Below are 123,004 nucleotides of genomic sequence, written 5' to 3' on the forward strand. Positions count from 1 at the left end.
CACATACATACACATACACACACACACACACACACATATATACATATACACACACACAAACAAGTATATACACACATTCATGTGTATTTATATTTGCATACACATAAATGCACATATGCATGAAAGCTTTCATTCTAAAATGCATTAAAGACCACTTTTTTACTTTTTCATGATATACATTGTTGGTAGAGTGAGTGTAATGCAGTCTTACCCGCTGTACGATAACTGTACTGTTATCTATACGTACAAGAGTTAAGCTAAAAACAACAACAGGAACCATACATGTCAACTTTTATCTATACAGTACATCTAACACTGTCAGAAGACGCAGAATCAAGTCCACTTTCTCCATGTGGGTTGAGGCAAGTGTGCATTGATTTAGGTACACAGTTAGCTGGATGCTAATCTGCTCACACAGGCTGCCATTGCTCTGCTACATTAGCCTCGCAGCTCCAGTGCAAAATTACAGAATCAACTGAACGCCGGGTTCAGGTGTTAAAACCGTAAATCTGATTTGCTGCCAAAGTATTCCTCTGAGAAAAGGGGGCGGGGGTGTGTGTGGGGGGGTGGTGGTGGTGGTGGTGACAAGCTGCTATGTAAAATGACAAACAACATATTTGCACTGCAGCATGTGGCCTTATCTTTGGCAGTGGGGCTCAGGGGATGGCGTCCCATCCGCTGCGCGATAGGCTAGGCGCTAGCTATCAAAGCCGCCCCCCTGGCTCCATATCAGTGGGAAAAAGGTGTCGCCCGTTAGCGACAAGCGCTTTTCTGCGAGGGAAAGGCTTCGAGCGAAAAAGGCAAATGCCCGTCACGTAGGGCGCTCCAGCGAAAGCCTGCTGGCAGAGCTGGAACAGGCAAAGCAGCATTCTGTGTGAGAAGAAGAAGAAGAAGAAGAAGAAGAAGAAGCAGCAGCACACGGGCTTTCATGTCGCACACCTCACTGCGTACGTACGAAGTGAAGCCGCAGAGCCACTTGACAGTTCACCATTTCCTTTGAAGCTTGCCAACCAAGTTGATGAATTGCGCGCAAACGTGCAACTCAGGAACCGAAAGTTGAGCGTTCGAGAGGAAGCAGAGCAGCGACACTTCTCAACCGAAACCGTGTCACCATTTTTTTTATTTAGTTTTTTTTATGCTGCTTTTGCATCAAATAATAATTCGCTTAGTCTTATTTCTGGAGCATATCGACCACAAAACTACTCTGTTTTATATTTATTTTGAGAACTATCACCAGTTTATGTGCGATGTGTTTCTTCTCGTCCTTACTGTTATCAGTCTTGACATCAAGCGCAAGGCACGCTGCCACAGAAAAGCCCTCGAGGGTCTGCAACACATGCGCCTTTCAGCTGCCCTGCAAAAACTTCCCTATACGAGCAGCGATGGCAGATGAGATAAACAGCCCGATAAGAACCGTCCTGATAAACGCCTGCTCTCTTCCCTCGCCTTTCGAAAGACTTAAGGAAGCTCAGGCTGCGCCGACTCGAGAGCCCGAGGCGCGGCCGCGGAGAACCGAAGGCAAATCCTCAGGGGTCAGCGCCGAGGCAAGAGTTTAGAGGAATAAGGAAACTCTTAACTGCAAAAGGAACTTCAGACCATACAGAGGACGTGCTGGTTTGACCACCCCCCCACCAAACTACAGCCGTTTCTGTATCATTTCGAAACACGTTCACTCAGCTGAAACTTGCTGCAGCGAAAGAAAGGCTATTTTGGTACACGAGGAGAGGTTTTCTTTCTTCCCTCTCCTGCAGACTTTAAAAGAGGCCTTAACGAGAGAAGCCAAACAGTAGGCTTCCTTCCTGCGGCCTACAGCGTTCATTACAGTGCACTCCCACTAAGACTCGGAGCCAAGAACACGACTGACATTCGTCCACAAGGATTTGAATCATTCGGCAACGGCAGAGCTTCGCTTGGGAGGGGAACGGCCACGTGACTTCTTACAAATGTGAAACTCGTGTAGAATATAAATAAATAAATAAATAAATAAACAAACACATTTTTCAACACAAGCTTTTCAACTTGCATCTTAACCTGGCTTATTCAACGTAAACCCATATAATGACAACATTACTACTTAATAAAGTAATACTAACAACAAATAAGCCAACATCTTTCTTATTATTCCTGGGTTTTCTTCCATTTTTAGGACACCATGACTTTAGACAGCCTTTACAATGTTATTAAGGCCTATCCTGGGTGGGCTTATAGGCTGGAAACAAATGACAACATATGACAAGCCCACTATGGATGCTTGGTAGACCTTGTCTTTAAGTGAACGTAATATAAACATCTATTAAATTTACCCCTCTACCCAGACTCCAAGCCCAAACTTGTTGTCTGTTAACCCCCTAAACCATATGCTTATTATTGACTTACCATACATGCTGTACAGACTACTACGAATTAAGGTTTCATGATGAAAAATAAAGTGTGGGCCTATAAATAAACAATGTGAGACCATCAAAATAATATGTGACCCAGCTGTTTGCCTATGCTCTGGTCAGCAGGCAGGCAGGCTGGCTGCATAAGTTCCCCTAAAATAAAGTGTGTGTGTAATTGAGAGTGAACCCTCACCTGTCATCATCCCCGTCAATAGGGATGGTTATTCCAAACAGGCTGTTTACTCCGGGGTTAGCCAGAGGCAGGTCCTCCGTGATCAGAGGCTTGCCCAGATCTTTACCTGGCACCAGAGGAACCTGGGCCTGAACGTCTGATTTCCTCCGGCCCTCCTCCAGTTGGCCGAACCCGGCGACGGCCGTTCCGTTGCGGGCCACTTGGGCTTGCTGTGTGTGTGCGGATGAGCTTGCGTTGGGCATGGGCACGGGCACGCCTCCGCTGGCTGGCATTGAAGTGTGCCCACTCGAAACAGGCACACTGCCCATTCCGGCTGACGCGGGCACTGCAGGCAAGGTTTGGGCATTCTGCGGGGGTACCGCCATGCTTGCGGGTGGATACTGTCCCAGCTGAACCGACGATCCTGGCGGAATAGTGGCAACACCGCTGATGATTCCTGCCCCGAGCTGGGGCAGCAGGTTTGGAACCGAAGATCCAGGCTGGCCAGGAACAGGAACGCCACCAGGGATGCCCACCATGTCGCCTGGAACACCTAAGACTGCCACGCCCCCCGCTCCTGGAGTTGGGACAGGAGACGGCCCTTGGCTGACTGGATGAACCACAGACAAACTAGCACCCGGATGGGTCTGGGCGACGGTTAGAGGCAAATGCTGCTGTCCATATTCGACCAGGCCAGGCTGGGTTGGCAGGTGGTGTCCTAGAGGTAACTGCTGCGGCGTTTGCTGCTGTTGGGTCTGATAGAGCAGCGACTGCGGCTGCGGAGCCGGGGCGACTCCAGGCGACTTCTGAACGTGACCACCTTGATGCAACCCATTGTGCCCAGGTGGGAGAAGGCTATGAGGAACAACGACGTGAGACTGCTTGCTACCCAGGGTGTCAGAGGTCACCGTCCCAGAACCAGGAGGCACCTGCTGCTGCTGCTGCCCAACACCATAACCATGCTGTTCAAAAGGATGCAGAGAAGCCTGAAGCGCAGCCGGGTCGATGGCGGACGACTCGGCCCCCTGGCCGGAAAGGCCGGACGGGGCGGCCACGGACCCTCCGGTGGCCCCCAGCCCGCTGTCTCTATCTGTCCCTTGCTCGCTCACATTCACGTGCCGTATGCTGTCCACAGTCCTACCCACGTCAGAGTCTTTTTCGTAATACTCCGTGCAGGTCCACCTGCCTCTCCTGAAAGGTTCTCCAGTACCATGGTCGAGTTTGATGAGCCTGAAGCGAGAACTGCAGGACACACTGCTGACCCCCGAGGATGACTGGGGCACCTGGGACGACTGGGCAGGCGCCGGTGCTCCTTGTTGTCCCGACTGCAAGGTTCCCACCTCCCTAGGCCCGAACCCACCGTTGGAAGGGGCCGGCTTGTGAGGAGCCTCTGGCTCTCCCACGTTGTTCAGAGTCTCCTCAGAGGAGCTCCTCTCGCCGGCCCCAGGCTCCAACTCGGCCCGGGACACGCTGTCGAAGATCTCGGATGAAGAAATGTCCTCCGTCCGGGACTCGTCTGGGTCGTCCAGGCTCTCGGTGTCGTCCGGCTGCCCGCTGGCTGCCACCTGAGCCTGAGTCACGCTGGTGATCTGAAAGCAGCTCTTTTTCTTCGCCGGCATCTTAGACATGCCTGAAAAGGGGTCAGTAAACACCCACAAGGTGGCCCAAAAAACTTTTTTAAATATCAGGAATCCGCCACAAAACAAATCCACACCGAGAAGGAAACCTAGCCGAGTCTGTCTCTCGCTCAGATTTTGAAGCTAACTGCCGTTAGCCTGTGCGTCATCGTCGCTCTTCCTCTTCTCTCCTGTTGCATTTTTCGACGACTTTTTTAACACAATTAAGCCCTCAAAAAAGCCCCGAAAAGTCGCCCGCGGGAGCATTAAGAAGTGGATGGGTCCTTAAAAACCGAATCCCCGCTTCAAACCCGTCTCGGAGAGGCCTTAACGCCGCTTTTCAGGCTCCGAAGCGACGCCGGCGTGGGCCGTCGAGCTCCCCGGGGCTGAGGCTGCTTTCTCCGGGCTGAGGCGGGAAGGCTGCCCGCGGCCTCGCAATCCACCGCCGGCCTCGGCCTCTGCTTCGTGAACGAAGTAGCGAACGAAACCCACCTCGGAGGAGAAATAAAGACGCTTCAGCGCCGTTTCGGAGCAGCCGGAGTTTGTGAAAAGGTGGCTGCGGTTTCTGTTTTTCTCTTTAGGTTCCTTTAAGGCTGAAGCGCAGAGTGTCGGAGGTAACGGCGCTCTGACTGCGGAGAGCAGAAGCGCTGTAAAACAACCCACTTCACTTAACCGCTCCACAAGATGGCTAAAGATACGAGCGGAAACAGCGTAAATGCGTGTGGTGAATACGGAACGGGCACAGGGTTGGATGTGACAGCGCAGAGGGAATTAGGAGCTTTTATTTTATAATTTCAAAAATTATTTTAAAATTAAAAACTAAGGAGTAAAAATGACAACGGTTTTTATTAATAATAATAATAATAATAATAATGATAACAATCATTTATTCAAAAATTAAAGAAAAGTATAACAGTTTTAAATAATAATAATTGTAATAATAATAATAATTATAATTAGTATTATTATTATTGTTATTTTAATTGCTTTACAGAAGAATGAAAAGGAGCCAAATATATCTACAAATGTAATTACTGCATACCCTTACTAGTAATAGTAGTAGTTATAATAATCATAATAATAATAATAACAATAACAATAACAATAATAATAATAAGAGGAATGATAGTATGATTATCATTATTATTATTATATCTACAGATGTAATTACTGCATACCCTTACTAATAGCAGTAGTTATGATAATAATAATAATTATTATTATAGCAATAATAATATGATTATCATAATTATTATTATTATTGCTTTACAGAAGAATGAAAAAAAAAAACAAATATATCTGCAAATGTAATTATTGTCTACCACTAGTGGTAGAAGTAGTAGTAGTAGTAGTAATAATAATAGTAATAATAGTAACAGCAGTATCAGATCTATTTATGACAATGCAATATTTATTTTTTTAAAAGGAATTTGATTTAGAGTCTGGCTTTTTTGTTGTTTGTTTGTGTGAAGGATTATGTTTATTAATGTATTCATCAGTGTTAGCTTTCCATTACAGCAGACAGTTTAAACGATCACTTACTGTCTCCCTGCAAAAACGGACATGGTAAGATCTATCAGCCTCGACACACAAACCTCAGGTACTTTATAAGGCACTTTAATATATGTTAACTAATTAACATGTTAACTAATTTAAAATAAGGTGATAAAAAAATTGAACAGTGTAAGGTAAATGTGCCAGTGTTAGCGCAGTGAGGCACCGAGGCCTAATGCTGTTAACATTTACACTAATGCAGGTTTACCATCACAAACATTCCATATTAAACCTCAGAAGACTCGTGTAGGTTCACTGGTGGCTCTGGATAGTAAATAAAATGTCTATATTTGTGTTGTAGTCATGGCGACCCCTGGTTCCTATCACCACCACTGTAAAGACATCTGAACCGTTTCACACCAAACCACTCTGAATCACTCTGTTTACATCACAATGATTAAAGTGTGCAGGCAGTCAGACAAATTGGAGCAATTCACCTTTTAAGTACTTGTTTTGCTTTAGTTGCAGTTTCCACAGAGATTCATTGAAATTCAGAGATTGGCCACTAGAGGGAGCCATTACATTCTGAAAGTGCTGCAGTGCCGCAGCTCTATTCATCACTTGTTTTGTTCTCCTGTTGTTCAGATGGAGGCCTGCTCTGCTCTCCAGTGCTACTCTCACCTGTGATAAAGCCAATATTAAAAATATACACCTCTGGGCATAACCAGTATAAAAACACTTTATAAAAATAATATTTTATGTCATTTGAGCAAGTTAAAAGTGATTTCCAGTTAAAATTCTTCAGGTACCTGCAAATTAGGCACTTTGTGCGCAGCCTTTTTATTCATTTTCCACCTCTACCACCGCGCACTGTGTTAGATTCTATTCTTGATATGGATCCCACCTGTCCAGGCGTGATTTCAAGTGTGTATTCTAGAATTTTTCAAATGAATCCACCCAGCGTCTCTGTAATTAAAAGTGCTTGGGAGGATGATTTGGGTACGGAGTTGCCGGAGGTGGTACGGGACACTATACTTTCTAGGATACATTCCTTCTCAATCTGTGCAAGACGTGGTCTGCTCCAATTTAAGGTGGCACACCGCATGCTTTTTTTCAAAATGTAAGCCTGCCAAAATTTTCCCTGACGTTAACCCCATCTGTGATCGCTGTAAACAAACACCTGCTACTCTGTTTCATATGTTTTGGCTGTGTCCCTCTATTTCTTTATATTGGACCTCCATCTTCAGGGCTTTTTCTGATTTCACCGGTGTCAATATGGAACCCACTCCACACGTATAGTTCATCATGTACATGAACTATACAGGATATAGGCCTTTCAATTGAAAATAGGAGGAATATCCAACCTTTCCGTGAAGGAAAAGGAGTAAAAAAAAAAGAAAAAAAAAGAAATTATTAGATTTTCTTACTCATATTTTCAGTTTAAACTGAAGCTGATGAACAACAAAGTCATTTGTCCATAGTCTTTTTAACCAAAAGCATCCTATTCTGGACAGTGTTGTTGCTAGGTAGCTACAATACTGTGCAAAAGTCAGAGGCCACCTTTCATTTATTAAATTTATAGTCAAAACAACAATTAAGTACAATATATGCATTTTTTAGTGCCAGGGAAACAAGCAGAAAGTGCATTTAACAGAAAATTACCCATAACTAAATATAAAATATATAACATAATCAATATAATGTGTAATATAATCAGCTGTGTGAGTCAGTGAGTCACTCTGTACCTTTATTCCAGCTTCCATTCTTCTCAGGAGACTCACTTTCCGTTCCTCAAAGAATCTGCAGACACACCTCCAAAGTTCAGTCTTAGAAGCTGGTTGATCATTTTCTGAAGTAATCAAACACATTCAGTGGTGTTGAGGTCTGGACTCTGGGGTGGTCAGTCCATTGTTCAGCTTCTTTGTTTGATGTGTCCGTCTCCTTTTCTCAGTGAGGTTCTTCTTGACAGCTACACATCCTTTCTGACCCACAGCGCTGAGTCGTCTTCTCACAGTGGAAGGATGGACAGAAACACCTGTGGGTGTTTTCAGATCTGAAGCAGCTTGATTTTCTCCTCTCTCTCAGAGATGAAAGCTTTAAGTGCTGTTTATCTGATGGGGGCAGTTTTGGGGTCGACCAGGTCTTCCAGGTGGTTGTTAGGAGCCATGTTTTCTCTGTTAAGCATTGTTTGAACTCCAGTTTTAGAAAGTCTTGTTTTTTCATATATTTTCCTTTGACTTTCTTCTCTTTTTTATGCAAGTGGATTATTTTATATCTAATTTCCTCAGAAACATCTGAAAAATAAATAACTTGAAATTAATGGCAGTTTTGAGTGGACATTAAATAAATGAAGGGTGGTCTCTGACTTTTACACAGTACTCTATCCATCTATCTATCTATCTATCTATCTATCTATCTATCTATCTATCTACTTGTCTATCTATCTATCTATCTATCTACTTGTCTATCTATCTATCTATCTATCTATGTATCTACTTGTCTATCTATCTATCTATCTATCTATCTATCTACTTGTCTATCTATCTATCTATCTATCTATCTATCTAAAGAGCTTTAGCCAAGCTGTTTGGGGAATTTTATCTGTACTTTTCTCCGTGTTTATAGTTAACAGTAAGTCATACGGTGTCAGAATCACATAAGCAAGTCCAGTAGAGATTCTGAACACTTCCGCATGATTTAAGGTGAGTGTGTGTGTTTTAGACAGTGAGCATATATTGGCCCGCTAGCTTAATAAGGTCAGCACCCCACTGACCGTTTGCCGCTGCTTGTCTGCCCTCGGACCACCCAGATTACTGTCCTGCAAACAAGCTCTAAGTAGTTTTTAATCTCCTCAAACAGATTTTAAATGCCCACAGACTTTTATTTTGGAAAATAAACTTAGACAAACATTACAAACAACTGAGAGAAAAAAAAGCATGACTAGACCTGATATAAAATTATTCTGTAGAAAGTGTTGTTGGTGACGCTGAACTGGATCAAAGTTATTTACTAAACTTATTTACAAAGATTGACCAAAGAAAGGAGGGAAGGAAAAATCAGTCAACTGGACTGTAAATGGAAAATGAGTGATGATAAGTGGAATTCTGTCTATGACTCTGCCTAACCACCAGTGGGCCGCCTGGAAAACGCTGAGCAAAACGCCAGTGGACCACCAGCTTTGCCACTGGTGGGCCGACAGTGGTCCACCCTTCTCTTGCTATCAGGGAACCATGCAGTTAGCATGACGCTACTTGGTGGTGTATAAGTTTCTGTGTTAGCTACATCAGCCTCACAGCTTCATTGCTAAAGAAGCAGATATCTGACACCAAACATGCCTTTCACTGATAAACTACTGTGGCAGTAAGTGTGGAAAATGTGGACGTTTGTTTTGTTTGCCAAACTGTCGTGTTTTAAAGTTGCTTGTTTTAAATCTATACAGTTGTATGTGAAAGTTTGGGCACCCCCAGATAAATCACATGTTGTTGTTGATTTTCTAAGTGAAAATAAGTAAACATCGCTGATAGCAAGCATTTATCGGTCTGCTGGCTTGATAAGGTCGGCACCCTGCTGACCGTACGCCACTGCTGGTCCACCCTTGGACCACCCAGATTTTTGTCCTGTATATAAGCCCTAACTAGTTTTTAATCACCTCAAACTCAATTTAAATGCACAGGGACTTTTATTTTAGAAAATAAAAAATTTAAGACACATATTACAAACAGCTGAGAGAAAAAAAATGACTAGGCCTCATATATATATATATATATATATATATATATATATATACATAGTGTGCTAGACTAAAATTACTTACTAAATTAATTTACACAGTATACCTAAAGAAAGGAAAGATAAGTAAATTGGACTGTAAGAGGAAAATAAGCGGTAATAAGTGAAATTTTGTCTAATACTCTGCTTAAACACTGGTGGGCCTCCCAGAAAACGCTGAGCAAAACGCCATTGGACCACCAGCTTTGCCATCAGCATAGTGGCCTTCTGGCCTCTTGCTATCAGGTATCCTCTACAGAGAACACACTCCTGCGCATTTTAGTACACTGTTTATTTGCTGAATGTAATGTATTGGTGGAAAAATAATAAAATCTGCCTGTGCAAAAGTTATGGCATATTTTATATTTTATGTTACATTTTATTTTTTCCAATATGCTAAACTGGGCAAATAAATAGAGATTGTGCACTAAAAACTGCAATTTAAATGCCATATTTAGGCTCCATGTATAGGATGTGTAACGTTCACTTAGAAAATCAACAAAATATGTCATTTAATTGGGGAAGGGTTCAAACTTTCACATATGACTGTATAGTGTATAATGAGGGCCTTCTGAATTTCTGTCTCCAGAGTTTGAATGTGTTAAAAAAGTAGAAGCGCATTAGGCCAAGCTGTCGCCTAAATGTGAAAAAGTTGAATATTTCAATGGAAAATTTTGCTGTAATTGTACTTTCCTGATTTTATATATATAGATATAGACATACACACACATACATACACACACACACACACACACACATATATATATATATATATATATATATATATATGTTTACACACACATATATATATATATATATATATATGTATATAAACATATATACACACACATATATTTATACATTTTTTTAAAGATTTTAAAAATTTACTTCTTCTCAAGTACAAACCTCAATTGCAAAAAAGTTGGAAAACAGTGATTAGTGAATTCTGACCCAAATGAAATTGAAAACAGTACAAAAACATGATATTTGATGTTTTACCTTATGATTTTTTTATTGGTAAATATACAAATTTACATTAATTCCAAATTTGATGTCTGTAGCACATTCTAAAAAAGTTGGGATGGGAGCATCTTTACCACTGAAGACGCTAATTTATCCAACTTTTTTTGTGCAACTGAACGTCATTGTCATTTGTTTTAGATTTATAATGCACCACATATTTGCCAGTCTAGCACCCGCATGCCCTGCTGATGTAGTCATTACTGTTGTAACGTGCAGAATGTGGCTCTGCATGCATGGATTTCCCTGAAATAGTCATCTGGAAGGCGGCACATCATCGCTGCCAAAAGAAAAAAAAAATTCTCCATAATACCAGACTTACATGAGAGTTAATAACTTTTGTTGTAATTTCCTAGTGATTTTGTAGCATTTCTTTTCATCCATTTGTCATGAAATTTTCACTCCATGTAAAGGACAGCTGCCATATTTAAATGATGTAGACAAAATGGAAATACATGTTTTTTTTTTGGACAGCAATGTTATATTGCAATGTGTATACTTCTAGCAGTGTTAATGGTGCATTCACAGATGTGCTAATACTCCCCCCCACACACACCATGACAGACTCTTGCTTTTTAACTTTACACTGGTAACAATCTGGAGGGTCCTTTTCTTCTTGGCCCAGGCATCCATTATTTCCAAAAACAATCTAAGAGTTGACTCATCAGAGCACGACATACATTACTGAGTATCACTGCATTTTAAATTAGCCTGAGCCCAGAGAAGTCAGCGGTGTTTCTGGATGTTGTTGATACATGACTTCCACTGTGCAGAGTGCAGTCTTAATTTGGATTTGTTGATGCAGTTATGAACAATGTTTATTAACAACGGTTTGTCAAAGTATTCCCGAGCCTATGTGGTGGTTTTCGGCCTTGCCCTTTATGCACATAGAATACGAGATTTTCCAGCTTTCCTGAATTTTTTGATGATGTTATGCTCCATAGAGAGTGAAATACCCTGCAATTGCTCATTGAGGAACATTGTTTTTAAACTGACAGATTGTTCTAATGCATTTTTTGACCAACCTAAACATATCTTCATTACTAAAGGACTCAGCCTTATCTGGATGCTTCTTTTATCTTTTCACCCAAGCATGATTGCATCACTTATTTAAGGACATTCCTAGTCTAAAACTGCCTCTGTCATGACGTTTTCGGAACGTGTTGCTGGCACCAATTTCAGAATGAATGTGTAATTACAAAAAAACAATAAAGCTGAAAAGGTACAACACTAAACATCTTGTACTTTGTACTTTGTAAATACAGGTCAAAGTGGATTTGCATATCATCTCTTTTTGTTTTTATTTGCATTCACGTGCTCAATTCTGGTTTGAGGTTTGGGGTTACATTTCTTCAGTTACAAGTACTCAAGTATTTGGACTCTGTGCTTTAAAATGATAATACTTTTGCTTTTGTTAGTTCATGTACCTGGTCATATTAAGCATGATTCATCATATCAAATCATATCATATCATATCATATCATATCATACCATTTAGAAGTTATTCGCATTAGGGATCTATCACTATGGCATTTAGAAAATATATCAAGAGTATAATAAATAAGTACAATAAATACAACATCAAATATTGCTTTGAAATATTAGTGAAATCTAAACATCTGTCCAATGCTGGCTTTTTAAATTACATATAACATATATAACACATAAAACCTCACTCTTAAAAAAGATGGTTCTTTAGTAAAGACAATGGTTCTATATAGAACCATGAACACTCAAAGAACCCTTTGCATATGTTTAGGGTTCTTTGCATGGTGAAATGGTTCTTCAGGCTGATAGCAAATGTGTTGTAGATGGTTCTATGTAAAACCTCACTCTTAAAAAAGATTGTTCTTTAGTAAAGACAATGGTTCTATATAGAACCATGAACACTCAAAGAACCCTTTGCATACTTTTAGGGTTCTTTGCATGGTGAAATGGTTCTTCAGACTGATAGCGAATGTGTTGTAGATGGTTCTATGTAAAACCTCACTCTTAAAAAAGATGGTTCTTTAGTAAAGACAATGGTTCTATATAGAACCATGAATGCTTAAAGAACCCTTTGCATATGTTTAGGGTTCTTTGCATGGTGGAGAATGTGTTGTAGAATGGTTCTATATAAAACCTAACTCTTAAAAAAAGCTAGTTCTTCAGTAAAGACAGTGGTTCTATATAGAACCACGAACACTCAAAGAACCATGCTTAAAGCGTTCTTTGCATGGTGAAATGGTTCATCAGCTTGATACAGAATGTGTTGTAGATGGTTCTATATAAAACATCAAATTAAAAAAGATGGTTCTTTAGTAAAGACAACGGTTCTATATGGAACCATGAACACTAAACGAACACTGCACGCTTAAAGGTTCTTTGCATGGTGGAGAATGTGTTGTAGATGGTTCTATAGGTTCTATATAAAGACAATGGTTCTATATGAAACCATGAACACTCAACAAACCCTTTGCATACTTATAGGGTCCTTTACATGGTGAAATGATTCCTCAGACTGATAGAGAATGTGTTGTAGATGGTTCTATGAAGAACCTTTTTGAAAATGATTCTGTATAGCACCAAAAGGGGTTCTTCGATTGTTACCATGTCAAGCTTGTAACAATAGAACCCTTTTGTGCTGCTATATAGAACCATACACAACACCTGCTCCATCAGTCTGAAAAACCACCAAACAAAGAACTTCTTTGAGTGTTTATGGTTCTATGCAGAACCAGTGTCTTTACTAGAGAATGTGTGATTCTTATTACGCGTCATGAATCATGAATGACGCTATGAATGCATTCACACTGTGTCCTGTGCTGTTGTGCCTGTCATTATAATAAATGTCGTGTTATTATCATCTGGTGATCTGTCCACTGAGGCCTGTGGCTCTTCCATTGTTTCTGCATGCTGCGCTTCAGCCGCATCTCAGACTGCCTAATATCCCTCAGAGCAGAAAACCACAGACTATAATCTATAATCTCAGAAGTAACAGTCACCTCGAGGCAGGCCGCAGATTGACCGAGCAGATAATTCAGCTGTCCTGAGATAAAAGTTTCAGATTGTGTTCTAGCGTACGTCCACTCTTCTCCTCGAGGAAGTCCCTCCCATGCACATGACTAGCCGGCTCTAAGTGGTTTCCTGCCATGCAGCACATTCTCATGGCGAGAGGGAAAAGTCCCGACCATAAACCAGCCTGGAGAAAAAGCAGGAAGTGTTACAATGCCTCGCTTCAGCGAGGGACAGGCAACACTTTGTGGATTCTAGAAAGATCTATGAGGAAAGGCTGCAGCGTGTTTGTGAATGGGGGCCTTATTTCACTCCCAGCCTCGAATCCTTTATGGACATTTTGACCTGCACAAGCCTCACATGTTATCTCCACATACTGGGCACACACTGAAATGATTGGAATGAGTCTTTGATTGTAGGTGTAGTTGAAAAAAGTGGCAGATGTGAGCTGTGTTTGTTCTTTAGGTGAGCGATATACACCCATGTGATTAACGTAATGTAGTCTGGAGCGTAAATGGGCCGAGATAGTGGACATATGAGTGTGTATAGTGTTAAAAAAGCAGCCTGAGACCCACTATTTTCACAATTACCCCAAACTTACTTCCCAAGCACATACAACATGCAATGCACTCCATATTTCCGAACAACAAGTTCACCTTATCAGCTCAGACGGTATCGTGGGGAGAATCCCACCTCAAGTTAACGTTTGCTTTTTCAAGGCGTTCACCAGGTGTCCACCTAGAGACCTTTGCCTCAGTGCAGAAACACGCCCAGGTTTGTCATGTTCTCTGGGCTGTGGTGCTAATGCAGCTAGCACGCTCTAAAGCCGGCCAGATCACTCGGCTGAAAGCAAAGACAAACTGTGTAGACTGAATTTAGGACAATAGCCAGCTTTAGCCTACAACTTTAACAAATACTCTGAGACAAAATGGATGTTTGCACAGAATATAAGGACATATGTGTGGTTCCTGTGCTCAAGCACACCCACTAACCCTGGCAATAAAAGTGGAGCTCCACTGATTTTTCAGGATTTCAGCATAATTAAGTGGTTAAGATGTAAACAGAGTCGTTCCGAGCTGTTTGGTGTGAAACGCTCCGTTCCAGAGAAACTTACCGAGTCAGAACTGTTCACAGAGGCGGTGATGGGAACCAGACGTCCACCTCTAAAAGCTGCCTCACAGAAAGTTTGATGTCTTACACATAAAACTTATTTTAATCCATTTTTTTAACCCGTTCATGGTGGAGGTATACATGAAGGGTGCTCTAAGGAAAAATAGTCCCTAAAGAAAACTTATTATTTCAGATTTTCCATTATTTTACCATCATTAACATTCCATATAAACTCAGAAGACTCGTGTAGGTTCACTGGTGGTTTTGGATAGTAAATAAAATGTCTATATTTGTGTTGTAGACATGGCGACTCCTGGTTCCTATCAGAAATCTGAGTCTCTACAATGAGCCATTGAACACCAAACCCACTCTGAATGACTCTGTTTACATCTAAAGCACTGAATTATGCAGACACTTTGAAAAATTGGTGGAATTCCCCTTTAACAAATGAGTCGAATCAGTTGTCCAGGCCTGGAGTTGTACACCCCAGGTCTAATATAAGGTGTGGACATTGTATTAGATGCAAAGGACACTGGGCTATTTGAAGGGCAGCACTTCTAATGGCAAATTTCACAGGTATTAAATATCCCGAGTTCATAAAGCTTTATAAGACCATTTTATTATTTATTAAATGTGGACTAAGTATCTTATTAAACAAACCACCAAAGTGCTCAAACAACACTTTCACCTAAACCTAGCTAAGCCTAAACATACACTCTTGAAATAAAGACGGTTCTTCAAGGGTTCTTTATGTATAGAACCATGCTTAAACGGTTCTTTGCATGGTGAAATGCTTCTCCGGGTAGATGGAGAATGTGTTGTATATGAAAATGGTTCTATATAGCACCAAAACAGGGTCCTACTATTGTTACGATGTCAAACTTGAAACCTTTTTTGGTGTTAGACAGAATCTTTTCAAAGAAGGTTCTATGTAGAACCATATAGCTACAACACATTTTCCATCAAGAACCATTGTCTTTACTAAAGAACCATCTTTTTTTAGTGGTGAGGTTCTAAATAAAACCATCTACAACACATACTCCACCAATCTAAAGAACCATTTCACCATGCAAAGAACCCTTTAAGCATGCAAATGGTTCTTTGAGTGCTCATGGCTCGATATAGAACCACTGTCTGTACTAAAGAACCATTTTTTAAGAGTAAGGTGCTATTTAGAACCATCTACAACATGTTCTCCATCAATCTGAAAAAGCTTCTCACTATACAAACAACCATTTAAGCACACAAATGATTCTTTAAGTATTTATGGTTCTTTATAGAACCACTGTCTGTACTAAAGAACCATCTTTTTAAGGAGTGAGGTTCTCTACAGAACCATCTACAACACGTTCTCTGTCAGTCTGAAGAATCTTCTCACTATACAAACAACCATTTAAGCACAAATGATTCTTTAAGTATTCATGGTTCTTTATAGAACCACTGTCTGTACTAAAGAACCATTTTTTTAAGAGTGAGGTTCGCTATAGAACCATCTGCAACACGTTCTCCATCGGTCTAAAGAACTTTCTCACTATACAAACAACTATTTGAGCACACAAATGATTATTTGTTCATGGTGTTCATGGTGCTTTCTAGAACCACTGTCTTGAAGAACCCTGTTTTTTATGAGACGGTTTGACATGATTGATGTCACGGTTGCGATTTAAACGATTTATTACAAAAACCAAAAAATCCAGTTTGTGCCCTGAAGCGGAAAATTAGAACCACCGTAATCTCTGTAGTCTGAATTGGAGACTTCTGAAGAAGTCAGAAAGGGGACTACTTTCTTGGTGGTGCTCTTCCCTTCCGCCGCCGTCCAGCAGTGTATTCCCAATCCTGTTCCATCCAGCGTTTTCCCAACTCTAACGTCCCGTTTTATCCTCGGGAAAGGCTCATCAATGAGCAGATGAGGCGGATCAGGTGCGTTGGGAGTGGAGAAAGCGCAAAAATGTGCAGTGAATGAGGGAACTCAGTGGAGCCGGACTGGGACACTAGAGTGACGTTGAAAGCACATTGTTTTAAGAGGTTTGGGGCTGTTACCGAGCAGAATGAATGAGCTGAAGAGGGGAGTGGAGCGTTAGAGTGTGGGAAAAGGGCCAAAGCGCCCTGTTTAAGGAGGCAGAACTGGGAAAACGTTCACGACTGGATTGTGCGAATCCGTGTGGTGGAATCAGTCAGTTGCGCGGAGGGATATGCGCAGGGACTACACCCAAAGCGCAGCCGCCGCCTCAGCCCGCCCGTGTCTCTCTCTCTCTCTCCCTCCCTCCTTCTCTTTCTTTCACTCTCTTCCCCAGCAGGAGAGAAAAAAAAACACTAAAGCCGCCGCAGACGGACAAAACCTCGGTCCGGCACTCGACTTTGGTGGTTCAGCTGAGTCTCTAAACCTCGCTCGGAGCCTCGCGTCGTGAACAAAAACAACCAAAAAACCCCCGCACAAAAAAAAGAACCATGTCTTGGCAGAGCTACGTGGATAACCTGATGGCCGACGGCAGCTGCCAGGATTCCGCCATCGTCGGTTACACGGACGCCAAATACGTCTGGGCATCGTCGGAGGGCGGCACTTTCAGCGGCATAACGGTACGAATTTTACACGGATTAACACCCGAACATCACCGTTATTCCACCGTCGTCTGAACACCGCACCTTTTCCCTCCTTCGCCGGGCTGGCTTCGTGTTCGGATTTGCCCGTTCCACCTTAAATAGTGCAGCAGTGGCAGTCGGACGCCGCAGGCGCCAGAATGCAACTGCCGCACCATTTAAGGTGGAACAAGACGCCGGCGTGTGTGAAGCCAAACTTCAGCCTCGTCCTTTCAGCTGAATGCTTAACTTACACTTTAGTTCGTCCGTCGACGCGTATTTTTCCCGTTTTCTCTGTGTTTATTCGTTTCGCGACCCGTTAGAAGAACGGAAAAAATACGTTAGCCTTAACGTTAGCCGCGCTAGCGTTAGCCAGCCACATCACATGACAAAGGAATGCGTCTTTTCTTGAGTTTTGAGCACCAATTCTGCTCTTATAACGCCACTTTTTCCACACTTAACGGGCTAAAAGGGAGCTAAAAACGTTTATCGCTTTGCCACACTCGAGCGAATGGGCTAGGCTAGGCTAAGCTAACGCTAAGCTGGTCGAGTAGGCCGCGCTAGCGGTGACGGCGAGGCCTTGACACAACGTTATTTATCTTAAACAAATGGCGAAAACGGAATCAAAACACCGCCAAAAATGTGTACGTGGATGCAAAGATAGCGTTACGAGGCAGGTCAGCGGCGATTTGGGTCAGTTTCGTCAATGAGAAATGCTGAATTAACGTTAACAGCGCTGGCTAACGTTAGCGCTGCCTTTCATTGATGGCTATCTGAGGCAAAAAAACGTGGGATAGGCGGCACAGGAAGAATAAAGAGCCCGTTTTTCTTCCCTTATCCGCCCGATAGGTTCGATTAATAGACTGTAAATGCTCGAAAAGGGTGATGGGTCTTTTATTTCTTCGTTTTTAACCCCGGCACATGGTCTGGATGTTTTTTTTTTATCCCAAGGTTTTATCATGGAATCATCTAGACACGCTTTCTTTCTCCCTCTCCTTAGCTTTATCATGCCGGAGATAAGCTGGTTAGGCGTGGTGCCTGGGCAGACTCTCTTTTTTCTTTCTTTCCTTTCCTTTCTTTTCTTTTTTTTTTTTTCCTCCTCTCTCTCTCCGCTTACAGGAACACAGCCCGCGTCGGCTTTCAAAGATGGCGTCCTGTCTCCCATTTATTCACTCTTTCTCTTTTTTTCCACCACCCCTCCTTTTTCCACAAAAGAACGAAACTCGTAACTTGGCCTTTCTCGATAAGATTAAAAGTTGGTTGTTGGTCGTTGGTCGTAACTTTAATCTTTGACCCGCACTGCGTCCCTTTTTTTGGTCTAATATGGAGTTGGGCATGGCTCTGGGTAAGGCCATGCTCATTTACACAAGGTGGAAGGAGGAAATGGCTGTGCGGTAACACCCTGGGAAGGGAATCAAGACTTCCTACAAACAACCAAGTTTTTCTAATGATCCTTTTGTGTATTAGATAGAGGATTATAGCTGGATGATCCGGGAAACAAACAGGCCTTATATGTACACTTTTAAAAAGGTTTTTTTTTTTTTTTAATATGGGGAACAGTTCTGTATAGAACCATTTCATGCTTAAAAGGTTTGTCAGATTGAAGAATGTGGTTCAGTTCGTCGCCAAAAATGCTTCTCCTTCAAAAGGATTTCGTACAGAAGCATACCACACATTCTTCATCAATTTGAAGAACCGTTTCACCATGCGGAGAACTGTTTAAGCATGAAGTGGTTCTAAATGGAACCACTCCCTGTACTGAAGAACCATCTTTTGAGTGTAGCTAAGCATGGTAATTGTTAAACGTTTTCACCAAAGCCTGATAAGTTCTTTACCTAACTTTCTTTGCACTGTTAAGGAACAATTAATTATTTAAAATGTTGTAAATTGTGAATGTGTAATTAAATAATTGGCACATTGTGTACCAAACTAAAGTGTGGCTCAATGATTAATCTCAGCAAACCCTTCTATTGAGTCATTTGCTGTTAAGGAGAGTAGAAAAAGCTAAAATTTTACTTGTTTTTGGGGTGTTGAGCTACTTTTAGCTTGTTTTAAAGATCAGATCAACAGTTTCTTTTATTTGAACATTATAAAAGTGGACACAGGGAATAATAAAAATTGGTAGTGCAAAGTAGGGGTGGGCAATAAGTTCTTATTGTGATAAATTCACAATACTCTTTTTAGCATATTGTGGATATTGTCAGTACTTAAAGAACTCTGACCAACTGCATGCTTCATTACAAACAGCATAATTAGGCCCGTTTAATTGGATTTAGTGCATTTTTTTGAAACATTAAACAAAAATTGTTGTAAGTTTATTACTATTATAAATTCTGGTACTACAGGTTCTTTTAAGTCTTTCCCAACTTAATAAATCAGAATAATAATGAAAATGCCTTGTAGTATCATGATACCTTTTTTTGGCCTCCACCAGTACAAAGGTATTGTAATCATAGGCCAAAATCCCTAACTGTGATGCTGAGCTACTTGCAGCTTGGCGCACTTGGTTAACAGGCCTCATCACCGATGTTCGACTAGAAGTGTCTTGTTTGCAACATATCGTTGACAAACGATCATTTTATAAAAGTAGAAAAGCATTAAAAGTTCAAAATAAACATTTCTAACCATGTCGCATGGTGCGCTTTAACCCGTAAAGCTCTAAGCTGTCTCCTCCTGCCGTCCCCTGACTGTAGGCTGATGAAATCGATGTCCTAATCGGCAAAGACCGTGAGGCCTTCTTCACCAACGGGCTGACCCTAGGGAAAAAGAAATGCTCTGTGATCAGAGACAGCCTGCAGATTGATGGAGACTGGACTATGGACATCAGGACAAAGAGTCAAGGAGGGGAGCCAACATACAATGTTTCTGTAGGCAGAGCTGGCAAAGGTAAACTCTTTTGTCTATATGCAAATGACTGCACTAAAGCTTTACATATGTAAAAAATAAAGTAATTACTCATACGGATACGTAAAAGCCAACAAACCCTACCAAAGACGGTTCCTACCAAAGATTGACCTGCGGTCACTTTTGTGACCCCATCTACCATTACTTTGATTTCAGACAGTCTCTTGAGGGGGTTTGGGGGCTTTTATGTATGTATATATGTATGTACGTTTATCTGTTTACACCAATTGCTTAGAATAAACTGTTAATATTGCCTGTAATGTAGTAAATGTGATTGTATGCCTGCTGATGCATTAGAATGCACAGGATTAGACTAGCCACAGGATGACCGATGTCACTATCAAAGTATGTCCCTCTACATACGTTAATTCTTACCATAAAGGTAATCTTTTTTGTATTCAGGCCCCCCACAATTTTGCCATACATGCTACATTGTGTGCACACTCTCATACAGTCTGCCTTTGTGGTCCTCGTTCAGATTGTCAGTAGTTACTGACGGCAGAGGTATGCTTTAAAACCAGCGGGTGTACAAGGCTGTTCTGTCCTTTTTCCCCCTCTCCTTTGCTTCTTTTATTTACTTCTTAACCACCTTGATAACCGTCACTGCTGTGCATGTATGGGCTACTGTTTTTGAAACTCTTCACCTTCTCAGCAATTAAGGAATTAAGACAAATCGTTAATAATTGAAGGCAGTCGCGGTGACTTGCCCTTACTCAGCTTTTTTGAATAGGTTTGTCATTGCAGCGTCCATAACCCCTCCCAGCAATTCATTTGCACTTGTGTATTACCTGTTGTTTTGAACTTCACTGCAGATGACATTAACCAGCTCATGTCCAACCACTACCTTTAGTGCAACGTGAAAAAATGCGGTAGAGCTTGTTCTGACTGGGCTAAAGTGACGAAATTTGGTGTACTGGTAGTAACTTGAATGAGCATCTGACAGTACCCATATGATTTGTAGTATGTATAACGTCTAAACTTTTGTTCTCAAAGAAATTTGGACATTTTGAACTCATTAGCCCATTGTGTTTTGGCTTGGCCAACCTAAATGGCTTGGCCAATCTGAAACCTTTCTTCAGACCTGCACCTACATAACATAGACATGGTTATCAATGGGTTAAGCTCTTTCCCAGACAGCTCAGTCCACACAGCCAGATATTGTCATTCAAAAATGGACGTCCTCGGCCGATGTAGACTGCTCCGCACGCTGTTAATGTGCCTGCAATTGAGTTGTCCACTCATAGACTGCCCACAGGCATCCATAAAGCGAGCTATAAATGGGATTAGCCGCTCTTAACCTAATGCCCAGTTCAGATAGATGTCTTAAGGTGAACTTTCTGGAATCCCAGGGCTTATGCGAGGCGTTTTCTGAATGAATTAATATGCAACAGCTTGCGTCAGATGACATGACAAGATTGATTATGATTACAAATGGCAGCGCTTAATCAACTTAAATAAAAGGGGCACAGTAAAAAAAGGACCGAACCGTGACAAACCAAAGTTTTGAGAATACTGTATTAGTATTTTTAGTACAACTCTGAACTTCTAAAAAGACTTGAAAGAGAAAAACACAAGTGGGAGTGCCAGTCTGGCCAGTTAATTCATTGCAGGTAAGTTAATAGTTGGAGTTTAATGAAGTAACTCACAACCGTAGTTAAAAACAAAGACTGTTTGCTTCCTTGTGACTCTCGGTCCTCTCTCTCTGGCTTTGCTAGGGGGTTTTTCCCTTTCCTCTGTTGCCCCAGAGTTACATTCCCCTTCACACATCCTCTTGCCTGTGCTCTTTAAATGTGTCTGATGCTCAATCAGGTTCCAAATCTTATCTTATCCAGATTTGATTGACTTGACTTTCTTATTTCTGGGTTGCTTTGTTGCTAATCGAAGGCATGGGCATGCAAACACTTGACTTGCAGCTGCAAATGATTTCTCTTTCTTCTGTTTTTTGATGATTTTTTTGTTTTTTCTTTTATAATATTTTTTCCTAACCTGCACCACTTCTCAACTTTCTCTCTCTCTCTTTCTCTCTCTCTCTCTGTCTCTCTCTCTCTCTCTCTTTCTTTCTCTTTCTATTTCTTTCTCTTTCAGTCTTGGTTCTTGTAATGGGCAAAGAAGGGGTCCATGGAGGCGGATTGAATAAGAAGGCATACTCAATGGCAAAGTACTTGAGGGATTCAGGGTTCTAATGTAATTAAAGCTTGTTTAGTTTCAATTTGAGGGACAGAAAGAAGAGAGGTTTGCTGTTAAGCTTTCTCCTTCAAGCAGTTAAATGTCTTGGAAAAATTTAATAGCAATCGAGAGAAGAATGGTGGTAAGATCCTATAATGTTCCCCGTGTTACGGGGGGGATAGACTTTCTTTCTTTTCAATTTCGTTCATTTGTCGTCTTCTCTTTCTTTTTCTTTTTTTTCTTTTTTTCCTCCCCCCTCCTCCTCTTCCTCCCCCCCCCCTCCCCTTTTTATGTACTCCAGCATTGGTTTTAGTCATGGGAAAGGAAGGTATCCACGGAGGACAGCTCAACAAGAAAGCATTTAGCATGGCTGAGTACCTGAGGAAAGTTGGATACTGAAGCAGCCCTTAACCCATCCATCCACACAGCAGCTCTCACTGTAACACATCCCACCACCCTTTTCCCCCCATTTATTATTTGTCTTCTTCTTGTCGCCTTGACAGCACTTCCAGATACAGTTAGTGGATGCATCGTTGACCCCCCATCCCCAATTTGTTTTATTTTCAAACCCCGCACCACCTCTTCCACTCCACCTCCGCCCTTTGTGTTTATCCAGCATATTTACACGTCCCTTGTAGTGCCACAGAAAAACAAGCACGTTGATTTTACAAAGGCTTATTAGAAACACCAGTACTGTACATCTCACGAAAGCCGGAGCATTAAAATAAAACAATCGGACCTCCCACGTTCGGAGCGCAGCCTCCGTTTACCAACGAACGAAGTCACTGTCCAGTTTTCCTGAGGCACTAAGTGGTCTGTCTTTTCAAGATCGATGCCTCTGCAAGTGCTTTGAGCCTTGCTGAGCTGTTATTGTCTTCCTAGTGTACACAGCATGCCCAGGAAAGGGGGGAAAAAGTGCATGCATATCTATCGTTTAGCATTAATATCATTATAATCGATCCCCCCGGAAACTATAACTAACTTTAACCTCCCCCCCAAACAACCTTCCACATTTCAACTGTTCAAAATAGTCGAAATTGAACCACTGGCTTTTACACTACACTTTTTTTTTTTATTTTAAATCCTTATAATCCCTATTTACTCTCTCTCCCCTTAAAGACACCTGACCACCTTATGCTCTTTTTTTCTTGATTGATTAATGCCCTACATCAGATGCTTTTGCTGTTGTACTTGGATGTGGTCTTGTAAGTCCTTGGTGTAATGTTGGATCCTCTTTCACTTCGAGTGTGATGGCAGATCAGCATTTACGATTTCTGGGTTTAAAAAAAAAGAAAAAAAAACAGAAAACTAAATGAAAACCACGACGCTTCTCTGGAGCACTTGCATCCTGGACTTTGTAAGGACATTCCACCGCTACTATAGCTCAGCCACTTACTGTTTGCCACCTCCAGTTTTTTTTTGTCCTTTTTTGTTTAAAGCACTGCCCTCCCAATGTAACCTGATTGTGTCCTTTTTTCTTTTTCCTCCAGTAGGACCAATGTTTATTTTATTTTGTTTAGTTTTTTTGTTTTTGTCTTGCATCCTGGGGGATTAACAGAACTGCTACCAATTTAATGAAGGATGACTGCTAGGTTCATCTGTTGCTGACGTTAGAACACTAAAATCCAACACTTTCGAATACACAACGTTACACTAACCTTGTGATTATACACTATCATTAATGGCATAAATGTCTTGGGGGAGGGAAGCAAAAGATCTAATGGTGAACTACCTTTTTTTTCCTCATGAATGTCTTGAATAGATGAAATGGCAGTCTTATTAACTTTGGGTCACTCAAATTTCCTTAACACTTTCCTTTTTTTTATTTTAATTTTCAGATTCTTGTTAATCTGTAAATTTTCAGCAAACAAGATCATTTGGAATCCATTACCTTGTGCTTTATTCGACCGCGATGTATCAACTGTCATAGCACGGTACAAATACTTTACCATTAAATAGGCAAGAAAAGACACTGAAGTAAACTGTATACACTAAATTTTCTGGGTTATGGTGGTATTAGTTGGAAAAAGACCACTAGTCAGTTGTATTGTGGAAACTTAATCAAAAAAAAGGAAAAAAAAAAAAAGCTGTGTATCCTGTGCCATAATGTAGATCTGATCTGTTGCTACTGTGAGATGGATTTTAAAACCGCTGCCTTGTAAGGAGTCAATTCTCGAATGGCACCTTCTTTGGGATATTTGGCGTAAATTCAAACTCTCCAGGGCTTGTGGAATATGTACAGATTAAAGTTAAACATGTCAACGAAATCATGTTCATTTCGCTCCCTTCTTTCATACTCCTGAATATATTTGACCAGCCGATATACAAACTCAATTTGCGTGGGGAAAAAAAAATGCCATGAATTAACCACCTTGTTTACAGACAGATCAAATAAATCTATTCCAACCAGAAATAAATGTATTTTTGTTTTTTTGTGCTTGAACTGTGCTGTGTAGGGTGTTCCAGAGTCATTTACCAAGGAAAATAACGTTTTATTATTATTATTATTATTATTATTATTATTATTATTATTATGGTAAAGGTTGGGGTGTCCTGGACGGCCTTTTTATGTTGGTATGCTTTTGCTCTTCACTTCTTGCCATTAAGCAGAGCGAAACGTATTTTTTTTTACCTCAATTTTTGCATAATTTGGTTGGAGATTGAGTGGTTTGTGTGAAATGGTTCAGATGTCTTTACAGTGGTGGTGATAGGAACCAGGGGCCACCATATATAGACAGACACAGCCATTTTATTTCCTATCCAAAACCTCCAGTGAACCTATGTGAGTCTTCTGAGTTTATGTGCAATGTTGATGGGAAAATAGTGGAAAATCTTAAATAATACGTTTTCTTTGGGGACTATTTTGCCTCACAACACCCTGCATACCATGTCTCCCTCCACCGTGAAAGGATTTCAAGACCGAAATCCTTTCAAAACTGTTGTAAAACAGTGTCTCAGTCATCAGGCAGTGAATTCATAACCATTTCATGTAGTAACTTTCTGTGAGGGAGCTTTTAGAGGTGGACGTCTGGTTCCTATCACCACCACTGTGAACAGTTCTGGCTCGGTAAGTTTCTCTAGAACGGAGCGTTTCACACCAAACCACTCTGAACAATGACTTTGTTCACTTTTTAACCATTTATTAAGCATAAATTGTAGAAAAACAATGTAATCCACCCCTCCCTGTTCAGTGTTGCGTTGTTTATTTTAGACCTGTGGAGAGTGGTCAGGCCAGAGGGGGGAGCTGAAATCTCAAATAAAGCTGAGTTTTGGGAGAATCTGGGGAAAAGCCATGTTTGTTTCCTTTAGTTCTGGGCTGCTTGAGCTAAAATGCTCTATTAGATCAGAACGTCTAATGCAGAGTAATTCTCAAATGGGTCATAATGGCAGCAGTGTGAACAGAGTACCTGTGCCAACAGGCCTCTTGTGTTAAAATCTCAGTAATTCAAAGGCTGCTCAGAGGTTACCATGTAAGGACCAGAGGAAAACTGGTGTTTTCCAGAGGATTAAGCCTCGGCTTATAAAGTAAAACCACTGATGGGTTGTTTAACGGAGATTCTAGATAACTAACTTCTAAAAAGTTCCCTTTACTCATAATGGGACTGTGTTAATGTTGCTCTTTGTGCCAGATGGGGACGGTTCAGTGAAAACTAATCAGCAGTGAAATCTATATTAGCACGGTTTAATTTTATTTACAGAAAAAAACAAGTGCAAAGTTCAATTAAAAGCTAAGGGGTGCCCATATCAATTATCATTCTTTTTATTTATATTCATTTTGTCACTTTTCACTGTTTTGAGTGTGAATATTCCCAGCTTTGCTGTTGTCAAACCAGTTTAACTAGCTTTTGCTTTCTCCTCTGGTTGGGTGAGGCTTGAAGAGGGAAAGTGTAACGTGAAACTGCTCACACGGTTTTTGTGCAAAGAATAACGGAAATGAACAGTATAGAACATGGTTCAAGTTTAAAATATGGACATGCATTTTCATATTTTTTGCTTTTGTTTGCATGTTTATTTCTGGTGTTCCTGATGAGCTCAGTTCTGTCATCAACCATGTTTGGATCCCAGCCTCTCTGCAGACTCAAATGCACACAGCAAGTTCAGCTGAATCCCACCAGTACAGTTTTCTTGAGCCCCTTTATCAGGGCGGTGCTTGTTTGAATGCTGCATCATGCAAACTGTCTGTAAATGTGAAATTACGCTCTTACACTCGTGGGTATATTTTGGTTTTTCCATCTGAATTTAAATGACCAAATCGTAAGGCAAATGATTCAGTAACTGCATGAAAGCTCCCCTCAAATTAACAGAAAATGTGTTTTATGATCACAAACATATCACTATATGCTTGCAATTTACTGCTGAAAGCCAAAAAGTTTTAGACGATCTTTATTTTGTTACAAAAATAATTTTTACAGAGCAGATCACTGAAGAGACGCCATCTGTTTATAGTTTATAGCCCAGATTTGTGGAAAAATGGGTCGACTTTCAGTAGACAAAAAAACTGAGTTCAGCTTCTTTTATTATAAGGGTTTAAAATTACATCACCCATCTATTTGACTGGAAAGAAGACAGTTACAGCCTCATACGACCCCCACCTTTAGAATGTAGCTTATGAAATATGAAAGTTATGAAGAATATGACGAAGTGTGTTTTGGAACCACCGGTGGTCTCAAGTAGTTGAGAAACCTTTCTTAACAACTAGAACTATGCTGATCAACTTAGATAGTGAGCTCCTTAATAGTTGTGTACTGTGAACATGTAACATACAAATTAAGAAAATGCTCATTTTTCTCACAAGCGTCAAATGCTTTTGGTCAGATCTGCCTTAAGTAGTATTAAACTAGGGCTGGGCAATATGATGGTATATACCGATCAGGCATAACATTATAACCACCTTCTTTTTTCTACGCTCATTGTCCATTTTATCAGCTCCACTTATTATATAGGTGCACTTTGTAGTTCTACAGTTACAGACTGTAGTCCATCTGTTTCTCTGATACTTTGTTAGCCCCCTTTTACCCTGTTCTTCAGTGGTCAGGACCCTCACAGAGCAGGTACTATTTGGGTGGTGGATCATTCTCAGCACTGCAGTAACACTGACGTGGTGGTGGTGTTTTAGTGTGTGTTCTGCAGGTACGAGTGGATCAGACACAGCAGTGCTGCTGGATTTTGCAGAGAAACAGATGGACTACAGTCTGTAACTGTAGAACTACAAAGTGCACCTATATAGTAAGTGGAGCTGATAAAATGGACAATGAGCGTAGAAACAAGGAGGTGGTCATAATGTTATGCCTGATCGGTGTATATTGTTATTGTGATAAATTTATGACCCAATACAATATGCTGTTCTAAACATATGTATATCGTCAGTACTTGTAGAACTGCATGTTTCATTAAAGACAGCAAAATTAGCCTTGTTTACCTGGATTTAGTGCCAAATATTGAATAAAATAGTCATTCAGTTTTTGATTGTATTTTTTTTAGAATGTAGCTCTACTGGTTCTTTTTTCTCAGTTCCAGCTGATCAGATGTCTGTAAAAATAAATATTGTGACGTTTATTGTGAAACTTCAAAAAGATTATTGTGTTATTTTTGCCATATCACACACCTCTATATAAAACCAAAGTCTGTATAGGAAAGTCTGTCTCTTTCAGCTGCCATCTTTTCAACGCCACCGGGCAGTTATTTCCAACCATACAAAACCGAACCAAAACACTTGAGGGCCCTGCTGGCGACATCTCGTATACATAAAAATAATGCGTGGGAATGAGATCCCGATGCGTGGCCATGACTTAGTAAGGCGTAGAAACGAGATCACGCCTTGCTAAGTTGTGGCATTATTTTATTTCTACAGGACGTCACCAGTGGGGCTGCGTAGATTACTGTTTCAAACACACATTTAAAATGATCTTGATAAAATAAACACTGATAAAATCTGACAAAAAACTCAATAGTTTGTAGCATCTGGTTCAGATAACACACAAAATGTGTTTTTTCTGGCTGCTTTAGCTGCTAGGCTTTCCCTGCCTACCCCACAATATCATTGACTAACCCGAAAGCTGACTGGCTCTCTTTCTCTAAGGGTGGGACTTGCTCCGTAACTGGACGTCTTTCCCCATTCATGTTTTGAATCGACCAGCCCTTAAACCCAGTGTGGGAAAACTAATGTGGCACCATTAGCTTGACTGCTAGCATAACATAGAGCAGGGGTGTCCAACCTCATCCGCAAAGTGCCGGTTTGGCTGCAGGTTTTCACTGCAACAAAGCAGAGCTCACATGATCCGTTGTTCAAAGACTGAGACTCTTTGATTAAACGAGTGAAATCAGGTGTGCTCTTTTTCGTTTGGGATGAAAACCTGCAGCCACACCGGCCCTTTGCGGGTAAGATTGGACACCCCTGCCATAGAGGCACTAGCAAAAAAATCTGCATTATTGATGCGATTGTAGTTTGATGAGCTATTTGTAAAGTGAAGGTTTCTGCATTAAACACTGCCATTTAATGTTCATGATTTTTGACAGAAGTAATACACAATAATGAATAAATGATACACCAACACACTGCAAAAACAAATGTCCTGGCAAGCGAGGCCATCTTAAACCTAGTCTATATACCGATCAGGCATAATATTATATCCTTGTTTCTACGCTCATTGTCCATTTTATCAGCTCCACTTACTATATAGGTGCACTTTGTAGTTCTACAGTTACAGACTGTAGTCCATCTGTTTCTCTGCATACTTTGTTAGCCCCCTTTTACTCTGTTCTTCAGTGGTCAGGACCCCCTGACTGGATCGACTGGTCTGAGTGGATCAACACAGCAGTGCTGCTGGAGTTTTTAAACACCTCAGAGTCACTGCTGGACTGAGAATAGTCCACCAATCAAAAACATCCAGCCAACAGCGTCCTGTGGGCAGTGTCCTGTGATCACTTATGAAGGACTAGAGGTGGACAGTGAGTGGACACTGTGTTTAAAAACTCCATTAGCACTGCTGTGTCAATCCACTCAGACCAGCACAACACACACTAACACACCACCACCACATCAGTGTTACTGCAGTGCTGAGAATGATCCACCACCCAAATAGTGCCTGCTCTGTGAGGGTCCATGGGGGTCCTGAGCACTGAAGAACAGAGTAAAAGGGGGCTAACAAAGTATCAGAGAAACAGATGGACTACAGTCTGTAACTGTAGAACTACAAAGTGCACCTATATAGTAAGTGGAGCTGATAAAATGGACAATGAGTGTAGAAACGAGGAGGTGGTCATAAAGTTATGCCTGATTGGTTAACTAACATGTTTGATTTTTTGCAGTGCTCCCCCAGATTCCAGTGGTCATCTGAACCCTTTAACCCTGTTGATACACACAGCCTTTATCGGGTGCCAATGCTGGCAGCAGCGGCCAATTTCCCCGTTTGAGGTTCTGTGTGTAGAGGTGAATTGTTAGGATTAAACAGAACAAACTCTTGATTCCATCATTCGCTGCTGTGTCATCAGGGTTAATGACCTTGTCCACTGTGGCCTGATCCTGATGCAACAACAGAACGGCCTTAAGGTGAGCACATTCGTTACGCTGTCATACACTCTTAAAAGAGGGTTCTTTAGTAAAGACTGGGTCTATGTAGAACCATGAGCACTCAAAGAACCCTTTGCATGGTTAAAAGGTTCTTTGCATGGTGAAATGGTTCTTCAGATTGATGGAGAATATGTTGTATATTGTTTTATATAGCACCAAAAAGGGTTCTGCTATTGTTACAAGCTTGACAGCGAAACAATGCAAAACATCAGAACCCTTTTTGGTGCTATATAGAACCATCAACACATTCTCCATCAATCTGAAGAACGCTTTCAGCATGCAAAGGGTTCTTTGAGTGTTCATGGTTCTATATAGAACGCTGATCTGTCAGCTTATAGCTTTAATAGAACACTGAATAGAATAAGACAAACGGATGAAACCTGATCTTAGATCAGCGTTCTTACTTTGACATGCTTGATAAATATGGGCCATTGTCTTTACTAAAGAACCCTTTAAGAACCTTCTTTTTACACAGTATTTAATAGTATTTGTATATGGATCCGTTGGTCCATTTTAGTCGTCAGATTGTCCACAATCCATATCAGATAGCAGCGTCTCATTAATATTATCAGTATTTACAGGTTTCTAAAGTTTGACTTATATTCTGTACACTTAACCCTGAAAAACACATTGCCTTCTTCTTCTATTCTTGAAGTTTGAGTTTATGTTACGTTTACGCCACGTCTTCCTCTGTGAGTTTATTGGCTGATTACTGTCTTTCTCATGTAGACCTAGAGTTTGCCCATTAACTGATCACTCAAGTGCATGTAAACTTGTTGATCGGATTTCAGACAAAACCTGATTATCTGCGGTTATCGGATTATTAAGTGCATGTAAACACACTCAGTATGTTAAACTCAGAAAATGGAAATTGAGCTCTAAATGTCTATACGCTGCAGTTAAAGCAGCATTTTTGCTTATTTTTGTCTGCCTCAGCTCACTATAACTGCACTTTACTTTGAAGTCTTATCATTAAAATACTGTTTAATGAGCTTTTGCATTAAAGTGTGAATCTATTTAACAAATCATCCTTGAGAATCACCCATTATTGCTTATGTAAAATACAGATTTTAGTCCCACAGCATTCAGTCAACACTGTAACCTGAACACATTCACCCGTCTGAAGTATCAGGAATGTAAAGTCACATGTTCAGCAGAAAGTTGCATCATCCAAAGTTCCTGAAGATCACGTGAGGGGGAAAAATGTGAACTTTCATTCCTTTTTCCTCATTTTCAATGATATTATGATGATATTAGCATGGATGCTAGTTATTAAATATAGTGATTTTGCTAACTCTTCTTGCTAATGGCTAATTCTGTGACCTTGTTAAAAAATTGAGAAATGTACTTTTGAAAAGTTAAATTCATGTTTTATTAGATTCAATGTCGAAAAATGATTTATAAATAAATTAATAAGTAAATAAATAAATAACATTTATTACAGTCCTTATTTATTACAATGACTAAGTGTCAACCCAGTCATAAGGTCAGATTAATCCTGAGTCACAAGACGACAGAGAGAGTCCTGCAGAATGACCACAGATATTGCCTCAGATTTCTGAGCCACAGTGTTTGTTCCTCCGTCTACAAAACAAAACAGTGCAAACAAAACAGTTCTGCACTTCGTGCCTTTGCTGCACTGGACTAGATCCACCACCTGCTTTCCTGAGGCCTAGAACTGCTCTTTTATACAGTCATATGCAAACGTTTGACCCTCTGTTACATTAGATGTTGATTTTCTAAGTGAAAATAAGTGAACAACACATCTTCCACAGAGAACACACTTAATTAGAGCACTTTCTGCAGATATTAGTGCACAATTTCTATTCATTTGCTGAGTTTAATGCATTGGGGGGCAAAGTACAGAATGTGCCATAACTTTTGCACATGCCACATTATATGTTTTATTTTTCTTCCTGAATATGTTAAATGTAATCAAACTGTGCATTAAAATGTGTTCAAACATTTTATTCAGCTTGGACTGCAAGACAGTATTAACACTGTATTTATTATATTTATTGCCTGGTGCGCTGTTGCATTTTGTTGGTCTTATATATGTATGACAAAAGTGAATTAAGGAAAAATTATATAGTCAATGCTAGTTTAACTACTACAGTTAATGCTGGGCAGTATGACAATATCGCTATTGTGATCAATGATGCCACAGCATCATAAAGTTATTCACTACTAAGCTTTTCTGAGCATATCCTGTGTATCATTGTACGTAAACAACATGGACCAACTGCAAGTTTTATTTTAAAGGAAGCATTAGTCATGTTTAATTGGAAATTTATATCTTGTGTATCGTGAAAATTTCTTGAAGTTTCGTCATATTCTGTTTTTTACTGTCTCACCCATTACAAACAATGTAGACGTCTTGGCGTAGGCTAGATAACATGGCAGACTAAACAGGCTAAAAGCTAGCTAAAACTGCAGTATAAAAGGTATAGGACAGCACTACAGTCAATGTAGACGTCTTGGCATAGAGCTAGTTTGTTGCTGCTTTCTATAGGAGAAAATGACTTGTGAGGTGAAGATTTCTGCTTTAAATAATACTGTACTTTCATACATTTATGTTTAAATGACAATGATGGGTGACAAAGTTCTTGTCCTTCAGTGGTTCATGTGGTACCGACTCTATAGGAACTGCATTTAGTGGTGGAAAAACTGTTTATTGTGATTTTAATCAGTTCTAACTAAAGTTATTTACTAAAAGGTGTGTATCCTTGCTGTATCGCCCACTACAGTCAATGTAGACGTCTTGGCGTAGAGCTAGATAGACTAGAACATAGCAAACTAAACAGGCTAAAAGCTAGCTAACAGGCTAAACCGCTCCCCCAATAATGTTCAGTGTTTGAAGTGTTTACTGAACGATTCTCAGTAAAACTGCAGTATAAAAAGTAAAGAATGTTCCTTAAATGTCTTAACCTGCTCTAAATATGTGTAGATCAGCCATAAGTGGTGTTAAACTGAGTAGGGAAAGCGAATGAGTGGCACTGTTAGCTTGATGCTAACCCAGGAAGTGGCACTGAGGTGCTTGTGGAAATTAGTGTTATTGTTGTGGCTGTAATTTGTGAGCAAAAATGACTAATATAGTGAAAATGATGTGAAGATTTCTGCACTAAATAATACTATACCATAATATATTTATGATTAAATGGCTAATTCTGTGACCTTGTTAAAAAAATGTTCCTGACACTGAGAAACACTGAGATTCTCAGTAAAACTGCAGTATATAAAGTAAAGAATGTTCCTTAAATGTCTTAACCTGCTCTAAATATGTGTAGATCAGCCATAAGTGGTGTTAAACTGAGTGGGGGAAGTGAATGAGCGGCACTGTTAGCTTGATGCTAACACAAGAAGTCACACTGAGGTGTTTGCGGAAATTAGTGCTATTGTTGTGGCTGTAATTTGGTGAGCAAAAATCACATATAAAGTGCAGATTTCTGCACTAAATACTACTATAATATAATATATTTATGCTTAAATGACAATGATGGGTGACAAAGTTCTTGTCCTACAGTGGTTCATGTGGTAGCGACTCTATAGGAACTGCATTCACTGGTGGAAAAACTGTTTATTGTGATTTTAATCAGTTCTAACTTTAGTTGTTTACCTAAAGGTGTGTATCCTATCATATTTCTGTCATCATTGTTTTATAAAGGTGTATTGTAGTTATTTTGCTGCAGATAAAAAGGGTTTTTTAGGCATCAGGCACTGCTTTATTTGCCAAATGGAAAACCTGTGGTTGGTTCTTTAAAGAATACTGGTTCTGTATAGCACCCGAAAGGAATCTGCTATTGTTACATGTCAGTTCTTAGTAAAACTGCAGTATAAAAGGTAAAAAATGTTCCTCAAATTTAGTGTTTTTGCTAACTCTTTGCTTGCTAATGGCTAATTCTGTGACTTTGTTAAAAAATGTTCCTGACACTGAGAAACACTGAGATTCTCAGTAAAACTGCAGTATATAAAGTAAAGAATGTTCCTTAAATGTCTTAACCTGCTCTAAATATGTGTAGATCAGCCATAAGTGGTGTTAAACTGAGTGGGGGAAGTGAATGAGCGGCACTGTTAGCTTGATGCTAACACAAGAAGTCACACTGAGGTGTTTGCGGAAATTAGTGCTATTGTTGTGGCTCTAATTTGGTGAGCAAAAATCACATATAAAGTGCAGATTTCTGCACTAAATACTACTATAATATAATATATTTATGCTTAAATGACAATGATGGGTGACACTTCTTGTCCTTCAGTGGTTCATGTGGTAGCGACTCTATAGGAACTGCATTCATTGGTGGAAAAACTGTTTATTGTGATTATAATCAACTCTAACTTTAGTTATTTACCTAAAGGTGTGTATCCTATCATATTTCTGTCATCATTGTTTTATAAAGGTGTATTGTAGTTATTTTGCTGCAGATAAAGGTTTTTTTAGGCATCAGGCACTGCTTTATTTGCCAAATGGAAAACCTGTAGTTGGTTCTTTAAAGAATACTGGTTCTGTATAGCACCCGAAAGGAATCTGCTATTGTTACATGTCAGTTCTCAGTACAACTGCAGGATAAAAGGTAAAAAATGTTCCTCAAATTTAGTGTTTTTGCTAACTCTTTGCTTGCTAATGGCTAATTCTGTGACTTTGTTAAAAAATGTTCCTGACACTGAGAAACACTGAGATTCTCAGTAAAACTGCAGTATATAAAGTAAAGAATGTTCCTTAAATGTCTTAACACACTCTAAATGTGTGTAGATCAGCCATAAGTGGTGTTAAACTGAGTGTGGAAAAGCGAATGTGCGGCACTGTTAGCTTGAGGCTAACACAGGAAGTCTCACTGAGGTGTTTGTGGAAATTAGTGTTATTGTTGTGGCTGTAATTTGGTGAGCAAAAATCACATATAAAGTGCAGTTTTCTGCACTAAATACTACTATAATATAATATATTTATGATTAAGTGACAATGATGGGTGACGAAGTTCTTGTCCTTCAGTGGTTCATGTGGTAGCGACTCTATAGGAACTGCATTTAGTGGTGGAAAAACGTGTTTATCGTGATTTTAATCAGTTCTAACTTCAGTTATTTACTAAAAGGTGTGTATCCTTGCCGTATCGCCCACTACAGTCAATGTAGACGTCTTGGCGTAGAGCTAGTTTGTTGCTGCTGTCTGTAGGGCGTTCAGCTGACATCAGCCCTTCTGTGTGGCACACCCTTCTGAAAAGGAAAACAAATGTCATCTATGAAATGAAGCATTGCTTTTACTTTTGTGGTTTTGCTCTGCTCTGCCACTTTGCTCTAGGCAAACTGGAAAACTGGTTATGAGATCAGGTTAGCGGTTCTCACAGAAAAACAATTAGTGCTGCGTAAATCCGCTCGGGAGAAAGACGACTGTACTTGGCCTTCTGACTAATAAATCCAGTTAGAAGACATACATTGTGTTGATGAATCTGATTTGTTTTAGGGTCATTCTACAGATACGTACAAGGAGTCACTGGTGTTACCGATCCTCATTGGTGTCACACATAAGAAAGGTAAGACCAGAGACATTTTTAATGAAAAACGCATTTTACAAAATATCTGCTACAGAGCATCAAACCACATGTTGTCAGTCATGGAACATCCACTAAAATATGTAATTTAATCCATTTGGATTAAGTTTTTACAGTTATCTAAGAATAAAGTCGGTCACACCAGTGACTTCAGCTAAAAGCTTCATATGAAATCATGAGCTACATGAGAAAATCTCTGATAACTGAAAGACACAGTGGACTCACCATGGGCTTTTCTTCATAGATCCTCAGAAAACAGGTAAAAGGAAGTCAAGTGATGTCATCAGTGTGGCTTTTATTTCAAAATAAGAGATTTTTTGTTATGCAGTAACACCAGTGACACGACTCCTGGGGACAACAACTTTCATTATATATTTTATAATATTTATTTGTTTTCTTTATGTCATTTAAATCATACATTTCGTAGTCATGTATAGATTATTGCATAAAATAGCAGAAAAACGTTTTTTTTTATCTCAAAATGTGGCCTCACCCTTCACACATGACTGTGGGGACGAGCTCTTCTGTTGGTGCTTGGAATTCTATATGATTGATTAAAAAACCAATGTTGCTAAATTGAGGCGCAAGAAGGTGTAATTATTAAAATAACATTGTTTTATTTTAAAATAGAAATAAATTGTAACCCAAACATGGTGCAACACTAAACTAGAAACAGTAATAAATACAATAAATAAAACAGACATTAGACAGTAAACAGACAGGACAGTGCAGCACCGACACAGCACTCATTTCTAAACATGAGGTAGTGGAATAAGGTGCAGAGATATTTAACATGCTGTGATCTGTGAGTTTACGCAGTCAGACAACATATATAAACACAGCAGTTCCTGAGGTAGGATATACGCAGTAGTTGAGTAAACAAAGTGTAAACACAGTGTTAGCAGCAAAGTTCCAGTGCAATTAGAGCATCAAAAGAGGTGTGTGTGTGTCCGTCCATAGAACGACTCTATATCCAGGAGTAAAGCTGGAAACAGAGCTGTTAACATGGAGAATAAAGAGCACCAAGCCGACGAGTCTTATATACAGTGTGTGAGTAAGTAGACAGCAGGGCTGAGCGATTAATCGAATCTTATTTTCAATTACGATTTTGGCTTCCAAAACAAGATAATCAAGAAAAAGCCATTGTTTTGCTGCAATCTGACTCACAATGATGCTCTCATTTTGTGAATAAGTCAAGCGCGCTGCTTTTCTTCAGCCCTGCGATGGACTGGCGACCTGTCCAGGGTGTATCCTGCCTTCGGCCCAATGACAGCTGGGATAGGCTCCAGTACCCCACCACAATCCAGAAGGATAAGCGGTTTAGATGATGTGTGTGTGTGTGCGTGTGTGTGTGTGTGTGTGTGCTTTCCTTCACAGCGATGCGCTTCGCTCCTCCCTAAAAGCCCAAACTCATTCATTCATTCATTTTGGTCTAATTTATGTTTATGTATTATTTTTATATGTTAAATTTAGCAGTTTCCAGTAGGTTGTGGAGGTGCTCTGCAACTTAGCTGATTCTATTTTGATCCTATTTATTTTTATATCATTAATTTACTTGTATATATTTATATATTACATATTATTTTGTTTATTTATCTTTTTTACATTAATTTTTTGTTTGTTTTTCAGTTTAATTGTATCTAAAGTTCAAGGAAGTTCACTGTAAAACGATTTTTGCCGTAATTCAGCAGCATAACTTACACTCTTACAAAAGATGGTTCTTCAAGGGTTCTTTAGTAAAGAAAATGGTTCTATAAAGAACCATGAACACTCTAAAAACCCTTTGCTTGATTAAATAGTTCTTTGCATCATGAAAGCGTTCTTCAGATTGATATAGAATGTGCTGTAGATGGTTCTACATAGAACCTTTTCAAAAAGGGTTCTATATAGCACCCAAAAGAGTTCTTCTATTGTTACAAGCTTGACACTGTAACAGTTAAAGAACATTTTGGGTGCTATGTAGAACGCTTTTCGAAAATGTTTTATATAGAACGTCATGAATGTCAGAGTCTTCGTGAAAACTGCGTAAGTGGGTTTTAAGAAGAAATTTCTTCTTAAGAATGGTTGGTGAACGAGGCCCAACATCCTTTTTATCAGCTCCGCCTACCATATAGGAGCCCTGTGTAGTTCTGTGGTTATAGATAGTCCGTCTGTTTCTCTGCATACTTTGTTCACCTTGTTCCTCAATGATCAGGACCCCCACAGGACCCCCACAGAGCAGGTATTATTTAGGTGGTCTCAATGCTTGGCTGAGAACCAGAAACACCCAGCCAACAGCGTCCTGCCTCCAGAAACTGACCGTGAAGGACTAGAAGATGAGCTATCATCACTTACTTTACATCTACAAGGTGGACCAGCAAGGTGAGAGTGTCTAACAGAGTGGACAGTAAGTGGACACAGTGTTTGAAGCACCTACAGGTTACATTTCACTTGTTTGATGTTCCACCTGAGGTCCCATTATGACATTTATGTGATTTTATGTACCAAAAACAGTCATAATTCATCCAACCTCTCTCTGTTACTTAGACTACTGTAGGCTTTGTTTATTACTGTGCCTTTAAGACTGATGTATGTAAATGAGCTCTGTTCTGATTGGCTGCCCTGTATTGTGATGAAACACTCTTTTTAACTTCAGCTTTTGGGTGCTTGTTGAGATGAACACCCAGAGAATAGTATCCTGCTTTTTCTTTGATATGTTAAAAAACAAATTATATCAAAATGCATTATTTTTATTTTTCACCAATGAAAGAAGTGAAAGGTGAAAAGATCTAAGTTCTTACAGGGTTCTTTAGTAAAGGGAATGGTTCTATTTGGAACCTTGAGTCCTATATAGAACCATCCGCATGTTTAAAGCGTTCTTTGCATGGTAAAATGGTTCTTCAAATTAATGAAGAATGTGTTGTATATGGTTCTGTATAGCACCAAAATGGGTCCCTCTGTTGTCACAATACACTCTTAAATATGGTTCTTCAAGGGTTCTTTAATAAAGGGAATAGTTGTATTTTGAACCATGAGTTCTATATAGAACCATCTGCATGCTTGAAGGGTTCTTTGGTGAAATGGTTCTTCACATTCACAGGAAATGTGTTCTATATGGTTCTGCATAGCACCAAAAAGGGTTCTTCTGTTGTTCCATGCTTGACATTGTCACTGTACACTCTTAAAGATGGTTCTTACAGGGTTCTTTCGTAAAGGGAATCGTTCTGTTTTTAACCATGAGTACTATATAGAACTATCTGCATGCTTAAATGGTTCTTTGTTTGGTGCAATTGTTCTTCAGATTAATGAAGAATGTGTTCTATATGCTTTTGTATAGCACCAAAAAGAGTTATTCTGTTGTTAGGTACTTGATATTGTCACAATACACTCTTAAAGATGCTGCTTCAAGGGTTCTTGAGTAAAAGGAATGCCTCTGTTTGGAGCCGTAAGTTCTATATAGAACCATTTGCATACTTTGCGTGGTGAAATAGTTCTTTAGATTGATCAAGAACGTGTTCTATGGTTCTGTATAGCAACAAAAAAGGGTCTTCTGCTTTTCCATGCTTCACATTGTCACAATACACGTATATAAAGATGGGTTTTCAAGGGTTCCTTACTAAAGGGAATTGTTCTATTTGGAATGAGTTCTATATAGAGCCATCTGCATGCTTAAAGGGTTCTTTGGTAAAATAGTTCTTCAGATTCATGAAGAATGTGTTCTCTATGTTTCTGTATAGCACCAAAAAGAGTTCTTCTGTCGTTCCATGCTTGATGTTGTCACAATACACTCTTAAAAAAGAAGGGGTTTTTGGGTTCTTTAATAAAGGGAATGGTTCTATTTGGAATGATGAATTCTATATAGGTGAAATGGTTCTTTAGATTGATCAAGAATGTGTTGTATATGGTTCTGTATAGCACCAGAAAGGGTTATTCTGTTTAAACAAGCTTGACATTGTCACAATACACTCTTAAAAAGATGTTTTTTCAAGGGTTCTTTAGTAAAGACATTGGTTCTACCTATAACCATGAACGTTCAAAGAATGATTTGCATGGTGAAATGGTTCTTCAGATTCATAGAGAATGTGCTGTATATGGTAGAAACACCCAGCCAACAGCATCCTGCCTCCAGAAACTGACCATGAAGGACTAGAAGATGTGCTATTATCACTTACTTTATGTCTACAAGGTGGACCAGCAAGGTAGGAGTGTCTAACAGAGTGGACAGTGAGTGCTGTATATGGTTTTCTATAGCTCCAAAAAGGGTTCTTCTATTGTTACAAGCTCTTCCTCGTCACAATAGCAGAACTCTTTTTGGTTGCTGTAGAACCATATACAGCACATTCTCCATCAATCTGAAGAACCATTTCACCATGCAAAGAACCATTTAAGCATGAAAACCGTTCTATATAGAACTCGTTTCTAAACAGAACCATTTTCTTTACTAAAGAATTCTTGAAGAACCACTTTTTAAAAACGTTTAAACACTTGTATCCATGACTGTCGGCTGTTCGAATGCAGTTTACAGTTCACTCGACTGCAGGATAAATGTCCATATATGGACTGAACAGTCTGGACAGTGAATTGAAAGCTTTGGAATTAACACTGAGGGTCCTGACTGCTGGTGAACAGGGTTAACGGGGGGCTAACAAACTATACAGAGAAACAAGACTACAGCCTGTAACTGTAGAACCACAAAGTGCTCCTGTATGCGAAGTGGAGCCGATAAAACGGACACAGAGTGTAGATACAAAGTGGGTAGGCCTAATAAAGTGACCACTGAGTGGCCTTGCTTGCCTGAACATTTAATTCTCTGGGCTATTTCAGTGACTGAATGACTCAGATTATTGATTGCTGTGTCAGGTTATCTCCTCCTGCGTTCCCCCGTACAACGCTGGCAGAGTTCTCTCCAGTTTCTGCCCTGCGTCAGTGAGGAATCGACACCGGAAGTCCAGGCAAACATCCGTGATGAGAAACTTCCTCACTTCCTGCCCTTCCTGCCATTTGCTTTTGTCATACGTGATGATGAGTTTCTGGTTTCCACACATGTATGAATCCTCCTTTGTGACTCTATCCAGTAGCCACTCAGATAAAATGGGACTGCATTCCATTCGATAGCTGTAAAAACCACATTATAGGAGCATTGCTTAATGTGATGTGGCTCCATGCCGGTGAAGTCAGTGTGGAGGAATCTGCCCGTTTCCTCAGGCCTTGCACAGCCGGGAAAAACGAGTCAGCAGCAAGTTTGTGGTAGGGATGGGCGATCCCACCGATGGCCTTTTGAATCCGACACCAGGTGATACTACGGCTAATCCTCACACCAGTACCATCCTGCCTTCCCCACCCCTGTTGTAAAACGCAACATAAAATGCAATAAAAAGTTGATCACCCATAAAAAAAACTTTCGCAGAAGTCAAAAGGTCAATCTTTGTGATTTTTTTTGGTGAAAACCAGTAAAAATCTTTCTAAAAATGATTTGTAATTGAAAACATTTGCATTTGTATTTAATAAACAGCTGGTTTATTTGAGAAGACAACATGCAGCTTTTTTTTCCCACTTCACACAGATATTTTGAGGATCAAAGTATCAGAACTCAAAGTTTTTAACTTAAAGTAAAGTCAAAGTTTAAGGAGAACTCCACCATTTTTTCAAAATTCCTGCATAATTCAGTGTGTGAGATGTAATCAGAGTGATTCAGAGTGGTTTGGTGTGAAATGGTTCAGATGTCTTTACAGTGGTGGTGATAGGAACCAGGGGTCGCCATGACTACAACACAAATATAGACATTTTATTTACTATCCAGAACCACCAGTGAACCTACACGAGTCTTCTGAGTTTATATGGAATGTTGATGATGGAAAACAGTGATAAATCTGAAATAATACATTTCTTTGGGGACTGTTTTGCCTCACAGCACCCTACATGTATCCATCCACCATGAATGGATTGTTTAAGACATCAGGCAGTGAATTCATAACCATTTCATCATGTAGTAACTTTCTGTGAGGGAGCTTTTAGAGGTGGACATCTGGTTCCTGTCACAACCACTGTGAACAGTTCTGACTCAGTAAGTTTCTGTAGAACAGAGCGTTTCACACCAAACCACTCTGAATGACTCTGTTTACATCTTAACAATTTTATTATATTTTTTTTTGAAAAATCAGTGGAGTGCCCCTTTAAGGGTTCTCAAATCCCACTTCAAGGACCTATTTATTATTTTAAAGCATGAAGGCATGCAGAAAAAACAAAAGTGCTTTTTCTTTTTTTCATTTTTGGAAAGATTTTCAACATACCAGCATTTGGGTGCCACGGTATGTGCAATGTCTATCATTAAAAACAACATATCAGCAGGTTAGGCTTGCTTTATACCATATATTTGGATCCATCTAATCAGCTCATTAACACACCATTACTGAGTTGAAGTGGTTGTGCTGAAGGGTAACTCCACTGATTTTAGAAAATGTTTACTTAATTAAATGGTTTAGATGTAAACAGAGTCATTCAGAGTGGTTTGGTGTGAAACACTCCATTCTAGATAAACCTACCGAGTCAGAATTGTTTACAGTGGTGGTGATAGGAGCCAGACGTCCACCTGTAAAATCTCCCTCATATGAAGTTATTACATGAAATGGTTATGAATTCACTTCCTGATGTCTGAGACACTGTTTTATGGTAGTTTTGTGGTAAAGTTTTGGCCTGAAACGTTTTGTATGGTGGAGGGATACATGAAAGGTATTATGAGGCAAAAAAAGTCCCCAAAGTGAATTTACTGATTTCAGATTTTTCACTATTTCACCATTATCAACATTCCATATAAACTCAGAAGACTCACGTAGGTTGACTGGTGGTTCTGGATAGTAAATAAAATGTCTATATTTGTGTTGTAGTCATGGCGACCCCTGGTTCCTATCACCACCACTGTAAAGACATCCGAATCTGTAAATTTCTCTACAATGAACCACTTCACATCAGAACTGTTTACATCTTAATGATTGAACTATGCAGAATTTTCAAAAATCAGTGGCGTTCTCCTTTAAATCAGGTCAAAGCTCTAAAATGTGCAGGACAGTGTGCTACCAGGACTAGGGTTGCAAAACACTGGCTTAGATAACCCTGTGTTAGAAAACCATCAAATGCATCTAGAATCAGTCACAGGTCACCTGTTAAACCATCAGGGTCCTTTACACTGTAAAATCAACCCACCAGAACAAACAGCAGAGATTAGATAGAATTACAAACCCACAAGGAACCAGCAGAAGTATTTATGGGTTTCTTTTCCTTTTTTTCATCAGAGTGCAGAGTACAAATATTCACTTTAAAAGAACTCAGGCTACAACTAGTTCCCAAATAAGGTGACTGGGCTAAATATAGGACCATGTTACAAAAACGAATGTTGTCTTTAAGTAGAGAAATGAGCTAAATCAATGCTAGATTATTAGGAGTTGGCTTGCATCGCATCTACAACATGAAATCTCAAAGTAACTCACAGAGCAGACAGTTTCTAGAACTGTTCTCATGCCTGGTGGGTCTAGCTGCCTTTAAACAAAGCTGAGTCAGAGATGAATCGTCTCTGCTACATTATTTTGGTTATTGACGCTGATGTTATAGCTCAGAAAGTAGATTTTCCACTTTACTCGTTTGCTTCTCTAATGAAAGTGGTTTACAGCAGCTTACTTGCAGCTTTTAATATCGACATTTAACGAGAGAAAATCCAAAACAAAAAACGCTGTTAGATAGTTAGCGTTAGCTAGCTAGGGCAGTCGATCCCAAAGGAATCGATTCTTCGAATCCAGCACTTCTGGTAGTCGGCGTCGAATCTTCGCCAGTCACTCTAGGAGTCGAAACTCTTGGAGTCGACTCTTCAGCTCCGTGTTATTTTTCACTTTTCAGTTTTTTTTTTAATATAATTAAGTTAGCTGCTTTTAACAACACCAGGGCTGAGAGCACAAACTGTTCACATAAACGTTTATTAATCCGTCATGCGTTGCAACTCTTCAGGATTCAGGTCGCAATAAACGATTATTAGGAACGAAAACCATAAACAAACAGTATTGCACACTGAGCGTTCTGGAAAATAGGACGAAGCAGAAGTTGGCTTCTTATTCGCCAGCTTCTCGGTTCATTTTCCGTTCCACCTTAAATGGCGCTGCTTTTGCACTCTGGTGCGACGCACCACTGAGGCGCATGCAGCGTCATTTAAAGTGGATCGAAAAAGTCGAAAACGAAGCCAACCTCAGCCTCGTGAAAAGAGGACTAAGTTAACACCAACTAGTTCCTCGCTACAGCAGCGATCTTCTCGGTACATCACTCCGCCCCTCATTATGTGAAATAAGCTTCATTTTCAACATATTATACTCTAAAATTTGGGTAAATGTTTAGGCTGGTTTAAGCTCTGCTGCATCCCTACACCACTTTCAGCTGTCTCGGTTAAAACAGAGTCGTGGACCTAACCACGAAGTTCAAGATCACTACGCGTATCCATGGAAACCTGACCTAAGCACTCCGTTCAAAAATACAAATCATTGCGCGTAGCTATGGAAACCTGACCTCAGCACTTCTCGTTCAAGATCATTGCGCGCAAATACTAACGTATTAAACCGTGAACCTGGTCTGCTCGTTGCTACAGCTTTTCTCCCGCTCATTCAATCAACGGTTGTGGGCTGGGTAGTATAAATGCACTTAGAATCAGCCTATAGTCCACTGTAGTCGTGCGTCATTCTGTAGTCCTCGTTATGCCCATATTAGGAATTCCGGGTCTGAGCTCCATTTCTCTATGGCCAGAATGAATAGGGTTTTCGAAAAATCGCCTCTAGCGCCCCCTGTGTTACATAAACATGTTCAGAACCCGATACGTTTTGTCCTGTTAACATTCTTCTCCCGAATACCACCGGATCCTCCGAATTACGAGGTCGTTAAAGAGCTATAATACTAATTTTGCTACATGCGAGCTAAAGCTACTGCGCATCCATTAGATGTCACTAAGCTACGCGGTACTAAGGCGGGCTGTGGCGGAGCTCTGACGAGCTGTGCTACCCTATCGAGATGTTCGCAGTGTAGCGCTTATTTACAGGTATACCCGTAAATAAAACCTCTAGGTAGGATATTCTGATAGGCTAAAGCTCCATATAAAAATACTACCCGTGTTAAAACTACGAGGCTGAATGCAGCTTCTTGCTTGAATGTTCTCGTTCCACCTTAAATGATGCAGCAGCTGTGGCTAGCTGTCACAAACAGCAAACGAGACAAAACGCTGACCTGTCGGTTCTGTGAAACAGCAAAAATAAGTTAGTCACTCAGCTGTTCAGCGGAAGTAGAGAAACCTCCTCATATCAGGCCTTTCAACCCTCCATGGAGCTGAACTCAGCTGCTTTTTCGGATTTCCCCGTTCCACCTTAAATGGCGCAGCAGTTCAGAACGTGACTGCTGCACCACTTAAGGTGGAACGGGTAAAGTCGAACAAATAGCTGGCGAATGTCCTCAGAAAAATATTCCCAGCATTAAAATAATAATGGGGATATTCTGAGCCTAAATCAGTTTATCAGGGTCAGCAGTGATATGAAGCTGAGTCTGTACTGGGTCAGCCTGAGTTCAGGTCTGTAGATCTTTTCAAATCAAGCTAAAAGGAAAGATCTATCCTGTTTCAGTGAGAATCAGATGAAGAACAGAGAACTGCAGGGAAACCTGCTGATTTTGTTTGGACTCCTTTTCATCTGCCCTCAGTCTGAACATGGAAATGTACCCTGACAAAGCCTGATTAAGCAGGCCGCCAGTCTAATGACGTAACTTCAGTTCACAGTAGCTTTAGCTCACATGTAGCATTATTCATATTTCAGCTCTTTAACGACCTCGTAATTCGGAGGATCCGGTGGTATTCGGGAGAAGAATGTTCACAGGACATAACGTATCGGGTTCTGAACATGTTTATGTAACACAGGGGGCGCTAGAGGCGATTATTCGAAAACCCTATTCATTCTGGCCATAGAGAAATGGAGCTCAGACCCGGAATTCCTAATATGGGCATAACGAGGACTACAGAATGACGCACGACTACAGTGGCCTATTGGTCACTTGTTGGACCATTTGGATCCTTTACATTTTTTATCAACAAATTTAAAAGCCAAAAACATCATAAACAATGGTTTTTGTTGTTTGTTTTTTTTTAAACAGAGCGCAGTCGCAGCTCTGGAAACCTGACCTAAGCACATAGTTCAGTATCAGTATAGGAATTTCTGTCATTGTTTTCAGGTGAAAGTGATTATTTTAGCTCCCCAGCGGGCGTATTAACGCTTTGCGTCACTCCTCATTTGCATAATTTTCCCGGGTCTTTGGCTCCCAGGCGGCTGGAGAAATCAACTCAAGCGCTGGTTTGGTTCCGGTTCCGAAAGTTCCCGAACTTCGCCGAAGAATCAACAGTTGTAGCAACGAGCAGACCGAGTTCACGGTTTAATACGTTAGTGATTATTGAACTGACCGAACCGAGCTCTAAAGTCGGTCATATTTGGTGCTGAAATGCCGCTTCAACAGCCAAGCGTGTAGAAAGTAGTCCGACCTAAATCACTGCGCGTAGCGCGCGCTGATCGCCAAGGGTATATATAGGACTGTGTTCTAGGCGGTTCATAAACGTTTGTAGCGTGGTGCTGTTTGGAAAACCTTCTCAAATGGTGTGGGAGAACCTGGCGCGGTTCTGTTTGCTCATTGGTGGGCTGATGCCTCTGGGACACTGTGCCGCTTTGAAGGGTGAAGGAAAACCCGACTCAGCGGATGTTTTAAATGTTAATACACAGGGAAGATTGTTGGTGGGTAAAGGTGGCGGTGAGAAGCCAGAAGCCAAAATGGTGTGGGCCGGGAAGCTCATCATTGGGTTAAACGGCAGTGCTCCTGAGGACTTCAGCGATATTCCTGAGAGTCTAAAATATGGCAGTGGATCTCTCAATGACTCTGATTATCAGTCTGACCAGGCTGGTGAGTAGCATTAGCCACTTCTCAACCCTTGGCTGAAAGAGCAGGAGAAAGACTGTTGGCATTAAAAACTAATCCTTGCTGGAAACCTCATAGAAACCCTGCAGGATTTCTGTTGGTGGTGTCCAGTAGTCAGTAGTGCTGTTTTTGTTTTTTCTGATGGGTTGATGTCACAGTGTGAAAGGGTTTTAGTGCTTTAACAGGTGAGCTGGGACAGTTTCCAGATGCGTTTGATGGTTTCCTTATGGGATCTGAGGGTGTTCTACAGGAAACTAGTGGTAGCCATTAAGCCAAATCCTGTTGGGAAGCAAAACAATCTGGTTTTAATGGTCTTTTTCTTTTCTTTTCAGCAGGTTTAATTGTTACCTTAAGAGATCACTAGTTTTCTGTAGGACACCTTTTAGACCTCATTGGGAAACCATTAAATGCATTTGGAATTGGTCCCAAAACAACTGTTAGAATCCTTTATACTGTAATATCAACCAATCAGGAAAACACAAAACACCATTATTGGCTATTGGACACCACCAGGAACCAACAGAAACTTTTAATCACTCACTCAGTCACTCACTCACACACTCACACTCACACACACACACACACACACACACACACACATAATGACCCATTGACGTATAAGGATTTTCAATAGGCCAATTTTAAAATACAGAAAATAAGTATATCAACTGCAATTGTTCAAACACTGAGAATGTTGTGAACCCAGAAATTCATATTTAAATTTTAGATTGTTATTTTAGATTTTTTTTCATCTAGATGAAATGGCTGTGGCCTTAAAAAAAAAGTCATGTGGTGCGACCATGCTTTGTCTCAAAATTAATTCATTTCTTTGACACACTTTTTTTTTTTTTACAAGTTCTCAGTAATATAAAGTGTTTAAAAACAAAGGGTTTGCCTTACTTTTGAGTTTTATAAATAATGATCTCATTTTTGTTCTGTATTGTCTCAGTCACCTTCTTAAATGAAGTAACAGACTTATTTTTCCTGCAAATCGCATAAAACTTATAAAACGTTCTTTAAAAAGCCATTAACTCAAACATACTGCATCAGTGATTAACATTTCAGCCACAAAAATGTTATTTTATTTTAAATTTAAGTTATTGCTATTGTGTCTCATCACATGAGGAGTTGCTCCAAATGACATCTCTTAAAATCTATTTTAAAATCAGATCAAAATAAGATCAATAAACAGCAAATTCCGTACAAAAAATAGATATGAACCAGTTTTATCATAATTTTAAGGATTTGTCAAATGTTTCAAACTTTTTTATACTAAAAATCTTATCACAAATCAATATAAGTGCAGCACATTCACGGCTTTGTTTAGAACAAACATTTCATTTGACTTAACAATGGAATAAATTCATTTTGTTTTTCAAATCATTTTGATCAGAACCAGAAATCCCGCATTTGTAAAAGTGGGTGACAAAACAGGGCAAATTCTATTGCTATTATACTATTTTTACCTTTGGAACCTTTCTTTGCCATTTTTTCTCTGGTACACAGTAAAAAGATTCACAGTAAAAAAAAAAAAATATTTAGTGGTAATAAGTAAATTGAAAATGTTTTAATCAAAGTGAATTGTAAAATTGAGTACAGCTATTTCAATTGTTACCAGTTTTATTTTTTTTGTTTGTTTTTTTTTAAAAAGGTAGAACTGAACTTTTTACAGTGTAGCTAAAACAGGAATGTAATACAGCATCATGCCATAAATCTATGTTATATAGTTTTTCATTTTGGACTAATAACAGATGATAGCAAATGCAATGTTAACAGAAAATGCATTTCTTCCAGGTAATGAAAAAATACATGAGCAATTTTTATTTTTAAAAATTTTAAAAATAATTACATTCATTTCTCTTCTCCTAGCAAGGTACACACTGCCTATGGTGAGAGATATTTACAATGGTACCTGGTAAAATAAATTAAAACGGGTATAGATATATAAATAGAAGTTAAGTGAAATTACATGTGCTTTATTTTCTGCACTTTTCTCATTATAATGTACAAAGATCAAACACAAACTGTTTCCAAAATATTAGAAAAAATTACTCAATTGCATTAAAATCGATTCTAAAAACAGTACAAAAACTGCCAGATATCTATTATAGAAAACACTCTTCATCGGTTGCACCACATGGTATTTTCAAGTTCGGTCAAAATGTACCAGCACAGAATTGGCCACCGAAAGAAAATAAGCTAGCTTTCCACAAAAGGTAACAATGAAATTTATAATGAAAATGTATAATTGCAGAAATAATTAATATCCATTATTTTGGCAACAACATGTCAGCCTTTAAAAAGATTTTTCTTTCCCAAATTTCAGAGAGACTTACAAATCTGCTTGCTGCTTCCATGGGTCCTTGGCAAACTGCTATATGATGCAATCTCCTGGTTTTGAGATGGTTTTAACATAAACGTCCCAAAGTGGTTGTTTCTTGATGGTTACATCGCATGATATTTCATAAAATGGACATCGGACAAAGTTTGTTTGTATATTATGGTGTGTGTGTATATGTATATATATATATATATATATATATATATATATATATATATATATATATATATAATTAAAAAAGTGTGTATATGTGTTTGCATGCATAAATTAATATTATTAACTATTCCTCTCGTGTTGTTAGTCTTCTTCCTGGATGTTCTTATGGGGAGAAACTTGCTATGTTAGCCTGTTGTCCAATCTAATAATTTTAACCGTCACAGACTGGAGTGAGCTGCAGTACCTCCAGGGATCGGTCTACAGCTTTGGTGGTTCTAAATCCCCAGCAGTGCAGCAGCTGCTTGGAGTGAGGCCAAAGGTGGACTGCGATGAAGATGCTATGAAGCTGAAAGTTAATGGAGGAGTCTCTGCCTTTCGTTTTAGTTTGCTTATTGACCGAGGTATGCAACTGTAATGGGGAAAAAAAATTGTTACTTAATTTCCACGCGCTTCCCACGGGAATACAAGAATCACTAGAGAGGTATCATGCCATGGTGTGAACAGTTACAAACAAGAGAAAATGAGCTGCAGTACTCTAGGCATATACGCTATGCTAGCCTAAGCACAAGGTTTATAAACAGTGTAAGACTGGAGTCACACTTTCAGTGGTGAGTCTAATCTAGTAGTTGCATAAACATTCTCCGTGTCTTATAGGGAGATATCATCTTATTTTGCAAGCAATAAAATGTTGTCTTGGCAATATTACTGATAAGGGACACAAATGATAAACTAGCTTCCAGTGATTGTTGCTTTTGGTTCCACTGGAAAAACATTAAGGTCAAGTATATTATTGGTTATTGACACATTTATTCCCAAAAATGTACTTTTTTGCAGGCAGTGTTCCACCACTTCCATTATCAAGAATTCCTACAGAGTGTGGCATTCATATACAGGCGACTTGGAGGGGCTTGGTCCTCACTGTACCATATGATGGATGTTATGTGGCACAAGAGGTATGTTGGAAATCCATAAATAATCGTTTGCTTTTTATCTGAGCAATTAATTCTCCTTGCTTTACAGAGGGATGCATACATTCTCCCACTACGACTGTGGGGGTTGCCAGCTAGAATGTCTTGTCCCTTGTTGAATCCGGCTCAAAGTCCTCCCTCTGTCTCCTGTTATCCTAATGGCATGATTGTGAAGACTCAAAACATTGCCCCTGTTGAGGATCTGTGGGTGAAAGGTAATTTGCATGTGCATTGTGCAATCTTTCATTTTTTTTTTTATTTGATTTTTATAGTCTTTCTGAATCCCTCAGTTGAGAATGAGTGGCAGCCACTGCTGAAGGCGTCACCCAAATGTGGCTATAGCATAGTGTCCCATCCAGATGGAGTGGTTGTTTCTGCCCCATATAAGCCCTGCATGGAAGCAAAGGTATGCAAGATAACGTGTTTTAAATCTGTTAATTTAATCTGTTCCTTACATTTAAATTTGTATGTCTCTCCTCAGGATGGACTGTATTCTCTTCGCATGGCTGCTAGAAATGAATTCAAGCTCTTCTGTCCCTCCCTTGTGCCTAGTTTACCCCTAAATCTGTCCAGTCTAGTTCCCCCAAATCCGAGTGGCAGTGCTGACACCAGTGGCAGCGCTGACACCAGTGCCCCTATCGAGCGAACATCAATTGATGCAAGTCCAATACCTTCTCGACGTCCAACAACTTGGCCATGGTTTGGTCCTCCTTACCCACATCAAATACGTCATTCTTTAACACACAGTCCTACTCCTAAACAACCAGTTGTACCATACATGCTTAGTCAAAGAGATCCACTGCCTACAAGCCTACCAGTCTCACCTGCCACACCCCAGAAAGCTCATCAAATACTTTATCCACAGTTCCCCAATACATGGTACCCTGTTTATCCTCCAAAGCCTCTAATACCTGCACCAATTGGTAAACGTCCTGCTGCACCAGCTTTCCCACAGAAACCCAAACCTGTGCCTGCACCCACCTCAAGAACTATGCCTTCAGCCCCATTATCTGAACTATTTGATGACCTTGTTGCATTCCCTCCTAAATTACCAGAGCAACCTACTTGGCCCCCACCTGGGGCTGTTCTAATGTCTGTGCCTTCTGATCCTGGTGAACGCCCTGGATACTTTGTTGCCCAAGGACCTCGGTGGCCTTATCAGCCCCAATATCCAGACAGGCTTCCTGTTTCCCCCCCAGCAGAATCACTTGAGGGCTCTAGTGTCTTGAAGCAGACAGGTTTATACCAAGCTGTTCCACAAATACTGCCTGGGTCTGTTTATCCACCTCAATACCCACAGAGGCCTGCTGTCTTCCCTACATCTGTCCCTCCTGAATCATTTGATGCATCTAGCATCTTGGGGGCAACAGATTCTCGTCAGGCTGCTCCACAAATGCGTCCTGGATCTGTTTTTGGCCAGGCACCTCAGTGGCGTTATCCACCTCAGTACCCACAGAGGCCTGCTGTTGTCCCTACAGCTGCCCCTCCTGAGTCATTTGACATGTCCAGCATCTTGGGGGCAACAGATTCTCGTCAGGCTACTCCACAAAGGCGTCCTGGATCTGTGTTTAGCCAAGGACCTCAGTGGCATTATCCGCCTCAACGGCCACAGAGCCCTGCTCTTTCTCCTACAGCTGCCCCTCCTGAGTCATTTGACATGTCCAGCATCTTGGGGGCTACAGGTTCTCGTCAGGCTGCTCCACAAATTCGTCCTGGATTTGTTTTTGGCGAGGGACCTCAGTGGCGTTATCCACCTCAGTACCCACAGAGGCCTGCTGTTGTACCTGCAGCTGCCCCTCCGGAGTCATTTGATATGTCCAGCATCTTGGGGGCTACAGGTTCTCGTCAGGCTGCTCCACAAATTCGTCCTGGATTTGTTTTTGGCGAGGGACCTCAGTGGCGTTATCCACCTCAGTACCCACAGAGGCCTGCTGTTGTCCCTACAGCTGCCCCTCCTGAGTTATTTGACATGTCCAGCATCTTGGGGGCAACAGATTCTCGTCAGGCTGCTCCACAAATTCGTCCTGGATCTGTTTTTGGCGAGGGACCTCAGTGGCGTTATCCACCTCAGTACCCACAGAGGCCTGCTGTTGTCCCTACAGCTGCCCCTCCTGAGTCATTTGACATGTCCAGCATCTTGGGGGCAACAGATTCTCGTCAGGCTACTCCACAAAGGCGTCCTGGATCTGTTTTTAGCCAAGGACCTCAGTGGCATTATCCGCCTCAACGCCCACAGAGACCTGCTGTTTTCCCTACAGCTGTCCCTCCTGAATCATTTGAAGCGTCTAGCATTTTGGGGGCAACAGATTCTCGTCAGGCTACTCCACAAATGCATCCTGGATTTGTTTTTGGCCAGGGGCCTCAGTGGAATTATCCACCCCAGTACCCCCAGAGGCCTGCTCTTTTCCCCACACCTGCACCTTCTAAACCACTTGAAGCCTCTAGTGTCTTGGGGGAGGCAGATTCTCCTTACCAAGCCGTTCCACATATGTCAAAACCACTTGGGTACTCAGGATGCTGCCCATCACCAGCATTGTACTCAAGCTGTTGTCCTCCTTCGCTATCCTACTATCAACACAATCACCTGCATTTTGGCTTACCTTACCCTGCTTTTCAGTCTGCTGCCATGCTCTGGTCAACCTCGCAGGCCACAGGTGATTATGAAAGGCATTCTGGAGCATTGCTATTACGAGATGATATCCAGCAGAGAGCTAGAAACCCTTCGGAGAGACTGTTCTCATCCTCTCGTCCCCATGGCTGGCCTCTGAAACCTACTGTGAGACCTCAGACAGTCCCAAACTCTGCTATCTCATCAACTAAACATCCCTGGACTGGTCAAGTGACACCGTTATTTAGCTCTTCACACAAACCCCTGAGGGTTGGATCACTTGCCTATTTAAGTAGTCACCATAAACCAAAGCCTGGCTCTCCCACTTACATAGGTGAAAACAGTCCTGAATACAGCGTGATACGTACATCAAGCCCTCTACAAAATGCTAGTCTAGCCCCCAAAGAAATGCATCGTCCACCTGTCCCAACTTCAGGGCAAACAAATGCAGCGTTCTTTATGTTCCCATCTCATGAAAATTCTTCTCAGCTGAATTATAGTGACCTAGTTGATTCCTTTTCAAAACGTTTCCATGATAAACCTCCCAGGTATTTCCCACGTGGTAAAATCCCTTCCACAGTAGCAGTGCCCCGTAGTTTTGCCACCAAGTCTGAACCACAAAAGCAGGACCCCATATTGCTTGAACTGAATCAAAGTTTGTCCAAGCAAACTCCTGGCTCTGAGCCTCCAATGCAACAGAATGCACATTCTCAAGAGCAGGTTCCCAGTGTTCCTGGTGGGCTTCCAAATGTTCCATCCCATGACCATGCGACTGAAGACTTCTCCATGCCTCACTTACAAGCAGTCGAAAGACTTTTTAGCAAACACTGGGTTTCTGTTGTCCCACCTAAGCAAGCTGCGCAAACAGAGGTCTTTGACCCCCTTGGTGGACTACCACCTCCTGGCTACCAACCACATGGTAAGTTGCAAGTAGGTTTAATGCTTTCTACTTTTGCATTATGCATTATGTTAAGATGTTAACCTTTTACTTTCCTACTTTTTAAGGTCCTATTTGAGGTCTCCTGTTTGGCCAAGCAAATGAAGATGGGACCAGCGTTCTTGCATTTAAAAAAAACAAATTAAAAAAATAAACAAATAAATAAACCTTGGAGTAAGTCTCATCCTTTGTTTCTCATCGTTCTATTCTAGTTGCAATCCTATATTTCATCTGGATACCTCTGTGAAACTTGTTTTTTTTTGACAAAGTACCCTCACTACCAAGATCGTTGGTGTCCAATCTTATCCACAAAGGGCTGGTGTGCCTGCATGTTTACTCCTACAAAGCAGGAGCTCATCTGATAAAACGTTTGAAGACTAAGACCTACTGATTCTACTTGTTTAATCAGGTGTGCTTGTTTGGAGTGAGAACCTGCAGCCACACCGGCCCTTTGCGGATAAGATTGAACACCCCTGGTCTAGATTATGGCTCTACATCCGTTCAGTTGAAGCAGATTGAAAAATTTTATTAACAGTTGTGTAAACAGCAGTTTGAGCATCAGAACAGCTTAGTGTCTGTGAGAGCCACTACCATTTCACAGGCTTGGGAATGATAAAAAAACAAGCCGAACATTGTTTTCTCATTTGCTTGTCTTTGCATATGAGACTTGGTTGTGTATAGTAGCGTTCATTTGTGGAAATCTTAAACTAGCCTTGATGTTCATATGGTGGGTGTGAGTGTCGTTTTTCTTTTGCATGAAACCACAGGCTGTGTTAACTGTGGATGGCAATAGATAGCCAGCGTCCTTCTTAGTCCAGTTAGTCTCAGTCATTGAGATTCATGCTCTAAATGCACCTGATGGAGCTTGATCAGATGAGCGTACTAGATCATTTGGGTGTCTTTTAGAACTGATGCAATACTTAACTGTGCAGGGCTACCTTTTTCTGTAAATGAAATGGAGCAGTCAGGTTGCATTCTTACTGATATGTCTGAACAGGTAAATATGATGAAGGTATACAGTCTCACCAGCTGTCGAAGTCTGTTTTTATGCTGATACCATGCCTGAACAGGTAAACATTAGTTGTACAGTCACCTGTGGTTTAAGTATAGTGTAATGTTCTGGGAAAATGGATTTGCCAGTGCTGAGTCATGGTGAAACGTAAAATCAGGTGTTACAGTTTTTGTACATGTTTGAGAGATCACTGATTGTGATATGACAAATACAGTCTATCAGTCTGTGTTAATGCGTTTCCCAACACCTGCTTTCCACCCCCTTTTAGCATTTTTGCATTGCTGTTCTTTTTTTGCAGAGTAGAGGCTGTACTTGTGTGCTGCATTGATGGATCTATTTAGCTGAAGTCAGGAATCTTGTTGAAGTACCCACTGTGAATAAATAGCAAATAGTCTGTTATTATTAGTGTATCTCCTGAACTCTATAGTTTGTTACTGCTAACATAATTTTGGTTGAAATTTGATTTTAGTTCTTGGAGGGTTGAGTTAGGGATTCTCAAACAACATTTAAAAAAGTGCTTTTTTTATCAAGAGTTCTTTGTGGCACCAAAAAATTCTAAAATAAAATCTTTTTAAGAGTGTGCAGGTAAGTGAGCAGGACAAGCATTGAACAGTAAAATAAAAAGCCATAGTCTTTGACATACATGATTGTGGGGTCGTGTATTTGAATAAGTCCACCCTGATGGATAAAATGTCTTCAGTTTATATATTCACAAGCTGTTAAATCTGTGTCAAATAAATAAATGTGCTGTCATTTTTTCAGTCGGTCAGTTTCCCCCAGACAGATTACGCCTAAGCCTGGACTAAAATTGGTTTTTAAAGACGAATCATTGTTCGCATCGCAATTTAGCCCCAGACTAGTCTAGGCTTAAGCTATGCCCAGAAAACCGGCACTATAATATTGTTTCGGTCAGGTAGTACGCAGGGTGAGCAGTAAGTTGTGAAAGACTCGTCCAGACTGGAAAGTCCAGGGATCTAAAATAGTTGTGCATTCTGAAGACTAACTGAAAAATATGCAGCATTGATACTGAACTATAGGAGAAGGAAATATGCCTGGTTATGTTGTATTTGGAGTACGCACTTAAAAATAATCCCTTTTGAATGGTTCCACAGGAGAACCACCTTTGGTTCCCAGAGTAATTTCATTATAGTTCTTTAAATGAGCGAGCAAGAACATTTTAAAGGTTCACACAGTTCTCAAACCTGACTTCAGGGTCCCCCAGATAGCATGGTTTAGCTTTATCCTAGCCCCTTACACAACCTCCAAATGTGGACCATTGGAATGGGACCTGAGGGCTGGTTTTAGAACCACTGATTTAGGGATTCTACAGTAGTCAAAGGTTTTTCCCAGAACGTATGTCCAAACTAAGGACCTGTATTTTTAACAGTGGACTGCTCTTTCAAAAATAATGGCTCAAATGTGAATGTTGTGCTAAAAACAAGCAAATACTCAACCAAAGAGTCTGAGACTGAAGGTCATTTATTACATTAAAATGGTACAGGTGATACATGGCCTACAGCTGGGCTACATAGTCTTTAGCACCATTTGAAGTGGGAACTGTTTGATCATGCAGGATAAAACAGTCATCCCAAAATGAGTCAGGATTATGGCCCAGTTTTCAGCCAGTTGTTGACCTCAGAACTCCAACAAACCCTTGAAAGGCCAGATGTATGGCTTAGATACACACTAAGACTATGTTCATGTTACAGAGTTGAAGTGGGACGAATCCAAATTTTCGTATTAATGTGACACTTTATTGTTCAAACACATGGTCAGGGTACCATAATAAGACCAGATTAGAATATATATAGTTTTATGTCACTGTACATGCCCATATCACGGTGGTCATCATAAAGTATCACATGTTGATCATGCATGTGACAGAAATATTGGATATATATGTAAATATATACGTTAGAACTAACGCAAGTAATTTGACTGTAGTCTTAAAGTGCGACTGGCTCAGAAATGTATGACCCTCCCTGGGCACCGGACAAGCGCTATGGGCCCAGCCACTGGTGCGTCTGCAGGCTGTGTGCCGACCACTATTGGGGCTACATCCCTCTTCACGATGGGGGCAGCGGGTACGACCACCGAAGCCTCCAGCGACTCAGCAGACTCTGCAGAGACCAGGCCGCTGGCCGTGGGGTCGTGAAGAGGCGTCAGCTTGTGGTGTTTGAGGGCGTGGATGGTGGGTGAGTAACCAGGTCCAGAGGTGTGAGCATGCAGGAGAACCGGAGGCTGTGCAGAAGGAACACTAGCATTGACGTTCGGGTCCACAACTTGACTCTGTGGAGGGAAAGAAGTGTGTCTAGTTAAAAAAATGGGAAAATTTAAAGCTTTGTGGTATTAAAAAGGCTTAAATTATTGGGACCACTTTTTCTGATGGTCCACTCTGGATCACCTTGTCTTTAACTGACATTCTAGGACCCACATCATGGGAAAAAATCCTTTTCTTTTAATAAAAGAGTTTAATGGACTATGTAAACATTGGTTAAGTTTCAAAGTACATCAAGTCCATAGACGCTACAAAACCGGCCTTTTTTGGATTCACTGTATTTGTTACACAGCAGTTTGGCTCCAGTTAATCACAGTGAAGTTAGTAGTGCCTGGACTACTTTTTGAAAAGCCAATCAGAACAGAGCTCATTTACATATGGCAGTCTTAAAGGCACAGTAACAAAAACAGCCTGTTTCATTCTAAGGGACAATGAAAGGTTGGAAAAATGGTTACATACAATTAATTCTGACTGCTTCTGGTACATAAAACCACATAAATATGAAAAAAGAGGAACTAGAAAAATAAAAATAATCAGAAAATGTGGGATATGAACGTTTTTGTAGATGAGCTAAAGCTGTGAAGCTCACCACTAAAAGGGCCATATTAAAAATCACAGCAAATCTGTGGGCCAGCTGTGTTTTTATTTCATTTTTACTTAACAATTTGCCACGACCACAACTGACCATTGTTTATTCAAAATATGCCAAAACTGCAACAGGAAAATGGGCATTAAAAAGTTTTCCAAAAATAATTCTAAATAAAAATAAATTGTTTCGGGTGTTTTTTAAACTGCCTGTTTTCTTGAACTAGACACCAGGCATCTCTTCTTTTTTGTGTAACCGCTGACCCATAGATTGTTGTTGGGGGTCAGAATGCACACTGTGTTGCAGTGCATGCTGGGGACTGTAGTGCATCTCAGGGTGACATGGGCTAATAAGAATAATATAGAATTAAAATAATTTCATGGGCCGAATAGGACTGTCACAGGTCTGACTTGGCCCCCGGGGCCTTGTGTTTGACGCATGGGATCTAAGTAAAGTATGACCAGGTGATGTATGAGGAGCGATGGTTCATTACCAGGGGACTGAAGATGTGGCAGTTAACTGTCAAACCAAGATCCAAACCTTCAGAAAGACAGAAGCCGTGGCGCTAGGAATGAACAAAGGGATAAAATAAACAAACCACACAAAAATGACAGAATTTCACATCAAAACAATACATGAAACCAACAGGCTTATAGGTATCAGTGCACTTACAGCAACAGTGTGGTGCAGAGGGACACAGACACCGTCATCAATAGCTGTGCAGTTGGTTTCAATGATGGCAAATTCTGCTCTGATTTTGGACCCACCTCCCACGATCTGTGAACATTGTAAAGTGACCGAATCTCATGAGCGTTGAACTAGATGCTGTTAAAACCGAATCTCCAAGTTCTAGATTGTAACTGAAAAATGTTCTTAACTTTTAACGTACGTTCATGTTACAAGATTTTCTGTAAAGTCATTTTAGAACATTACTATTGGTCTGTTCATCATGACACTTTGACACAAAGGCACAAACAGTAGAAATGGCATCAATTATATTTTCAAATATACAGTCATATGCAACAGTTTGAATACTCTGAGATTACGTTTTGTTGTTTTGACACATCCTGCACAGGGAACAAACTTAAATACATATTTTAAGCAAATTTTAGGACATCATTTCTATGTATTTGCAACATAACTTTTTTCACCGGCCACATTTTACGGTATTTTTTTCCCCACAATATTAAATTCAGCAAATAAACAGTGTGTTTATGTGTAATAGATGTGTATTTATTTCCCTTAGGAATATGTATGTATATTTCTCACTGCTGTCAGAACAAAACCTCCATTTTTGCTGTTTTTCAGTTTTTGACATAATTTTAAAAATGCCAAATGTCCTACACTGTGTGTAAATTTAATGATGAATTTACCAAAAGAACCCCCATGGACCCTCACAGAGCAGGTACTATTTGGGTGGTGGATCATTCTCAGCACTGCAGTAACACTGACGTGGTGGTGGTGTGTTAAGGTGTGTTGTGCTGGTCTGAGTGGATAAGACACAGCAGTGCTGCTGGAGTTTTTAAACACCTCAGTGTCACTGCTGGACTCAGAATAGTCCACCAACCAAAAATATCTAGCCAACAGCGTCCAGTGGGCAGTGTCCTGTGACCACTTATGAAGGACTAGAGGTGGACAGTGAGTGGACACAGTGTTTAAAAAACTCCAGCAGCACTGCTGTGTCTGATCCACTCAGACCAGCGCAACACACACTAACACACCACCACCACGTCAGTGTTACTGCAGTGCTGAGAATGATCCGCCACCCAAATAGTACCTGCTCTGTGAGGGTCCATGGGGGTCCTGAGCACTGAAGAACAAAGTATGCAGAGAAACAGATGGACTACAGTCTGTAATTGTAGAACTACAAAGTGCACCTATATAGTATATATATATATATATATATATATATAGAGAGAGAGAGAGAGAGAGAGAGAGGGAGAGATAGATAGATAGATAGATAGATAGATAGATAGATAGATTGATTGGAATAACACATATTCTTATTTTTAATTATTATTATCATTACCTGAGATGACAGTCGTCCGACCTCAAGAAGTTCAAAAACAGCATTGGAGGTGTTATTTCTGTTGTAGTCGTCCAGTGAGGCTTTGATCAGCTGAGCGGCATCAGTGTCATTAAATGGAATGAGGTAAGGGCAGCCAGCACAGGGGAAATCAGGAGTCTCTGCTCAGCACAACAGCAGTAAAACAGAGAAGATAAGAATGTAAATGTATACATAGTTGACAAATACAGTAAAACACTTTGAACAGCTTTGTGCTGTAGAGAAAGATTAGAGATTATGAGCTCTATGCACTCTTAACCCAACAGTTTGGCCAAAAAGTCATATTTACACAGTTTATGTCGTTTCTCACAGTGTATGACACACAGTTTTCCATGAAGATGGACAAAACATGCACATTAGCCTGAATTTTGTCTCAAACTTACCTTATAGTTAATACTCTTTTTCAAATCAATGGTATTTAATTGGCCACTTTCAAACTGGGATTAATGTAAATTAAAAATGATTCTTCAAGGGTTCTTTAGTAAAGGCAAATGAGTAAACATAAGACCTTTTTCCATTTTGTCTATGTTTATAGAACATAGACACCGCATAATCAAGTGTTTTAGAGATTACTGATTTGAAGCAACTGTCTGATGATTTAGGCCTGCAGTTAGCACCATGCTAATTTGTGTAGATTAGATGTAGATCAGCTACGTTAGCCTCGTAGCTCCAGTGCTAAGGCTAAAGCAAACTTCAGGCACCGAACGTGTCTCGGCTGATCAGTGAGGAGGGAAAAGAGCTTAAATTTGGCCTTTTGCCAAACGAATGCTTTTAAAAAAGCAGTCATAGGACTGAAATGAGCCTCCGTGTTTAACCTGTTTCTGTTTTACACTTGAACGCAACGACAGACAGGACGCCGGCGGCTTTGGAGAGAGCCACGTCGCAGTCGGCCTCCACTGCCTGAGGCGGGGCACAGAGAGAGACAAGAAAGGACACGTTACTGAACATCCAAAACAATCAGAATGAAAGGAAATCTCAGGCTAGACGGCGGTTTACCGTTTCTTGCTTGGTTCTAACTGGGCACAGAGCTGCGGATGTGGGGTCTAGAACATGGCACTTAGTCTCCAGGAACTCCAGCTCCATCTTGTAGACCTCTGTCCCATCAGGCTACAGAGAGACAGACAGAGAAAAATGGAAATAAATTGTGCTGATTAGACTATTTCAAACGTGTTGCATATTGTACCTTTAATTCAGATTTTAATGTCATTTTTAATAATTTAATTAGGATCATCAAGCCAACCTGGACCTTTTTTGCTTTCTTAGTTCATGTTGTTGGTCATATTAAACATGATTCATTATGTTATATCATTTCTTGGTTTCCATGGCTTTAGCCCTGCCTCTAAAACATCTTCTGATTTTTTGATGACATAACATTGCACCAGTGGGCGGGGCAATATAATATTAACCAATCATATCATGGTTCACTTCCTTCCCCTCCCATCACACCCACCTATCTTGGAGAAAAAACACTTAGCTAGATCAGAGAACCTTGCTAATGAAAAGTTATTTAGATAAATATGGATTTTAGCTTATGTAAATAAGCTAATATGTAAATAAGTATTTACATATTTATATGTCTATATATTTATTTAAATATTCACATAATCTGCCTGCAATTGTATGCACATATGTATGCACATCTATTCGATTTTGGATATATTTACATGAGTATTCAAGTTGCAATGCTAAAAAAAAAAACGCACAGTTGTATGCAAAAGTTTAGGCGCCCCTTGTTCAATGATGTTGTAGTGTAAATAAGTGAACACATCCTCTACAGAGAACACACATCTGCACATTTTAGTACACCACTACTGTTTATTCGCTGAATTTAACATATTGGGAAGAAAATAAAACATAAAACGTAGCTTGTGCAAAAGTTATGGCACACTATACGTTTTGTTTAATTGTTTTTCCAATATGTTAAACTCAGCAAATGAATAGAAGCCAACCCTGCATTAAAATTTGCAGAAAAATGCAACATTCAGGTTCGTTCGTAAACTTATTTTAACTTAGAAAATCTTAGAAAGTCATTTGATCTTTTGCGTACGACTATGTTTAGATTACATTAATGAATATGAAGATGAATATTCATGCTAGAACATTTTATAAATATTTTTCATTTTCTGGTCCCTGCAGCTATCAATACTTATATTCCCCACTGGTCTTTTTTAACTGTTCTGTCTTAGCTTTTCTTTAGCTCCAGCTCTGTCCCATCCTCCGCGTACCCTGGGGTAGATCTTGATGTCCTCGATCTGGTTCAGGGCGTACTTGTAGCCATGAGTGTGCTGGCTGTTGATGAAGTCTAGAGCCGCCTGTGCGCCTTCATGGGCCTCCGGGGAGTGGCAGGACGGCAGGGTGACGTTGGGCAGCGGTGGCAGCTTGGCCCAGGAGCCCACCAGCAGGAGGCCGAGGACAGCGAGGGTAGCCTGGAGCTTCATCAGGAGAGCTGCGGTAAAAGCCTTGGTGCTACTCAGCTGCACTTGTTGAGTAAAGGTGACCCGGTGCATGGCCTGCTTGCCATTTATACCCTGCACTTTACCCTTCCTCACATGGGCAGGGTAAATATGAACGCTTCGGACCAACGTTGTGCAAACTGCGTGGGCAGCTTCAGGCAACAGGATGAGGGGGTGTCGGGGTGTCTCAGCCGGAGGGTTCTGTGAAAAATCAAACATAAACTTTTCCCATTTACATTTCAATGTAAACGTCATAATATGTTTGGAGCTTCTTTAGCTTTGCACTGTAGCTACAGTAATGGAAGCTAATGCAGACCGGTTAGCATGGTGCTAACTGAACGTCTAAATCACCACACAGTTGCCTCAAACTGCATGTAATCTCTAAAAGACTGGCATATGTGGTTTCTGACCCCGTATCACACTGTTATCTGTAAACACTGACAAAAGTACAGGCGAAAAAGCTGCTGCTTCTACTGTTTTTAGCTATACTAATGTACTTTTGGCTATGAGTGTCATACAGTGTCAGAAACCACACAGTCAAGCCTATTAGAGATACTGAACACCTCAACACAGCTACAGCTCGTAGCTTATTAGCCACTTTCCATGAATAGAGTTCAATTTATGTTCCATTATGTTTTTAAAAGCAATAATGTGACTCCTTTGTTTACTTCTGTGAAAAGTGAAGGGATCTGTACTTCAATTTAAAATTAAATTATTAAAATTAGCATTTAAATGATCACAAAAATACATAAAATGTATCGTAAATGTAAAGGTATGTATACATAATCTGTATCCACATTTAATATAATGCATTTTGGGCCGTCCCACCAACACTGACATTGACCTTGCCTATGAAATATATACAATAACATTTTCCAGTAACAACATAATTACAATGTTATTTGATTCATTTCCAAGCAATTCTGTGTTGAACGAATGAATTTTTTCCCCTATTAATTTATATAATTTAACTAAAAGTCGTTTTAACCTGTGTCCCACATTTAATGCGCAACCATGTTACCCAAACCTGTTTCCCCCTCGTAAAAATGAAAATGGAACAGTCCATTTATTATGATATATGCAGGAATTCACAACATCTTGCTGTTTTCTGCAGAATGACCACCAGACAGGTCAGTTTTCTCATTTGGTTTTCTCAGTTTACACACTGATTTGGTTGCATTGGTAAAGCTCGATCATTCAACCCTGTTACCAAAATTCTAGTATATATATATATATATATATATATATATATATATATATATATATTTTTTTTTTAAGTATGTAAACTATGTGGTTATTAGTAGTTGGCATGCAACATGTGCACCCTGTCAAGCGGACCTCCCCTGAATGCTGCTTATTTTAGGCTAATTTCGCAACACTTTCAACCCTTTTTAATGAAAATCAAATAAATATAGCTTGAAACAAAGATTTGAATGAAAACATTTTGATTAAAATAATTTTTTAACTTTCCCCTCTGCTCTGTTTTTTTTACTGCGTCTGTGTTCAACCCTGTTATTCAGTCATTTATGGTGAAAATAGTCTGAAAAGCATTTAATTTAGTAGGTTATGTTACCAGAAGGGTTAATTTTTTTAAAGACAAATTGCACCATTTTTGATTTAGAGAGAAAAAAACTCTATAGACTTTGAAACAATGCATGCAAGAAAAACAGAAAACACAAGAAAACTTTAGATTTGTATTATTTATTTGAAAGGTTCTAAAGGCATTTCATAAACATCTGTATTTCTTGCTAGAAAATAAGGAATCCAATCAACACAGGCTTTAAAATTCCATTTATATCTCCTTTAAAATATGTTAATGCAAAGAAATGCTCATATAGCCTCACATATAGCCTCTGATTCAACAGCCTAATGTTGGAAAACATCCCTTTCTGAAGGTTAAGCACTTTGATTTATACTTTGTCAAAAAACTCCAGAGGAAAAAGTCAATGTTTTGGGTTTTGAGGCCTAAAATGAACTCTGCCCACAGGAAGCGCCAGTCAGCACATTTCTAGTTGCTGTACAGAAGCTACATTAGCCTTGTAGCTCAATAAGAAACGTCAGATATGGAACATGCATTGGCTGGGGTTTGTCGGAAACTGTGAAATGTATTTATTAATTCATTTATTTTTGAATTTTGAACTCCAAATCTGCCAATCTTGCATACTTTAGCTGCATTTGGAGAATTCCTTGCTCATGTCTGAGAATGTGTCCACCGGTTACAGTGCTGGACGGCCGCTGCTGCCCTCTGATCCGGCCGTGTAGACAGAGTAAATATTACGCCGCAAGAACGGACGTTTAACTGGTGTCAGCTCAGGTCTCAGACAACAAGTTTGTTCCCGTTTTCACAGATAACATCCAGGTCCACCGGCCATCGAGTTCAGCCTCACATGCAGCGCACTGAACAGCAAACGTGTGGAAGAAAACAGGCAATTTGTGCTTCTTTTACTTTCAAAGGTGTTTTATAATTACAGCAAGTCAACAACCAACACATTTACTGCCATATTTAGTTTAACCAGAGCACTTTGTTCCAGAATATTCCATTGGTGTTGCAGTGCTGTACTTAAGTGCAGGGGCGCCCAAACTTTTAGTCCTGTGGGGCCGAAGTGCATGGTGGGCTGACGGCCAAAAAGACAAAACATTGTACAAATAAGTTTTTTACAGGTTACAAGGTTTTTAAGTACAGTATTTTATAACATTACCCTTTTATTTTGTTAGCAAAATACTAAAAAATACTATTTAAAAGGAACAATAGGAAAGTGCATTTCCTGAACAGAATGCAGTGACTGCACAGCTTAAAGTTGCACTACGTAAGATTTGTTAAAATTGAAAGAATGCGCATTACTGAGTCAAGAAGGGGAGAAACCTGCTAAAATGTGGCGTTCTTGTTTTAGCTATAGCTAACGTTAGCTGGCTAATTCGCTCATATTAACCCATTACTTTGCTAACAGTGTCTTTTTTGCATCAGAGTTCATTCTTTTTGGAAAACTTGTAATTGTGACGTTCCTTTAGCTGTATAGCTGACGTTAGCTGGCTAATTTGCTAATATTAACAGATCACTTGGCTAACAGTGTCTTTTTGCTTCAGAAAACGTCAGGGAAACTGGTAACTGTAAAGCTGTTTTAGCTGTATAGCTAACGTTAGCTGGCTAATTCGCTCATATTAACACATTACTTTGCCAACAGTGTCTTTTTTTGCGTCACAGTTCACTCTATTTGGGAAATTTCTAATTGTGAAGTCGCTTTAGCTGTATAGCTGATATTTGCTGGCTAATTTGCTAATATTAGCCCATTACTTTCCTAACAGTGTCTTTTTTTGCTGCATAGTTTGTTTACTGTTTGGGAAACTTGTAACTGTAAAGTTGTTTTAGCTGTATAGCTAATGCTAGCTGGCTAATTCAGTAATATGAGCTGATTACTTTCCTAACAGTGTATTTTTTGCTCCAGAAGTCATTCTATTTGGGGAAACTTGTAATTGTTAAGCTGTTTTAACTGTACAGTTAACTTTAGCTGCCTAATTCACTAATATTAGCCCATTACTTTCCTAACAGTGTCTTTTTTTGCTGCATAGTTTGTTTACTGTTCGGGTCCCTTGTAATTATAAAGTTGTTTTAGCTGTATAGCTAATGCTAGCTGGCTAATTCACTAATATGAGCTGATTACTTTGCTAACAGTGTCTTTTTTGCTCATTCTATTTGGGGAAACTTGTAATTGTTAAGTTGTTTTAACTGTATAGTTAACCTTAGCTGCCTAATTTGCTAATATTAGCCCATTACTTGGCTAACAGTGTCTTTTTTGCTTCAGAGTTCTGTGTTTGTGAAACTTGTAAAGTTGTTTTAGCTGTATAGCTGACGTTAGCTGGCTAATTGGCTAATATTAACAGATTACTTTGCTAACAGTGTCTTTTTGCTTCAGAAAACGTCAGGAAAACCTTGTGAATTGTGAAATTGCTTTAGCTGTGTAGCTGACACTAGCTGGCTAATTCGCTAATATTAGCCCATTACTTTGTTAACAGTGTCTGTTTTGCTTCAGAGTTTGTTTTCTGTTTGGGAAACTTGGAATTGTTAAGTTGTTTTAGCTCTACAACTAACATTAGCTTTGTTAATATGAGCTGATTACTTTGGTGTCGTTTTTGCTTCAGAGTTCGTTCTCTATTGTTTGAGAAGCCAGGCTCACCATTATTCTCAGATAACGTCCTGTGCTACCGTCTGTCTCCTTTCATAAACGCAACCAATATAACATATACTCGGCTAACATTGCAGTCCATTGAAGTTATGGTAACTTTATGGCGTGCCAAATTAAACATGGCAGAAATACCCAGACAGCGAGCATATATCGGTCCACTGGCTTGATGAGGTCGACACCCCGCCGGCTATTTGCCACTGCTGGTCCACCCTCGGACCACCCAGATTACTGTCCTGCATACAAGCTCTACCTAGTTTTTAATCTCCTCAAACAGATTTTAAACGAACAGCCTTTTATTTTAGATAAATGAACTAAGACAAATATTACAAACAACTAAGAGCAAAAAAATAATGACTGGGCCTGATGTGAAATGATTTTATAGAAAATGTTGTTGCTGACACTGTTAAAATTATTTTACTGATTAAAATGATTTACTAAACTAATTTACCATGTATAACTACAGAAAGCTGGTAAAGTAAATTGGACTACGAGTAGAAAATGAGTGATACGTGGAATTTTGTCTAATACTCTGCTTAACCACCGGTGGCCAACAGTGGTCCACTATCCTCTTGCTATCAAGGTAGATATCTGAGTGGAGGCTTAAGTGATGGACATGGGTCGTATGAATAGTAGTGTTAGTTAGCTATCAGTTATCAGTGGTGAAGCAGGTAAACATATACATACTTTTCCCTGCAGTTATGAACAGAGCAGTTTAGATAAAACAAAATGTTCTTCTATATGTTTTGTGCAGTTACATATTTCCACCAGAGAGGTCGCCAATTCCCCAAATTTGCCAAACATACACTGTTTTAAGCTATTATAGCCTAAGCAGTGTGAGTGAGTGTGGCTAGATGGTGTTGCTGTGGTATTTTAGGTGGTTCGTGCTATTTTCCTCACCGAGGTGGAATAAAAATCAGCCAAGTACAGGCAGTTCTGATGCGATGTGGTTTTGAAGGCAACATATAGTACGGAAACAGCTAATGCCAGCTAGTCAACTAGTTTATTGCAACTGTGAGTGACAACATCATTTTATCTGAGGAGCAGAAAGAAGAGACCACAGCCCCGCCCTCTTGTTTTCCACTGGCTTGTGTTTTATAGGTTAGCGAATCCACAGGGATCATGAACTCAGATTGAAGCAGAATTAACCGCTACTAGAATTTAGTTCTTTTTACGCTGACTTCGCTTTTGCCTGTCAAATTTTACTTATGCAAAATTTGGCTGCGGCTTTGGGTGAAATGAGGTATGTCCCAATTCAGGGGCTGCATCCTTCGAAGGGCGCAGCCTATGAAGGCGTATCTTTGAAAAGCCGTGTAGACCCGCCAAGGCTGAACTGAAATGAGAAGGTCTGCTCTATGGTGGATTTGCTGTTTGTGTCACAGCACCACTGTGAAACGCCGCTCCTGTCAAGTTCTTTTAAAGTTCTTTAAAGATGGAACCAGAAACTTTGATTTTAGTTTTTATTTTTTTCATTTATTAGAGCTGGAGATGCTTCACTGCTGGCATCTGCACATTAGCGTGAGTTTTGCTTCAGACCACATTGGCTTTTGTTAACATCCGTATCGTTCGCTATTTGACTCAGTTTAAACCCAATACTTACATTTAAAGTGTCTCCTCAGCCGCCGTTTGCTCCTCTACTGGCGGCACCATGTTCTCGAATCCTCCCTGGCAAGCAGTGAACCTCGGGATATGTTGGCTGGTGAAGGACCCACACGTTGGATCCTTTGTTGCCATGGAAAAGAAGGACACATTTCTAGGCCGCGTATGAAGGAGTCTTCGAAATGGGCCGGCCTAGTCGCGCCACTGTGACGCAATCGGCCTTCAAATGCAGCCTCCGAAGGACGCAGCCCCTAAATTGGGACGCAGCTACAGTGTTTCAGGTGGTTGCTAGAGCATGTCTAGTCATTTGCTGTGTCTCTAATGGTTGCTAAGAGGTTGCCGTGGTGCTTCAAGTGGTTGCTATTCATGGCTATAAAAATATGTTTGTTCTCTCATGGGGGAGGCGGTGAAGTTATGGTGACTTTTTGGCGTACCAAATCAAACATCCTGAGAAGTCAACTTTGACCCGCAGGCCACACTCTGGGCAGCCCTGATCTAGCTTATTCTATTTAAACAGGCTTGTGTGTTTTTATGTACTTAGCTCTGCTTTCAAACTTTTGGCCTGTAGAGCAAACAATCCCCTTTTCACAATCAGATCACAAGGCTTGTTTGCACTAATCAGACAAACACAGCTTGAGATTTAGTGACTTTTTTTAATGAGATCTGCACAAACTTTGAGAAATATTGTTGGTCTCTGACTGTCAAATCATTACAAATGGGCAACGGCTGATAGCAGTTCAGTCTACAGATGTTAAGTATTACACTCTCTTGTATGCCCTCTATCCTGTAAACTACATTCTTTGGATTCTTTGGGGACATCATGGAGAAGCCGGGAAGAAGAGCAGTCTACTGCACTGCATGAGTGGAATGGCAAATGAATTCTATTCCAGACCTCCAGGGGGTGCCACTGCATGAAGAACAATACCATAACAGCTCTGTTCATTCATAACCTCCTTCACTTTGCCTTTTAAGGTAAAAAGGGCCAGTTTAGAGACTGTAGTGAACCTCGTGGGCCAAAGTAAACAGACCGTTTCAGAGGGCACGCATACTCGGAACATGAGAATACTCTTCCACCGGCTTAGAAGGATCTGAGGCGTTAACACCAAGCAAACATGAACAACTTTGGTCTGCATATTTACTCATTTTGCATTTTTCACATACAAAACAAATGCACAACAATTGGCTTAAAAAATTATAGGAATTTGTGAAAAAAATATTATAAGGCACAAATCAGCCTCCTACGTCAGGTTATACTAGGCTTCTGAAATGCATATGAATGTAATGCTATTATACATCTTTACACCATGTCTAAAAAGCTCAGTTTAAATATAAGAAAGATAAAAGTGTATTAAAATTCATGTTGATGTTCTGGAGTTCACAGCATACATTCACTGGCCACTTTATTAGAAACGCCCACCTTGTGCTTTTATTAACTGGCCACTTTATTAGAAACACCCACCTTGTGCTTCCACTCACTGGCCACTTTATTAGAAACACCCACTTTGTGCTTCTGCTTACTGGCCACTTTATTAGAAACACGCCCTTTGTACTTTTACTGACTGGCCACTTTAAGAGAGACACCCACTTGCTGCTTCCACACACTACAGACTTTATTAGGAACACCAACCTTGTGTTTCCTCTAACTGGCCACTTTATTAGAAACACCTACCTTGTGCTTCCACTTACTGGCCTTTTTATGAGAAACACCCTCCTTGTCCTTCCGCTCACTGGCCACTTTATTAGAAACGCCCACCTTGTGCTTCCACTAACTGGCCACTTTGTTAAAAACATCTACCCTACAGTATCGGTGTACAGCCCTGACGCACCAAAATAGATGCACCTTATTGGTCTTATTCATTTTGAACAATGTGATGTTCATATTTTTCTATTTTTCTCAGCGTATTCTGCTTCTCTCCAACACATCTCTCCAAAGCAGAAAAGTAACCATGGGGGGGCCCTGTTGTTTTTCCCTCCCCATGAGAACCTGAAGAACCATGTCAGGAAACCCCTCCAGTGCAAAAGAAAATGGTACATTCACTCCTTACGGTGCCTTCAGACTTCTGTCTGAAAAGTCTGAAAATTGTCACCAGAGTTTTCATTGAGGTGTTAATTGGTGGAAGATTGATCACATAACCAATACACATATTCACTGAGCTGGACCAATGCCAACTCTTCTGTCTTCATGTGGATTCAGAGATTGTTCTGGATGATACCTCATGGAATCTACCTTACACTCTTAATAAGTTCTTCATGGGTTCTTTAGTAAAGATGAACCATTCGCATGCCTTAAGGGTTCTTTGCATTGTGAAATGGTTCTTCAGATTGACAGAGAATGTGTTGTGCATGGTTCAATATAGTGCTAAAATGGGTTCTTCTACTGCGACAATGTCAAACTTGTAACAATAAAAGAACCCTTTTCAAAAAGGTTCTATATAGCACTGTATACAACACATTCTGAATCCATCTGAAGAACCATTTCGTGATGCAAAGAAACTTATAAGCATGCAAAGAGTTCTTTGAGTGCTGATGGTTCTATATAGAACCACTGTCTTTACTAAAGAACCTTTGAAGAACCATCTTTTTTAAGAGTGTACTTCTATTCAAGACATCCCTGTATTTTACAATGACCACTTGACCACCCCAAGACACACATATTAGGGCCCACATTCTCCAGCCTCAGTCCTGTAGTTTGGGCTCTCAGGTCTACTCGTCATTTGCAGCGTTCCACTCGATCTCCGGGTCGTCGTCCAGGCGGAGGATGAGGTAGGACAGCAGCTGGAAGATGTTCTGCCACAGCAGCAGGAAGACGTAGAGGTAGAAGTCGCTGACGTCGATCTGACAGTGTTCTCCTGCGAAGCTCATCTCACACATGCACTGGAACTTGTTGATGAGGTTCCGGCAGTAGCCTCCGTTCAGACAGGGGTTGGAGGCGCACTCGTCCAGCTCCATCTCACACCTACGGAACAGGATGTCTCAGCAGTGGCTTCACACGAGGGGCTCTAGCTCTTTTATCAAGCACCATCTTCCTACATTCAGCTGCTCAACTGCTAGTTGGCTTATTATTTGAGCAAGTGCTCAAGCTGAAGAGAAACTGCAGCATAAAGTTTAGATTAAGTTTATACAGTGTCAGGGCCAAAGTGGGACTTTAAAAAGCTGACTAAAGTCTGTTTCTTAAATGTGTCAAAATCATGCTGCAAATTATATTAAGTAACTTAAATTAATGTCCTGTCAACGTTTCTGCCACAGCAGGAGGAAGACGTAGAGGTAGAAGATATGACATCATCACAGTGCAACATTAGTGTCCTACCAATAGACAAATTTTGCTGATTTGTAATTATTGTATAATAAACAAATCATTTCCATTTGGTTTGTATGTCATATTTTAATAGTGCTGGACATGTACACTGTTTTAAGTCTTAACAGTCAATATTCCCTTTAACTACACTCTTAAAAAAGGGTTCTTCAAGGGTTCTTTAGTAAACAAAATGGTTCCATATAGAACCATGAACAATCAAAGAACCATTTGCATGATTAAAGGTTTCTTTGAATCATGAAAGTGTTTTTCAAACTGATGGAGAATGTGTTCTGTATAGAACCTTTTTGAAAAGGGTTCTATGTAGCACCAAAAAGAGTTCTGCTGTTGTCATGATATGAGCTTGTAACAATAGAAGAAACCTTTTCAAAAAGGTTCTATATAGAACCATATACAACATATTGTCCATCAGTTTGGAGAACCCTTTCATGATGCAAAGAACCCTTTAATCATGCAGACTTCATGCAGAATCATGCAGGTTCTTCGAGGGTTCTTCAGTAAAGAAAATGGTTCCATATAGAACCATGAATACTCAAAGAACCCTTTGCATGATTAAAGGGTTCTTTGCATGATTAAAGGGTTCTTCAAACTGATGAAGAATGCGCTGAAGATGGTTCTATATAGAGCCTTTTTGAAGAGGGTTCTATTTAGCACCAAAAAGGGTTCTACTGTTGTTATGATATGAGCTTGTAACAATAGAAGACCCCTTTGTAAAAAAGGTTCTATGTAAAACCATATACAACACATTCCTCAGTTTGAAGAACCTTTTAATCATGCAAAGAAAACTTTAAGCATGCAAAGCGTTCTTTGGATCACTGTACATGTGCTGCACATGGTTCTATTTAGAACCTTTTTGAAAATGGTTCTGTATAGCACCCAGAAGAGTTCTTCTATTGTTACGAGGTCAAGCTTGTAACAACAGAAGAGCCCATTTTAAAAAACATTCTCCATGGTTCTATATGGAACCATTTTCTTTACTGAAGAACACTCGAAGAACCACCTTAATCTGATGATCTCTCGAGGCTGATGTTAGCTTCCTTTGGGAATTGCTGCTCCACCTTAAATAGTGCAGCCCAAACAGGCATCTGAATGTTAGTGCTACATCATTTAAGGTGGAACGCTAAATAAGAATAAGGCTTATCTGATCTCTGTCCACTGTATGAGTTACAATCAGCAAACCAGGGCTGTAGATGTTGGTGGGGGCTGCTGGTTTACCCCTTAAATTGCTACAGATCCCCCCGGGAATCCCCCCCGATTACCCCGAACAAAGAATGTCAGTTTATTATTGTTATTTTGAGCATTGGCCATTCTTACCACTGTCCAGTGAAACCAGGCAGACAGTCACATGTGTCCTCCAAAGTCGAGCAGTTCCCACCATTAAAGCAGCTGTAATTCCACCTCTCGTTCCCGCAGACGGAGACCGGCAACTTAGGATACCTAGAGGAGGAGATAATAGCCTATATCAATACAGCAAACAGACGTTTCTCCATTCTGTTCAGATTAATGTGGAAATATTGATGGGAAATGTCGATGAAAGTTGCTAAATGTGCCACTCACGGGATCCTGTCGATGTACCAGGGGAGTTCTGGAACTCTTTCTCTGAAATAAACATTAAAAAAAGGTCATGTAACCTCAAAACAACAAGCTTTTCTTTTAGCCCTGTAAGACCAAACAAGCCCTCTTCAATAACTTTCCCACCATTTCACATCAGATCCAGAGAAGCTGATCTTCCTGAGTGATTCTGCATTCAATTCTAAGGATCAATCAACACTGCCCTGCAGAAAATGATATCTTGGCAAGTGGAAACATTGAAAATGCCGTTAATAAAATTGAATATTTCTCATTATGAGGTGGTTGTAAGAATATTGTAAGACTATTCGTCTATTTCTAGACATTTTACTTTTGATTAAGCATTTTTATCTACAGAAAGTGCCTTTTTCTAATGGAGAATATGTTTGCTTCTAAAAAAAAAGAAAAAAGTTACCTGAATTATTTCTCAAAGCAAGTAAAATTATCTACCAGAGGAATAAGACAGTTTCACTGGATAGAGTTATCTAAAATGATCTAAAAGGCCACTTTATGAGCTATAAAAATAACCATATATAGCTTATAAAGAAGGAGTAATCTCATAATTGGTATACAACATTCTCAAAATGATAAAAAAATAAATATATTGATCAGATTTGATTGTTTTTACTTGCTGAGATATCATTTTCTTTGCAGTGTACATCTTTACTGATTGACCACTATTATGCAATCCACATTTTTTGCAGTAAAAGTGTAAGTACTAGTTAATTATATTTATTTTGCATACTATTTTTTTATATTTTATATCGAATATTTGTGTAAATAAGTGGTATCACTGAAAAGCTTGTGATAAATCAGAGAACATAAATCTGAGACTGTGTGATACATCCAAGGTGCGAAATACAGGGGGGCCTGAGGGTCCTCCTAATTAACTGTTTGGACCCCTGGAATATCTCAAAATCAAAATTCTGACCTATTATGATACTATGCTGACCGTTAGGGTAAAATAGACGCTCAACTACAAATGCAGCTCATTGTTTATCTGCTTCACCCACAATCAGCTTCTGTCTTTGCTGTTCTTAAGTAACTAGAGCTGCAGCACTGCTCTGCCTCAGGGTGGTGCTGTAGCAGACTGGTTCACCCAGTTACTCCTTCATAACCTAGCAACTAAGGCCAGGTTTTGTATCTATTGAAGCATCAGCACCACTGGTGAGTGAATTAGAAGCCAGTTAACACAGGACCCCTCGAATCCTGTGGGCTATTTTGCACAGATACATCCAAGTTGCCGTCAAAAGATTTAGGCCCAATCCCATTTCACCCCTCGGACCTACCACTTAGCCCTTTACGCGTTCACGTCTAGGGGCAGGGTGTCCCGAGTCTTATTAAGATAGGGGTAGAGCGAAGTGTTGGGGCTACATGACCCTCCAAACTGAGGTTTTTCAGAGACTCCAAACAGAGTGATATGAGAAAAACAGAAAACTGGCAAGATGGCTGAGAGAGAGACCAAAGAAACCCACAAATGTAAAGTATTATGGTCATTTTCTTCATAACAAGCATGTCTTGGTAGCTAGCTAAGTTTCCCGTTCCACCTTAAATGAAGCAGCAGATAACCTGGCTTCAGCTTTGTATAACTGAAGAATTGGGGGAGGGTGATAATAAATAATTGCCCCCCTCTTTGAAGGCATATGATTCCCTAAATGTAACTAAAGCCCAGCAGTGAGGAGCTGAACTTTACCCTCCTCTGCTGTCACTGCAGACTGGCAGGGTCGCCTACAGAGCAGCGCCAGTAGCTGTTAATGAAGTGATGCTCTTTTTATTTGAGGGTCCCATTTCAGAGGGAAGATTTCAACCACTACCTCTTCTAACTCAGTTCTAGGGGGCAAGGTCACAATTGAAAACGAGGGGTGAAAATAAGTGGGGTTGGGCCGTACTGTACCTACATGGCCACTTAGGTCTGACAGAGTTAAGAAAGGAGGTCCCACTCACTTGCAGTGAGGTCCAGTTGTGTTTCTTGGGCAGAGGCAGGCATATTGTTTGAGCCCTCTGAGACAGGTGCCTCCATTGCTGCACTTGTGTCCCGCGCACATGTCCACCTCTTCCTCACAGCGCTGACCAGTGTATCCCGACTCACACAAGCACTTGTAACCCTCAGGGACCACACTGCAGGACCCGTGGATGCAAGGGTTCGAGAGGCAGGCGGCAGTGTTCTCGCACGTCTGGCCGGTCCAAAGAGATGGGCACCGGCACTGGAACAGGTCAAAGAGGTCCTGGCATTCGCCTCCGTTCTGGCATGGGTTGGGGTCACATACTCTGGATCCCTGGCAACCGAAGCTTGGACTTCCAGAAGTCCTCAGAAACTGCTCTTCCTGAGGCCTGGGCAGGTTGAGCTCAGTCTGGCTGTAGAAAGGCAGTGAAAGGCTGCCAATCTCCACCAAACCCAAGCACCCCTCCAGATTCGCCCAAGGGCCCGAACCGCCCAGCAGGATGTCCACGTCTTCTCTCAGAAAGTCCAGATCTCCAGAAGCTACAGAGGATACTGAGGCCTTCTCCTGGTCCAGAACCATAGTCCAGGTGGAGCTCTCCAGAGCTGGATTGTCCATGCTCAGGACGGCGCTGTGCCACTGTCCATCGCTCACTGCAGTCTGGCTCTGCACTCGCAGCAAGGGGGCGCTCTCTCTGACCTGCAGCTCAAGGAGAAGCCATTCAAATTTACATTTGTGTAAACGATATAGAAAAAAATCCTGCTTAAAATGAACAGATGCCAATTCTTGGTAGTATAAGTAAGACACAACAAGGACAGTAGTAATAGTGGTTATAGATGAAGAAGCCTGAATTTTGTCCTTAATCTATTTAAATCCAAAGCTGATAGTAATGCATACAAATATATACAATATATACAAGCTACATATATACAAAATCATAATTACTTTCTATTGAGAGGTGTCTGTCCCAAACCCCAACACCTAAAATTACACTTGTGGAAATAATACTTTTACCAATATTATCTAATAATAACATCTTTTTGGATATTTTTAATAAATTTTTATTTTTTTTAAGGTGAAGGTGAAACGTTTACATTGATCATGAGTTTAGTTTTTGAATTAAAAAACCTTCAAAATTCAAAAAATGATGTGCTCATGTCACCACCGAAACACAGAAATTTAATCAGGGGGCGGGGCCCCTATTTTAGCCACACCCCTGCATTTTAGAGCAGGAAGTGAGGCTGCATCCCTGTGTCTCATGGCCACATGGCGAGCAGTTAGATCCCACTGTTTTGAAGTAAATGTGTCCCAAAAGTGTGAAAATCAGTGTGAAATGTTAAGAATTGTCACTACGAAACACAGATTTTGTGCAGTTAAGTAAACTTTTGTGTTTTAATAAAAATAGGATGATTTTATGTGTGCGCAGCTGTTCAAAGCTGTGTTTGCTAGTCTGGCTGCATTTTTGAGTTCAGTTCAAAATGAGCTAAACTTGTCACTCCTGAAACATTCGGTAGTCTTAGGTAGAGTTATGATTGTTTTGGTATTGACAAAATGGAATGTTCAATAATTCGTTTTAATTAAATAAACATAAATAAGGTACATGGTCACTCAAAGCAAAAGGATTTTAGTCCAAATTCCAAATGAGTTAAAAGTCCGAAATGCGTTTCAGCTCTGACTTTAAACCAGTTTGGTAGGAAGATCCATATGAAGATTTAGAAAACAGTAACTTTTTCTTTTCCAATGGCAAATCCTGTTAATATTCATGCATGAATTTATATAACAAGGTCATGTGCTACAACCTGCAGCTCCAGAACCAGGAGTCCGTCCTGGAGGGAGACGGTGATGAACTCAGACTCCCGCTCTGCGTGGAGCAGGGTGGCGTTAGGCTTCCTTGTGCGGAAACTCAGGGAGACACTATGGAGGAACCGCCGGATTTTCCCGTTGCCTCTGTGAGTGATTACGGGGCTGCCGTCACGGAGGGTAGCGTTTGTAGCACCTGTGAAGCAGACAGGACATTCAGTCATGCTTCCCCAGACTGATTTACTGCAGCACTCTAAAGCAGGTGTAACACAGGGTGTCCAGTTCTGATCTTGGGGGCTTCAGTCCAGCACAGATGCTCATCTAGTCATTTTTAGGCTCAGGTCTCACAGAGTTAAGAGAGGAGGTCCCACTCCTTTACCACTGTAAAGACACCATTGTGTCATTAAGTCCCTACAATGAATCATTTAACACCCCATATGAAAAAAAACAAATATGTACATTTATTTTTATATGTTTGAAATACATTTCAAATACATTGCAGTTCAAACTGAACACTAAAATGTATTTCAGAACATATTGCCATGTTAACTAAACATATTTTAATATACACTTATTTTAAAATGTATGGGGAAATATCACACATAGAAATGTACCATACAGAAATAAATGTATGTAAATTTATCTATCAAATATATTTGAAAATGTATAAAAAACAAAATCCTGTCTGATGCTCTTCACTGTCTGATACCTTTAGAAATGAATTTGTATTCCAGTGTCTTAATTGTAAATATGATCAAATGATCCTTTAACAGGACAGAAGCGAGTGTTGTGGGTATTGATCCTCTGTGAAAATGCAGTTATGATCTGATATCTTGTTTATTTGAAATACATTGTGTGTGAGAGTCTCACTGCAGACGTACATGGTTAATGTAAAGTACAATGCAGATCACAGAAGTCAGCATTGTTCATTCAGCTACTGTATATGTAGTTGTATCTGTAATCTTTGTTAAAACTACATACAACTGAAAAAATGCATAATAACAAGTACAAATAAATACATTTTAAAAATATACTTAACAAATATATTTTTGGCCATTTTCATACAGTGCAAAAATATATTTGATAAATACATTTGGGATATATTTTTTATCCATATAGGACCAAACCACTCTGAATGACCGTTTACACTGAATTATGCAGCAATTTTACAAATTTGGTGGAGTTTCCCTTTTAATGCAGAAAATAATTTTGCTTTTCATCCTGAAATATGACACTGACATATCCAAAAGTGGGGCCTGGGGTGGTATAAGAATGTGCACTGGCAAAAAGGGCCACTAAGCCAATTAATCATTGGGAATTTATGGCCACAATATTAGAAAAATGGTTATCATGCAGTTATATGCAAAAGTTAGGGCACCCTAGTCACATTAACATAAAATGAGGCCAAAAATGTCTGTTTTATTTTTTCCCGTATGTTAGACTGAGTTCAGCACACAGACAGACACGCTGAGGTTAATCCAACACGAGATAATCCCCGGCTCCCACAAATCCTGAGTAGTTCTATAGCAAGATGTAATAATCACAAAAGATTTATGTAATCAAACTGACTGTAGATGACGCATTACAATCTGTCATTAAAGGGCCATTCCACCCATTTTTCAGTTCTGCATAATTAAAAAGGTTAAGAAGTGAAATGCTCTGTTCACAGTGTTGGTGATAGGAACCAGGCGTCCAGCTCTAAAAGCTCCCTCACTGAAAGTTGTTGCAGGGTGTCGTGGGGCAAAATAGTCCCCAAAGAAAACGCATTCTAAGCCCTAGAACTCCTCAATTTAGGGAGAAAATTGCCACTGAATTAGGAGCCCTTTGGGCCAAAGAGTCAGCTCTTCATGCGCCAAGCTGATCGTTCTGACTCACTGAAAAGAGCTGGAATACCCATCAGTATTTTGGGGGGCTCTGTCAAAGTTCCTCCTTTGCTTGATGGAGGAATGTTTAGAGATGATTATGGTTGGCTGTGAGGTGTGTCAATCATGATTTGTCAATTAAAGCAGCACTGTGTAATATTTTTTGTTAAAACTGAAAGATGTAGCATTACTGAGTATGGAGAAAAAAGAACCCACTAAAATACGATAAGTGTGCACTGCTGTGAGGCATTTTGTGGGAGTTTTCAGACAATGTCGTACGTCTTTATGTATTAGTGTCAGAAGCAAAGGCTCAGAAAGAAGATCGGACTCAGTGTTTAGGCCTCAAATGCAAAATGCTCCTCTGCATGTTGCATGCAATTACATATTTCCACCAGAGGGGTCTCCAAATCTCCAGATCTTAAATAGTGCTGCTTTAAAAAGGCTGTTTTTGTTACACTCTCAAAAAGGTACTAAACTGTACCTAAAACTTATTTAAGGTTCACAATCAGACCTTAAAACCACTGTTGGAGCTTTGAGGAAACATTTACATTGTTTGTACCTTGATGAACGAAAAATGTACTTTTTTCTGCCTTTAAGACTGATATATGTAAATGAGCTCTGTTCTGATTGGTTGCCCTGTATTGTGTCTCATTCAAAAAGCAATCCCAGCTGAAAAACTCCTCATAGCTTCAGCGTAAGAAACTGCTTTACATTCTTAAAACAGATGGTTCTTCAAGGGTTCTTTGGTAAAGAAAATAGTTCCATATAGAACCATGAGCACTCGAAGAACCCTTTGCATGATTAAAGGCTTCTTTGCATTGTGGAAAGGTTCTTCAGATTGATGGAGAATGTGTTGTATATGGTTCTATATAGAGCCTTTTTGAAAAGGGTTCCATATAGCACCAAAAAGGGTTCTTCTATTGTAACAAGCTTAACATCGTAACAATAGCAGAACCCTTTTTGGTGCTACACAGAACGCTTTTCAAATAGGTTCTATATAGTCCAGTTTAGTCCAGAGAGAGAATTCTGGCCAGGAATAAAGTCTCGAGTCACACTCACACTCAAAGCCCTGGCTGTGTGTCTGACAGGCCGCGGTGGAGGGACAGGGAGACAGATCACACCACTTCACCCGCTCACAGCGCCGCCCTGCTGTGTTGGGAGGGCAGCTGCAGGTGAAGTCGTCCCACATGGAGTAGCACACTCCGCCGTTCAGACACGGGTTTTTCTGCAAAGACAACAGGACAGGATCGATCTCAGCTCCACATACGGCCTGGTGGCATCTAGATACTGAGTTCTTTTGAGGGATGAACACTCACAGCAGTGCTGCTGGAGTTTTAAACACTGTGTCCACTCACTGTCCACTCTATTAGACACTCCTACCTTGTCAGTCCACCTTGTAGATGTAAAGTCAGAGACGATAGCTCATCTGCTGCTGCACAGTTTGTGTTCGTCATCCTCTAGTCCTTCATCAGTGGTCACAGGACGTTGCCCACAGGACGCTGCCTACAGGACGCTGCCCACAGGACGCTGCTGGCTGGATGTTTTTGTTTCTCAGTCCAGCAGCAACACTGAGGTGTTTACAAACCCCAGCAGCACTGCTGTGTCTGATCCACTCAGAGCAGCACCACCACGTCAGTGTTAACGCAGTGCTGAGAATGACCCCCCACCCAAATAGTGCCTGCTCTGTGGGGGTCCTGTGGGGGTCCTGACCACTGAAGAACAGGGTGACAAAGTATGCAGAGAAACAGATGGACTACAGTCTATAACTGTAGAACTACAGAGTGAAACTATATGGTCAGTGTAGCTGATAAAGTGGACAGTAGAAACAAGTGTAGAAACAAGGAGATTGACTTAATAAAGTGGACTTTCGGTGTATACATATATATATATATATATATATATATACACAATTAGGAGACATTCTGCATATGTTAAGTAGCCTCATGCTCTGAGACTCTGAGAATAGCACTGGGTTTTAGTGTGTTGTGACTGAGTTGCGTAACTAGGTGGCTTACACTGCAGGAGTTATCTCCAGTGCAGCCACGGGTGACCTCCACCATGTTCTCCGGGCTGTAGGAGCTGACCGTGGTGTTGATGGGGTAAAACTGCAGGCGCCTGAAGCCCAGCCGCAGGTCCTGGACGCAGCCCTTAAAATACCCCCCAAAGGCCAAAGAGGCTTTGCGGTCTGGCAAGCCTCCCACATGAACCGTATCTCCGGCCTGCACCACCAGCCTCCGGATGGCCACGCTGCCCTGGGGTTTGGCCGACTGAGCGAGGCTCAGCTTCCCCGGCTCCAGGAACACGCTGACCAGATGGAAGTGGCCATCATTAATGATGTCCTGGCCCAGCAGGCTTTCGAAGTTGTTGATTTGAACTTTGACCTTTCTGTCCTCCAGCCACAGGCGAAGGTACTGGCTGGTGCTGTTGGAGAGGACGAGGAGCAAACCCTGCGGCCGACGAGTGCGCACGAACATGGACACAGTGAAGGAGTCTCCAGGCTCATCCGGCACAGAGAAGACAGCGTAGCTCTCCAAGTCCTCATTTCCGAAGCGAGCGGCGATGTACTCTGCAGAGAAATGAACACAGACACTGTCACCGGACCCCAAGAACTCTAGGGGTCTGACTGTAGGTCCACACTTCAGTTCCTCACAACTACAGAGTACTGATGGGTTCATAGTAGATACTGAATAAAGAATGGTGCTTACTGAACAACTCATAGAACGTAATGATTAATTCATACTAGATTCTGATACCATTGGATTAATTTTAATAACTGAACAATTAATAGTACTTACAGAATAATCTATAGTAGACACTGAATAACTCATAGAATGTAATGATTAATTCATACTACATTCTGATACCATTGGATTAATATTAGTAACTGAATAATTCATAGTACTTACATAAGAATCCATAGTAGATGCTGGATAGTTCATAGAATGTAATAATTCATACCAGATACTGACACTGAATAATTAATATAGTTACTGAATAATTCATACTAGATATTGTATAATCCATAATACATACTGATACTGAATAATTCATAGTAAATACTGAATAAGTCAAAGCTGATACTCAATAATTCATAGTAGATGCTCAATTATTAGTACAAGATAGTGAGACTGAATATTTCATAGACACGGAATAATAATTAATAGTACACACTGATACTGAATAACTCATAGTAGTTACTGAATAATTCATACTAGATACTGATACTAAATATTTCATAGCAGACATTCAGCAAGTCATAGTAGATACTGATACTGAGTATTTCATAGTGAATATTGAATAAGTCAAGGTAGATACTGAATAATTCATTATAAATATTAAATAAGCCAAGGCAGATACTCAGTAATTCATACTACATACTGAATAATTAATTATTAATACTGAATAATTCATAGTAAATACTAAATGTCAAAGCAGATACTGAATAATTTATAGTAAATACTGAATAATTCATAGTAAATACTGAATAATTCATAGTAAATACTGAATCATTCATCATAAATGCTAAATACGTCAAAGCAGATATTGAATAATTCATAGTAGATACCAAATAATTCATAGTAAATGCTGAATATTTCACAGCAGATACTTAATAATTCATGGTAGTTATGGAGCTATTTTCAGTAGATACTGATTAAGTCATAGTAGATAATAAATGAGTTCAAACACTACAAAATGACGTAGATAAAATCAGAGAGAGGTTAGTTTTAATTAAACAATAATAAATTAGCTGAATTTGTCACTTGGACACAATATTTACATTGAAACATTAGCAGGAGTTCATTGGTTTGTTTTCAAAAGGACTCTTATATAAAGTTCACGCAAATCTAAATGAGTTACTTAATCCCACGTTTCTTTAATCCATGGCCCAGGTGTGCCTGCGTGTGTGTGTGTACTGAAGGTGTGTGTCGATGCCTCGGTTTCTTTAGCTCTTTAATCCCTGCTCTGTCTCACGACTAAACTTGTCCATGTTGAAATCTAGATGGCATTAGATTGAGGTGGTCCTTAGTTTTGAAAGCAGCAACACAGACGCCTGTAGTTTTTTTAATTTTTAATTTTTGTTTATGAACTGAGCGGTCAGCTTTTTCAGGCTACTTGCATAATTGACTTAATAGTTTAGCGAAAAAAAAACTAATGTCTACAGTTTTCACAGTTTTCCCGTAGATCAGCTGAGACATGTTTAGCTAAGACATGTTTCGCGTCTGAAGCTTGGCTATGAGGCTAATGTTGAAAACTCATGTACTGTAATTACACTAACTGCATTCCTAAGTCATCACAAACTTGCCTCAAACTGTGTCAAGTAATTGGAGTTACACAGCAGCTGTAGTGGTTGTGTTGCTTCAGCTCCTGGACTGGTTCACTTGCTCTCACTTTGAAACATTGGAAATTTATTTTAGACCAAAAGGACCCAAAATCGGAAACAGACCCTAATGAAACTTCAGTGCCTTCAGTGCTGACAGATGCTGGATGTGTGGTTGAACTAAGCATTCATTTTTGGACCTGATACTTCTTAATAAGATATGAGACTCTTTATTCAGGTTTCTGCTGGGCTACGTTTGCTAAGTTGGTAAAACTTCAGACATTTATTGAAGTTCTTGCCAGGGTACATATGCTAAATTTACAAAAAAAATTTTTTTTGCTTGGCTAAATTTGATAATTTGCTAAGACTTCAAACATTTATACTCAAATTTTACCTAAATTACATTTGCTAAATTTCCAAGGCCTGAGAACTTTTATACTCAGATTTGGCAACATTTACATTTAAAAAAAAGGCCTAAAACACTTTTACTTTAGGTTTTTTGAAGGATACTTTTATCTCTACTCCAGTCAGTATTTCCTGTTGATATGAGGCCAGGTTTACTGCACTGTTGTTGGAAATAAAAGTTCCTGCTTGACTCAGAAATCGAGCGTTACCCTCTGAGCAGTCGTCTCCTTCGTACGGCCGATGGCACTCGCAGGTGTGCTTTCTCCACCCCAGGCTGATGCACCTGCCCCTGTTCTGACACGGACCGTCCAGGCAGGCGTCTCTCTCACTGCACCCCAGACTCACGTTCACCTGCCTGACCCCTGAACCCGGGACCACCGTCTGAGAACGAAGCCGTACGTCTCGCATGCAGCCCAGGAAAAACGCAGCAGCTCCACGGTCCGCGGCAAGTTCTGAATGAAAGTTTTAAATTAAATTACATTCGTTTTTCAAATTGCAGCGAGGTCTTCATCTCCACTGGACTACGAACATATTTAATACCACCAAAAACAGTTAAATCCCCTAAATTAGAGGCTAACTAATAACAATGACTATCATAAACTGTCTAAGTCAAAAATGTATAACTGGCTAATTGTGTATTTCTGATGACCGGATGCCAGTTGGAGTTCTAATAAGTTACAGTTTAACTTACAGACTTGCAACCTAGAAACTATTAGAGGGCCCCCTGGTGACCACATGGCCCTAAGCAGCTGCTTATGTCTCTTAGTAGTGGAAGCTTATGTACACCAATTAGCATCAGGCTAACTGCATGCCTAATTCAAGTTGACTTGCTTATGTTGATTCTGATACTGTACGAAATATTGTTATGTAAGCTTCCATTACTAGTTAGCTACATTATCTTTGTAGCTCCAGTGCCAAACCGAAAAAGCAAATATCAAATATGTCTTGGCTCATCACCTGCATTTAAGAAGCATCCATCAGAACCAATATTGCAAAAATTGCAGCATAATTTAATGGTTAAGATGTAAACAGAGTCGTTCAGAGTGGTTTGGTGTGAAACAATCTGTTCTAGAGAAACTTAGTCAGAATTGTTCACAGTGGTGGTGATAGGAACCAGACGTCCGAAGAGTTTAATGCCTTTAAAAGCTCCATCACACACAATCATTGCAAGAAATTCTTTTAAATATGCTGGCTGATGTCTGGGACATTGTTTTATGATATTATTTGTGATATATTTTTGGCCAGAACTGTGTTTTTAATCCATTTATGGTGGAGGGATGTATACAGGGCGTTTTTGGATAGCAAATAAAATGTCTATGTTTGTGTAGTAGTCATGGTGACCCCTGGTTCCTATTACCACCACATTTCACACCAAACCACTCTGAACCACTCTGTTTACATCTCACTTAATTATACAGAAATTTTGAAAAATTGGTGGAGTTCCCCTTTAAGAGACTGTAATGCGGGCAACAGATACCATCTCCAGTGTGATGGGTCTGCTGCTGTTCCCCCGTCCCGCCGATATAGAGGTTCTGGACCTCAGCCAGGCCGGATCCCAGCTCCGCCAGGGAGTTTGACTCGACTGCCTCCACTAGCGCCTCCTTGTGGCAGGTCTCAGGAGTGCAGGACGGCTCGAGCAGACTGACCCCCAGCAGGCCGCTGCTGTGCAGGAAGGCGTGGACTGTGTGCCAGTAGCCGTCTGAAACGTCCCTTGACAGCTCCAGGAGGACCAGCTGGACATCCTGGACTTGAAGGGTGTGCCGTAGTCGGCCGTCCCGCAGCTCCAGCGAGAGAAACTGTTCGTCCACCTGGCACAGAGTAACAGTTTCATTAGCACTACAGTTGTTTTTGAAGTGCAGGTATTATTTAAAGGGTCCACTTTATATAGTTTGTATAGTGTTATGTACCGATTCTTTCTCCAAACCCTTTTAATGCCTTAGAATCAAGCAAGCTGTATATGTTGCTGTACCTCTAAGACTGACATATGTAAATAACCTCGCTTCTGATTGGCTGATTTGCCCTGTTTTGTGCCTTTTTCATAAATCAGTTTGAACGGACGGTCATATGTAGGGGGAGAATATGAAGGACACGAAGGAAACGAAGGGGCAAAAACAACACATGTAGAACTCATTATGGTTGTGATGTCACAACCATGAGCAGTTCAAAGCATGCACTGCAAAAAATGGTGTCTTGTCAAGTAAAATGATCTTCAATACAGTCAATAAATCTAATATTTCTCCTGTTGAGATAGTTGAAAGCTTAATTTAAGGTTATTTACCTTATTTATAGACATTGTTTACTTGTTTTTCGGTCATTTTATCAAGTAAAATGATCTCCCTATGGTGGCAGACAATTGTGCTTGTTGTAAGAAATGTGCAAAATGATCAGCCAGTACAGTGAGATAATTTTACCTGATAAAATGGTGGAAAAACAAGTAAACAATGTTTGATATGAGCTAGATAATCTTATAATAAGTGCACAACCCTCCCACAATGGGAAATATTAGATATATTGACTAGATTTAAGATCATTTCACTTGACAAGACAGTATTTTTTGCAGTGTGGTGCTTTTGGGGCTTTGTTTTCAACATACGCAACAAACTGTATAAACTGGGTATGTTTTGGAACTTTAACGATGTTTACAGTACATTTGCACAAATCTTGGTTTTCTAAGGTTTGATACTGTGATGTCACAACCATGACGAATTCAAAGCCTGTTTTTTAGTTTTGTAGTTTGGTTCCCATGTATGGACAGTTTACACTGGGGATTAAAGAGTATATTTTAAACTTCAGGAATGTTCACACAGTACATTTGTAACATTCATACAAACTTTGTTTTTCTATGTTTCTACGATTTGGTATTCTATGATTCTAAGATGTGATGTCACAACCATGACGAATTCAAAGCATGGTGTTTTGGGGGCTTTCTTTCCAATATACGCACTGTGTAGATCGGGGATTGTATGTTTTGGCAAAGTAACTTTAGCCATTACACAGTACATTTGCACAAAATTTGGTTTTCTATAATTTGATGCTGTGATGTCACAACCATGATGAATTCAAACTGTGTTTTTTATTTTTGTGGTTTGGTTCCAACATATGGGCATATGTTCAACATATGTTATAGAACTTCAGGAACGTTTACACAGTACATTTAACATTTGTACAAACTTTGTTTTTCTATGATTCTATGATTTGGTATTCTATGATGTGATGTCACAACCATGATGAATTCAAAGAGTGCTGTTTTTGTGGTTTGGTTACCATATATAGACTGTATACACTGGGGATTGAACAGTATATCTTAGATCTTTAGGAATGCTTACATAGTACATTTGTAACATTTGTACAAACTTTGTTTTTCTACAATTTTATGATTTGGTATTCTACGATGTGATGTCACAACCATGATGAATTCAAAATGTACTGTTTTTGCAGCCTCATTTCTGTATAGGGACTGGGGATTTAACTGCATGTTTAGGAAGTTTAGCATGTGTACACAGCACATCACATTGTTTTTTTATGATATGGACCCTTTAACCCCTTAAAATCACAGGTTTATTACACACTAAGGCTTATTATCCAGTAACTACAGGGACTTCAGTGCAAACTGGCAGAGCTATTCTTAGGCTATAGATGTGTATAAAACATTGGGCCTACTGGTGGGCCCTGGCTATTTTCTATATGCTCATAAACCTGGCACCGCAGCAGGGTAGCTGTGCTCTGGACCGTCCGGAAGCTCAGGGTCACGTTCAGGGTCACCGAGCCGTCCTCTATTGGGTTCTGGACGTGAAGAAAGCCGCTCCTGTCAAAAGAAAAAGTGGTGGACGTCTGGCACCGTGTCCCTGTGAACCCCTCTGGGCAGGAGCACCTGTATCTGTGGCGTCCGTTGCTGAGGTAAGGAGAGCAGGTGGCTCCGTTTTGGCACCGGTGCCGTTCACAGCCCAGCAGTGCCACTGTGCAATTTTGGCCACCATAAAGGTGCCCATCCTGGGGCTCATTGGAACACTGACATCTGTAATCTCCACCCAGCCTCACACACACACCATCATTCTGGCACGGTTTGGTGTCACACACATCTGCGGCCTCTTCACTGAACACACCTGTGAAGATAAAAGAGAGTTTTCACCAAAGAGCTGAGCCTGCAGTGCCCCCTAGTGGCCATTCTGCAGGCAGAATGGAAATCGACTCCGTTATCAGATGAAATAGGGCACTGTTGACTCTGTTGGCTCTGAGTTAAGCTGCTAGGGAGCAATGAGGGGTAAAAGGGGAGGGCTGAGGACCCCCTGCTGTGAAAAACAGTTCACACCTCTCCACAAAGACGGAGGTAAAACGTACTGCAGCTTTCTTCCTATCAAACAATCCTGTACAACTGACACAAACAGCATTCAGACACAATCAAAACACTTTTACAAATGCTTACTTACTTTTTATAAATCATAAATATTTGCATCCAAATACATTTCATCAACTTTATTGAAGAAAAATTAAAAGGAGCTCCAAAACAGGTGAAAAGTGCATTTTATGATTACAATAAAAATAGTTAAACCCTAATTATTAATTATTTTTTAGGACTTCAGGTCTTAAGATCATTACATAATACTATATATTATTAGAAGTATTTAGAAACTAGTACGAATTATTCGGTAATTATGACACCAATACATAATATATAATACTAATACACCGATCAGGCATAACATTATGACCACCTCATTGTTTCTACACTCATCGTCCATTTTAGCAGCTCCACTTATTATATAGGTGCACTTTGTAGTTCTACAGTTACAGACTGTAGTCCATCTGTTTCTCTGCATACTTTGTTAGCCCCCTTTTACCCTGTTCTTCAGTGGTCAGGACCCCCATGGACCCTCACAGAGCAGGTACTATTTGGGTGGTGGATCATTCTCAGCACTGCAGTAACACTGATGTAGTGGTGGTGTGTTAGTGTGTGTTGCGCTGGTCTGAGTGGATCAGACACAGCAGTGCTGCTGGAGAATGAGCCACCACCCAAATAGTACCTGCTCTGTGGGGGTCCTGTGGGGGTCCTGACCACTGAAGAACATGGTAACAAAGTATGCAGAGAAACAGATGGACTACAGTCTGTAACTGTAGAACTACAGAGTGAAACTATACGGTCAGTGGAGCTGATAAAGTGGACAGTGAGTGTAGAAACAAGGAGGTGGTTTTAATGTTATGGATGATCAGTGTGTTTACAAGGGTTGTGGCCTTGTGTGGGTGAAACAGTGCCCCCTGGTGGTTATGAATGAAACATTTTTAAACATTCCAGGTTTTATGGAGAGCAGGTTTTATTAAGGACTTCTTTAGATCATTTAAAGTCTTTGTAAATTTGAGAACTTGTAATCTTTTAACTAATTCCAAAAAATGACTAAAGGACGGTTGGGAACACCAACAGTTTGGTGATTTTCCTGCTCAAGCACAACTGATTCAGCTCTTCAGTTAACTGCCAAGTTTAGTTGGTGTGTTACATCAGAAAAATCAGTAAACCGTGCTGGACTCTGGACCTCAACTCCTGGACAACAGGAACCTTCACCGAGTAGCTTTGAGGTTTTAAAGTCGTGTTATAATTCAATGTGTCGCTCTGTGTGGGTGAAACAGCGCCCTCTGGTGGCCGTAAATTCAAAACACTGCCTCTTCGAGCGTTAAATGGGAACTTTGCATAATTAAACGGTTAGGATGTAAACAGAGTGGTGTGGTGTCAAATGCTCCGTTCAAGAGTCAGAACTGTTCACAGTGGTGGTGATAGGAACCAGACGTCCACCTCTAAAAGCTCCCTCACATAAAGATATTACATGAAATGGTTATGAATTCACTGCCTGATGACTGAGGCGTTGGTTTATTACAGTTTTGTGATAATATTTTGGCCTAAAACTATTTTACCATCATCAACATTCCATATAAACTCAGAAGACTCGTGTAGGTTTACTGGTGGTTCTGGATAGTAAATAAAATGTCTATATCTGTGTTGTAGTCATGGTGACCCCTGGTTCCTATCACCACCACTGTAAAGAGATCTGAACCATTTCACACCGAACCACTCTGAATCTCTCTGTTTACGTCTCAAACACTGAATTATGCAGAAATTTTGAAAAAAGTGGTGGATTTCCCCTTAAGTCGCGTCATTGTTGAAAGTGGCGCTCTATGTGGGTGAAACAGCGCCCTCTGGTGGCCGTAAATTCAAAGCATCGCCTCTTCTAGCATTACTTGCAATGCATTACAGTTACTGTAATCAATGTGGCATTTTTTAAATGTCTTATATAACAAATATGAAATTACCATTGAAGGGACACTCCAGCCAAAATTAAAATTTAAACCAATGTTGTAAACATTCCCACTCGCCTCATACAGCGGTTCCCCAGTAGCCTCTAGAGTGAAATTTTCGGGATTAAAAACTAGCAAAGCCCTTTCTGATGATGCATCTTAAAGGTGGGAGGAGCTTTTGAAAAACTACAAGCACTTTGGTGTGAATAGGTTTGAAATGATGTTATTTTCATTTGCTGGCTGATGCAGAAGAAATGTTACTACTAGAAAGCCAAATATCACATTTGTATTTATTAGCCTCAGTGCATTTGTTTAACGCAACGGGCCGATTCACGTTGGTTGTATGATGTATCAGCGTAATGCATGCTGGGTGTTGTAGTTAGAGAATACTGGTGGACAAAATGGACACAAAAGTGTGAGTTGTGTCAAACAGATGAAATTGAGGGCTTCACTATAGAATATAGCATAACACAACAAATGAGAGATGGAATGCAAGTTTTAGGACGAAATGCCCCTTTAAAGACAGTGCGGACAGTGGTTTGATCGCTATTAGCTGACTTAAAGGGCCCATATCATGCAAAAATTCTTCGTTTCTGTAAATGAAAGATTTTGATGCAGTATGTTAACATTACTAAAGTTTTAAAACGTACTGTTCAATATATGACACTAAGCTTAAAAAAACAGCCAATTTTGAATCCATTGCTTTTGTGATGTCACAAAAACCAGCACATTTCCATATATCCATCTATTCAGACTACAGCAGGTTAGCCCCGCCCACACCAAAGTTATAAGGAGTGTTTCAGTCTGGGCTGCTTTTTAAATTGAGGCAGCCTATCAGAACAGAGCTCATTCACATATATCAGGCGTAAAGGGGAATTCCACCAATTTTTCAAAATTTCTGCATAGCTCAGCGGTTGTGATGTAAACAGAGTGATTCAGAGTGTTTTAGTGTGAAATGGTTCAGATTTCCTTACAGTGGTGGTGATAGGAACCAGGGGTCACCATGACTACAACACAAATATAGACATTTTTAATTTACTATCCAAAACCACCAGTAAACCTACACGGAATTTTTAAAAAGTTGTGGAATTCCCCTTTAAAGGCACAGTGACAGAAATAGCCTGTTTAAGTCTAAAGAAAGTACAAGAAAATGTAGCATATGGGCCTTTTAAAGTAACTATCACCCCTGTAACACAGGCAACCAATGAGAACTCAAGCAATAAGTCTTTACCTGCAGAAAGCAACAGAATGGTCCAACCTAGCACGTTCAGCCTTGACATGATCTCAGTCAGTGTGGGCGAGCTGAGTGAATCTGGAGATGTCTGAGAAGACCCATCAACAACAACAGGACACGTCCACAGTGCATCTTCATCCAAGTGTCTGTGTGCTGGGCTGGCTAAGGTAATGCTGGGATCAGTGCGAGGCAGATCCACAGGATTAGGCTAATACACTTATACACCTAACACGCGGGTCCCAGGCCACTGGCTAATTCGCGTGACGTCACACGTGCTATCCAGACAGACTTCACACCAACGTCCGTCTGGCCTTACATAACTTGCTCGAGGCACTCTGAGTGAGCCTGAGCTATTTCTGCAGGGAGACTGATTTAGACACACGGTTAATCAAGCAAGGCCCAACATAAACAATGCTGCTGTATTTAAGGCGGTTTACAGAGACTCTCTCAATACATCAGGCTTAACAGACTCACAGCCCTGGAAAAGAGCACCATTTCCAACATTTCTGCATAATTTAATGGTTAAGATGTTTGGAAAGTCATTCAGAGTGGTTTGGTGTGAAACGTTCCGTTCTAGAGGAACTTACTGAGTCAGAACTGTTCACCTCTAAAAGCTCCCTCACAGATTTTATTTTATTATTACATGAAATGGTTATGAATTCACTGCTTGATGACTGAGACACTGTTTTACAATCACTCTGAGAAGGTTTTGGTGTAAAGATTTTTTTTTTTAAATCCACTCATGGTGGAGGGATGCATGCTGAGGCAAAATAGACCCCAAAGAAAACTTAATTTTTCACAGTTTATCATCATCATCATTCCATATAAACTCAGAAGACTCGTGTAGTTTCACTGGTGGTTCTGGATAGTAAATAAAACGTCTGTATTTGTGTTGTAGTCATGGCGACCCCTGGTTCCTATCACCACCACTGTAAAGACATCTGAACCATTTCACACCAAACCGCTCTGAATCACTCTGTTTACATCTCAGTGATGGAATTATACAGACATTTTGAAAAATTGGTGGATTTCCCTTTTAATTACTGCACTGGGCATGCAGTAATAAAGCTGTAATAAAGTTTGATGACACTGAACTTCTTGTATATGTATAAGTGCAGTCCTACAGCACTAGGTATAGCTAAACTACTACTACTACTACTACTACTAATAATAATAATAATATCTTATTTATATAGTATTTGTTTATGTGCATCTCTTCAAAAAAGTTAAAATAAAAAGAGTTAAAAATTGTTAAAAACAATAAAAAACTATGAAGCGAGGCCAAGATAAAAAGGCAGAAATGGGTCCATTAACTAAACAAAATAAATCACCAGATGAACACTGAACTGGGGTAATTCAGGCTGCAATCCATTGCTGCTAGTGCCAAGTAAATAACATGGCATGCATACATTCATTCATTCATTCAGTTATTCATTCATTCATTTATTCATGGACACAAACCTTAAAAAGGCATTTCAAAGTTAGAAGGAGACTGAATTTGACAGTGGATGGAGAATAGAATCATCATAAAATTGCCTCATGAATGCAACAACCTGCAGCCATGAACATTTTACTTAGTGCTGTCTTGTCCCCGGCTAGGCTCAGTCTTCTCCACTGTTTGCCTCTGACTTTGCGCTCGCACCATTCCCTTTCAGTCTGCTGGGGTGGGTGCTATCCCACTTCTGACACCAGTGTGGTGTCAGTGAAGAGGAGGACATGGGAAATATTGCACTTTTAAGTTAAATGCTCTTCTGTTAAACAGGCAGGAAGGGAGAACCGCCGCTCACTGCTGCTGAAATGCCAAGATAGCAGGCAGGTCACTTCTAGCCATACACTTTTTCACATTCGTAGGCACTAACATTGTACTAACCACCCCCACAGCCTGACACAGTAAAACACAAGCAACACATAGTCACACTTAGGTGATGTCTATGTGCAAAGGAACAGAATCAAAACATGAAAAAAAAAAAAACATATAAAATACATTCATGTACAAAAATCAGTGTAAATATGTCATGAATATCAATAAGAGACATTTTTTCACGCCCTGATTTGCAACCAGGCTTCACAGAAAAGTCACAGATGGGCCTCGGTGGCTGTAAACTACACTACCCACAATGCAGCGCTCCATACGTGGCGCCATTATCATTGCAGAAAAAAAAATCGATTTAACACGTAAACTTCAGCTATTAATCCTACAGCACAGCATTGAGAGGAATGTCGAAATCTAATCTCTGCCTTGTGAACACAGCGATTTAAAAAGCAGCGAGATATGGTTATTAACGTATGGAACAACAGAACCAGCCAATCCCACGGCAGCTTGTTGAGAGGTGCCAATGTAGGAGGGTGGAGCACCGCCTGTTTTGTTGTGGACGTTTTCGGGTCATATTTAAGGGGAAACCCGGTTTTATTGTGGTTTTTAGAAGCTATGAGGAAGGAATATTAGCGAAAGACACCAAGAGAAGCTGCTCCACAAGGTAGGAACGAGAAAGAGGCACTATAAAGCATTTTTTCAGGGCACCGTAGGGTCGTGTGTCGAAACTCTCCTCTCAGGGGGGGCAGGGGGCTCCACAAGGGGAATCCAAGAAACGAATGGAAATGAACGGGGCTCGTTTTGCATAGTTATGACCAAAGCAGCCTTATTTTGTCCACCTCTGTCCACTATAGCAACGGCTGGTCGCCTTATAATACCAGTGACCTTCTGTTTACTGCAGGCCCAAATGGCATTTGCACTGTGATAAGCAGGGCTGGGATGTTATGGAATACAAGTATTGGAAATATTTATTCAAAAATACAGAAATTAAGTATCTTTATTCAGTCCAATAAATCACTGTTCAGAATACAGTTACCTGTTACATTTTTAGAAGAGTACTTTTAGTATTTCATAATAAAGAAATATATACCATTTTTAATGAAACACCATCATTGCATGCTTATTAACTCTTGGACTGAAATCAGTATGATGCATTATTAATCTCAGTGTTACTGAGCTCTGCTAAAGCCTGAGTAGACTGATAAATCAATGTGATCAGTTATTAATCTCAGTGTTACTGAGCTCTGCTAAAGCCTGAGTAGACTGATAAATCAATGTGATCAGTTATTAATCTCAGTGTTACTGAGCTCTGCTAAAGCCTGAGTAGACTGATAAATGAATGTGATGGTCAGTTATTAATCTTAGTGTTACCAAATTCTTTTGAAAGTTGATGGAACCTCAAGAGTGATAGCATCTTGGGCCAGGCAATATGTCTATGTACGTATATATATATATATATATATATATATATATATACACACACACACACACACACACACACACACACACACATATACACACATATACACACACATACATATTTATATATATATATATATATATATATATATATATATATATATATATATATATATATCATGATAAATTATGTCACAATACAATACAGTATGCTTTTCTGAGTATATCTTGTATATTGTCAGTACTTGCAGAACACTGACAAACTACATGTTTCAAAGTACAAAGAGCAAAATAGCAAAATTAAAAGAAAAGAACAAAATTAGTCCCGTTTAACTAGATTTAGTGCTATATATTGAATAAAAATCATTGTGTTTACAGTTTTTGATTATTTTTTTAAAATGTATTTTAAAATGTAGCTCTACTGTTCTTTTTCTGTTCCAACTGATCAGATGTCTGAAAAAATAAATCTTGTGACATACGGTCGCAGTATTATTATAATTTTTTTTTTTTGCCATAATTACCCACCTCTAGGTCCATCCTTATTTTATTCATCTTTGTACACTATAAGGAGGACTGTCTGATAGGTTATGCCATTGACTGCTCAAGTACAGCTACCTGAATTTCTCTAAATGCCAAGACACCTAAAATTGATGTTTGAAATGGTCGGGTGACTCACTACAGTGGTCAATGTGGGCGAAGTGGATCAGTCTTGCATTCAGTCTCACTCAAAATGCAGCGTATTATGAGTTTATTATGTGTTAGTATGACAGCGCAGTGCACTTGTAGTAATATTACTAAGTAAGACTACAAATATGGAAGCTGTATATATTAGCCTCTTAATTCAAAACGCTTGAGCATAGAATAATACAATCGACTACAAATAAAGTACTTGTTTTAATACTGCTTATATTGCATTCACTCCTGAATATCGCTTCCTTTTTACCAGACCACATTTCTTTTTTGATTTTTTTTCATTATATAAAATTCAGAGATACAAGGTTTTGTTCCAACATCCAACATATATATATATATATATATATATATATATATATATATTTATATGACATATTGGAAAAATAAAATAAATGATGGTCTGTGCAAAAGTTATAATATGTGACACCACACTGACACCTGTAATGTATTTTCTTCCAGATTCCCAGTTCAGACGTCTTTTTAACCATGAAGGCAAAAAAGAAAGCAAATATAACTCGACAGTCCACAGCGAAGAGAAGCGTTAGTGCACATTCTGAGGGAACAGCATCAACTGACCCAGCGGAAGAAAGTGAGAAGAATGATATGGACTCAACTACCAGCGCTGAGGCTTCCCAGGAAAAACGGCATTTGCGGATCTCCCAAAGCGACGGCTGCTTCCTCAAGTTCTTGAACAAGGACCGGCAGGCGCGTCCGTCGTTCTGTGACATAGCCGTCACTGTGCGTGGAAAAACGTACCACGCCCACAAGGTGGTGCTAGCGTTCGGCAGTAGCTATTTCCACGCTAAGTTGAGCGAAAATCCAGACCTGGACCATGTTACCTTCGACAACGTGGAGAGCTCCATCTTTGGCCACTTGCTGGACTTCCTGTACACCTCTGAAATGGAAGTGCAAGAAAGCCAGATCCCTTCGTTAGCTGAGGCTGCCTGCTTCTTCGACATGATGGAAGCGGTGAACCTTTTAGCAGGGGAGGTGGAGGTGGCTCCAGGGCGACAGGAAGGTGGGGGGGAAGGGGAGGAGGAGGAAGAACCTGAAACATCTCCTCATGAAGGAAGCGATCAGAAGCCTCAAGCCGAAACCCGGTGTTCGTTCTGTGGCCGGACGTTCCGCTACAAGAAGTCGTTAGATAACCACGTGGCTAAGATGCACAGCATTAGCACCACTAAGGAAGCTGAGGAAATGATTATCAAAGCGGTGGACGGCACCCGCAAATCGTCCCGAAATAGAAGGAATTTGACCAGGTTTGAGAAGCAGGAGACCCGAAACGGCCTCGCAATGGACATCCAACAGGAAGGGAATGCAGAAGAAGCTGCTACGTCTGTTGAGGAGGAGGAAGAAGAAGAAGAAGAGGAAGATGAAGATGAGAATGTTGGCGATCATCATCATGAGCACTTAGAGCAAAGAAGTGAAAGCAGTACAGAACAGACAGAAGCTCCTGTGGAGGAGGAGGTGAGTGGAAGGCCTGAAGGAGACTGCAGGAAGACCAGTGAAGGTGATGGTGAGGACGAAGCTCTCGGGACGTCCGTGAATCAGGAGACTGAACTGAACTCCGACCATGTGGCTAAAGCACGGGGCCCAGCAGAGCAGGTCAAAAGCCACGTTTACCCAGAGGGACTGGCACCCGTTATTATCCAGAGCTCCAGCAAGAAGACCCTCAAATGCCCCAAGTGTAGCAAGACGTTTGACCGTATAGGTGAGGGTTCTGATAAAAACACATAGCATTTCAGAACCATTGACCAATTGTGCTCTCTCTTGACCTCCACGTTTAAGCTATCCGTGCAGTGTAACACCCACATACACACACACAAGTGAACTAGTGGGGGGCAGTTGTGGGCTGGAGTTTAGGGAACCAGCCCTGTGACCGGAATGTAGTCGGTTCGATCCCCTGAGCCGACAGCATGTGAACTGAAGTGTCCTTGAGCAAGGCACCTAACCCCCCGCTGCCACCCGGTCGCCGTGGATAGGGCTGCCCACAGCTCTGGGCAAGTGTGCTCACTGCCTCCTAGTGTGTGTGTTTTCACTAGTGTGTATGTGGGGTTCTTAATCTTAAACACACACTAGGGGGCAGAGAGCACACTTGCCCAGAGCAGTGGGCAGCCCCATCCACGCTGCCCGGTGAGCAGTTGCGGGTTAGGTGCCTTGCTCAAGAGCACTTCAGTCAAGTCCTGTCAGCTCAGGGCCACCAGGCTGGTTTCCTAACCTCCAGCCCACGACTGATTTTTTTTCCTATAGTGAATAACTGCTTATATGCTTATATACTTATTTCTTAAATGGGCATGACACCAGCTACAGCTTGATGCATGACTTCACATGTTGAACAGCAGGGGGAGACATCGCCACAGTATTGAGAGGTGGATGTATTTACACTTATGTGACATAATTGGATAAAATGTGTCTCAAATGTCCCTCTATCTCTGTTTTAAATGCATCTTGGGTGCATTTACACCTGCATTTAATGTGGATAATCGAGATATAATCCTTATACTCAAGATGTATGAAACAACGGGGTCTAGAATTTCTACACGATTCACCCAATGTAGGTTTAAATAGGTTTACATTAATGCTGATGTTCTGTATTTCAGTCATGTACTGTTGGCTCAGGGGATCAAACCGGCGACCTTCCGGTCACAAGGCTGGTTCCCTAACCTCCAGCCCAGCCCTGACTGCCCCCAGCCCATGACTGCCCCTGAACTTATTTGTTATAAATGATGTATTAATAATTAGGGGTGGGCGATATGACAAAAATGTAATATTGTGATGCTTTATCGTGACGTTTTCACGATACACAATATGCATCAAGATATTTTGTTTTTCTGAGGTTCAACAAGTTGGAACAGACAAAATTGAGCCTGTAGTGCCACATATAGTATTAGTAATAATACATGTACAACCTCAGTGGTTTGTTTGTTCAATGTTTTACAAACTGCACTGCACTAAATCCAATTAAACAGGCCAAAATATGCTCACTGTGTGATGAAACGTGGTCAGTACTGATGATATCCATGATATGCTCAGAAAAGGGTTTTGTGATGTAATTTATGACAATGATATAATATCATCATATTGCCCACCCCTGTTTATAAGATATTGTTTGTTGTTTCGTTTTGTGGTTTCCAGTAGAACTGGACTGTTGACAAGCCATGTTTATGGGTAATATATAACGTTATTGATGTTTTTGCTTTTTTTTGTCCTCACAGGAAAATACGAGAGTCACACCAGAGTGCACACGGGAGAGAAACCTTTCCAGTGCGACATCTGTCTGCAGCGCTACTCCACCAAGTCCAACCTCACTGTGCACAAAAAGAAACACGCCGGCGACGCCCCCGTCCAGAGGAAAGAACACAAATGCCCCTTCTGCAGCAAACTGCACGCCAGCAAAAAGACGCTCGGCAAACATGTCAAAAGGTGTGAAGTTATGCTGAAATTTAAACACTTGCAAATTTTATTTTCCACCGTATTGCTACTCTGAAAATTACATTTTTTTACTCCGAGCTTGATGAAGAGAAAAAATAGGGTTTTTTGAGAATGAATGAACAGAAAAGTATATATATATATATATAAATAAAAAGTTGGCGTCGTTACATTTGCCTCCTCTTGTATTCATTCAATTTCAGTTTGAACACAAGCATGATTTATATGTTTTGTATCAAACTGTAACAGTCACTGAGAATTTTAATCTAATTTTTTATTAGACTCAGTAGAAACAGCCTGGTCTGATTCCATGTTTTGTTTGTAAAAAAGTTACACATCCTCTAGAGAGAACACACTTAAATATGATATTTGTCTGCAAATTTCAGCGCACATTTTCTATTTATATGATTGATATATTTTGATGTTTTGTGTCAAACTGCCAAATCACTGAGAATTAAAAAAAATTATACACTATATGGACAAAAGTATTGGGACACCTACACATCACACCTAGAAGAATACAGAAGAGCGTTTGTGAGGTCAGACACTGATGTTGGACGAGAGGGTCTGGCTCACAATCTCCATTCTAGTTCATCACAAAGGTGTTTGATGGGGTTGAGGTCAGGGCTCTGTGAGGGTCAGTCAAGTTCGTCCACACCAAACTCACCCAGTCAGGCGTTTATGGAGCTGCTTTGTGCACTGGGGCTCAGTCATGCTGGAACAGGAAAGGTTCTTCCCCAAACTGTTCCACAAAATTGGAAGTGTACAATTGTCCAAAATGTCTTGGTGCTGAAGCATTAAGATTCCCCTTCACTGGAACTAAGGGTTCTAGATCAACCCCTGAAAAACAACCCCATATCATCATCCCTCCTCCACCAAACTTTACAGCTGGCACAGTGCAGTCAGGCAGGTAACGTTCTCCTGGCATTCACCAAACCCAGACTCGCCATCAGACTGACAGATAGTGAATTTACGTATTGTGTAAATACATTAAACAGAGTGATAGTAAAAACTCCAGACTTCTAATGGTTCTAACACAGCAGCTCCTGGAAACGTTTCCTCCTCATTATTCTCTATGTGTTTGCAGGTTCCATCCTGACCGCATCCAGGAGTTCTTGAGCATGAGGAAGAGGAAGAGTGAAGGGTGGAAGTGTGATGTGAGTTATTTGTCTTCTGGAGTCACTTTTATTCTGCTTGTATGTAGATGATTCTGCTGAACTGGTATAAAATCAGTTACCAATTAAACTGTTAAATCTAAAAAGTATAAGATTTGTTGCGCTGCCTCTAGTTGCGTAGTTACAATGACCTCTTACAAGGTTAAAGCGGGTAGTTTGGGAATAATTTATTAAGAATTTTATACTTTTTTATTTTTAAGTAATAAATATTAAAATATTTGCTATTTGATATCAGAAACTATAATTACAGTGATTCTTCAACAGTTTACATACTGTACTGTAGTAAATCCAGTAAAAAAATAAGAATTATGCTTTTTTTTGGAGTGAATCATTCAGTTATTCAGTGTTAATATCCTCGACAAGCTCAGAAAAACATAACTTGACATAATTTATCATGACAACAGTTAAAATATTGTTATGTTACCCACCCCATCAACTTCACTGTTGATATTCTTGTCTTGAAAACAAATCGCAGGCATTTAAGCACAGGCATTTAGATCAAAATGTCTTTAATATTATATATAAAACATAAACTCAGTCAGGTTGGCCCAAACCTCTGACTGGTTCTGTATAGCAGATTATTGTTAATATTATTATGGCTATTATAGTAGCTATAATTATGTTTATGTGATTATAAACTGTATGTGACTGTTTTTCTCTCCAGATCTGCCACAAGTCCTTCACTCGTCGGCCACATCTGGAGGAGCACATGATCCTGCATTCTCAGGACAGGCCTTTTAAATGTGCTTACTGCGACGACTACTTTAAATCACGCTTCGCCCGATTAAAACACCAGGAGAAGTATCACTTAGGTGGGTTTAATTCCTTCCTCTTTTGGACGTTATGTTTGTTTTCTTTGGCGGTAGGAGCAGCTGGTGTTTGTGGGTCCTTTAGCGGTTTTGTTTTGTCCTGTTGTTCTCCCAGGACCTTTCCCGTGCGACATCTGCGGGAGACAGTTTAACGACACGGGCAACCGAAAGAGGCACATAGAGTGCACCCACGAAGGGAAGAGGAAGTGGACCTGCAACCTCTGTGGGAAATCCGTCCGAGAGAGGTGAGACTAGGACTGTTGTCAAGGCCTCCTCTGTCGAGTCTGAGGCAACTTTCAATTAGAAAGTAATATGATAAAAAAAAGTCATAATAAAATACAATCTCTATCTTTAATGGCTTAATTAAGTTAATTTACTGAGCTTGTTTGTCAGTTTTGACATCGTAATTATATGAAGATATCCTCCTTTTTTGTTTGACGTCTTTATAGTAACATTGTCACTCTCGTCTTGGCTCCAGAACGACGCTGAGGGAGCACCTGAGGATCCACAGTGGAGAGAAGCCTCATCTCTGCAGCATCTGCGGCCAAAGCTTCCGCCACGGCAGCTCCTACAGGTACAGCGGAGGAGTTACGGCGCAGCTGCGGCTCTCTACACTGTAAAAAAATCAGGCTGCCTTAAAATTTTAGGTTAATTAAACTTCGAATAGTACAAGAGTACAAGAATCTGTGTTTTAATGTACTTTTTTAAGTTAAACCCCAATTCTGTACAGTGTGTTAGTAATGGTTTACAGTATTGTAGAGAAAAATCTGTTTATGATGTACTTTTAAAGGCTTGTTCGCACAGGATTAGTGTTGCTGGTGAGGTAGGTATAATTTTTGCTGGCAAACTCTCAATTTAGTCTCCTCTGAATGTGCTACATTGGTCATTTTTACGGACTGTGCACTCCCACGTCAGTAGAGATTCTGGCTTCTTTTATACAACACGAGCAGTACAAATAATCCCAGATTATATTAATCCTGTGTGAATCGACGTGTCTGTAAAAACATTGTCATACAGGTGATTCAAGATGATTCATCCAATTTCAAAATGATTTATTTCACTTGTAAATCATTACAGATCAATGCAGTGAACTGTAAATGGTTTAAATGAGCATAAAGTTTATTATGTAATACAAGGTCTCAGTATGAACCTCCTCCAGCTGTACAGACAACATCAACACCACAGTCAGATTCATCCCATACTGGATTGAGCGTGTCGGGTGTCGCTGCACTCACGGCTCTTTCAGTGCGATTTCGGAGATCATCCAGTGTTGTGGAACCAACGACGAACGCTCTGAGCTGTTGGAGCTTCACTGACCACGAAAATCATGCTGCACAGTTATGACCGATTCACTCTTATTGAAGTGGAGAACGCAGAATGCTTTCTGCTCAGGGGTCTCCCTCTCCTCTCAGACTGAAGGGAGCCATCTTCCACTGACAGTCAGAAACTCTATGACCCCCTCTTTCAATTGGATTGTGATTGGTTCCTAGGAGCCTCACGGTTGTAAAAATATGGCGCTTTGAAATCAGATGAATCTTTTTTAATCACCCTGTATTCTGTGGAAAGAAATCGGTCGGGTTCTTAAAAATATGTTAACCCACCACTCCACGGAAAACTAATTCTGTACTAGTACTAAAGTAAGAAATTGGAAAAAAAATCTATCCTAATCTAAATCAACGGTTCTCAAAATAATCCCCAGGTCCATGTTATGCTCAGTCCCCAAGTGTTGGGAGATGGGATCAATCCAAAATGTGGACCGTCTGGGGGTCCCTGAGGAGGACAACCTTGAATTTAACCTTTAACTTAAAGGTCCCATATCCTACATTTTCCTTTCCTTTTGTTTTTTTTTCTTTGAGGTCCACTTTTGGTGTTTCTGTGGGTTTTTATGTCCCCAAAACAGCCATATTTCATTTTTACATGACTATTTTCCAACCTGTCTGTTTTTTGTTACTGTGCCTTTTAAGAGTGATATGTAAATGAGCGCTGTAACTTCATTGTGAATGGGCGGAGCTAAACTGCTGTAGGCAGGTATATGTAAATGCATCTGTTTTTTTGTGACATCACAAACTCAGTCATTTCAACATGGGCTGCTTTTGCAGATTAGTTTTCCTACATGAACTGCATGGACTGAAAGTGAGAACATTACATTTTGGAACTTTAACAGTGTTTACATATTACATTCTTGAAAAAAGATGGTTCTTCAAGGGTTCTTTAGTAAAGAAAGTGGTTCTATATAGAACCATGAACACTCAAAGAACCCTTTGCATGATTATAGGGTTCTTTTCATCATGAAAGGTTCCTCAGACTGATGGAAAATGTGCACGAATGTGCAATAGACGGTTCTATATAGAACCTTTTTGTAAATGGTTGTATATAGCACCCAAATTGGTTCTTCTGTTGTTACGATGTCAGGCTTGTAGCTGTAGAAGAGCCCTTTTGGGTGCCATATAGAACCCTTTGCAAAAAGGTTTTAGAACCATTTTCTTTACTAAAGAACCCTCGAAAGAACCATCTTTTTTAAGAGTGTAGATAAAATTGAGGAAAATTTCCATGAGATTTAATTTATGCAGCCAGTCAACAGTCTAAGTCTTTTCTTCCTCAGGCTGCATCTTCGTGTGCACCATGATGATAAGCGGTACGAGTGTGAGGAATGTGGCAAAACATTCATTCGTCATGATCATCTAAAGAAGCACAGGAAAATACACACCGGTAATAGAAACCGTTTAAGACTCTTCACTCCAAATTCTGTTTATTTTTCCACCCACTGAGAATTTAGCATCGCGCTGAGTTTGAGTTTAGAAGACATGGTTATGGCTCTTATGTCAGATTTCGGTCCTCCGCAGGTGAGAGAGCGCACCAGTGCGAAGAGTGTGGGAAGTGTTTCAGGCGTGCCGACCACCTGACTGTCCATTACAAAAGCATTCACCTGGGAGAGAAAGTCTGGCGAAAGTAAGCACTTCTACACGTCACACAATCCAACTGGGTACTTTAGTACAGGGGTACTATGGAGGTCCATTTCCACCACTGGAAAAATAGCATAGCTTTTATATAGCGGTTCTATATATATAGTAAATAATAATATAATAATGAGAAAATTGACTTAGGACGCATAATTATGAGATAGCATCTCATAATTAAGATCCTGTCTCATAATTACAGCTCAGTGTCTCATAGTTATGACATGTTGTCTTATAATATGTTCACATAGTAGCTCATAATAATGACATACTCATAAAAACGACTTTTTATCTCATAGTTATGACATAGCATCTGATAATTGTCTTGCTGTCCTATAAAGAGTTCCTAAAGAATCTCATAATAATGACTTACTGTATCATAACGATGACTATCTCATAATGATAACTAGGTACGTCATAATGACAGTGTCCTATATCATTATGATAATTTAGTATCTTATAATTATAACGTAGCATCTCATTATGAGACAATTTTCTCATTAATAAGACATAGTGAGTCATAATTTTAAGATACTAAGTCATAGAAAGTCATAATTATGAGAGAGTCATAACTATGAGATAATAAATCATAACTATGAGATACTAAGTCAAAACTATGAGAAACCTTCTCATTATTATGACACACTGAATGGCCTTTTTTCAAGGTAGAAATGGGCTTTGATTGGACGCAGTTCTAGCATTCATGAAAAAAAAAATGAAATTAAACACACAGACAAAAGATTTTGAGAGCATGTTCTCCAAACCTGCAGGTACAAGGCTGTAGTGCACCAGTGTGAAGTGTGCAAGAAAGAGTTCAGAGGGAAGACCAACCTGATGACCCATTTCAGAACACATTCAGGTAAAGAGGAGTTATTCACATCATCGTGCCACAGTTTCGTCTGTATGACAGAACCGTTCCTGGAGATCTACCACCCTGCGTCGTTTCTCCTGCCCATTTTTCAGTCTCCCTTTATCCTTTAGAAACAGGCTGTTTTTGTTACTGTCCTTTAAGACTGATATATGTAAATGAGCTGTACTCTGATTGGCTGATCAAAAAGCAGTTCAGTCTGAAACACTGCTTTCATTGAGACTGGGTGGCGCTAAAGTGCTTGAAGCTAAATAGGTGTATATATGTAAATGTGTTTGTTTTTGTGGCATCATAACAATTTAAAAATAATTGTGAGTTTTTGTAGCCTAGTTTCCATATATGTATACTGTAACTCTTTTATGTCTTAAAAGTGAAGAAAACTAGTTTTTCATCATATAGGCCCTTTAAAAATGACTTTTTTTCATAAACAACAGCTGATCGGTCTTGTTGACCAATCCTTCCCATCTGAATTGCTCTTTTTGTTATTTTAAAACTCAACAGGTGAGAAACCCCACCGGTGCGTGATCTGCAACCAGACGTTCCGCATTAAGAAAACTCTGACCAAGCACATGGTCATCCACTCAGATGTTCGTCCCTTCAACTGCCCCCACTGCAGCGCCACCTTCAAGCGCAAGGACAAGCTAAAATACCACGTGGACCACGTCCACAGCGGACGTCTTGTGAGCCAGTCCCCGTCCCATATGTCCACTGCCTCAAACGACAAGCTCCCAGGACCCCTGACCTCCTCCGAAACGGCCAAAGCTTACAAGAGCGTCCTGCAGGGTGACGTCTGTGTCCCGGTCACTCTGGTGCCTGTGCAGATGCCTGAAGAGACTGACTTGGCCCATGCGGTCCAGCAGCAGCAGCAGCCGCAGCCAGGCAGTTATCAGTCGGCCACTGATCTCGTGTTTCTGGAGAAATACACGCTGACCCCTCAGCCGGCGAACATAGTGCACCCGGTGCGGCCAGACCAGATGCTGGACCCCCGAGACCAATCATATCTGGGCACTCTGCTGGGCCTGGACACGGCCACCACCGTCCAGAACATGGCTGCTTCTGAGCATGCCCACTAGCACTTCTTCTGGCTTTTAAATGCTCAGCTGCATAAACAATAGTCATGCTGACCTGTGCTTCCTTGCCGTTAAGCATTTGCAGAGTGTAATTTATTTACAGCAGAACATCAAACTTAGAGATGTGCATTCTTACTAATTTTGATATTTGTGTGTCTGTAAGGTTCAAGAACCACATATCGTTTAACCGCAAGGGAATGTCATTCAGAGTTGTTTGATGTGAAATGCTCCGTTCTAGAGAGTTGGAATTGTTCACAGTGGTGGTGATGAGAACCAGACATCCACCTCCAAAATCACCCTCAGAGAATGTAATGAAATGGTGTAGATAAAGTGGCTATATTTGCCTTGTAGACAAGGCAAACCCCTGGTTCCTATCACCACCACTATAAAGAAATCCGAGTCTCTCCACTGAATGATTTCAACAATTATGCAGAAATTTTAAAAAATTGGTGGAATTTCCCTTCAATGTACCTAGTAAACAATTGGCCGGCAAATCTACATTGAGATCACATACATGACAACAACGGACTCTTATTTTTTGTATTATAATTACAGTGAAGGATTTGAAGGTACAAACTGAGGAGTGATTTTAAGCTACAGGATATAATTTACAGTAATGTGATTTACAGTGCAGCACTTTGGCTTAAATGCCTGATGAAAAAGAGCTTTAGACTTTTAAAGCCTCAGGGAACCTAAATCTGTGATTTCTTTCTAAGTACCTTAATCTTGCTTTTGTTGGTGTGTGCAACTTTCCAGTGTCCACTGAATGGCTGATGTATTTAAAGTGTTTCCATATAAAGGCTTGATAATGTTTTCAGTGAAGGGTCTCAGCAGGATCTACAGCACCAGATGTATACACTGTGTGGCCAGAAGTATGTGGACACCCCTCCTAATTATTAAGTTCAGGTGTTTCAGCCACACTCGTTGCTAACAGGTGTATAAAATCAAGCACATAGCCTTGCAGTCTCCATATACAAACACTGGCAGTGAAATGGGTCGTACTGATGAACTCAACGTTTAAATGTGGCACTGTCGTAGGACGCCACCTTTGCTATGAGTCAGTTTGTGAAGTTTCTGTCCTGCTAGATCTGCCCCTGTCAACTGTAAGTGCTATTATTGTGAAATGCAAGCACCTAGAGCAACAACAGCTCAGCCACAAAGTGGTAGACCATAAAACCTACAGGGCGGGACCACAGAGTGCAGAAAGTGTAGCACTTAAAAATCACCTGTTCCCTGTTGCTTCACTCACTGCAAAGTCCCAGTCGGCCTCTGGAAGCAACATCAGCACAAGAATTGCGTGCTTCATGAAGTGAGTTTCCATGGCTGAGCTGCTGCACACAAGCCTAAGATCACTATGCGCAATGCCAAGAGTCGGCTGGTGTGGTGTAAAGGGCCGCCACTGGACTCTGGAGCAGTGGAAACGTGGAGTGATGAATCACACCTCTCTGTCTGTCAGTCTGATGGACGAGTCTGGGTTTGGTGGATGTCAGGAGAACGTTACCTACCGGAATGCACAGTGCCAACAGTAGAGTTTGGTGGAGGAGGGATGATGGGCTGGGGCTGTTTTTCAGGGTTTGGGCCCCTCAGTTCCAGTGAAGGGTGATGTTGATGCTGCAGCACAAAGACATTTTACACAGTTATCTGCTTCCAGCTTTGTGTCAGCAGTTTTGGTGAAGAGCCTTTCCTGTTCCAGTAGGACTGAGACTCTATGCACAAAGCAGCTCCATAAAGACATGGTTTGACCAGTCTGGCGTGGAGGAACTCCAGTGGCCTGCACAGAGCCCTGACCTAAACCCCACTGAACACCTTTGGGATGAACTGGAATGGAGATTGTGAGCCAGAATATCAGTGTCTGACCTCACAAATGCTCTTTAGACTGAATGGACACAGATTCCCACAGACACTCTGCAAAATCTTGTGAAAAGCTTCCCAGAAGAGTGGAGGCTGTCAGGTGTCCATATACTTTTGGTCATATGGTGTTTGTAGAGCCCATTTTACTCATTTTTCCCTACTGCTTAGTTCTGCTTCAGTGGAGTAGCAGTTGGAAAAAGGGCTGTCAATCAAACATGCCCTTTAGAATATTAGGTCACGCCTAGTCAGTTCGCTACGGAGCCCTGCCAGTCAGTTTGAATAAAAATAATGTGTTCCTAATGTGTGGCCACAACTTAGTAATGCGTGGGAACAAGATAAGTCGTGGCTCCGACTTAGTAAGGTGTGGGAATGAGATCTTGCCTGATTAATCTTTGGTCAAGGCTCAATTACCTTACTAAGCTGTGGCCACAACTTAATTATCTCGTTCCCACACCCTAAGTCGTGGCCACGCATTATTTATATTTATACAGGATGTGACCAACAGGGCTCCGTAGTTCTCAGATAGGTCTGATCAGCGTTTTTTAAGCTGTGTTTTATTGTATTAATGTAATTTTATTTAACTTCATTAGAAATTTGGCGGATGTTTAATATAATACAGCACACATTATTTAATATTTTACACTGTGTTCTCTGCGACTTTAAAAGCTTTCTAATTTGTTTAAAATTCAACCCGGCAGTGGAAATCATGACAGCTAAAGAAATAATAATGAATAATGGCATTAAACTGCAGAAGCTGATCAAACAGAGGTCGTCTCACTCTGATGGCACATTCGCCTACGGCAAGAACTGCTTTAAACGTGAGTGACATCACTAAACGCGCGACTTATGCACTAATAAATAATTGCAGCTCACCAATAAACAAAGGAGCGAGTGAAGTGTAGGTACAGTATGTTGAAATTCTTCAGTGTGATTTTCACTGTATTCTGCCTGAACATTTATTCCAATATGCAATTCAGTTGTTCTCTGCTGAATTGTGAGGCTGAGTGATTTAGGAAAATGTGTCATAATGATTTTTCTGACCAATATTCAGGTCATTTAAGTGCAATAATTTTCTGTAAATTAATCTTTAGGCCTTTTATTTTGCCAGGAAGACCAGCACATGCATTTTTTCCCAGATTTGAGGCTGATTGTAGTGTGCCATAATGTCGGTTCATGAGTTCTGCATTAGTAGCATGTTATCTGAGCATGTTAGTTTTCGGTTCTAAATATTTATCATAATTCCAGTATCGGGCAGATAATACATTTTCCCATTTTCCTGTTAATGAGCGAATAATAGCCTATATCGGCTGCTGATCGATCATACACCCTTTAAAACCACTGAAATGTGCAGTGCTCCAGATCTATGATTAGGATCTGCTGATCTTAGATATAGTTGGGCTTATTTTTATTATTTTATTACTAATTTTTTTCTTCCTGCATTCTAAATAAGACAGATGGCCAGAAGTAGAAAGATAGATAGCGTAACATTTCTATCTACACTAGAAATAAGATCGGCTACACTTCTTCCGGTCCAGGGGCTGGCAACGTGTGACTCCGGAGCTGCATGCAGCTCTTTTACTGTCCTGTTGTGGCTCCACAGCAGAATCAGATTAGTAGGTAAAAATAAAATAATCCTCCTTTACAGTAAAATAAAGCTCTGCTGATCGTTCAACACAGTTTAACAATAAATGGTCTTAAACTCTGGAGTTAATTTAGAACTGCTGATTCACCCTTTAACCCTGAAGATCAGCGCAGACTGCTGGTCACTATAGCAACACAGACTACAGTCTTGCCTGGCTAGTAGCTAACGAAACGGCAAAGAGAGAGATTTAAGACGAACGTCGATCATTTGGAGACGAATGGACTTATTAGTGTTTATAATCACCTGATACGTCCTGATACGTTTAATCTGCAAAGAGAAACTGAAACACTAAAAAGTTGCGTGGCTTAAGTCGCTTCTCATTCGCCAACTTCTTGTTCAAATTTTCCTGTTCCACCTTAAATGGTTACATTCTGGTGCCTCAGGCAGAACGGCAAATTGGAGGTGGAACGGGAAATTGAAGCTGGAGAACGAGAAGCGACTTCAGCCTCGTACAAAGCCGAATGTTAAGAGACATTTTACAAGAAACTATTCTACTTTTGAGAAAAAGTTTCCTGCCAGAGATGGGAGAAAAGCGGCTATAGCTGAGCTAAAGCTTAAAGCAGAACAAAGCAATTCTGCGTAATTTTTAGCCTCTACTAGGACATCAGCACCTACTGAGACACAGCCAAGATGGTAAAATGGACATAAAATATTGTGGCTCCTAAGGCAGTTTGATTTTTGTTGAAAGGGCAAAATGGCTCTTCTTAACATTTGGGTTGCCGACCCCTCTTCTAGATACTGAGTTCACAGCTCCTCTCGGCTCTGGGATTTAGATGAATGTCTTTTAATTGTATTATCATTTTCAACACTGTGGTAACCTTGCTCTCTCTTTAAACATGATTCAATGGAGGCAGGTGCTTAATTATAGCCCAACATTTTTAAGGTCAGTCATATAATGTACAGTCTGACACTACACAAATTTAGAAGTAAGAAAAAATAAATCAGAGTACATTTAGATATACAGGATGGTGAAATAACAGCGAGGCCTTTTGATGGTGCTGTAGTGTTAGAGGTGTGGAGAAGGCCCTGGGGAGCCACTTGGTCCTCATAAAACAAGCTGTGATAGGTGAGCTTTTCCCTCAGGTGGGTTATAGGGTGATCTTCTGGAGAGGTTATCCTGCACGAACATCTCTCCTATCCATCATCGCTGAGCTAGTGGCAAGGATAGATAAAGAAGGGTCAGGTAGTCAGAGTTGTATCTCTATGGGTTCATCCTGGCCCACATTTTCTTTCACTTCCATGGGTTCCTCCTCATCATCTTTTCCATCAGCTTTCATGGGTTATTCTTGATCCAGTTCTCCATATTCCAGGGATTCCTACTGATGCGGTTCTATATCCTTCTCCATGGACTCCCCCTGATCGAGTTCTTCACCCACCTTCATGCACTCTTCCTGGGCCAGTTCTTGATGAACTTTAGTGGGTTGATCTTCATCCAAAATCATGGTGAACAGACTTGCTAGATTGTAATTTGCCGTGGTGGTGCTGGGGAACCTTCAGCAGTTCTGTGTGAAAGATAGCAACACTTTGGTTACGTGTTTTGTCCAAAATGGTGTTGTCGAGGGTCCAGGTGGGCTGGTGTTAACAGTTCAGTGTGCTAAGCTTTATACACTCTTAGGACCACAACAAGTAAGGTGTGTTAATGGGCAATGGTCAGAGCTGCCTGTTTGTAAAGGTCAGTATCACTTGTAGTTCAAATCAGTTTAAATTTAAAAAGTGGAAAACTTTTTTGATCTTTTTTTTTTACATTTAATCCCGTTTCTCTGTTTCCTCAGCTTCATGTAGACTGGATCAGTCAATGTTTTATTTTCCTGAGAGAGTACATGCCGCAGGGCGAAGAGGAGGTGTTTTTTTTGTTCTCGCTTTTCCACAGTGCAAGTCAAATGTGATGATGGAAGAGTGCTCTATAGAGGATGTGAGTGTCCTTCATGTCCGTCCTGCACATAAACACTCTGTATTCTTATCTGAGTTACTGACGCTACTGTCGCTCACATACATACAATCACTTACTATGAGCCTCATTACTGGGTGGTCCCATAAGCCTGTGAGGCAGGTTAAAAACATTGAAAATAATATTTAATTTAGCAATTTGCAAAAAAAACTGCAATACAGTTTGTTTCATGAGAGCTTGATGACTGTTTCTTTTGTTTTCAGGTGGTCGCAATGAGCGGGTGAGTATGAATACACAATATCTCAGCATTTCCAATAATTTTGCTTAAAAAAATTGAAAAATTGAACAATATTAATGAAGGATGAGTGATATGGTTTAGTGTGATATCTACCTGTGATGCAAAGTCATGTAAATCATTGTAATAAAGTTATAATGAATGATTTGTCTTGTGTTGACAGTGATATCTGCGTGTGCGGCACTTCTTACTGCTGCAGCTGCTGCTGATATACTCAAACCTGCAGAGGGACTGGAAGAAATTACAACCCAAATGTTTCAACTTTTAAGCATTACTGTAACATTGCTTTCCTTTTCCAGAACAAATGTTCTTATTTTAACCAGAATAAAGGCACTTCCTTAAACACTGGCATTTCATCCTTTCCAAAGCACATTTAACATATCAGTGCTGTCGGAACAAAAATACAACAAAACGTGTAACTTGATTTTTTTCTGCAATATTTAAACACAGCAGTTGTCCTTTATGAAATATTATGGTGACTGGACACAGAAATGCTTCAAAATTAGGAGTTTCTTTATTACTTACATTAAAGGTTAAGAAAGTTTTTTGCCTTCTCCTGAAAATCTAGAATAGGTCCCATATGCTAAACCCCATAGCTAAACAAAGAGTCTTCTTCATTAAGTCCACACTCTACACTCACTGACCATTTTTTCAGCTCCACTGACCATACAGTTTCACTTTGTCGTTCTACAGTTACAGACTGTAGTCCGTCTGTTTCTCTAAATACTTTGTTACCCTGTTTTTCAGTGGTCAGGACCCCCACAGAGCAGGTACTATTTGGGTGGTGGGTCATTCTCAGCACTGCAGTAACACTGATGTGGTGGTGGTGTGATAGTGTGTGTTGTGCTGGTCTGAGTGGATCAGACACAGCAGTGCTGCTGGAGTTTATAAACACCTCAGTGTCGCTGCTGGACTGAGAACCAAAAACATCCAGCCAACAGCGCCCTGTGGGCAGCGTCCTGTGACCACTGATGAAGGACTAGAGGATGACCAACACAAACTGTGCAGCAGCAGATGAGCTATCGTCCCTGACTTTACATCTACAAGGTGGACCAACAAGGTAGGAGTGTCTAATAGAGTGGACAGTGAGTGGACACAGTGTTTAAAAACTCCAGCAGGTTTCCTCCTTGGAGGTGCTCATATTTTATTGTGTTCTTTTTCTCCTCACTCAGTAATGCTACTTTTTTTAGTTTTCATAAAAAATATTAAATAGTGCTGCTTTAAATGGCTTCAACTGTCCAATGTTAAGTTATAGCAGGCTAAAAAAAGGTGAACAGACACAATCTTTAGCTTGATGCTAATACAACAAGGGAATTCCTATCAACAGGCTAATGGAAATTAGCATCATGCTAGCAGTAGAAATTTCAGTAAAAATGCTACTTGCGAAGCAAGTTAAAAAGGTCTCAGGATTAAACAGTGATATGTTTGTGATTCGCATGGACGGCTGGTATGTTCATGATTTTATGACTATGCTTTACACACTTCAAGTGTTTAGTTCATGCAGGCAAGCTAATTCTTCCTGAAACGGTTTAATCAGGGCTAATTTTACATGATAGCGTCTGGAGCCTGGTCACTTAGCAATTTATACCTAATGCCATCAGATTAATAAAGATATATATCCAAAAATCCAGCTTTTTTGATTTTTAAAGTGTTATGGGGACATACCTACTGAAAAAAACAGCACAGAGCAGCAAGCATTCCATGCTGGTCTAGTGCTGGTTTAGCTGGTCACCCAGCAAGATCATGCTGGTTGACCAGCATGCCAGCATCCACAACACAACATCTGCTTGTTTTGCTGATGACCAGTCCTGCTTACTGTTGTCTTCTGCATGTACAGTAAGCTGACATGGCTGGACAGCTTAGACAGAATGACTGAAATCAGCTGAACTATGGTGTTCAAATGTTTTAGTCTTCCTTTCTGCAGACGCACAAAGCTGTGTGGAGTCCAACTCTAGCTCAAGGCTTTCTAGTTCCTGAGCAGGAAAGCTACGAACACGGCTCCGAGGTTTCCTACGGCTGTAATTCCGGACTGAAATCCGGAGCTGAAGCATGGTGGGGGGTGATAAAGTGTGAAAATGGTAGATGGTCCCACACCCCTCAGTGCATTGGTAAGTACATTTCCAGGCTATAGTCGACATGATGCGATGAATGTATAACTTTTGTGTTGTTTTCATTGTTGTAATATACTCAGAATATACATATGCAGTGTTATGTGTAATTACAGCCAACATATAGATATAATAATGTGTCCTGAATGTAATGAAAATCATATAAAATATATTTTAGAACTCTTTTTCGCGTGGAAATCACACCAGATGACTTACGCCAATGCATAAATGTTCGTGTTTGTTGTCCCAGCTTTAAGTGACTGTATCGCACCAGATGTGCCACACACCACAGCAGAACATTACAAGCATCATATTCTACTAACAGCACAGTTATCTGTGCTTGTGATAAAGGTTACGAACTTAATGACACAGATTATCTTGAAGCAGAATGTGAGAATGGAGAGTGGAGTGCACTGCCGACGTGTACACGTGAGTATCCTTTTTTATATCTGGAAATAAACGGTGCATTAATATGTTTAACTATCACTGAGTGCGTTTACATGCACTCAATAATCCAATCATATTTGGATTTCTGCAGTTATCTGATTATTCAAATGGTCATGTAAACAGCACACTCCAATTTTTTTAGATCGGAGTAAGGTCTAGAAATCTGATTAAGAAATCTGATAAAGAGGCTGGATTTTAGCTCAGTAGTCAGATTTCTCAGTGCATGTAAACTCTTACTCTGATTTCTTTCGGATTTCTCAGTCTGCGCATGAGTGAAAACAGACTGCGGTACTGGAAATAAGCGAGGAGCGTCGCCGCGAGACGCAGCAAAACACTTTTGGAGCGACACTGAAACCAAATACATGCTTGAGGAAATGAAGGATTTAAATATTCTTGATCTTCTAGATGATGTTTGTTCATATTTTCAGCTAAAGTGACGTAATGTTTTTAAAAAAAAGCTGCAGCATGAAGTTTGAGTTTACCTTACCCTACTTTATTCATTTATTCATTCATGCATGCATTCATTTATTTATTTGTCTACTTATGACAAAACTGCATACTAAATGCCTGTTTGTGATTAGAGCCTCAGTCGCACATGACCCAAACCTAAATACAGCCTGATAACCCGAGTCCAAACACGAACCAGACCGGACAAAATGTTATCCAAACCTGACTTGACCTGACCCACGTCAAGTTTCGAGCCTGAAACTGACCTGAGCTTAAAAAAATTCAGTTCAAAACCAGCCCAACATCACCCAAATGTGCCAAACAAAACCCAACAGTAAAGTGCTGGTTAAACTACCATGTACTGACCGTAACACGGACAAATAAAGTTACAGCAGCCTCACAGAAACATTATCTTGCAGGTCATGCAGTGTCCACTTTTTTGTAATGTTTTGCCATCTAAATCATAATTTTGGGTCATTTCTTAAGCTCTCACACTGCACGAAGAAATCTCAAGTCAACCAACTGACAGAACAAACTTGCATCATGACTATATTTTTCTCTTTCTGCATATCGTTACGGAGCCACTAATGGGCCATGGTTAAAAACAAATGGTAAGGACATTGTGTTCCCTCACAATAAGTTTGCATTTCTTTGCTAATGCAATTGATTTTGCAAGCAAATGTAAAACTTTCATGAGGGAAAACAAAAAATCTCAAAAGGGAATGCAAAACATTTGCAAGGGAGTGCAATATTGTTGCAATTTTTTTTTTCGCAGTGACACTCTAAGAGCTCAGTATATCATAGCCAGGAGTACAGCTAGAACTTTTAGAATGGGGTGGCCAGGTAGGACCTAGAGATTTTACTGGGGGGAGACATTGCAAGGGAAAACAAAGAAAACTTAATAAAGTAGCACTACTGGAATAAAACTGCATAAAAAGTGATGCATTGTTCTTTCTCTGTACATAAGTAAATCTGTCCATTATTTTCACATAAATAAAATATTACCTCTAGCATCTAACACAATAATTGCCAAAAGTAAACTAAAAGACAAAATTGATGCAGTGCATTTTAGGCATTCATAAGCAAATCATGTATTTGTAACAAGCTAGTTAAATGCATCACTTTTTAGGTGCACACTTGGTGTTAACTATAGGAAAAATGGTCAATATAAACCGGCCATAGAGGTTGTTCATTTAGGCCCTCACTACACATGAGTCTAATGATTAGAAAGCCACACAGCACTGTATAAGGTGAGGGGCCTAGCTTTAGCACCAACCCTTTTTGAAAATTTATATAGCACCAAAACAGGATCTCCTGCTGTTACGTTGTAACCCTTTTTGGTACTACATAGAACCATTTTCAAAAAGGTTCTACAACTCCAAAAAAGTTGCGATGCTGTGCAAAATGTAAATAAAAATGCAATGATGATTATTTAAACCCTATATTTAATTGAAAATAGAACAAAGAATACATATCAAATGTTGGGGCCTGTTTAACTCACCTCTTCTTTTAACAACACTCTGTAAGCGTTTGGGAACTGAGGAGACACTGCGGTAGTTTTGAAAGTGAAATGTTTTTCCATTCTTGTTTGATACAGGATTTCAGCTGCTCATCAGTTCGGGATCTCTTTTGTTGTATTTTTAGTTTCATAGTGTGCCAGATATTTTCAGTGGGTGACAGGTCTGGACTGCAGGTGGGTCAGTTTAGCACTTGCACACTTTTACTATGGAGCCATGCTGTTGTAATACATGTAAAATGTGGTTTGGCATTATCTTGCGAAATAATCTAAGCCTTCCCAAAAAATATCTGCAAATGTTGCCAAAACGCGTATATATGTCCCTCTCCTCTTTAGCCCAGAGAATGCCGTGTCTTTGATTTCCAAAAAGAATTTCAAATTTCGACTTGTCTGCTCACAGGATACGTTTCCACTTTGCCTCAGTCCATCTTAAAAGAGCTCAGGCCCAGAGAAGGTGGCAGAGTTTCTGGGTCCTGTTTATATCTGGTTTCTTCTTTGCGTTTTAGAATTTTAACTTGCATTTGTAGATTCAGTGATGAAATCATATATAAACAGGACCCAGTGGTTTTCAGAAGTGTTCCTGAGCCCATGCAGTGATTTCCACTACAAAATCATGTCTGTTATTTTTTTATTCCAGTTCCATCAAGGCATGTTTCAGCCCCAACAAAGCCTACGCAACCTAGGTTACATTCTGATACAATTCTGAAATTGAGGTACTACAGCTCTTTATCAGCACTGTATCTACTGCTATATCATGACTGAACCCATTTAGCAAACTTTGCAGCTCTTAATTTAGCTTTTAGACCTGTTATTAGCATCAGACTTTCAAATCATTTCTACTAGAGCTGGGCGATATGGAAAAAAATTTAAAATCACAATATTTCAACAACTTTTAATGATACATGACATGCCTGACATCTGATATCTGATAAATTGGAACAGACAAAAAAGTACCAGAAGTGGCACAATTAATAAAGCACCATCAAAAACAATGAACACAATGATTTCACATACTGCACTGCAATAACTGTCTTAAAAAGTTACACAAATACATACCCTGTAAAAATCAAACCCGCTAAATGTTGGGCACATTTAAAAAATACAGTTGGCCCAACTTTCTCATGATAATTTAACTGACTTAACAACCTGTACCGAGTTTATGACTGTCTCGTAGCAGACACGCTGACAACTGACAACAACAATTTAGAGTTGATGTGACGTTTTTCCATGGGTTCTAGTACCTGGGCGGGTCTGCTGTTCAGCAAACTGACCCAGTTGCGTCCAGCTGATTCTCTGTAAATTCTGTTGTACACAACGGAGTACATCAAGCCCGGTGTACAAAACTACACATAGATATATATTTTTTTGTTGCAAAGACAAAAACAGCCATTAGCAGACTCTATTTCGTTTATATTGTACATTCTCTGTAGCTGGATTAAGTACATTTTCCTACAGTAGGCTGGTCGGCCTAATAACCCTAATAACAGGTTAATAACCCAGCTAACATCAGGAGACGGCCCGAGCTCGGCTGCTGTGCGGCGGTCTCAGCTATGAGTTTTGGAACACCGGAATTAGCACAGGTACGGATGAGGCTCGACAACTGATATTTCGGCATAAAAAACAAAAGGGCAGATACCACCGAGGCAGATTCTACCCATACCGAGGAAGATTCTACCTGTAGTGAGGCAGATTCTAACCGTACTGAGGAAGATCCCACCTGTATTGAGGCAGATTCTACCCATACTGAGGAAGATTCTACCTGTAGTGAGGCAGATTCTAACCTTACTGAGGAAGATCCCACCTGTATTGAGGCAGATTCTACCCGTACTGAGGAAGATTCTACCTGTAGTGAGGCAGATTCTAACCGTACTGAGGAAGATTCTACCTGTACCAAGGCAGATTCTACCCGTACTGAGGAAGATTCTACCTGTACCAAAGCAGATTCTACCCATACTGAGAAAGATTCTACCTGTATTGAGGCAGATTCTACCCGTACTGAGGAAGATTCTACCTGTAGTGAGGCAGATTCTACCCATACTGAGAAAGATTCTACCTGTATTGAGGCAGATTCTACCCATACTGAGGAAGATTCTACCTGTAGAGAGGCAGATTCTACCCGTATTGAGGTCCGAGCCGTCACCAATGCTCCACAGCAGAGGCGGGAAGCGTGCGCTTAGAGCAGCGTCTAGAAACTTCGGAGGGCTTCAAAGCGCGTCTGGAAAGTAAATACTTGATTTGTTTGACGTATTCAACAGTTTTTCAGTCAGACATTTACTCAAACCCAGTCCTACGATTTGTTAGTGTTGAACTCTTCATCTGTCAAAATGAAAATGAGCATCTCTTGCTAACAGTCAGTTAGCTCACCATTATCTGCTGTGGTAGCGAGGCTAGGCTAGCAAGACTCCTCTTTTAGATGAAGGTTTGCTCTCACAAAGTAATGAAACAAAAATTTAGAAAATACCATTTTGAACTCGGAACAGTGTCGAATTTATGTTCCATTTTATTAAACAGGTGTGCACACTCGTTAGAGTTGTTGGCTAACTAGCTAACCTGTTTGCGCAAGCTTAGCTGACATTATCAGGCTAAGTTAACGGCTCTCCTGGAAGGCCAGCTCAGTTTCGGCTGACTTATGCTAACCCACCACGAATAAAGACTCAAGTCCGAGCAAGACATGGCGAGTGACCGGTGTTGGAGTGACCGGTGTTGGGGTGACAGAAAAAGAGAAACTAACAAGGTTCTGTGATGTGTGTGGTTGTTAGCTTGCTGGCGAGCAGGCTAATGGTTCACACATCACAGACGAGGTTCAAAGCTTCACTCAAATGAGATTAGGGGGGACAGATAGTTAGTTCAGCACCAACATTCCCAGATTACCATAGGACTCTCTGTCCCAGATCTGCACCTTATTCTAACAGGAAAACAAATTAACCAAAGGCTCAACTACACAGGTAAGTTTTTAGCCTAGACTTAAAGATGGAGGCTGTGTCTGAGTCCCGAACACAGACTGGTAGGCTATTCCGAAACTGGGGGGCGCTGTATGAAAAGGCTCCTCCCCCTGACAAAACTTTATTTATTCTAGGTACTAATAATGAGCAGCACCTTGTGATCTAAGTGGGCGTGTCGGTTTATAATAGGAAATAAGGTCACTGAGGTACTGAGGAGCAAGGCCATTCGGAGCTTTATATGTCAGTAGAAGAATTTTGTACTAATGCGGAATTTAACTGCCAACCAATGTAAGGTACACAAAATTGGGCTAATGTTGGGCTATTGGGCTAAGAAGAAGAAGTTCGAGACAGTCGGTAACAATGGCCATTTAACGTTAACCTTTCGTGAACCTTTACGCTTTACATAGTTCCAGTGTTGCTTGCCGTTGATGTCTGTTCAGTGAGTCGCGCCCGAGGGTTTGAGTTGTGAAGGGAAACATGAATTGGATGCAACACCAGCAGCTTTATGGAGACTCGCAAGAATCCTCACTTAATCGGTCCAACATCTTTATTACAAACTCAGCTCAGATAAACTGGGTTATTTACAGTTGGTACTGACAGCTGGCATATCACAGCCTTGTGAGGTGGTGCTGGGGGTGTTTAGCTCAGCGCGTGAGTGTGGTTATCTCCTCGTTCTAGACTCCTGTGCTTTCATGGTTATGAGCACAGCACGAGTAGGGCGTCATCAGGGGGCGGTAACGTTGTCTGCCTGATTTGCATATTGTGAAGTGTCATCGTACTTTGATACGAAGACATGTAATTCGTCCCATAGCAGAGTTGAATCAGAGGGGGCGCTGCAGAGGTTTAACTGACCACGATAAAAATGATATTTTTACAGTTTGGAAAGATGTGTTCACATTTCAAGCAAGTCTGGTATATTTTATTATTACAGAACAGTGCATTTCAGCAGTTAATGAAAAAAATAGGTCTTAGGGTGTAGTTACTCTTTAAGCTTTGATCTTTAAAAGACGGCGGTGGGACGGGTGTCTAGCTTATGTGTCTCAGAACACGATGTCTTCCTCTCGCCGGTTTCTTAACCCACGTGAAGTATGTTTTTCTGCCATAGTTTTGAAGCAATTAAAAACACAAACGTGGCAGCTGAAAACTCGCTTCACTCTGACTGGACCTCACGTGATGCTTTCTGTCATGGTAACGTCTACATTAAGTGGTACTCCATGCATGCGCATCATTTTTGGATCTGATTACTTGTAGTGAGCATGTAAACGGAGATTATAAATATGAGAATATAAACACCTCAGTCTTAATCTGTATTCAGAATGTATTCAATCGGATTAGCAAATATTGAGAATTGGTAGCTAATATTCTTCAGTACAACGTGGACCAGAGTCACCCACATTTAAGGATGGAGACGACGTTGTGAGATGGTGGGCTTCTGTCTTTGGAAATGGAAAATACTCTAAGGTGGGGCGATGCCCATAAAGATTGTGCCCATGCTTTGTTTCTAGGTAATACAACTTTTTTTGCTTGACTGAACCACTTGTACCTGTCCAGGGTGTATCCTGCCTTCTGCCCAATGACAGCTGGGATAGGCTCCAGCACCCCACCGCGACCCAGAAGGATAAGCGGTTTAGATGATGTATTTATGTATGTATGAACCACTTGTTTCTCTTTTATTTTCTGTAGTTTAATCTAATGTGCAGCAGAATTTTTCATTTTCGTTTTAAAATCAGTAAAACTCTGAATGGTGGGGATGCCACTGAACTCGCCTACAGTCGATTGTGTTTTCTCAACTACCTTTTTCACTCGTCTCGAGTTTTCATGACTAATAGATCTGCTTCCATGGTGGATTCCCATCTTATCCAACTAAAGATTGTAATATTAATTTTACCAAAGTCCTGTTTCAGTGTCTTTTTGTCCTCACTTCTAGGCCCCTCCCACCCACCACATTGCAGCTACAGGAGCCTTCATGCCAGGAGTTAACAAGCCAGGAGTGAACAAACCAGGAGTGAACAAGTGATCTTGAGTAAAGGTAGAAATTATCTTTATAAAATATGATTTGAATTAAAGTAAAAGTACTCTATTTATGATTTTATCTACAAAAGTTCTTGGTTTTAAAGTCAGTTTTAATCAGATATCATAATGCCTTGAAACTGTTGTTGGTTATTTTTTATTTTATTGATATATTTTTAACAGTCATTGCAGTTGAAGATGGAAAATAATGGCAAATCAAGTATTTGGTGTTTTATGTATAATAATATATACTGACTTTTGTTTAATAGGACCATGGACATTCCTGACTGTTGCAGTTGTATTATTTTGACTAAGAATATTTCTGCTTTTATTCAAGTTTGTGACACTTGTCTTACAGAACAGTTAAGAAGTTGTGTACTTTGTCTACCCTGCTCCTCACTGACCATCTAAGCCCAGAAGAGGTCAGGAACAAAAAGGTATTTGCATTTTTCAGTTATAGAAGCAGCATCTTTACTGGCTTTGAGAGACTTGAATGCTTGTACAAGTTTAGTTATTCAACAGAAATCTGCCTGTATCTGTTTCAATTGTTGAATTTTAAACCTTTACCAAATGTTCTCTCTTCCTACAGATATCCATCTGGTTCTCGACTGATCGGGACTTGCAGCTTGGCCCAGGTGTTTTTACTTAATATTGTTCAAATACAGATTCACTCGAAAGAGGCCCCGGATATTTTGTAATAACTCTCGCTAGGACGAAGCAATCTGAACGAAACAACGTGCAATAAGATGCTCCTTCTAATTTCTATTGCATACGACTTTTCTTGTTGTGGATTTGTATATTTATTTTTCATGCTGTCTACTTTTTTTGGATTATTCTCATCCTTTTGTCTTGTCTGATGAGTGTTTATTACTGATTTTGCTTAATATTTCTTTATTTTTGATGCAGCCATGAAGAATCCACCTTCCAAAGCTGCAGGTGGCAAAGAAGTTGACCAGAGACCCCCGCATCTGTTAAGGATTGAGTATGTTTAGCACAGTGAGGTGGGCTTCAGATGACCATTCTCTTGCTGTCTCTCTCTCCCACTCATACGCAAACACTCACTGGCTATTTTTAAGGTACTCTTAACTTACAGATTGCAGTCTGTCCATTTCTCTACATACCTTTTAGCCCCCTTTCACCCTGTTCTTAAGTGGTCAGAACCCCCACAGGACCACCACAGAGCAGGTACTATTTGGGTGGTGTATTGGACACAGGAGTGCTGCTGGAGTTTTTAAACACTGTGTCCACTCACCGTCCACTCTATTAGACACTCCTACCTTGTCAGTCCACCTCGTGGATGTAAAGTCAGAGACGATAGCTCATCTGCTGCTGCACAGTTTGTGTTGGTCATCCTCTAGTCCTTCATCAGTGGTCACATGATGCTGCCCACAGGACGCTGTTGTTGTATTTTTATTTTTATTTTTGTTTTGTTTTAGTTCCCACTCCAGCAGTGACGCTGAGGTGTTTAAAGCATTGCTGTATCTTATACACTAGCACCAATACCACATACTACCATGCCGTTGTCATTGCAGTGCTGAGAACGATCATTGCAGATCATTGATGAACGAGGTGAAAGGATTAATGAATTATGCTACTACAGATACAATCTGAAATTGCACAACTACACAGTGCACTTATACATTAAATGGACATGACTAAATGGACAATTAGCGTAGATACATAGTAGCTCTACATAAGAATTGTTAAATGTAAAAGATATGATACAGTACATAGTGGCTTAATGTATGAAGTAATTTTCTTAGAACTGTGGCAGATTACTGATTGGTCATCACCGTGTAATACTACCTCTTCTATTTCTTTACACATTGCCAGATTTACTGTAGAGCTGGACACTCACTGTGTTCTTTAAGCTTAATGACACAACTGCTTAGTACTGATGTCCAATGAATATTTTTAGTTAAGGTCACAAAGCTTTGTAATGGTTACATAAATTAAATTTTTTTTTGTGTGAAACTAAAGGAGCTTTGCTCAAACTTAGTTGTACTTCTTAGCTCAACTAAATATTTCTTTTAGTGTTATCAAAAATGTCAATTAGTATAACTAAGAATTTACAAAAGTTCAGTGCACAAAAAAAAAAATTCGGGGAAATTCTGTACCAAGTTTTTTTTTTTGTTGCGCAAGCAAAAAAAAATTTTACAGTGTAAAAAAATCAAGCTTTCAACAATCATAGAATTTCAGAAACTACAGAAAATAGACATCAGAATATTGTTTTGCTTTGATTTTTAAAAATCTGGTTGTTTTTATTTATTATTTTCCTTCATCTTTTCTGCAGAACAGACAAATTCTGCTGATGGTCAGAGTCTGACTCCGTGTTCGTTTCGGAACACCCGCTTTTCACAATCCAATCAAATCCTGAAGAATAAAGTCACGTCCCACCCACAATTATTTTCCCTCCTGAGCAGCCTGTTTCACTCGGGAATACGTCACGTTAAAGAAGAAAAAGGCATCCTGATTTCTGATTCATGTTGACTTTAAGCTGTCAGAAATATTCTACTTGTAGTTTTGATGCTGGTAGTATCTTCTGTTAAGGTCATTCAGGCTGTGAAAATATCCCTATAGCGTTATATAAAACTCTCCCAATAAGAATATATAACACTGTCACGCATTCCTCCGGCTCTGAGAAGCTCACAAACTCCACCTCCCAGAACCCTCTGGGGTATCACAGGATCGATGACTCTTCTCAGCGCTCCAATCATCGATCTCATTCTCCTGAATACTAATCTTGTACACCTGTTCTGTCATGAGTCTAGTTAGACTGAGTATAAAGCCCAGGCTTTTAGACTAGTTACTTTGCGAGGCATTGCTTCTTCGAGTGAGAGCTACTGAGCGTTTTTCTGATTGTCTTCTTGTTACTGATTTGTTTGCCTGGAATTTTTCGACTCTGCTTGTCTCTGCCCCTTTGGATTTGGTTGCCTGGTTGTAATGATTTTTCTTTTCTGTATTTGGATTTTTTTGGATTTGACCTCTGCCTGTTTCACGAGCACGAGTTTCGCCCATGCCCTTGACAATAAAGCCTCTCTTTTTGATTAATACCGCAAGCGTCTGATTTATCTGGTTATGTCACAAACACATTTTCCTCCTGCCAGCTGGGAAATTCTGTGTGTGTTTGTTTTGTTTTGTTTAGTCAGTTGTGTATTTTGTTACTATTGTAAAGCCTCCTTGGGTTTGAGAAATGGTGGCGCAGTGGGTAGCACTGTTTCCTCACAACAAGAAGGGCCTGGGTTTAATTCCCTGGCCGGGCGAGTTTGCATGTTCTCCCTGTGTCTGTCTGGATTTCCTCCCACGGTCCAAATACAGGCGGTCAGGCCAACTGGAAATGCTACATTGCCCCTGGGCATGAATGTATATGTGTGTCTGCCCTGTGAGATGGACTGGTGACCTGTTCAGGTTTTTTTCTGCCTTCTGCCCAATGACTGCTAATATAGGCTCCAGCAC

The 123,004-nt window shown here is 40.3% G+C and overlaps 6 protein-coding genes and 1 long non-coding RNA gene across 10 annotated transcripts in view; 4 read left to right on the forward strand and 3 right to left on the reverse strand.

Moving 5' to 3' along the window:
- Positions 1-4,871, reverse strand: part of tsc22d2 (TSC22 domain family 2) — a 39,261-nt gene extending 34,390 nt beyond the window's left edge. The window contains exon 1 of one of the 2 annotated variants that reach the window (XM_036596460.1): positions 2,575-4,871. In XM_036596460.1, coding sequence (XP_036452353.1) covers positions 2,575-4,181 — 1,607 coding nt within the window. In that variant the 5' untranslated portion in view covers positions 4,182-4,871. The remainder of the gene's footprint in view (positions 1-2,574) is intronic. The other variant, XM_036596461.1, reaches the window with a different exon arrangement.
- An 11,919-nt stretch (positions 4,872-16,790) lies between these two features.
- On the forward strand, positions 16,791-23,432 carry pfn2l (profilin 2 like). 2 transcript variants are annotated; one of them, XM_036596093.1, is made up of 3 exons: positions 16,791-17,132; positions 19,826-20,018; positions 22,122-22,478. In XM_036596093.1, exons 1-3 carry the CDS (start codon positions 17,004-17,006, stop codon positions 22,217-22,219), a joined length of 420 nt encoding a protein of 139 aa, XP_036451986.1. In that variant the 5' UTR covers positions 16,791-17,003; the 3' UTR covers positions 22,220-22,478. The 2 variants fall into 2 exon arrangements, with proteins under 2 accessions (XP_036451986.1, XP_036451985.1); XM_036596092.1 differs by lacking the exon at positions 22,122-22,478 and adding an exon at positions 22,504-23,432 and having other exon boundaries at positions 16,797-17,132.
- Positions 23,433-45,937: 22,505 nt separating this feature from the next.
- LOC118825432 lies at positions 45,938-52,157 on the forward strand. Its single transcript, XM_036596018.1, has 8 exons — positions 45,938-46,250; positions 48,987-49,163; positions 49,597-49,715; positions 49,783-49,945; positions 50,021-50,136; positions 50,212-50,388; positions 51,031-51,886; positions 52,087-52,157. Exons 1-8 carry the CDS (start codon positions 45,947-45,949, stop codon positions 52,155-52,157), a joined length of 1,983 nt encoding a protein of 660 aa, XP_036451911.1. The 5' UTR covers positions 45,938-45,946.
- Positions 52,158-55,748: 3,591 nt separating this feature from the next.
- Positions 55,749-61,903, reverse strand: ahsg2 (alpha-2-HS-glycoprotein 2). The gene is made up of 7 exons (XM_036597193.1): positions 61,442-61,903; positions 60,213-60,323; positions 60,032-60,116; positions 59,181-59,338; positions 57,824-57,928; positions 57,645-57,716; positions 55,749-56,576 (listed from the first exon to the last, which is right to left on the reverse strand). The coding sequence occupies exons 1-7, from the start codon at positions 61,886-61,888 to the stop codon at positions 56,250-56,252; spliced, it is 1,305 nt and encodes a 434-aa protein (XP_036453086.1). The 5' UTR covers positions 61,889-61,903; the 3' UTR covers positions 55,749-56,249.
- An 8,064-nt stretch (positions 61,904-69,967) lies between these two features.
- On the reverse strand, positions 69,968-90,322 carry LOC118826271 (protein crumbs homolog 1-like). Its single transcript, XM_036597192.1, has 11 exons — positions 90,167-90,322; positions 86,350-86,756; positions 84,131-84,461; positions 82,863-83,105; positions 79,946-80,496; positions 78,990-79,155; positions 76,068-76,264; positions 74,273-74,967; positions 72,317-72,358; positions 72,074-72,196; positions 69,968-70,402 (listed from the first exon to the last, which is right to left on the reverse strand). The coding sequence occupies exons 1-11, from the start codon at positions 90,213-90,215 to the stop codon at positions 70,150-70,152; spliced, it is 3,057 nt and encodes a 1,018-aa protein (XP_036453085.1). The 5' UTR covers positions 90,216-90,322; the 3' UTR covers positions 69,968-70,149.
- Positions 90,323-92,339: 2,017 nt separating this feature from the next.
- On the forward strand, positions 92,340-104,911 carry zbtb41 (zinc finger and BTB domain containing 41). The gene is made up of 11 exons (XM_036597229.1): positions 92,340-92,646; positions 94,554-95,805; positions 97,310-97,517; positions 98,611-98,680; positions 99,363-99,510; positions 99,623-99,752; positions 99,986-100,081; positions 102,110-102,216; positions 102,351-102,456; positions 103,235-103,323; positions 103,834-104,911. Exons 2-11 carry the CDS (start codon positions 94,581-94,583, stop codon positions 104,403-104,405), a joined length of 2,751 nt encoding a protein of 916 aa, XP_036453122.1. The 5' UTR covers positions 92,340-92,646; positions 94,554-94,580; the 3' UTR covers positions 104,406-104,911.
- Positions 104,912-108,842: 3,931 nt separating this feature from the next.
- Positions 108,843-110,423, forward strand: LOC118826301. 2 transcript variants are annotated; one of them, XR_005008735.1, is made up of 4 exons: positions 108,843-109,567; positions 109,668-109,807; positions 110,047-110,063; positions 110,242-110,423. It is a non-coding gene; the product is annotated as an uncharacterized LOC118826301 (long non-coding RNA). The 2 variants fall into 2 exon arrangements; XR_005008734.1 differs by having other exon boundaries at positions 108,843-109,807.
- Positions 110,424-123,004: the final 12,581 nt, after the last annotated feature.

This window comes from Colossoma macropomum, unplaced genomic scaffold (assembly GCF_904425465.1).
Source record: "Colossoma macropomum unplaced genomic scaffold, Colossoma_macropomum, whole genome shotgun sequence".
NCBI lineage: Eukaryota > Metazoa > Chordata > Actinopteri > Characiformes > Serrasalmidae > Colossoma > Colossoma macropomum.

Coding starts and splice junctions, on each gene's coding strand:
- pfn2l (XM_036596093.1), top strand. CDS start 17,004: ATGTCTTGGCAGAGCTACGTGGATAACCTGATGGCCGACGGCAGCTGC. Junction 17,133..19,825: donor GCACTTTCAGCGGCATAACG/GTACGAATTTTA, acceptor CCCTGACTGTAG/GCTGATGAAATCGATGTCCT. Junction 20,019..22,121: donor TGTAGGCAGAGCTGGCAAAG/GTAAACTCTTTT, acceptor TTTCTCTTTCAG/TCTTGGTTCTTGTAATGGGC.
- LOC118825432 (XM_036596018.1), top strand. CDS start 45,947: ATGGTGTGGGAGAACCTGGCGCGGTTCTGTTTGCTCATTGGTGGGCTG. Junction 49,946..50,020: donor TGAGGATCTGTGGGTGAAAG/GTAATTTGCATG, acceptor TGAATCCCTCAG/TTGAGAATGAGTGGCAGCCA. Junction 51,887..52,086: donor CTTGGGGGCAACAGATTCTC/GTCAGGCTACTC, acceptor GTTTTTGGCCAG/GGGCCTCAGTGGAATTATCC.
- ahsg2 (XM_036597193.1), bottom strand. CDS start 61,888: ATGTTTGATTTTTCACAGAACCCTCCGGCTGAGACACCCCGACACCCC. Junction 57,929..59,180: donor TCGGACGACTGTCATCTCAG/GTAATGATAATA, acceptor CAATGTTCACAG/ATCGTGGGAGGTGGGTCCAA. Junction 57,717..57,823: donor CTCTGCACCACACTGTTGCT/GTAAGTGCACTG, acceptor GTTCATTCCTAG/CGCCACGGCTTCTGTCTTTC.
- LOC118826271 (XM_036597192.1), bottom strand. CDS start 90,215: ATGTCAAGGCTGAACGTGCTAGGTTGGACCATTCTGTTGCTTTCTGCA. Junction 79,156..79,945: donor CTGGAGATAACTCCTGCAGT/GTAAGCCACCTA, acceptor TTGTCTTTGCAG/AAAAACCCGTGTCTGAACGG. Junction 72,359..74,272: donor ACAACTGGACCTCACTGCAA/GTGAGTGGGACC, acceptor TGTTTATTTCAG/AGAAAGAGTTCCAGAACTCC.
- zbtb41 (XM_036597229.1), top strand. CDS start 94,581: ATGAAGGCAAAAAAGAAAGCAAATATAACTCGACAGTCCACAGCGAAG. Junction 99,511..99,622: donor CCAGGAGAAGTATCACTTAG/GTGGGTTTAATT, acceptor TTGTTCTCCCAG/GACCTTTCCCGTGCGACATC. Junction 102,457..103,234: donor GGAGAGAAAGTCTGGCGAAA/GTAAGCACTTCT, acceptor CCAAACCTGCAG/GTACAAGGCTGTAGTGCACC.